At 33.8% G+C, this 144,179-nt stretch overlaps 1 protein-coding gene across 3 annotated transcripts; it reads left to right on the plus strand.

Moving 5' to 3' along the window:
• Positions 1-6,849: 6,849 nt before the first annotated feature.
• HGF (hepatocyte growth factor) lies at positions 6,850-80,258 on the plus strand. 3 transcript variants are annotated; one of them, XM_047753137.1, is made up of 19 exons: positions 6,850-6,982; positions 7,215-7,376; positions 14,092-14,257; positions 18,945-19,057; positions 20,562-20,676; positions 25,316-25,458; positions 31,514-31,634; positions 33,029-33,147; positions 50,398-50,572; positions 53,946-54,073; positions 61,116-61,218; positions 64,544-64,677; positions 69,488-69,526; positions 70,677-70,773; positions 73,560-73,634; positions 74,761-74,907; positions 75,935-76,041; positions 76,162-76,307; positions 79,119-80,258. In XM_047753137.1, exons 2-19 carry the CDS (start codon positions 7,289-7,291, stop codon positions 79,293-79,295), a joined length of 2,193 nt encoding a protein of 730 aa, XP_047609093.1. In that variant the 5' UTR covers positions 6,850-6,982; positions 7,215-7,288; the 3' UTR covers positions 79,296-80,258. The 3 variants fall into 3 exon arrangements, with proteins under 3 accessions (XP_047609093.1, XP_047609094.1, XP_047609095.1); XM_047753138.1 differs by having other exon boundaries at positions 7,247-7,376; XM_047753139.1 differs by lacking the exon at positions 6,850-6,982 and having other exon boundaries at positions 7,157-7,376; positions 25,331-25,458.
• The last annotated feature ends 63,921 nt before the right edge of the window (positions 80,259-144,179 follow it).

A 144,179-nucleotide genomic window follows, 5' to 3' on the forward strand; every position in this document is an offset into this window, starting at 1 on the left:
TATTCAATATATAAGGTAAAATTTTGTTTTAGAGTTTCCAGGGTGAGAACATTTGTTTCTTTCTAGAGTAATTTTTTCTCTCTTCATTCAGGATTAGATTAAAACATTCAGCAACATACTTCATCTGTCCTTTAAACTTGGCATTTTATATAACTTTGCTATTTTCCTCTAACATTGTTGTGAATTGAAAAAGCATATAAATTTCACGATTAAACAATTAAGGAATACAGACAGTTTCAGGAACCATGAATTTGCCTTCTCATGTTCAACACTGCATGGTCAGGGGAAAGTGATGTTTCTGATGGATATGATAGTCCCTTGGCTCTATAAAGTCACCAAGGGTCAAATGAGCGCAAACACTCCCAAAGTTGAGAAGTTGAAAGTCATGGCATAAGGATTCTACCATTTAGAGTAAGGAGTCCTAGGCTCGTAGATTAGGAATTTAAGGATAAACGTCCTTAAACATATTGCCTAAACCGTACTGCCTTACAAACACACTAGATAAAAATTCAGTAATTTAAAAACATTACCAAGGTTATTGTGTTAGATGGGTCTATGCTGTCATAGCGTTAGTTAAATAGCTCTTTAAGTAATTCCTAAGTAGGGTCAATAGACCAGATAAGCTATATAGAGTATATAGTGTATTATAAGGATACAAACACTTTCCCCCCCTCTACACACATATACATTCACACAAAAACAGTACTCCACCAGGTGAAGACTTACTCTCAAGTTTGAAATGTAATTCCTGGTATTGAGTGCCATCTGGTAAACGGAGTTGCCCTCAGATATCCCCAAGACCACAATAAATGTGCAACACGTACATATAATAAAAGGGGAAACTCAATTTTACTATGTGGCTTTTAAGAAGTAAAATAAATGGATTAAACATTTGGTTTGAAAAGCACATTACTGCGAATTATTTAATTTTCTTAAACTAATGATTTTATCATCATTGGATTTTAAACCCAGAAAAAGGACATGGATTCCCCAAATTCATACATTTTACTAATATGCCAGTGCCTAACATACCAGGTGTGGAATGCTTAGGCTTTATAAGTTTGGGGGCACTCCAGATTTAACAAAGCAGCCAACACCTGGAAATACATAAAAGGTGGCCTCTAAGCACAAGGTGATGAGTGTTAGTTAACTAGGCCCCCTGGATTCAGAGAATGGCCCCTTGTGGCTAAGAAAAGAAAACTGAAAATGCAGCATCATAGAGTTTAGTTTTAGCTCAGATTTCCTGGTGTTCTCAACGCCTATCTTCTCTTTACTCCCCAAAGGCAAGGAATGGCTCTCATCATGCCTTCCTTTTTTTAGTTTTAGAAGAAATTTTGTTAATGCACCACACTATTGCTTTATAGATGACATTAATGAACTGCATGAAAATGATGATTTCCGCCTAAGAATATATGACACATTTCTAGGAAAACAAACCAAAACAAAACAAAACAAAACGAAACAAAACAAAACTACCTTTTTTTTTTTTTTTGTCTTTTAGGGCCGCAATCATGGGACATGGAGGTTCCCAGGCTAGGGGTCGAATAGGAGCTGCAGCTGCTGGCCTATGCCACAGATACAGCAACAGCAGATCGGATCCTTAACCCACTGAGCAAGGCCAGGGAACAAACCTGTGTCCTCATAGATTCCAGTAGATTCGTTTCCACTGAGCCACAACAGGTACTTCCAATAACCTTACTTTTTTACACAATTGAAAATTCCTATCTTGTGATGATGTACTTTAACTGTTACTGTCATTTTCTCACCACAAATTCTGCAACATATCCTGGGAGTGCAGGAAGATTCAGGGGTGAGGGTTGAGTCTGTAATTTGATTGAGCAAAAATTAATTTTGCAGTGGTTAATCAGTGATGAATTAATTTTTAAAACAACCTTACATTACATTATCATGTATCCTAAAGTCTGGCCAGTTGTTTTCAATTAGGTTGTTTTTAAATGTAATAGACAAAGACTTGTTACATCCCCAGAGACCCCATACTTAAAAATGTATGGATTGCATCACATTCCTTAGTAGACAGGTATTTTGCTAAAACAAACAAACAAGCAAAATGATTAAAAGTTATTTTTCTCATTACAAATTTCTCTGTGTTTGTTTTTGTCCTGTCATAGTTACTTTATGTTCAAAGGACAAAGGAATCTGAGTGCTATTATACATGTTAAAACTCATAAAATACTAATAGAAAGAAATGAGGGTATTTCAAAGTAGATGTCACCAACATACAGATTGTCTTTTAGTTTTTTCTTGCATCTTTATAGTCATTGTCTTCCTAGACCCCTCTGCATGACCCTGTGATCACACTTAAATGACATTTATACCAATCACCTTAGACTGAATCAACTGTATCTAATAGAATTTTCAGCAATGATGGAACTATTTTACATCTGCATTGTTCACCATGGAAGCCACACACATTTGACTGTTAAGTAGTTGAAATGTGGCAAGTGCAATTTTGAAAGTTTAGTCTCAATTTTACTTAATATAATCTTTTACATAGCCACATGTGGCTTGTAGTTACCATGCTCACAGCACAAGATAAGGTTTTATGTGGCCTTTGTACCCCATCTTCAACAAATTATCAAATAACTATGCCACCAGGCCTGCTTTTAATTACCAGATTGTTTTCTGATTCTGCTTCACCTATTTAAAAGTGTTTTCTATCTGATCCAAATTTTCATTGAACTACTACTCACGTGTTAGACATTAGACATACTTTTAAGTTTCGTTTTCTGAAAAGCAATTACCCAATAACCATTTTCTATCCATAGAACATTCACTCCATCATTAGGAACTCCTATTAAAGATACCTTGTGCCTTAGTCTCCTTGGGCTGCCACAACAAATTACCATAGAGTGGGTGCCTGAAAAAGAACAGAAATTTATTTCTCACAGTTCTGGAGGCTAGAAGTTCAAGATTCGGTGTCTAGTGAGGGCCTGTTTTCTGGTTCATAGATGGAACCTTCTTGCTTGGGTTCTCATATGGTGAAAGAGGGAAGGCCTCTCCCTGGAGATTCTTTTATGAAGGCAGTAATCCAATCCCAAGGCACTTCCCAAAGACTCCTGATACTATCATCTTTGGGGGGGGGGTAGGATTCCAATATTTGAATTTTGGGGAGACAAACTTTTAGATGAGAGCACCTTGGATAAGTCAAGGCAAATTTATGTGTTGACCAACATTTCATATACATGCTCTGAAATGATATATTATCTAAAATAAATCAATACAAATCATAATGAATTTCGCAATATTTCCTATATTTAAGGTGGTTAACACAAATATTCAGAAGTGAGGCCCACAGATGAAAAATTACTATTTAGAGGATGAAAATGATAAGGGGGAAAAGAATAAGAAGATATGGTTACATGCAAGACATGCAAAAGATAAATCATCTCAAAGATTACGGAAGTGCTTCTTTCTTATGCGGAAGGCAAGAATTGTATAAAAGTAAAGAATCCAGATAAGAAGAATAATCAAAATTTAAAGCTAGGAAGAATATTGGAAATCTCTCAATGTGGATCTCTCTCAATGTGATATAGTATTTGATAGCAGTGACTTGATACCTGGACAGCAGTGGCTTAGAATTACACGTTACTAGCAGTTTAACCTAAAGCGAGTTACTTTTCATTTCTAAATCTCAATTTTTTATATCAAAGCCAATAATAATAATACACATCTCATATATACATAGCTTTTATTTGAGGGTGGGTGGGCAAGTAAGATAATATATTTGCAACATTTAGCAAAGTAACTGGTGCACAGTATCCCACTTTAGTGGTAAGGAAACTGAATTTTAGGGAGATTAATTTTCTCAATAATAACTAGAATTTGAAAACATGCACATGACAAAAGTAAGTCTACAGGAATAGTAGCAGCAAACAGAATGGTACCACATATGTGCCAGTCAGTTAATAAATGAAATGACTGATCTAACAGTATAAAACTCATTAGTAGTCTGCAGAACACAAAGCCCTATTAGCTTCCTTCTGACATAAATAGGTGCAAACATCACTTGTGCCTAAGAAACATGAGGCTTTGAAGAAAAAAAATTTTTGAACCAAGTGCAAGCTTTTAAAAAAATACAATAATGTACATTTTCCTATTCAATCAATCTAACTTACATGGAATACTACAGACCTTAAACTTTATGAAAGATTTAAAATTATATTATACAGGCAATGAATATCCATGTTGTACTTAAGTAATTATATGAATTGCAACATTTAAAGTATTCTCCTTACAAGATTTTCTGTCTTATCAAAATTTTTTCAGAAGCGCTTTTGGGGATTTATAGGTTTAACATGAGGAGTATAAAGGTAAGAGCAGAGTAGAGCATGGGGAAAACATCATTATATAATTTGGAAAGAACAAAGAGAATGTGTTATTAAGACAAAATAAAACAATAGCACAATTCATAATGTTTTGTGTATTTGATTACAGTTTTGGGAGATTTTTTAATTGTTTATATTTTTGTTTATTTTGTAAATTATTATTGAGCATCTCCTACATGTTTGGTCTTAGGCTAATTTTAATGATTACAATCTTTTACAAAAGATATGTGGTTCTTCTTATGAGGTTTAGAGAAATTTACCCCATCCTATGGGCCGTGACCATTTCTGTTCTACTCTCCCACCTGAATCTTTATTCAGTAAAGATTTAAGAATAAAAATGTTTTAAGTTATTTAAGAATAAAAAAAATTACTTAGGTCTCTTCAACTGTAAAATGGGAATTATAATAATTCTTTTTAATATAGGTTGGTGCTATAAAATTGGGTTATGATGATCGTTGTACAACTATAAATGTAATAAAATTCATTGAGTGCTTTAAAAAAAGATTAAATAAGAATCTAAGAGTACTTGGCATAATGTTTAGTAACACTAAAAACTCAATGCATATTAGCTATCATTTTTAATATAGAGAAATCAAATAACGTCAAAATAGAAATATAGATAAATAATTCAAAATAGGGTTAAGTATTTATTGTATATTATGTGATAATTAAAAATTGCGAAAATAGGAGTTCCCCTTGTGGCACAGCTGAAACAAATCCAACTAGTAACCATCAGTTTGAAGGTTTGATCCCTAGCCTCACACAGTGGGTTAAGAATCCGGTGTTGCCATGAGCTTTGGTGAAGGACACAGATGTGGCTTGGATCCTGTGTTGCTGTGCCTGTGGCATAGGCTGGCAGCTATAGCTCTGATTCAACCCCTTGCCTGGGAACCTCTGTATGCAGCGGGTGCAGCCCTAAAAAAGCAAAAAAAAAAAAAGCAAAAAAAAAATTGTGAAAATGTGTCACTTATTAAATAAGTTTATTCAATTTCCTTTTGGTGCCCAGGATAGATTTTGCCCCAAGTTATGATAATTATAATTATGTTTATAGCCCTGATTCTGCTTTCTCTGAAAACAAATAGAAAGACTGGTCTCCATTATTTACCTTATAAGAATTTACTTAGAGAAAATCTAGTTTCTTTAAAAGGGGTTTGAATCCCTGGTAAAGCACAGGAGGTTACCACGGGGCAATTCAGAATCATGGTCAGGTGGTATACTGAAAACGAAAATTTCCAAGTGTAATAGAAAGTAAAAAGGAAAGTAAAATGGATACTTAGGACATAAGGGAGAGGCTGACAAATGACTTTTAAGTTTGCTTGGTTTTGTTTTTGTAAGAGAAAATGATCAAAGAGAAGGATTAACAATAGGAAAAGGTAAGATGAAGTGGATTTCTCAAAACTAGTTCTCTAGTTTCTCTAGCTATTTCTCAACCTTAGCTTCTTCCTGAAGCTGGGGTGAAATGAACTGGAGGGTGAGAAATGAAAGCTGTGGAGGGAAGTACATTCTGTGGATGGCATTAATTTTGCCTACTACCACCTCTGTATAGCTGCACACTGCTCAGGAGACATTTCACATTATGTCCACTTTCCCAGTCACTGTGGACAGAGATGCTGTGCCTGCTTGTACTTCTGTCAGAGATACACAGGGGGAACTATACCCCCAAATCCACTACAAATAAAGCAAGCTCTTACCTAAAGTAATCAGAGCATCACCCCAAGGTGCAAAGACATATCTCAATATGACAAGATTCCGTTCCTTATCTCTCCTCTCCCATTCCCCAGACAAGCCCTTTATCTCTCCACTTAGATTTAGGGAGTCTGGTGATTGCATGCAGGCAGGACAGAGATGGAGAAGAGAGGGCACTAATTATTCATGAATTCAAACAGCTTGAGAGATTGCCAGTGAAAGGTAGTTTTAGAAGGTATGCATATCACATACACATACGTGTGTGAGTGTGTGTGTGTGTTTACAAGGACATGCAGTCCTTGCCATGATTATCTGTCAGGCAGAACCTAGTCTCTTAGACATTTTAAGAAGAGAGCATGATCAGAAATTATCATAGATCCCAGATCCGACAAGTTACTTTTATGCACTTTTTGTAAATTTTTTTAAGCTCTGGGGAGATTAGTTCAGGTTCTAAAAAAAGCAGCCTGCTCTGAGCCCATTGGACAGGGGCAATTTCCTCGCCTGACTTTGTGGGTGCTTTTGTTTTGCTGGTTTATTTACCCTTCCCTTACTTAACCTCTTTCTACCTGGGCTGGACCTGTCTGCGCTCTGCCTCCCAGCCAGCCTCCCTTCTCCTTCCTGGTCTCTAAAACCCTAGGGAACCTGTGTCAGTGTTTGGAATCCCTAGATTGCTCTAGCAGTGAAACTAGACAGATTAGGAGCTGAGGCGCATTTGACAGAAAGGCAGTGCTTTGCTTCTCATGCTGCTTCCCCTTCCTCTTTTCCCAAATAGATATGTAAACACATGTATTTTCCTGTTTAAATTTAGCGAATTGGTCCTCTGCCGGTGCCTTGATTTAGCTATTGGGCTGAGCCTTGCTCCTCCCTTCCCTACTCGGATAGGAGCCACTGGGATCTGGAGCTCAAGCTTCCAAATTGAAGCTGGCCTCAGGCCAGGTGACCTTTTCTTTGTAAGTTTCTTTCCTAAGCAGAGTGGGGGTGGGGGTGGGGAGCTGGGATCTGTTTGGTGTTGTTGGGGGGGGGTAGTGAGGAAAGGAGGGGGGGGTGAAAGAGAGTAAAGGGCTGTTGTTAAACAGTTTCTTACCGTAAGAGGGAGTTCAGACCTAGATCTTTCCAGTTAATCACACAACAAACTTAGCTCATCGCAATAAAAAGCAGCTCAGAGCCGTCTGGCTCTTTTAGGCACTGAGTCGGAACAGGATTCTTTCACCCAGGCATCTCCTCCACTGAGATCCGCCAGCACATCCAGCAGCACCATGTGGGTGACCAAACTTCTACAAGTCCTGCTGCTGCAGCACGTCCTCCTACACCTCCTCCTGCTTCCCATCGCCATCCCCTATGCAGGTTAGTTTTCTCTTTTCTTCATGATGATTATTATTATTATTTAACTCTCTCTTGCTAACCTTTCCTTTTCCTAACACTCTCTCTTTCCCTATTCCTAGCATCCTTCCTTAACGCAGAATGAATTTTTTAAATCTCTCATTTAGCTTTCTTCTGACATTTTTTTTTTTCCTGTTTGAAAAGCATTTAAAGTGATACTTAGCATCCCCTCTGTATGGCATCATCTCCCTCCCCACTGGCCCAGCTCTGTCTCACTTAGCCTAGTAGTTGTGGATGGTGAGATGGGATTGAAGTGCTAACACTGGCTGGAACTTTGCTGGCTTGGCTAAGTTTAAAGCTCACCCGAGGGTCTGATCTGAAAAGGGGACAGTGATGGTCAGTACAGCAGAGACATGCTTTTTTTCCCTGAGGACAATTTCCCATGACAATCTACTACCCCACATCACTGAATCAACATCCAGGGCCAAATTATGACTTAAAATAGGTTTTTCACTTGGAGAAGTCAGATTAAACTCTGAATATATGCATGTTATAAAAATGAAAGAGAAAGCCTCTCTCCTAAGGTCTCATTCTTTCTGGGTATGGATGCCTGCCCTTTTTGAAACTGCAGTGCAAGGGAGGCAAAAATTGTGTGACTTTGATTATAGCTGCAGAACTGCTCCTTTCAGTCTCCCATTTTCTCCCTAGAATTTACAGGTTGGGATGGGGTCGCTTGGGAGTTCATATTGCCTAGAAGTTTAGAAGTTTCATGTGCTGCTTTGGGGAGTTTTTTGTTGTTATCAGGGCAAGAGGAAACATCTGTATTTGGTTGTATTATCACTGTCGTGACTAGGATGCCAACAGGAGAAGGTGGTGAACATCACAGGTGGGCACAGGGGGATTAAAGAATGGAACAAATGCCCAGCCGGTAGATGTGGCCTTTCTATAATACAAAACAGAGAACTGGCTTATCTTTTGATATTAGTTAAATATGAAATTTATCAGACCTCTCTGATCTAGTGTCCAGAGTAATACAAATGTTGAAAACACCAGGAATTTGCAAGATGACAAGAAAGATCATTCAATCCACCTGGCTTTCTTCTCTTTTGTGAAGTGACTCTCTTAGAAAACAACACTGTGTGGGAAGGGTCAATCTGAAAACATTTATGTTAGGTTTCTGAAGAGATGAAAAAAAAAAAAAAAGGTCAGTCTGGCAGGTTATCATCCTTGAGATGTGTCATGTTAAAATTGATTCTTATACGATGTTGCTGGCTTCAGGGGTTTTGAGTATAAAATGAAATAATGGCTAATATTTTGAGGGCTTTCATTTTTAAAGATTAAAATGCTGATGGGTTGAAGTAAAATATTACCTGGAATCACTTGTGCTATGCATGGAGAACACAGTATGGAAAACCCAAACAGGAGATCAACCATAGACAATGTCTATTTGTTTTTGGCATGCCTTCTGAACTTTTGGCAGGAGATATACACTCATAATTACATTTCACTTTGGCTAATGTTGAAATGACTGTGTTTCCTGAATATAGGGAGAATGCAGCCCAAGAGTGTGCTGGCAGGCAAGGAGAGGCCAATTGGGAATTACAGATAATAGAATAATTCCTAAAGTGGATAATGCTAAAGTTGTTATCCAAAGAGGGGGCTGCCTTTGTCTGGGTGGCAAGTTTATTTTGATAGTTTTTTTTTTTTTTTTATAACATGCTTCAAAAAGGAAAATGTAGATAGGACTTTTAGAACATACGAAGAAAGTTTACTCTTTTTTTTTTATATCACCTAATGAATGAACATTTAGAAGGTTTTTTTGTTGTTGTTCTTAGTTGCTTTGGTTGTATTTTTTGATTTATCTTATGAGTCTGCTTTTTTACATACTGTAAATTAACACAATATTTAAAAAGAAGTGGATACTTTTAAGAAGTGACAACTAGTTATGAACAGAATATATTATGGAGATATTTTTGAAGTTTCCAAAAACTTAAAGAAATATTCAATATAATAGACTCAAGCCATCTTTATAGGAATTTGTCCACATACAATTATCCTCTATCCACTCACATCTATGCTGGATACAAATGTCCAGTCTTCTGTAACAAAAGAAGCATTAAATGAGCACCTACTGTTCAGGACCCCCTAGGGGATGCAAAGATGAACAAATGAGAAAGAAACCTGTAATTGTTGAGAAACTATTATGGACCAAGTTCTAAAACAAACTTGTTTAATTCTAATAAGATTGGCATTACTGAAATGACTCATCTTACATGAGGATACTGAAGTTAAGGACCTTAAACATTTTATCTTATTACCATAGAGATAGAGCTGAGTTTCTAACCAGAATCTATGTAAATGAAATATGCAATGTGTATTTTTTTCTTTTATTTATATTGAAACCTGCAGCAGTGAAACAAACTAAAGCTTACTTTACTTAGCAAAATAGTAAAAAAAAAACTATTTTGCTAAGTAATATAACAAAAATTCTGTGTTAGCAGCATTACTCTGTTATGGTTGAGAGTTCATCTCTAGCTTAGAGAATCAAACTGGGTTTAGGAAATATGCAGTATCCCAAAGTGCGTATGAAAAGATAGGTAGTAATATGATCCATACCTAAGTTAGGGGAACACAAAGTGGTTGAAGGTACTCAGGTGAAAAAATATAAGAAGGGTAGGTAATCATGTGGGGCTGGTGTATTAGGTGCCTGAGGAGGAGCAATATGGCCTGCAATTGGAAAGTAAGATAGACTGGAAAAGTAAGATAGACTAGCATGTAAATGTTTGGATGTCCAAACATGCTAAACCACACTATTCTGAATGTTACGGGTTGCAGCTGGAGGTTTTGAGCTGACAAGATACCTGGCTTAAGTGTGCTTGTTTTGGTTGGGGTGTAGAGGAGAGCTGTAGGCAGAGACAGACAATGAAGAAAGAGACCAGGAAGAGGCTGAACAAGGAAGTGGAATGAAGGAGAAGAAGGGAACTATCTAGGGAGGTCTCTAATTTCACACTGAACATCATTTCATTTGTCAATCTTTTTGGAAGAGATAATTATGCTGCTTCTCAAATACCAACATTCGATTTAAATCTTACTTGGTCCCTTCTTGACATCTTTATTTGTGATACTGTTCTGTTCTCTAAAGAAGGAGAGATGCTTGTCCATTTGTGAAATCCAAGTTCTAGATAAGAGCAATGAAGATTTGCACTTGTATTTGTGATTTTTGCCTTTGGGAAGTTTAAAATCTCCCGTCACCACCATTCCCTTCCATTAATTATTTGTGTACTTTCATCTTAACATCTTGCCACTTCAAGCTGTTAATCACTAATCATGTGGGTAGGTTTCTGAGAATATGTGGAGCCAGATTCCTGCTTCTTTCCACACCCTGCAAATCCTTTCCTTGCATGATTTTCTTTGAAGTCAATAGTTAGTCCATACAGAAAAGAAAATATATGAGGTACTGAGAGAAATGAGTGTGAGGCCCAGAGACCAGAGGGAGAAATATGTCTTTCTTCAAGCACCTTGATACATTTGACCCTACTTTTTGTTTGTAGGTTTTCAGTAAGATCCTAATGATTTCAGTTTTAAAACAGAGACTTCAGTTTCTTTAGGAAATATAAGGAGAAGAAGAAAAAGGAGTTACAATTTAAAGGACAGGAAAGCATGACAAAGTTGTAGTGATCTCTTACCCTTTGATTTCATTTCAATATTTTGTTTATAAACTTCGACTAACAGTCATGCACAAAAAATAGCAGGGAAAAATCTGATCCAAAGAAATTTTTGAGTTTCTTCCCAAATTAAGCTCTTCTTTTAACTGTTTTCAGTAAAACAAGCATCAGTTGTTAATACATATGGAAGAGAAAGCTGAAACTATTTTCAGCAAAGGAATTTTATTTTCAGATTCTGTTTTTTGAATGACTCCTGTTTTGAATTTTTCTTTTATTGAAGAAGGAATTAATTTTATAGATGTGTGGATTACATGATGTACAACTAGCTTGAACTTCACATTTTTGAGTAATTAGTAACTGACCTACTAGAAATGACTGAATTATAAGAGAAAGCTTCTAAATCATGAGAAATAAATAGTGAAAAGAGAATCCAGGTATCTGGTTCTAATTGCCTCTGATTAGCTTTGTAGCCCCAGACAAGCTTTTCACTCCTATTTATTATCTAGTAAGGGGAAATCATGGATTTATTTGCTTTTCAGGATAGTTTTTGATCTTTAGATAAAAGGTAGTTATAGAAAAGTTTATCAGCAAGCAAGGGTAGACTATTTTTTTATGAGGTACAGCCACATATTAACACATTTCAATAGGACAACTGAGGATCTACAGAATTAAATACAACCAACAATCCCACAGAAGCCACTTTTCTCTATAGTCATCCTCAATGCCTTGCTCCATTTTGTGTGGTTCTGAGAAAAGAAACCAGGGCATTGACCAGGGGTTCTCTTTTATTTGATAATTAGGAAAATACATATATGAACTCCATGTTTGTCTTAGACCTTTTAAACTTAGTTTTATGTTCTTCTCTCACACTTAAACATATGTAATAAATACATCATACATTAGGTAAATTTTAATTCTATAGTTAATTGAATTTTGGCAGATAGTTTTAAAATAGCTTTTCTGCATCCATTAACTACTATTTGTTTCTATGAAATATTACAATTTATACAGGAAATCAGATGCTTATTATGCTGTGAAATATTTCACAGTACCTTAGAAACAGTACATTAAGATCAAAAGGAGAAATTCTTAATGGAGAAACTTATCTCCCATTTACATGGTCCTGTGACAGAAACCAAACTTTGAAAAGAATTATATTACTTCCTTATTTGAGAGAATAACAGTTTCTTTTCTTATGCCAGAAATTAAAAGATGAAATTTCAATAAAAAACTAAAATTTTACATATTCATAACATCTTTAGCCAAATTGATCTCTGAATGAGTACAGTTTAAATAGTACCTTTTATTTCAAATATAATATAACTTTCATCTTATAAATTGAGTAATGGAATATTAACATTTAAGACAATTAAACAAAGTCACTTGGCAAGTCAATAAGAATGCCAGAATTATCATCAGTCTGCCAACATTATACAAAGCATTTGGTTCACACTCAATAAATAACATGTTGATAGATTATTTGGTTCATTGAATTTCTATGTTAAAATGTCTTTTAAATTATATTTGTTCTACCATAGCCATTCCATCGTGTAGGGCAAAGAAAAGTTAAAAATGAAAGCATTATTACAAGAATTAGTACCAGTCTTTGCGGGATTGTGTTCTGGAGTTTTACAGAGAACCAGAGATTTAGAGGAATTCATGTTTTCTCTGATTTATTGTGGACCTCAGGTTAGGACAGACATTAATGAGTAGCATCTGCAAGTTTACTAAAACAACTGGAGCCAGTGGTTGTTGGAAAACTTAAGAGGATGATACCATTTTTGGTACCTCACTCTGTGTAACCATGTTTCTAAATTTTCTGCACAAATTTTCACCCTCTTTTCTCAACACATTTCACCATGTTAAAGACCAGGAATGTATTTCCTGTTCTGCCATGCACATTTCTTTTTTACTGATAGCTTTAACCAAATCTTCAGAAACTATTCACAAGCCATATTTCCACATGCTTTCTTATTGAGTCTTAGAGAAAGATGGCATCATAAGAGTTTAAGAGTGGGACCTGTGAAGCCAGACAGCTGGAATTTGAATTTTGAAGTCATCAATTTTATCCTGTGTCATGGTTTCTTTATCTTAAAATAAATGTATTATTTCTGCCTTTGTTATAAGGGTATTCAAAAAATGACAGGCAGAGGAGGAGCACAACTGTGTCCATCCTTATTATACAATAGCTGCAATGTCTTAGAAAATCTAATCCTCATTGTGAAAAGGTGATCATCATTAGAAACCAGGTGACTTTGGGCAAATTAAGAATGAAGCAAGTATTTTTTTTTATTCTAAATATATCTGTAAGGTTAACCTCTTAGGATATTTTAGCTCTGTTCTTCAGTTTTTTAATAGGAGGCTTCATTCTATCTAGGGGCCTGGTAAAATACCTTCATGAAGAAAAATGATACTGCTACATTAAAGGATGAAGTTTTATACATATTTGATTTATAATATTTGGCTTGATTTCAAAACAAACAGTCCAGTAATACTAAGAAACAGTGCTCAAAAGCACAGAAAACACTTATGTAGGAAATGAGAAGGGCTAAAATATGAATAGTATGAAATACTTTAAAGAGTGAGCCAGAAGAATTTATCCACTGCATCATTTCTTAGTGAGAAGTTTCACACCTGTCACTGAATTGGCTTATCTAATTAATACTATAACTTACATAAGGAGCAACTGTAGAAGGGAATGACAAATTTAATTACAGAGGATGATATGATATGCCCTCTCACTTGCTTTCATGCTTTTCGGAGAATATCATGTTACTTATTTCTTAAGAGTGAACTCTGTCCTAATTTTTAAAAGCATCCTTCATTTGAAAGAATGTAGATGAGTAGTTTTGCATGATAGGTTATTTATTTTTTACTGATTATAATATTCCTCTCTTGCTCTTAACTATCTGAGAGTATCATTCCTCTTATCATTCCACTCCCCAACCACTAGACATCTAGTATTTTGTCAGATAAAATCATTATCTTGTAGATGATTCTTAGGGATGCTTTTTCTATATGAACCTTAAAAGATTTTCTTCCATGTTTTTTAAAAAAATTATTATTATTAATAGAAGGACAGAAGAAAAGAAGAAACACACTTCATGAATTCAAAAAGTCAGCAAAGACCACTCTAATTAACGAAGACCCATTACTGAAGATAAAAACCAAAAAAATGAATACTGCAGATCAATGTGCCAATAGATGTATTAGGAATAAAGGACTTCCATTCACATGCAAGTAAGTTGCTTCATTTTCTTCTTAGAATAATTTTACAAATATAGCATGTACTCATTATCATCATTTTTTGTGTTCAATAAAATATGCCCTTAAAATTATAAGCTTAACTTAATTTCAACTCATTACAACAGAAGAATTAGTTCTCAATTGATGGAAATATAACTAAGGGAGAGGATATAAACTGAGATATTTTAGAATCCACATTGGCTTTAGATATGAAATTTATATTTTCTCATCATATGAACAATCAACCTTTAGGAATTAAAATTCAATTAGATTAACTTTTATCTCTATATATTTTAGAATATTCTATTCAGAGTTAACTTTTTTCTCACCAGAGCAGTAGAGAAATTTTCAGACTATAAGTTGGGCAAGAGCCAATACTTATCACCATTTATATCACTGTCTTTAGGGATTTAAATAAAAGGTGTTGAGAGAATTAGATAAAAAACTAGAGGGCTGGGTGTCAGCAGCAGAGGCCGTTTGAAAGGAATTGGGGGTAGTGATGATGAAGTTTTAGGTGAAAAGAGATGGGGCAGTTCAAAGAGGCATGAGGTGATGCAAATGGAGAGTGTTCTTGTCTTTTGAAAGTCCCCCTGTGACTTCACAGGGAAGAATTCCTTACTACTTTGCCAGTGATCCCAGAGTTTGGGGCCATGAAGGTGACAGTTTCATTTGAACAGTCTTCCAAACAGCCAGAAGAAAACTCATTTCCTAGTTCTTCATCAGTATCCCCACCACTCATTTACTTTCCACCTTTACATTCCCTGTTTCATCCCATTTAACAAGATTGCACATGGCATCCTGTCACTCTGATTCTATTCTATTACATTTGAGTAGTGACATATATGGTGAACATAGATTTTAGTAGCATCCAGGCAAGAGGTCCTAATTTCACCTTATCTTCCTTAGAAAAATAAGTTATGGGCCTGAGGAGAAAGGACATGGTCAGAGGAGGTCCTCAACATATTTAGGGGGAAAAGAAATAATCTATCTCTTTTCTATTCATTGAGATCTCATTTGGAAGCCTTTTTATAGCCAAACTGCCACTTTCACAGAGATGTATCCTGGCATGGGGAGTAGGGAATTAACTTTGCAAGTAATTCCTATGATAATTCTGTTTTGTTGTTGTTGTTGTTGTTTTTCCTCTGAGTCTCCTAGGAAAGCCTTGAGATTTTAAAAAAAGAAATTAGAGAAAACTACTCTCAATCAGCATCTCAGCTGTGTAGATTTATAGAGCTATTCTTCTGGCAATTGAAGAGGTTGGATTTATTGTATTTTTCCCTCTCAGGGTTAGAAAGGTGGGGACAAAGGGAATGGGAGAACCATATCTCATTGTTGATTTTTAACTCTGAATCTGAAAATACACTATCTTGGTAAGGAAAATGTTGCTACGTCTCAATTTACACATTAGTCAGCCTAGGCCTAGAAAAACCAAACCAAACCAAAACAGCTTTCCCTTTGTTTTAACTAGGACAAACTATAATGATTTTGCTGCATTGGAGAACACATGTGACCTGATTAATAAACCTGTACATATCCCATATATATGCAGTTTGATGCTTTTCTACCATATTCTGGTTGAGTTATATTTAGTCTCCAAATTTATTGTAACCTTTGCGGAAAAGCATGTGTAATAATTCCAAAATACAGCCAAAGTTCTCTGCTCAAAGTGGTATCCATGCTATCTATCTATCTATCTATCTACCTATCTATCTATCTATCTATCTATCTATGCACACACAAATATATGTGTATGCACATATATATCTATACACCTAACTGGAATCACTAAATACGGTATTTATTAGGAATTGAATGGACATACTTTGAAACTCTGAAAGTTGATTCTTAATGAATAAAAGCTCTTTCTGCAGACTTGTTACATGAACTAGAATCACTGAAAAACAATGGCAAGTATGTAAAAATATTCTGAAAATACCAATAATACTGTGTGAAACCATCTGTGATTCAGTTATTGTAGAACAGTTTCAAAACACTGTTTCTTCTTGAGAAGGTATCAAAAATCTTGATTTTATGGCGATCGAATTTCTTTTTTGCTGGGTGAGAAAGATGACCAGAATGCCTGATTCTAGGTTCTTCAGAAAACTGCTTTTCATGAACTGACTCAAGAGATGAAAATAGGAGACTTTCCTTTTCTAACCATGATTGAGTAACTGGTATTGGAATTGCTCTTCTGCTATAAACAACTAGAAACCTAGACAAAATAAATTCTTGAAAGGAATATGATAATTAAAATAAGGCTAAGATAAAGACTACTAAAGTCAAAATTAAAAGAAGATGCAATTCATGGAATCTGACAACTTGGATCCAGTCCATATGGAAGCATAAACTAATAAAAGGAGTATCTCATTCTGAGAGTATATGACATTGTAATGGAATGAGAGAAAAGAGCAAATAAAATCAACACATTTAAAACCCTGTCACCCACTTTTCTGATGGAATCACTTTTGAAGTCATAGAGGCAAATCTTACATGCTCCTGATGAGACTCATGAGTTATTTGCAAGGTCATCTCATGTCAGCCATATTACTGATAGAAAAGTAGCTTATATGTGTGGTACATTTTTATTTTAATGTGAAGTTAAGCGGCAGGTATTTGATTATGTAATTTTAAAATTTCTTTTTAGATATAGTATTTAGTTTTTAACCTTTGTATATATATTTTATCTCATTACTATGCTTTCAAGGTCATTCCCCAAATCTTACAATGGTGAAATAGGGAATTTAACATATAGTGCATAAGTTCTCTATCTACCAGACCCAAATTCAAATCTATTATTTGTCAATTTTCTTTTATCAAGTTATTCTGTTACATTTGCAAAAATATACTTTCATGTTTGTTCTTTAATACTATTCCAGCTGTAAAATGTTTTTATAGATGCCTATTTTAAAATGTCTATATGTAAATCAAAGCCCCAAATTCATACATATAATTTTTGAAGTTATTTGGATATAGAATAAAATGCTCTAAGCAAAAATCTAAAATAATAGGTAAAATATTTTAAATAATTTTATAAGATTCTTAATATTTGTTTTATAAAAGTTACTTCCCCTTATTCAAAATTATTTAAAAGCTGTTAAAATGTTAAGAAATAAATGACAAAGTTGAAATATCTAAAAAATTACAAGAAATTTGTGTGTTTTTAAAAATATATGTTTTAGAGTTCTCTTGTAGCTCTGCAGATAAAGGATCTGGCATTGTCACTGCTGTGGCTCTGGTTACAGTTGTGGCATGGATTTGATCCCTGGCCCAGTAACTTCACATACCATAAACATGGCCAAATATATATGTGTGTGTGTGTGTGTGTGCATGTGTATGTATATAAGTGGTCTTGAAATGAAAATCTATTCTCAGAAAAATTTCTGTATTTATTTTAATTAGATATACATGGTAACATTATATTAGGAAGAAAGTACTATGAGGGAGTTTTACTACTATTTCTTAATGGAAAGAAAAACAGTTCTAAATTTATTTTCTTAATTGTAAAAAATGGTAACACAATATGTTGAAAATCTTATCAAATACTTTGCTATTTTCAGTTAAGGTGTTTTAGTGTTTATTATTTTGCTTTGGAAACACTTTTTTAGTGAACAACAACAACAAAAGTGTAATACTTAGCTATAGGAATAATCGTAGGAGTAACACATTTTGGTAATTTTTGTCAAGATGATATATCAAAAACATATTCTCTCTCTCTTTTATTTGGGGGGGGTTCTTTCTAGGGCTGTACCTGTGGCATATGGAGGTTCCCAGGCTAGGGGTCAAATCGGAGCTGTTAACTGCTGGCCTATATACCACAGCCACTGCAGCGCCAGATCAGAGCAGCATCTGTGTTCTACACCACAGCTCCCAGCAACACCAGATCCTTAACCCACTGAGAGAGGCCAGGGATCGTACCTGCATCCTCATGAATACTAGTCAAATTCATTTCCACTGAGCCATGATGGGAACTCCATCAAAAACACATTCTCTATGATATCAATAGTTTTTTTTTTTTTTAAATTAAAATGCTTTGCAAGCAAATCTGTTTAGGAAACATTGTCTTATATAAAGTTAACTAACAAAAGGATTTTCATAGCCTTTAATAAGCTTCAATGCTTATTAAAAGAAACACTCACAAAGAAGTGGTATTACATGCAAAATTTCCCAAACATTTAATTTCAGATCCTTCTTTGCTAGAATTTCCTGGCATAGTGACTTGTCTAATGCATTTTAGGAAATAGCACTTTAGAATGTGCCTTTTACAATTACCACATTTGGAAATTAATCATTATATTTCAAATATATAATCATTTGTACATAACTACAAAAAAACTTCCAACCCTGTATACTTGCAAAAGAATAAAGTCTTTAGAAATAATCCAAGTAGTTGTGTTACATACTGATTTTGCTTGTTGAAGCCTTCATTTTTCTAGATGCCATTTAGAATAACATGAGAAAATTTCAAATTTTATTCTGATATTTAAATCTATACCTGTAAAAATTTAATTTTGTTCTGTCTTATTTGGTTATCAAAATAATAGGTTCAAATATCACCCTTATTTATGGAATACATAGTAATGTGTCTGTTTCTATATTATCCTCCAGGGATAAACCATGTGCTTATTCTTTAAAAATGTATACATTGTAGTATTCCTTCTTTTCATTCAGATATTTTTTTCAGGGCCTTTGTTTTTGATAAAGCAAGAAAACGATGCCTCTGGTTCCCTTTCAATAGCATGTCAAGTGGAGTGAAAAAAGAGTTTGGCCATGAATTTGACCTCTATGAAAACAAAGGTAACTGGATTCTCCCTAAATATTTCATAATGAAATAAAGTATAAAACATATGTAATTTTCTGGCTTGGTGCTTTTTCCAACTGATTTTTCCGTTATATCCTAGATCTGTTATGCATTTAATTCATCCATGAAGACAGATGACATTAGTGGCCTTGACTTTTCAGTATGATACTTTAAAGGCAGGATTTACCAAATTTTCCATAATTAGATAATCTCCTCCCTTTTTGTTTATATCTAGTACCATCTCCTGGAACTTACAGTCCCCATATTCACTCTATTTATTTATTTATTGCTTTTTTTTAAGGGTGCACCTGTGGCATATGGAGGTTCCCACCTCCATATTTATTTTAGAAAGTGTCAGCTTAAATTATTAGTTTAAGATATTTTATTTAACAGCAAATTTTGAGCTTAATATAGTATTTTAAATTTTAATAACTTTGGATAACTAACCTAAATTATAGTGATGATTGCTGATAATAACGAAATATGTAGGTTTTGAAAAATTAGTTGGATCTATTCCTAATCATATACTTTTAAAAATCTCTAAAAGAACTGAAACCATACTATCTGTTAACTTGCCTATTTTGGTAGTCTACTATTATAGTCACAGGTATTTACTTGTTAAAAGAAGATTTATATTAATAAAGTAATTTAAGAATGTTAAATATATATTTTATAAAATAAAGCTCTCATCACACATATTAATAACCATGGATTATGTTTATAACAGTATTTATTTCAATTTTAATGTTTTCTTAAATGATATTGTGTTTCATTAAATTTAAGTACTTAGTTATATACGCAGACACTTCTTTATTAATAGGGAAGATGTTTAAAATTAATTCATGTAGAAAATAAGATGATCTCTAATCCACTCTAATCCACTGGATCTCTTAACACTCCAATAGTTCTATAAATCCTAAACATAATTCATAATCTGGTATAAACCATCTTCAATTTTCTAGGTTGCTAACAACTGTATATACTATTATTTGATAGGAATATGCAATTTGTTTCAGTTTGATTGTCCTATAATTTAGCAGCTGATCTATTGGCAAAAGTATGGAAAATAATAATCAACACGACATAATTACCACATACACACACATACACATGCATACACAAAAACTCACACAATTTTACTGATATAAGGACAAAGTAGTTATTTCTATTACCTTAAAGTAACTTTCAAATTCACCTGGTCAGTTGAGTATATAGACTAATCTTCCTTAAACATGTAGACTACTCTCTACAGTTATCCAAGTATATACTTACAAAATTAAAACTTCTCAATGGTCTTTTTTGGTTGTTTTGGATTCTTCTGAAGCTTATTATTTAGAAAATACTACTAGAAGCTTTAGGCAGGAAATTTTAATATGATTTGTGATCATTTACAAGCATTACTTACAGATTAAAATGGAAGTTTTTCATTATTTTTATTTTTAATGAATACAGTATATGTTACACATAGCTATAACATTATTCTCTGCTTTCTTCTGACAGACTACATTAGAAACTGCATCATTGGTAAAGGAGGTAGCTATAAGGGAACGGTATCTATCACTAAAAGTGGCATCAAATGCCAGCCCTGGAATTCCATGATACCACATGAACACAGGTAAGACTAGCATGAAGAAAAGAGTATAGAGCCTCTCTTTTATAGGTGTGTTGGCAATCCCAGGTTAGTCTTTCAGAATAATCCTACAGTTCTATAATAATTGAGCCAACTCTGGAGAATTGTATTAGGCCAAAACTTATTATTTCATAACTGACATTTAGCCCAAGATTATAGATCTTTGTGTTTAGGAAGAAATAATGAAAAAGTAATTTTAAGAAAAAGTTGCCCTCTCTTTGCCTTTGAGAAGGCACAGTACTCTGCAGCTGGAGTGTGAGGTTGACTGTGATAAACTGGAGGTGGAGCAGATTCTGACCTTACTGAGGGACTGAATGTTCTTTAACCATGGTGGTTTTCAGACTTGGCTGCACATTAGAAATCACCTGATATATCTTACCACCTGGGCATCAACACAGGCTGACTAAATCAGAATCTCTTGGGGAAATAACCCAGGCAACAATATATATATATTTAAAGCTCCCCAGATGATTCCAATGCATGGCCAAAATTGAGGACCTACCTCTGCTAAAATTTCATGCCACAGATTGACCAACTTTCCCATTTCACCTAGTGACTAAAGACTGGAGAAAACTTCTTATTCCTTGAAAGTTACATGTCTAAATTTAAGAGAAGAATTGTGTTCTTTATAACAAATGACTTCTATTTAAAGATGAGTAAACATAATATCTATAGACTTATTAGTCTGAGAGTTTTAATCATCATGGCAGAGAAACACAGATATCTACTCACTAGAGAGCTACATAGAGCCAGTTTTTCAAGACTTATTTCACAAGTAATTTTAACAGGAACTCAAGTAGTTTAAAATAGCTCTCCCTGGTTATTAGATACATTAGAAGATTTAGTTTACCGTACGCCTAGTACTTTGGGCAGTCTACATTGTTTATCTCCTTTAATCCTCTAAAGAACCACATAGTAGGTGATTTTATTAATCTATTTTTTAAAATGGTGAAACTGGAGGGCAATAAGCTTTAGTAACTTCAAATTCATGCACAACTAGTAAGTGGTGTGGCCAGAATCTGAGGCCAGCCAGGGTCACTCAGTGTTACCTGTATTTTTATCAAATTAGTTACTTATAATTATACAAGAATACCTTTGAAACCTGGTTTCATCCTTACATTAATAAACAATGTAGTTGGTTTTGTCTTCTCATAAAGATTTGCATGGTGTCACTTCTGTATAGTGAGAAAAATTTTTGCTGAAATAGATAGATCTAAGTTTTTCACAAAGAAAGGAATAGTTCTGAAATCAGTCCTACCCTTAGTTAAGAAGAGTGCCCTGGACTGACCCAGGAAAGGTCTTATTTCAACCCAAATTCTCTATGATTGTGATCCTCTGCTAGAGGAGTACCTGTGAAATAGATCTCCCTGGGAACTGACTTTCCACTCCAATCAGCTATTTTACCAACAAACATTTTCTTGTAATAAAGAGCCATGGGCCCGAGAGGACCTTGTACATTAATCAAAATTTTTTTTTTTTATTCAGTGGAAACAACACATTTTCATCAATTAGCAGCCAATAACTACATGGTAGGTTAACACTCTTATGTGTTAACTAAAGATGAACTTTATGGAAAATGGAAAAAGAAAAAATACATATATATATCTGCCTGGAGGGGTAATTTATTGTAGACTCCCTAAATTGAAATATTTTACAAGTGGCTTAATGGGAAGATGATGATAGATGATGAAATTAGTATAGCAGCTTAACTAGAAAATCAGGTGACCTGATATCTACATCTATATCCTTCACTGGCCACCCACATTCATTAAAGAAGCAGATGATGGAATAGATCAGGTTTCCTATGAACACAGTTCATATTAAAAGAAAAGAAAAGGTGGCTAGCACCCAGAAGATCTAATTTATATTTCAAAGTATATTCGGATATAACTTAATTTTAAATATTTCGCCACTTATTTCCTTAAAATAAAACCTGGCTCACAAGGATAAAGAGCCAAAAATAGCATGCATGCGAGTAAAAGTTTATTACAAAGCCTATTGCTGGCATAGGTCTTGTGTGTAACAGGTTCTCATAAACATGTGCTGACTGAGCACATAACTGCAAAGAGCAAGGCTAGGCTTCATATCTTGCTCAAGTAGGGGACACTAAAGAAAAGCACAATAAAAACCTCAGAACAACAGTAACAACAACAAAAAACAGTTAACTTGGGTAAAAAGTCATATACACCAAAGAATGAAGAGATGACCCAGACTGCTCTTTACCCTGCATGTCCTAACAAGGAATTTGAAACATATTGATATAGAATCATGGAAAGCAGCACACATTTTCTCTTCATTTTTCATTTCATTAACTCAGTGGGAAAACTTTATTCAATATCTTTTAACCATATCTAGTTTTGATTTCTACTTTCTCTCCCTTCCTACTTGCATTTTTTTCCTACAAAACTGTCAACTGATTAAATCACTACCTCTTCACAGCTTCTTTGTGGCTTTACACATCCATTGGAAAGGATACATGTGTGTGCTTGTGTGTATGCATTTGTGTAACAAAAAAATCTCTAAAACTGTAGCTATTTTATATGTGAGCATTTAACATGTGTTAAATCATTATTTAGTTTTTAAAGTTAACTTTAACATACAAAATTATACAAAATAAAGGACTTTATAATAACCTAATCCACTCCATTCATCTTGTAAATGAAGTTGAAAACCCAAAGAGTAAGTAAATTGTCTAAGGAACAGAGTTATAGAATAGTTGAATGATACATATGGGACAGTAATACAGATTTTTTGATTAACAATAACTTGTTATTCTTACTATACTATACCAAGCTTGTTCAGAAAATAGAGTTATAGGGGAATTTTCTTAAGTAAATTTGATTGATGTAGTATTTAATTAAAAAAATATAAACTGAAAGTCAGTTTTGACTCTATCAGAAAAAAAATGAGTATGTCATAAATTTACTGTGAAAAATTGGAGAACTGGCAAAAATGAAAGTGAATAAATTTCATGCAATGGCACAGAGAAAAATGACATTATTCTGGAATAATGGGGCTAAAAGTAAGACAAAAGATGGCTTCTTTTTCCTTTGAAAAACTGAATACTATCAAGAACTGTTCATAAGTTTTAATTATAACTTTTGTAAGTCATAAGGCCTAATGTCTAATTTTTGTTCCCACATATTTAAAATGGTAGTTAAATAAGGATATAAACTCTATTTAAATACATATTTGAGTTTCATAATGTTTATAATATTTAATAGATTCCTTGAAATGTTTAGTTAGTATTGTCTCTTAGAATAGATTTCCTTTTTGACCAATAATTTATATTTTCTGAGGACTTTACTCTGATATATTTCAGGTCCAAATTAAATAATTTCATTGCACACTGTTGCATGGTACCCAAGGAATGCTCGTGTTTATTTTATGCCACAGCATAACAAAAAATGATTATTTCTTAAATAGAAATTTTAATGGGTAGGGGATAAATTTGAATGGTATTTACTGAGAGACTAAAAGCTTTGGACTTCATTCTAATTTAAGTACCATTTAGAACTCAGCGATCAGCAAAGGTAGAAATTAAACTATACAGGAAAATTTAACTGAATATTAAAAATGTAACTGGATTTTCAAAAAAGTTCATACTAAAGTTACCTATAGATAATTTTTTGTGTGTGGTCTATCAGATCTATGCAGCATCATTAAGGCCAAGGTCACAAGCAGTATAAAGAATAAAAATGGCTTCAGACTCTGTTCCTGTGTTGAAATACTTTAGGCTGGTAACAAAATTATAATTAGGGCAGTAGAAATTTTAAATGAAGTTAACGTATTGAAGTCTGCACTCCACGGCCAACTATTATGAACTAAATCTGAAAGCATGAAGCCCCAGCCACAGTGAAAATTATTAAAAAAATTTGAGAGTAAGCAAAATGAGCAAAAATAATTGTTTTTACTATGATAGTTTGAAGACTAGTAAAGTGAATTGTACTTAATAATAGGTAGCATTTAGTACATGTCAACTACTCTCTCATTTCTTTGAACTTTTCAAAACAACCATATAAGGTGTAAAATGTTATAAGATATGGTTATACTCAGTATACAGGTAGGCTAACACACAAAAAGAGGCTACATTACCTACTGGGATCTCTGGTTAGTAAAACAGAGCTGAAATTTGAGTCCAGGTTCAATTTGATTCTAGACTCTGTTCCTCTAACTTCATCAATCTGTTTCTCAATTGAGCAGGAAAAAGGGGGGCTATTCTTCATAAGAAAAGCAATAAACAAACAAGTAATTATCTCAGATAACAGTGAGATTTCAAGGTCTAGTGCAGAAATTGCTCCCAGGTAGATTTCCTCGATCACTTGCTATTCTGAGTAAAACTTTGAAACTGTGGTTCCGACAATGTCATTTAGGTTCCAGAATGACTGGTGCTTAGTGAATTCAGAGAGGAATCATACCTGATGATGATGAATACAGGAATTCAGTTAGGTAAATGTTTATGAAATTTACGTATTCTAAGAATTTAAGTTAATGTGTATGGAGGCCTGAGGTAGAATAAAGGACTTCCCCACTCTCAGTAGAATTCCCTCTTAGTTAGTAAAATTAATAGGCCAAAAGTAAGTTGCATGACCTTATACTGTAATGATTATCATTTTAAAACTAGCTTTTTGCCTTCGAGCTATCGGGGTAAAGACCTACAGGAAAACTACTGTCGAAATCCTCGAGGGGAAGAAGGGGGACCCTGGTGTTTCACAAGCAATCCAGAGGTACGCTACGAAGTCTGTGACATTCCTCAGTGTTCAGAAGGTAAATGAACCTGAATGCCGTGTGGGGGCACTCTGTTCCCCTTTTGTAAAACTGCAACTTGCATTAAAGGTTAAGAGAATTGAATCAAATCACATCAAATGAATATGATGTTCATTCAGATGCAACTATAGATCATTATTTGCATAATTTTACAGGCTGTTTTAAAAAGTGATTATTAAAAACATATTATCATCAGATTAATGCAAAATAATGGAGCAAGTTATCAGAATGAATTCCAGCAGAGCCTGAGGTATCTCTCTGAGGAGAGTAAAAGTTTGGGTTTCCTCATCTCCTATTCTGAGCTCACATACCTCAAAATCTGCTCTCATACATCAACTAAAAGAAGCTGAAATGATGCTTAGCCCTTTATGAGCAATGCTAATTCTCATCCAGTATCTGCTTCCGCAGAAATTTTTTCAAAACTGTTGTGAAGTGGTGTGGCAAGGGTATATGGACCCAGAAGAGAATAAGGGAGGGAGTCAACGAAATTTCAAGTGCCCCTGCGAATGCTTTGGTGAACATGTGTCTAGAACCAAATCTGATACATAGACTGGAACTGAATACCATTTAGAATGGTATCTGAAGAGACCAAAAGAGAGATCCCAAGCTGTATTGAAGGCAGGCACATAAATCCAGGCCTATGTTTTCCCCTCCTCTCAGAGCATAAAAGAGCACTGTCCTTACTCTTACAGTGGAAACTGAATGACAGACAAGAAGGAAGAGTAACCAACCCATCATTATATGTGGTCTCATTTTTCTTAGTCATTTGGCTACTGAACAGCTGGCATTTTAGTTGTGTCAGAAACTAAAATTCTAAAAATATAAATGAAACATGGATTAAATCTGATAAAAAAAATTATATAATTTTGAAATACTTGGGGTGGGGGTATTACTGGAATGCTGTCCAATTTTTATAGTAAGGTATCTACCTGTTTGTTATTAACCAAATATTTTTGAACTATTTCTCCCATAATATTCATTAAATATTAGGTTGATATTTATCACATAAAAAGGCCATTGTTAGCTAATTGTCACAGAGAAGGTGAATTTGTTTTCTGTTGTTAGTTAATTTAAAATTCTTGACTTCATGTGCTAGAGCCATTCCATTTCTGTTTGTAAATTCTTACTTTCTATTCCATATCATATTCTGTTCACTATAATTTCTTTATTGTTTTCTTTTCTTTTAAAAATAATAAACTGATCTGTGATAACGTTATGGATAAGTCTGTTTTGTATGAATAAGTCTGTATTTAATATTTGTCTTAAATTTACACATGGAAGAAAACCCCTACTTCTAGGGAACTCTCCACTATCACAGTTTTCTAAGGTTGAAAGTCATTGGCAAAGAATTTTGCTTATTGTTTTTGTTTGACCTGGGGCAGTATTTTCAAGGGAAAGTAACTGGGTCAAACTTTAAACAGTTTAGCATTTATGTTAACATGCCTAGTCTTTGGGAATGCAATTTTTCAGCCCCCCGCTTATAAGAAGAATCTTCATCAAAATACACTGGCGTAGACCTGACCTGATAGGCGATGTAGAATGAATGTGCTGGAAAAAAAAGCGATCAGAAAAATTTCTGGTAATCCTTATCTCATTAGAATATATGTCTCCAATATTGTTTAACAATTTGAGGTCATTGCACTTCCTTTAGAAAAGGGCATTACTCATGAGTATTAACACTTATGATGCTATTGGTCACCGTGGCACTAAAGATTGCAGATATGCTTTTTTCTGGAAACAGCTAGAAGTCTAACAGTAGAATAATCCTCCTGTGAGAGAAGTAAACCAACACCTGTCCTATAGGCTAATCATATTTCAGAGATTGAGAATTGAGCTGTGATATTTAAATCCAGGATAAAATGAGCAATGTTTTAGCAGGATTTTAGAGAAGAAGATCTAAAATAAGAAGCCTTATCAATACATGAGTAAAGAAAAACACAGCTATTTATAAAATGGATAATACTAAATAATGTAGATATAATGTAAATTTCTATTAAAATACATATATGAGGAAAAAATCCTCAAAATCCACAATGGTTAATTAGTATGATGGGTAAGACATTATCTATAGATATTAATTTATTAAATGTTAAGTTCCAAAGGTTACATTATTATGGATGAGTAGTAATGTTCAAAGTATTTTGTATATTTTAAAATTAAATAAGAAAATGTCTGTGGTCAAACTTTGGCTTGCTCTTTTGAAAAGGACATGTAGAATGGTATATATATATATATATATATATATATATATATATATACACATATATATATAATTTGTCTAATTATGAAGTCTTTGCTAAATATCTGAAATTTGTTTGATATTTTGGTTCATAAAAAACATATCTGCTATTCAAAGATTAAAATTATTTTCTTATAATTTAAACCTTTGAACTATATTAAACATTCCAAAAGAAAATGAGTACTCATTTACCATATTTAGAGCCTTATATAATTATGTAGATAAAATATTACCATTGATATTTAATTCAAAGATTATGGAAAACGATGGTATATAAAATTTGACTTCTTACATTAATATTTGGCTGGGATTTAAAATAAAGCAAGCACTAGTCATTGAAACAGATTTTTTAAATCGATTGTCAAATATTCAAGTAAATACATTTTATCAAGCCATAATCATTATTTTATAATACCTTACACTAAAATTCCAAATAATACTGTCATAACTCTATGTGTATAATTCCATATTCTGTGTGGCAAGACATTTAAAAACAAAGATTTAAATAAAACAATTATTTATAAATGTGGATTTGTCAGACTATTCATATTTTAAATATTCACTTTTGCTGAAGTAATCACCAGCAGGGATTTATCTGATAAATACTTTGAAAATATCTGTTTTAGTGTATAAACTCAGATCACTTGTGGTTTTATGATTGAGAAAAATGGAACACAGTAACTTTTGAGCATAGTTGGTTAGCATGATGAAAAAGATGTTCATTATATTACAATTCATGTGCAGTTTCTGTAGTTTTCTATTATTGTTTAGGCCAGAACTATACTTAGAAAAAATATTCTACTTATGAATAGAAACATTTATTTAGGTTGAGTTTTTGTGATCTGGAACAGTATTTTGCTTTTGCTTGTTTCTTTTTTTAAGGTAAGAACTTGCTGGAGTGATTAAATAATACATTAGCAACAAGAGAGAGAATCAAAAGGAAATACAGCAGGAGGTACAATCTTCACCCTCTTGCACTGATTATACTTTCACCTGATTCCATAAATAGGTGGACTTGATCTCCACCCATACTGCTTGACTTTCAGCTGGGAAAATTAAGATTCTTAAAATTCTTGAAGTTTAAAAGTAAATATGAACTCAAAATTTGCCTTTCTTAAAGTAATTTTTATGATTAACCTGATGGTTTGACGCAGTGGTTAAACCACAAACTTTTCATCCTTTTATAAGATGGCCAGTCTAGTTGCTTTCTCATGGCCTCCTTTTCCCCAGACTCCAATAGGTAAGAATCCAACAGGAGGGCAAACCACTGTTGTAAACAAGAGGGCAGAGGATAATGAGGACAATATTGAAAAATGTAGGGAGTTGACTTTCTAAAAGTTGTGCTCTTAGCCTATCTAAGTATAACAGTTGAAATGTATAGGAAATAGGTTAAAATATGTAGGACAAAAAGGCAATTAGGGAGAAATGAAAGAGCACTGGACTCTGGGTTGGAGGACCTGTGTTCCAGGCACAGATTTGACATTTTCTGTTTTAGGTAAGTCCCTTAAAACTTTTGTGAGCCTTGTTTTCCTCACTGCAGAGATCAAATTATTCCTTATACACTAAAAATAATGGATAATCCATGAATATTTAACTATAGTATACTTAACATCTCAGTCCTATCACAGGATACATCTAATTTCCACCCAACAACAAATTTCATTGCCTTCCAAAATTTAGTATTATTCTTGTTAACTTTTAATTTTTTCAATTTCATTAGGTCTGCTCCTGCATTTGTAAGTCTTTATCCATTTTCCTATAAACATATCATACTAATTCATGTTTCTTTGCCATTTTATGTTATTTTTCCCCTTTATAGTTTATTCATACTCATCCACCCTTGAAGGTCCAACTAAAATCCATTCTCTCCTAAAAGCCATTATTGGCAAACACCAAGAACTTTTAGAATTGAACATATTATCTACAAGCTTGCTACTCAATGTGAGGTCCAAGGACTAGCAGCATCAGCATCCCCACAGAACTTGTTTTTAATGCCCTAGGCCTGACTCAGTGAAGGACTTGCCCTTTAACAAGATCGCAAAGAAAATTTTATGCACTTTAAAATTTGGAGAAGTACTGATCTACCATTTATGCTGGGACATAGTCATCTTATAGAATCACCCGTTTAATTTGTATAGCTATCTTTCCTTAAGAAAATTAAAAATGCAAAAGTTTCAGGAGAAATGTTTTGTAATAATTCCCCTAAGAAAGCTTCAGAAAATAATTGTATTCACTCTAATTAGAAAAGGATATATTCTTTTAACTTCATTTGCTGGTGGAGATAAAGTTGGCATATTCTGATTCCTGAGTACTCTTCAAGGTTAGAAATTGTACATATGGATACTTATCTTTTATGTGTGATCATAGTATTCTACTATACATTTTCATTCAATACAAAGGAGCAAACAACAATGATAAGTGTTGCAATATTTTTTATGAAAATATCAAACATGGCATTCTTTTAAAAATGGCAACTACATAAGACTATTCCTCCATTCAAATGGACAGCTGAAATGTGATATGGCATAACCTGTGTGGATTCGACCTGGGCCAAGCAGAGCATCTTTATCAATATGCTCTTAGAGCCCTCTCATCTGTAGTTCAGGTGCTTACCAAGTGTTGTCTAGGGGAGCTCAGTAATAAATGAGAGGAAGCTGAATCGGTTCCTTGTCTTAGTTCTTAGATTAATCTACACAAAAAGTAGATGGATCAAGTCAAATGGTTTCATGTTTTAGGGAGTTAAGCATTAATTTCCTATTAAATTATAAAAATCAAAAGGTTCAAAGTGATAACTTTAATAATATATTCCAAATACTCATTAGGCTAGATCCTGGGGGTAAAACTGTAAACTGATATCTTTTCCTACTTCAGCTAATGTTAGATAATCAGTAATCATAAGATATAAATGATGTGTTTGGGGACATTTGCCGGATTCCTATGTAGGAAAGCCAAGCAATGATTTATTCCACAGGATGCCTGATGTGCTACAAATCAACCTGTCCATTTGAGAAGCCTTAGTTTGAGCTAGTTGATGTGATTCAGAGTTTTCAGTGTGACATAAGAGGCCAGCCAGAAGAGAATTATTAATTAACCTCACAGAATCATCAGTAAGATCCAGCATAATTAAATCAGCTTATACATTTTAAAAACAGTGAGTACAAGAAGTTCAACAGCAGGTCACTTTCTATCCTAAGCTAGATAAGAATGTAAATCTGCCCAGTTATTCATCATGGATTTTCATTAATAAAAAGGAATGGTTATTTCCCCTTTTAAAATATCCATATTCTTTGAATAGTACCAGGTTTCTATTTTTAGCTGGTCTCTCAAATCTATCTGGTCCCGATCTTGGTATTAACTAGGAGTATGATGTGCACCCATTTTAAATTGGGTATTTTCTGTGTATGTGTTGGAGGGTAAGTTGAAAGAGGATCACTATTATGTTGACAGTTTAGATATTGATATCTCTGACAATTTAGACCAAAAAGGGAAGACTTCCAAGGTTATAACCTGTATTTTCAGTTTCTACATATCTTTTGAACAACTATTTAAAAATTATAAAGGCAGCATTTTGGCCCTATGGTAAATCTGTGTGACACTAACTACAAAAGTCCCATTTATACTGTATGAAAAGTTATGTAGGGTGTATTTATACTGCTATTAATGAACATTAATCCCTAATTTAAAGTTAAAATGGTATGTATGTTTTTCTAAAAATCTCCTTGCTAAACCGGTGATTTACTGTTCTATAAATGGAACAACGGTGTTCTTTATTTTGCTGTCAGAAGTAATTAACATGCCATGCTTTAATTTTATTAGTTGAATGCTTGACCTGCAATGGGGAAAGTTATCGAGGTCCCATGGATCATACAGAATCAGGCAAGATTTGTCAGCGTTGGGATCATCAGACACCACACCGGCACAAATTCTTGCCAGAAAGGTAAAATACCACCAAATCATGCTTCCATATTTCTTTTTACAAAGTGTTATTTGTTCCATGATAATGCTGTCATGGAAATGCTCTTTATATAATGCTTTTCTGATAGTCTTGAGGCAAAGAGATATGTGATGAGGTATATAAGAGGGTTGCTACACCGTGAACTTGTCTTGGCTAACTAGGCTAAGATTCACTGAAATCACTGTGGTCCTGAACACAGGAGTATCAGTAGGTGCAGAATGAAAACACTGACAGAAGCTTCCTCTTTCCCATTCATAGAAGCAAAAGGCAAAAACTCATTCAATAATAACCACTTTGACAGGTCCAAGTTGGGGAGGGAGGCATTATTGATAAATAAAAGCCAATCTCCTTCTAGTGTAACACCTTCTGTAACTTAGGAAAGACAGGGTCAATGTGTGACACTATGACACAGGTCATGCCCATAGAAAGGGAATGAAAGCTGAAGCAAGCAATTCTTTGGATGATTTCTGGTGGTGTATTTTGAAATTGCCAATCTGGAAAAGTCAGGCAATCAATTCTACTTTGCTCTTCAGGAGTGGGTTTTGAGTTTAATGGTTTCTATCTTGTCCCATTCATTTCACAGTAAACATTTTAGTTGAAAAAATAAATTTCCTTATTTTTATTTTAAAGAATAAAAATACAAATAATTACAGAAGAGGGCCTATCTGGACCTTTCTTTGGAAATTGTTAAAAGGTGTTTTATATTTCTTCTTTCTTTTTTTGTTTGTTGGTCTTCTAGATGTTAGGTTTTTTTTTCCTAAAAAAAAAAAAATGCTTTATTTTTCGGTGCATCTCTTATCTTTTAAGTGAGAGCATAAGGGATATGGTAGCAATTAAAATAAAGTGACCAATTCAAGATCCTGTTAGTTAAGGGGTGGGAAGTATAGAGAAAGTTTGTGATGGAGTTCTTCTCTTGCTCTGGTGGAGTTGAGAGCATGACCTAGAAAGACTCTAGATCTAAAACTGAGCTATTGTTAGTAACAGAGCTATTGAAACCTAACTTTCAGTTTGAACTTTAAGCCTACCCTAGAAGAAGACCTGTTTTCTTAATGAGCATTCTACACAAGGTCATGTTTATGTAACTTGTCCTTAATTGGGCTTTGTGAGAAGGGGATTCAGTCTGGAACCTCAACAGGTGGACAGTTACCAAATGGACCTAGCTTATTAGCAAAGGGGATGGAACTCTAGCCTTAGTACAATATGTACTCTGATGGATTCAGCAGTAACTGATCAGCAGTCCTTATAAGGCAAAACAGAAAACCTCTTCTTTCCTCAGCTAGTAGTATCCAAGCTAAGTTGAAAGTTTTTTTGTGAGCTGAGGGCTGGGTGGTGTTATAGGCAGATTTACGTGACACTTTTCTTTGTGTGGTTTGCAGATATCCTGACAAGGGCTTTGATGATAATTATTGCCGCAATCCTGATGGCAAGCCGAGGCCATGGTGCTATACTCTTGACCCTGACACCCCCTGGGAGTACTGTGCAATTAAAATGTGCGGTAAGTTAGGGTCAAATTTATTGCTTCCTGTTCCTCTCACAGACTGGATCTAAGCAGGTGATTATTAGTGAGACAGGTTAATAACTATTTTACCTGATGCTTTAAAGTGTATAGGTTTTAACCTTTGAAGAATGTGTTTACGTAATCCTTCCCAATCTTTTGCATTTTCAGAGGGCCATTATTTTGAAAGAGATACATATACAAGTGCACATACACACACAAGACATTTGTACTTATGGCAAATGCCTAAACATTCTCATGTTATCAAGAAAAAGAGAAAAAAATCTACAGAGGGTAAAAAAAAAGATCAGGGATTATGTGTAGTGTGATAATGTCATCAGGGCCATAAGAGCTAGGATCTTAAGGCTTTTACCTTCCAATCCTGTATTCTTTCCCTACCTATCCTCTCGGATATACCATGAGCTGTTAACTGACTATGAAACTTCTAGTGAGTGACAGAGGCTGCGATGAAGAAAAACAAGTCAAATAGAAGGTGCTCACAGACATCTCTAATGTCAAGTAGCTGATCCTCACCTCTCTAGCTGTCTTTGTACACAGCCTGTATTCTTTTTCAACTTGTCTTTCAGCATTGCTACAATCCTTCTCTATACTGGCCTTTACCCAATTCTCCTGAATTTATGATGAAGGCTTCTTTTCTTACTTTATGATATCCCTTTAAATCTGCACACTTGATCTCCTCCTCTATGGATAACTCAAACATTGTTATTCTTCTCTGAAATAATCCTAGATGATAACTGAATGTAGATATGCTTTTATTTCTATGAGTACAGGTCTTATTTTTTCAACTGGATCCTAAAATGCTTTCAGGTCAGTAGAATTGAATAAATTTAGTAAGGTTAATCATGTTATGAATTGGCTTGTAATATAAAGATATGTATATATAGAGAGAAATATAAAGACAAATAATCTACACAAAATCAAGCACCAGCACCCAGAATGAAAAGTATACAATTAAGAGTGTATGGGTGGGGTTTGCATATTTTCCCATATTGGTCTGATGGGGATATTCCTTTGAACAAACCTAGTTGGTATTATCTACACTATGATACTTACAGTATAAATCTCTCTCCACTTAGACCTACTACTAAAAGGAAATGTTCTGGACAATTCATATAAAATCCATAGAAAGGGGATGTGCCTGGCATATGTGAAATAATTACAGAATCTGGAAGGCTTTCAATGTGAACACAATGTTCCAAGGAAATTGAACCATCTGTTTAGTCCTTTAAAATAAAAGACAGCTCTTGTGACAGTATTTCTCTGTATGATTAGGTTAGCTCCTCTCATTGACTTTTTAAATCTTGTTAATCTGTCCATCATTCTAGATCAGTTAGGTACAATAAACCAATTGTTTCCCTTCCAATTTTTTTTGTGTGTGTTTTAGGCCCTCTTATAAATTTTCTCTGGAATAAGACCAGTCTACATATATTTACATGCACACACGCGCACACCCCCCCCCCACACACACATATAGGCATAGTCACTTGCAAATTCACCTTTCAACTGTCATGCACAAGACTGGATATTTTTTCTTGTTTTTCTTTGTTTCAATTTACATTTATACACTTGAATTCCACATTGTTCACTCACTAAGATCAACTTTTCTGCTACATTAAAAATTTTAAATTTAAAATATAGTTGATATATAACGTTGTGCCAATTTCTGCTGTACAACAAAGTGACTCCATCACACACACACACACACACACACACACACACACACACTCTGTTTTAAAAAGCTATTATTTTCCATCTTGTCCATCCCAGGAGACTGGATGTAGTTCCCTGTGCTATACAGTAGCACTTTATTGTCTATCCATTCTCAATGTAATAGTTTGTATCTATTAACACCAAACTCTCAGTCCATACCACTCCTTCCCACTCCAACCTCCTTGGCAACCACAAGATTTTTGTCCATGGCTGTGAAGACTATGCATTTTTAAAAGACATTGGGAGAGAAAAAAATAGATATGACATTTTTAACTATTAGATTTATTTTTCTTTTCTGTCCTGTGTTGGCTATTTATACAACTGACATGCAACAATTCCATGGCTTTGTTAAACAGAGGGTGGTGTGTAGGATGCCAATTCTAAGAAAATGGTGGTAGACTTTGTGAGTGAAACCTATATACAGTTGAGCCTTGAATAACCTGGCAATTAGGTGGTGCCAACCCTCTGGGGTTCAACTGTATCTGTGAATTCAACCAACTGCAGATCATGTAGTACTGTAGCATTTACTACTGAAAAAAATCAGTGTGTATGTAAACCCATACAGTTCAAACCCATGCTGTTCAAGGGTCAGCTGTAGTTAAGATAAAAGTATTTTTAGCTTTGGGAATATTTTTTCAATATTTTATTACAGAACAGGTTTTAAAATGTAAACTTATATATAGAGACTACACTTTTACTAATATTAATGAAATAAACTGGGATTCAGGAATTCTGGACAGCATAAGAGAGAATGTCTTCCAGATATTTTGGCTTATACATATAGCAAATTCTATAATACAAAACTAAGAAATTTGGTGATGGTTTTGATTTGTATTAATTTTCTATTCCTGCATAACAAATTATCAAAAACACAGTGACTTAAAATAATGAATATTTTTTGTCTCATGGTTTTTGTGGGTCAGAAGTTAAGGTGTAAGTCAGGTGGGTTCTCTGTTTAGGGTCTAACAAGGCTACAGTCCTGGTATCTACCAGACCTACTGTCTCATCTAAGACTTAGTGTTTTATTTCAATTTCACTAGTGTTTGGAAGAATTCAGTTTCCTGTGGTTGTAGTGCTGAGGGCCTCAGTTCCCAGACACTGCCTGATGTTTTATACCATATGACCTTTTCCACAACATGGCAGTTTACTTCTTTTAAGGCCAACCAGTAACTTTCTGCTACTTTGAACCTCTGACTTATGCTCCCTTATTTATTTATTTATTATTTTTTTTCAAAACTATTAACATTTTATAGGCCAAATTTACCCAAGATTCTGCACTGTCCAAAGAACTTGTCAGGAAATCATGTCTTTTAGAACTTCTATAAAGTTTCCTTTTCCCTTAACAAAGTTTTGAAAGGTAAAAATAAGTGTTTTATTTTTCCTGGGAAAATAGGATATCTTTATTTGAGACAATGATTGAAAAATAAGTGGTAAGTTTTTGCCTCTACACTATGATTCAATGCATAAAGTTCTGTATCCTCTTTTAAAGAGCTCACCTGATTAGGCCAGGACCACCCATGGACATTTTCCTTTGATTTAAAGTCAACTGATTGGGACTTTAATTACATCTGCAAAATCTCTTCACTTTCGTTGTACAACACAAGATAATTATAGGAGTAACTCTCTCATTATATTCACCAATTCTACCTACACTAAAGGGGAAGGGATTACATCAGTGGGTGAGGATTTTAAAGGCCATATGAGAATTCTATACATATATTTTCCTGCATTGGTTGCAACAGAATATTGTCACTTTTTATTTGTATCAATTTATTTTGGGATGGTTTTCAGGTAGTATCTCTCAGTCTCAACTGCTTAAATTCATTCTGAGTTTTCAATATGTTTGAAGAAAAGAATAGGGTTTATGATTGTATTGCAAACATTTTCTATAAAGTTGAAAGGGGATTTAAAAACTTATTTTATTATATAATAAGCATATTAGAAAATTATAATTGTTACTATTTATTTTACAACTACAGAAAGATGCTTTCTTTCTATGTGCTATTAATAACACTCATTTCAGCTCTACAAAAAGACTGTGATGAAATAGGTCAGTAAGGAAGATGTACAAAAACAAGGATGGAGCAGCAACACAATATTCAAAACATGGTAATTAGGTTAATATGGCGTGGGATTGGATGAAAACAGAGAAATGGAAGAAGATGAGAAAAAAAAAAGACTGATGTGAGGCAGATGAAGTAGGATCTAAGAGTAGCCCATTCAGTTGTCACGAGAAGCAGGGAAAGTGATCTTATCTGATTTGGATCTATAATACTGGTTTCCAAATTGGTGTCCATGAAACCCAGAGGAACACAAGACTGTCCTAGAGGTTTATAGGCATGGATAGGTTAAAGAGCTCAAATTCTAGCCCTTCTTTTTCCATATGAATTCTCTCCCAAAGTCTTCTGCTTAAGATGTATGTGTTCCCAAGGTGTCAGTCAAGTTCAACATCCTACCTTCCCATGGACAACTGCATTTCCCACTTTGCTGAAAAAAAGGCAAACTTCCAATGCTTCCTGATTATTAACATGGTGCATTGTCCTGGGGTGTAAAAACCCCAGGGTCACTAAACAAAGAGACCTTTGAAAATACTATATATTCACACTGATTATCATTTATGTACTACTAATAATTATATAACTGCATCCATAATATATAGACATACATATATATGTTTGCATGTGTTTGTGCCTGTGACTGTACTATGTATTTATCTTGTAGGATTTTGTAGTCACAAAAGTTATTTTTAAATTTTGGTATATAAAAATCTTTCAGGAAATTATTAGGGATAAGGAATAAAGACTCTCAAAATACATTACACTAGAATAACATTTTGTGAGTAATATAATGTACATTTTATCCAGAAAAAGATAGGTGTCAAATACCTGGGGTATTTAGAGTCCATTAAATCATTTAAAAGAGTGGTGTAAATTTTTTCTTTTAAAAAATGTTAACAGTTAAAACGTGCTAGAAATCACATCTTTCACAGCTATTTAAACCTAGCATTAAAAATTATAGATGCCAACTAAAAATATGAGAGAATATAAATAATTTTTCTAAATTATTTTAGTAACAGGAGCAAAAAAACAAAAACAAAATGAAAAAACCAACAAAGTTTGAAGACCACTGACCTGGAGAAAGTACTCTGTATTCTGGGTAATTAGTATGGAAAGGTGTGAGCAAGGAGGCAGGTCGCTCTGATAAGAACTGATTTTAACAGGCCAGTAAGAAATAAAGAGAATGTATCTAAGGCACTAAGACAATAACAAGGTGAAGAGGGATGTGAACAATATTAAAGAGTCAGAATATCTCATATATAATGATGAACTGGATGAGCTGGGTAATGAGATAAGGGAAAAGTAAAGCCTAAAATCTTCCTAAGTTGTTGGGCAGATGATGTATATTTAAGTGAGATATAAATTTGAAAAAAAAAGATAATACATTTAGTTCTGCTTACAATGAGATGCAGGTGCATATTCCCTGAAGATCATGCAAATTCATAAGTGAATAGTGATAGTAAAAGCTTGGGGCACAGCAGGAACCCCAGAACATAGAAGGAACATAAAGAGGGTTTTTTGCCCCCTTTCTGTAGAATTCATTAAATAAGTATTTACCAAGTAGCTCTTATCATCAAGTGCTTTTTTAGATCCTGAGTATATAGAAGTGAATGAAACAGACAGAGACCTATGATAAAATTGAAACTTCAGAACTTTAGCATAACATAGTAAAGTAAAAGCTGACATTGCCTTGACTCCAGGACATTCACGCCAGAGCCAAGGTTTTGAATACCACTCTCAGTTCCTTTTATTTGCTAAAAAGCTGAATGAACTATAAATTTATACTTGTCACTTTGCTTCCAATCTTCTAATCTTACAATCAGTGTATCACTGAAAGTGAAGGGGTGGATGTTGCTTGTCACCTGACAAATGTGTACTAGAATGTTCCAGGACAGGCCTTTCTCAGTCCTCCTTCACACCATATTCCTCACAAGGTGATGTCTACCCCAATGACAGCAGCCCACACATAAACATAAACAGCCTTCCAGAAATATTGAGTTTAAAAAATTTTTTTAAACAGACTTCCAGGTCAATGGAATTTTAAGACCCTGCAAACATACAGTAAGATCAGAAGTTTCTTTTTTTTTTTTTTTTAATTTTTATACAGTGTTTAAATGAAGTACTGATTTTTCTTACACTTTTCCCCTATAATAATAACTTCATATGCTGAATAACATTTTTTTTCCTACACACTAGTTCATTGTTTTTCAGAGACTAGTATTTGTTAGGACAAACACTGTTTTTCTGAAGTGAACTTTAGTAGCTCTTTGGCAACTAAAAAGCTAACTTGTAGTTGATGGCCCTTAGAAAATCCTACATTATTTTAATCAGTTGCTTATAGACTTATAATATATATATATATATATATTTTTTTTTTTTTTAATTTTTTTATTTTTTAGGGCCATACCCATGGCACATGGAGGCTCCCAGGCTATGGGCTGAGTCAGAGCTGTAGCTTCCGGCCTACACCACAGCCACAGCAACATGGGATCTGAGCCACATCTGTGACCTATATCACAGCTCATGGCAACGCGGGGTCCTTAACCCACTGAGTGAGACCAGAGATCGAACCTGCGTCCTCATGAATGCTAGTCAGATTCGTTTCTGCTGAGCCACAACAGGAACTCCTGTTTATAGACTCCTTGGACTGAAAATATCTTTACACACTACTGAGAACACCAAATTGTCTCTGTGGGTTATATGAACAAATATCTACTATATTGGAAATTTTTTTTGAATTAAGATATTTATTAAGTCATTAAAAATAAGCTCATTGGATATTAATAAATATAACATATTTTAAAAGAAAATAGCTTTTTTCCCCCAGAAAACTAGGAATAAAATAACATTGTTTTTGATGCTTTGAAAATTTCTTTAATGTTACTTAGAAGAAGATTATCTCATATTTGCTTCTGCATTCAGTCTTTCGGGATATCAGACATCAAGTGTATAAAGAAAAGCAACATTTTTGCATTGTTATGAAAACAGTTTTGACTGCCTAGATCCCTGAAAAGATCTCTGGAGCCCCAGGTATCCCTCTGAGAACAACTTTTTTGCTATGTGTCAGACATGTAAGGCTGCCGTCCCATTAAAGTACATTAACTGGTATATACCTGTTGGCTGTTCCAATTTTTCTCCACCTTTTATCACCAGCAACTTACCTGGTTGGAGATTTATATCATTTATTATCTTCCTCTCTGATTCTCTTATAGAATGGTCTAATCTGTTTTTTTAAGCTCTCTTCTGCATGATTGGTACCATCACTGATACAGTTTTAAATCCAAAAGCCTAGAATAATCCTAAAGATGCTTTTTCCCTCACCCCTCACATTTGATCCGCAAACTTTATTTTCTATGTACCTCTCAAACCTTCATTTCATTTTATCACTGTCTCCTTTATCAGAGACCATTATTCTTCATTCTGAATATTTGGATGGCCTTCTGAGTGAAATTATATCGTTATATCCATATTTGTTTTCCCCTCAAATCCCTTCTCTAACCTGCAAACAATATTTTTAAAAATCTGAGTTTATCATTTCCTATGACTAGCAAACCACACACATATCTACATACAGGCCTGTTTAAAACTCTTTAATCATCTCCTCTGATCTTAGGACCTAGACAAAACAAAACCATCCTTTACTCCTTCACCTATATCTCTAGCCTCATGTACATTTCTCTGCATGCTCTCTGTCCCAGCCAGAATAGTTTTCTTCCTCTACCTCATATTTTCCATATTCTCATTATAGTTCCTTCTCTCCTGCCATCTCCTCTGCCCTTGAAAAATGTTCTCTCCCTTCCTTACCTAGTTGACAGCCACCTATTGTTCAAATTTCAAGTCACTTATCATTTCTTCATCTGACTTCCCTGACTGGGTCAAATTCCTTATTGTTTAGTTAGAGCAACATAAACCTCTCTTTCCATGTACTTCTCAGAGTTGTGTTTACATTTATTTTTGAAGTTATTTGGTTAGTACTGCTATCAAAATTTGTAAGCTCCAACAGAGTAAAGACCTTTTTTTTTTTTTTTTGTATCTCATAGACTTATCACATTGCCTTGTACTTGACAGGAGTTCAACAAGTTTTTGTTGAATGAATGACTGTTGACTTCCTACACAGTAGTAGTTTTTCATTTTCTTTCACTGTTTGCTGGAATTTAGTCTGTACTTTTTGATTTTCATATGAAAACTGGGCTTTTCCCAAACATTGCCAACCAGGAAGACTTGTTTCCCTATCTTCTTCGCACCACTTCAATTCTTGTCAGGGTTTGTGCTTTCCTGAGCTACTTTTGTTCATTTGCTGTTGATTGCCTTGAGGGTTTTTCCTTCAAAAAAATAAATAACTCTTGCAATGTTTCTTTACATGTTGTCATGTTATTTTTCTCTTCCCCCTACTTTCCTTCTTATTTTTTAAACTTCTAGCTATGTAAGTGTCCAGAGCCATTTTGCTTATTTTTAACAGCTTTATTGAAGTCTAATTGACATTTAAAAACATCACATGTTGGGGTTCCCATCATGGCTCAGTGGTTAATGAATCTGACTAGGAACCATGAGGTTGCAGGTTCAATCTCTGGCCTTGCTCAGTGGGTTGGGGATCCGGTGTTGCCGTGAGCTGTGGTGTAGGTTGCAGACGCGACTCGGATCCTACGTTGCTGTGGCTCTGGCATAGGCTGGCAGCTACAGCTCCAATTAGACCCCTAGCCTGGGAACCTCCATATGCCGTGGGTGAGGCCCTAGAAAAGACAAAAAAACAAAAAATAAAAATAAATAAAAACATCACATGTTTACTGTACACAATTTGATGGGTTTGAACATATGCATATGCCCTTGACTCCTCCACAATCAAAATAATAGCTATATTTATCACCTTCAAAAGTTTCCTCCTGCCCCTCCTTACCATTTTTTTGTATATGTTGTAAGAACATTTAACTTGAGATGTATTCTCTTAATACTTGTTTGGTATACAGTATTGTTAGTTATAGGTCCTACGTTGTATGTAGGTCCTACGTTGTATGGTAGATCTCTAGAACTTACTCATCTTGAATAAGTGAAATTTTATACCTGTTGAACAATTCTCCATTTCAGAAGTTTGGCCTGAGCAGATCTTTGAGAGCTAAGATTTCTATCAAAAGTATCATTATGGACTGAATCGTCCCCTCCCCTCACAAAAATTCATATTTGAAGCCTAAACTCTTAATGCAACTGGAGATAGGGCTTTTAGGAGATAATTAAGGTTAAATGAAGTCATAATGGTGGGATCCTAATCCAATCAGATTTGTGACCTTATAAATAAGGGATGAGAGCAACTTTTCTCTCCTCTCCATATAAGAACACAGCAAAAAGGTATGTTATACCTATAATCTACAAGTCAGGTATAGAGCTCTTACCAGGAACCATAGGCTACCACCTTAATCTTGGACTTTACAGTTGCCAGAATTGTTAGAGAATATATTACTGTTTAAGCCACCCAGTCTTATTTTCTTATACAGCTCACGAAGATATGTTGGCATTGGTACTAAATAAATTTTTAAAAAAATCTTCCTCCTAATAATTAATGTACACTGGCATCATTTAAAAAGAATATGGGGAGTTCTCATTGTGGCACAGTGGAAACAAATCTGACTAGTAACCATGAGGATACAAGTTTGATCCCTGGCTTTGCTCAGTGGGTTAAAGGATTGGGTGTTGCCCTGAGCTGTGGCGAAGGTCACAGATGTATCTCTGATCCTGTGTTGCTGTGGCTATGGTGTAGGCTGGAAGCTGCAGATCCAACTCAATCCCTAGCCTGGGAACTTCCATATGCCATGGCTGAGGCCCTAAAAAATAAGAACAAAAAAATTTAAAATTCAGTGTGTCTGTGTTGGTAAAATAATTTTAGCAAAATATTTTCTTTCTTAAAGAGAACTGATTATTTTTCTAAATTTCATTAATTCATCTTAGGCCATAACAGATATTCACAGAAATAAAATTATCTTACTCTATTCTGTGTCAGAGAAAAAGAATGCTATCAATACCCCTTCTCAAGGGAAAGATCTTATATTTGGAGGTCTTTTCCAAATCATCTTCTAAGGAATAAGAGTCTAGAATTGAATTGAAGACCTTTCATGAAAGTCTTGCCTCTTGAACATTTTATACCAGAAAAGGCTTGGATAAAGTCCAGAGAAATTTTCGGATAGGAATCCCAGGTCCACATGGAAAGCAAATGTGCAAGCAATTTGAGGTTTGTATTTTGGAGGTCTTAAAACTATTTTCCCACGTTAATTTTAAAACAAGGAGCTCTTTAAATTTACATTGAGCCTGATCCCATCCTTTGCAGCCCAAAGGCACAAGTCTGTTGATGGGAGAGTAGCTTTACACACTGCTCTAAATCTTCAGGGACCATCATAAAGTAAATCCTACATCTCAATTGCTCTTCAGTAGCTGGGAGTAAGAAGTGGGTTTGGTTGAACTATTCCAGGAATAATCAGGTATTTGTCCAATAGCCTATGAAGGAACTTGTTCTTAGCTACAGGCAGAATAATAGCGACAGCTTGTCACCACTAAGAAATTTAGATTTTTTTGGAGAGTTAAGGGGAATCTAAATGTCAGGATTTACTTATTGCTTTCTGTAACATACATGCGTGCACCCACATTCTCCAGCTGCCATTCACAGACCTCTGGCAGGGCCTTGTAGTCTCTCTGCAAGGATTTGGCTAGCCTTTCACAGATAAAATCAGTTAGGTTAATTTTAAGTCATCTTGTTCTATTGGTCTCTTTCTGATGGGGGTCAAGATGGTTTTTCCAACATTTATATGACAGTTAATGTTTATACTCTCAGAAAATCTATTCAAATCTTAAAATTCTCTACCAAATAGGGTAGCAATCAGCTCAGAGCACATCCACACCAGCAAAATGAAATTAATGTTCCAAGGAGCGCCCGCTGTATTTGATCATGTTCTAACAGGACAGTGAAAGATTTCCATAGCACATGTTGTTTTCCTTAAAGCATTTCCAAATAGAAAATTTTGTGTCAATCATCAAAGAAAAACATTCCTTCACTCAGAGGCCACTGAGGATCATATAAATATCTTTGCATCTACTTCCAAAGGGTGACCACTACTGACACCCCTGGCAAAATATTTTATTTGTGAGGAACTCTCAAAAGACTTCCTGGTATTTTCAGTGTGAGCTTGGTAGACATGCAAAAACATTTGTGGATGTGGGGATGCAGTATTTTAAAAACATGCTGCTTTGACTAAACTTGATCAGCTTCAGCTGATATTTGGGAATGTTTCTGTGCTTCTTTAGCACTTCACTTGGCCACTAGGGACTCTTCAATCCCTTCCCTTATTCAGGTCTCGTGTTTAAGTATTAAGTCCAAAGGAATAGTTTTCCCAACACTTAATAGCCCTTTCCAAATAAACTGGAATGAAAATTTGTTTTGTTTTTGCTCCAAGTTTTGATGTTTATATAGCAGGACAGCTCAAGGAGTTTATTCTATTGTAATTCAGGAACCATTTTTTTTTTTTTTTTTGAATCATAAGTATTCATGTAGGCAGCAAAGATCAAACATTTATATCATAGTTAATTGGTCTATGGACAAATCATTCATCATGGTCCCTATCAGATAATATTTATTAAACAGCTGCATGAAGTCTTACAATAACTCTTACTAATTGATGAAAACTATGTGGTTACCTTGCTGTACTAATATGTCTTTTTTGGATATATTATTTATTCTATACATTGCCACCAGAATTATGTGGTGAATTTTTATTTATAGGCTCATTTTTAGCAGCTGAAAGTCAAGTGGGATAAATATAGATGCATTAACTTCAGAGGGTACTTTTTAATTAAGGAAAAATACTATGTGAATACTGCTAATTTGTAGTTAACAGCATAAAATATATTTCCATGAAATTAAAACACAAGAATAAGTAAAATTACCAAGTTGTTTGAGGTTATATGTTACAAAGATACAGATGCTTATTAAAATAAGAGGAAAAACACTAATATTAACTAATATTAATATTATTTAGATTCTTTACATCTTGATAAGGCCTGTCTTAGTTCAGGCCGCTATAACATAATACCATAGATTGGGTGGATTCCAAAAAAAACAGAGATATATTTCTCATAGGTCTGGAGGCTGGGAATCCAATATCAAGGTGCCAGCAGGTTTGATATCTGGAGAAGGTCTGATTCTTTGTTCATAGATGGCTAAGTTTCCCCTATGTACTCATATGGTAGAATAAGCAAGGGAGCTCTGCAGGGTCTCTTTTATAAGGGTAATTATCCCATTTCTGAGGGCTCAGCCCTTACAACCTAATCATTTACCAAAGGCCTAATCATTTACCATAATATTAGTTAATATTAGTGTTTTGCCTCTTATTTTAATAAGCATCTGTAACTTTGTCACATATAACCTCCTAATACGTAGAACAACATACCAATTTGAGAAAGACACAAACATTCAGTTTATAGTAAGGCATAGTGAAATGTTATATATATTCTGTACAATACTGCATTTTTCTTAATGTACAGTAATTCTTTGTATTCCTATAATTTTTGTAATTTTAAGAGGTTTTAGTTTCCAATTCCTAATTAGAAACTGTTAAATAATCCAAATTATTTAATCCAAATCCCAAATTTTTATTTGTTATAGCTTATATGAATTTTTCATGAATATTCAGTGGCTTAAGTTCATTAATAAATCTTATTTTTTTATTTATTTTTATTTTCCATTTTTTTCATTTATAATGATTTTTATTTGTTCCACTATAGCTGGTTTACAGTATCTCTCAATTGTCTACTGTACAGCAAGGTGACCCAGTTACACATACATGCATACATTCTTTTTTTCTCACATTATCATGCTCCATCATAAGTGACTAGATAGAGTTCCCAGTGCTACACAGAAAGATCTCATTGCTTATCTGTTCAAAAGGCAATAGTTTGCATCTATTACCCCAGACTCCCAGCCCATCCCCCCGCTTCCCCCTGGCAACCACAAGTCTATTCTCCAAGTTCATACATTTCTTTTCTGTGGAAAGGTTCATTTGTGCCATATATTAGATTGCAGGTATAAGTGATATCATATGGTATTTGTCTTTCTCTTTTTGACTTGCTTCACTTAGTATGAGTCTCTAGTTCCATTCATGTTGCTGCAAATGGCATTATTTTGTTCTTTTTCATAGAAGATATACAGATGGCCAACAAGCACATGAAAAAATGCTCAACATCACTGATTATTAGAGAAATGCAAATCAAAACTACCATGAGGTACCACCTCACACCATTCAGAATGGCCATCATTAATAAGTCCACAAATAACAAATGCTGGAGAGGGTGTGAAGAAAAGGGAACCCTCCTGCACTGTTGGTGGGAATATAAATTGGTACAACTACTATGGAAAACAGTATGAAGGTACCTTAGAAAACTATACTTAGAACTACCATATGACCAAGCAATCCCATCTTGGGCATATATTGGACAAAACTTTCCTTGAAAAAGACACATGCAACCTCATGCTCATTGCAGCACTATTCACAATAGCCAAGACATGGAAACAACCTAAATGCCCATCAACAAATGATTGGATTAAGAAGATGTGGTATATATTCATAAATTTTAAAATGTACTAATGAAAGTTTAGAAAAAAATTATTTAACATAATTGTTCAAATTAAGATTTTATGATCGCTACCTTTTAAAGTGAAAGATTCCTTAATTAAACCTCTCTAGAACCTCCTCAATTGAGGTGCAAAATTAGTACAATTCCTTGACAATGAAATTTTAGTGCATCAGTCAGCAGTGAAACATTTTCCTCAATATTTTTATACAGGTAGTCTTTTCTTTGATTTAGGATTTTTTGTTATATAGATATTTCTTTTCACAAAGACTTCTAAAATTTGAAAACTTTACTCTCAAATTAGAAAAATACCTTCTTTTAGCCTTTAAATTTCATCATTTCCTCTTAATACTTTCTGATGATCAAATGGTTGCTTACAATTACTGAATTTAAGATATTGATTTCCTAATAATTGTGATAATATTTGTTTACTTTAATAATTTCCTTTATAAAAGCAGTGCAATTAAAATTGTTTTTGAGTTTAAGTCTCTATGTATTGTTTCAGATTGTAACTGTCATGAGTTATTTCTATGAGTGTCATTTAAAAAAACTTATAAAAAAATTACTTTGAAAAGCCACTCCTGTCTAACACACTCCAAAAATGATACCCAATACTTAATGTTACACCGAACTGGAGGCACAATGCTTCACTCTCTTACCTCCACACAGTCAATTCTAAAATGTGAAGCTACCTTCACATAGTAAACAGCCCTCCTAACCTGCTTCCACATTAAGAAATTCCATCAAAATGGCCAAATTCCTAATCATGTCTGGATATATTCTTTTTTTTTTTTTCATTATTGTTTACGTTAGCGTCTGGAAATCATACTAGAGTCCAAGGACCAGAGTGTGTTAATCTTTGATGGGCTCATCCTTGACCCAGGTACTCAATGAGATGTGATAGGCCCATGCTTAGCCAAAGGTGGTCCTGATTAATACTGGGACTCATCAAGACTGGTTCTTTGGTTACAAGTTCACAGTACCAAAGTAATACTGAGGAGAATGAATCAAAAATACAAAAACAAAACATACAAAATAACTAGGAAAGTGAGAGAGCTGTATGACCCAAAACAGATCATGAAGTTCATGAGATTAGTGGAAGTGTTTTTGCTCTGACTGCCCTAACTTCGACCTTCCTCCCATTGTCAGTATTCTGAGTCCTGACTGAGGTCACAAGTTTGCTGCTCAGGAGCTTGTGTCCAAGAAGTAGGGGAATAAAAAATTTTCTTCTTAAAATGTTAAATAATGAATTGATATATTATGGTGTACATGTGTTTTTGTCTTCTTTCACATCATAGTTTTATAATTGGATATGCTATATGTCAGTATAAACTTGACCTTTTACTTGGTTTAGAGTTGTCAGGCTTTAAAGACTTCCACACATATACTCAGTTTCCTCACATCATTTAACAGTTGACTCAAATCATCAGAAAAATAGCTTAGCAGCATTTGTTTAATGAAATATAGTTCCTCAGAACCTACAGAATCCGTCTTATTTTCTATTTCACCAAAAAACTTTAGATACTATTAACATCACAGAATCCGTCTTATTTTCTATTTGACCAAAAAACTTTAGATACTATTAACATCATAATGAACTTGATTAAACAGCATCAACTTTTTCTATACAAGTAATTTCTCTGAGTTCAAAATTTTTGTTCTTCCTGAATCAATGTATATTATCAATATCAATATATACTAATTTTCTAAGTCATCAACTATCAATGACCATTTTTGGGTCAGTCTCTGGCCATTGTCTCATGCCTATTTGAATTTAATTTAGGATATTTTTCTGCTGCATTTCTATTCCCTAAAGTAGATACACGAGAAATAAAAAGAATAAAAATAAAAAGCTGAAAAAGAGTTATTAAAAGAGCAATTTTTGGAAATCCACACATACACCATATTCTAAAGGTTGGGATGGTTATTAATTAATCCTCCTTTTTTTCATTAAACTTTACAAATAACTCCAAACTTAGGCTCTACTTAGTTTGTATGGAATTCAATGAAATAAAGCTCTCAGCCACATAAGGTAGTAATTATTTGTAGGAAAGAAAGAAATTTATAACAAACTAGAAGAGCTACTTTAAAAGAATTTACACTGCTAAATATGGAACACATTTTTTTCTCTTTTATTTTGTTTTTTAATTTATTTTTTATTGTTATTTCTCCCAACACACTTTTTTATTTTACTGTACAGCATGGGGACCCAGTTACACATACATGTATACATAATTTTTTCTCCCATTGTCGTCCTCTGTTGTAAGTATCTAGACATAGTTCTCAGTGCTACACAGCAGGATCTCATTGTTAATTCATTCCAAAAGCAATAGTTTGCATCCGTTAACCCCAAGCCCAATCCCTCCCACTCCCTCCCCCTCCCCCTGAGAATCCACAAATCTGTTCTCTAGGTCCATGATTTTCTTTTCTGTGGAAAGGTTCATTTGTGTGTTATAGTAGATACCACATATGAGTGATATCATATGGTATTTGTCTTTTATAGACATCCCTAGCCTCTGAAGGCATGTCTGATTCTGACCTCTCCTTTGGAGAAATGATACATCGAATTCCAGGATGGATGAATCAGAGGCATTTATTTAATTCGCAAATTATCCTAGAGGGTATCAACTTGAGTTTTATCCTGAGGCATCTTGAATAATCATTTAGGTTATAAAGGTAACTGGGGAGTTTACATGGAAATACAAACATGTTCATGCATGTTTTAGAAGGTATATAATTTTAGTTTCTCCAGAATGTTTTTAATTATATTTTGTGCAAGTCAGTAAAGCTTAAAGACAAAAGAGAGAGTTCAAGTTAAAAAGTAATTTTGTACTTTTTAAAATCTTACTGAGATTTTCAGGATATTCATGAAGCACTGCAGCTGGACTAGGAAAAAGCAAGAAATAAATCTACCTAGGAACTATTTTTTTAATGCCAACAGGTTGATTAAGAAGAAAAATGTAATGTATTAGCTTAGAATATGTTTACCATTTTAGAGGAAAACTATGGTTAATACCATCACTAACTTTTATGTATTTAAGCAAACTAATTTTGGTAATAACTATATAGCCATTTCACAAATATCATATATTCAGCTTGTAAAAGTTATAGTAACATATAGAAATAAAATCAAGAATAATCAGTGTTTGAATGAAAGGAAAATTGGAACGGACATAGTAATAGTGAGAAGTTAATATTTAAAGAAATAACTCTGCTCTTTAGAGCAATATTAATTTTCTTTTTCTTACTTTTTCTTATGGCCAACTTTAAAACACAGTACTAAAGTTTCCCAACTTGGTCACTATATTACTTACTTATAGATGCTTTTCAATTTCTAATGTAAGAAAAGTGATTTAAAGAAATATATATGAAATACTTAAACATTAATATAGATATTTTACTTTTAATTATGTATTTATTTTTCAGCTGTACCCACAGCACCTGGAAGTGCCTGGGCTATGGATCAAACCCATGCCATAGTTAGGTCCTATGCCACAGCTGCAGCAATGCTAAATCCTTAATCCACTGTGCCACATGGGAACTTAAGAGAGATATTTTATATCTAATATTAATAAATGAATAGATAGATTCAATAAATTTAAATATTATTAAATTACACTTTTCCAGAGATAAAGGCAAGCTAGAATATTCTGTTTATAAGCAGAAAAATTACATGGTTGCATCCATCATGATAACTCCTCCTTTAGGCTGAGTGAGCTAGTGATGATGATAAATTGAATTTTTTACTCCATTCAATTATTATAAAAATTTGTGACAGAAAACAATGCAAATGAACCCTAAGAAGTAGATGACAGATTGAAAGACTTTCTTTAAATTTATATTGTTTTACCAATAGCTCACAGTACTATGAATGACACAGATGTCCCTATGGAAACAACTGAATGCATTCAAGGTCAAGGAGAGGGTTACCGGGGAACCATCAATACCATTTGGAATGGAATTCCATGTCAGCGTTGGGATTCCCAGTATCCTCACCAGCATGACATAACTCCTGAAAATTTCAAGTGCAAGTGAGTAAATTAGGCAAATATTATATATTTCAGCAAGCCCTGGGGGAAATGAGGCAGAGTGTTTGCTTTTTCCTAATTTCTGTGTTAGGGAATCTTTAAACTTTAGTGTGGCTAGGGAAAAATTAAAAGGCAGATTCATCCACCCAGGGAGTCTGACTCCTCAGGTTTGAAATTTGAACTTCAAATAATACACTTTAATAAACTCTCTTGGTGATTCTCAATCAGATGGTTGATGTACCGACCATCTTTGGGAAACACATCCCTAGGTTTTTGATCACAGCTTTGTTTTTGCAGGTCTATTAAATAAACCGATTAATGGTAATGATAACCAGGTAAGTTTCAAACTAGTGCCTTCTTAAATTTTCATATTAACTTTAGGATAGATTTTAAGTCACTTTAATTTCACTTAACATTATAAGCTGGTGAGGTTTTAGCCTTGAAAAAATAATTTTGAAAATTTTAAATGAATGTTTATTATTATTTCTGGATTTTCTTCAAAAGGGGGAAGGTAAAACAACTGTTTAGATGAACTAAGCCAAAGAAACTGCCCTTGAATATCAATAATATAGTTGTTATGTGCTTATCCATGGCTGCTTTTCTTCACTACTTGACTTTTGTTGGACAGACAGCCACAATGCCATGTGTTTTTAAATTGTCCACCTTGTTATGGGGAACATAAAATGATTGCTTTTAAAATTTATAACACACGTGTCATTCATAGTGGCTTTGCTGAAATAGCACCTATAAATAACATATATTGGCTTTATGTAATTGGCTTTTAATAAGAGAGCTTAGCATTTCAAGATGGAGAACTATGAGCACTAGTTGGTCCATCCACTGAGAAGGGATATATTTTATGGGTTTTATTTTATTTAAAAAACTAGCCTATTCAGAGTTATATGCTTAGATAGTAAATATTCATCTATTATACTTTTAAAATTATCTTATAATAACAAATTTAGAGTTGCCACACTTGGTTTATTTCTCTCATTTTCTATCTATTTTTGATCCAAGTGTTTCACACTTCAGAAATAAATATCTAAGTAAGAGAGGAGAGAAAATGAGGAAAGAATAGTAAGAGAGACAAAGGAGACAGTGTCAGAGCTGTGCACATCTTTTGTTAACTTCTAAAGACTAGTAATACTCAAGTAGGAGATTGGGTACGTGCAATACCCAAATTAAACTTATCTGTAAGAAAAAGAGAATAAATATAGAAATTGAATCCACACATTCTGCAATTGAGAATGATCAAAAATTTAGCCGTTAAATGCTACTGGAGTTTAAGCCACCCTTTCTTAATTTTGTGATTTGTTCAAGAAAACCAAACATGAATATGAAAAAACTAAAAAGTGATCTGTGTTATAAAACTGATAAAATCAAATGCAATATTTTGTTCAGAGGACTGATGCATTTGCTGTTTGTGATCTAGCAGAGAACAGATTATATTGGCCAAGTGTTTCCGGTTGTATTAAACACTATTAGTCCCAATACTGAGACTCCTTGCAAATGACGATCTTTAAAAGTCTGTAACTGAACAATACTGTCTGTGATGTACATGAATCATATAATCATTAACTTGTTCTAATAATTGTAAACAATTATTTGTCAAGTAAAGGCAAAGAAATTAGAAAAAAAATTTGAACAAACCTTGACTCTCATTCCTTCTTAATCTAGATTAATGAGGTGCTTCTAGATACAGATTATAAAAGTCATTCTAAACTAAGCTTTTTTTGATAGCCTTAGATCTCTGTTCAATTATCTTGCCTTAAATTAACAACTTAAAATAAATTAACAAAACAATCATTTGTCTAAAATTGCAAAGTTGTGTAAACTGTATGTAAAATTAAATGTACATATATTGTACTGACATAATTTTTTAAAACCTAAGTATAAATTGGTTAAAGGAAAGAAAATATTTTCTTCATCTTTCTAGTTAATAATTTTATCTTTTTATAAGAAGGGCAAAGGCTTGAATATGGTTTATATATGAACATTTGCTATATAATGACCTTATCTATTGGCATTCACTGTTCTCATAACCTTAAATAAAACAGTTTGTGTCAGGACATATTTTGGCTAAACTATTACTTGATGATTTTATAACAAAACTCAAGCTTCTTCCTTAAAAACTCTCGGTTTCTAATGGCCAATTTGGGTATTAATAAAATTGTAGTATTTTTAATTGGGCATAAGTGAAATATGTACCATCCAATAGACTGAATATTAATTTCCTTAAATTAACTTGTTTGGAGTTCCCGTCGTGGCACAGTGGTTAACGAATCCGACTAGGAACCATGATGTTGTGGGTTCGATCCCTGGCCTTACACAGTGGGTTAAGGATGCAGTGGTACCGTGAGCTGTGGTGTGGGTCACAGACGTGTCTCGGATCCCTTGTTACTATGGCTCTGGTGTAGGCCAGCGGCTACAGCTCTGATTTGACCCCTAGTCTGGGAACCTCCATGTGCCGCAGGAGCGGCCCTAGAAAAGGCAAAAAGACAAAAAAAATTATTAGCTTGGGATCTGTGAAATGAAAGTATATGATTCACATTAGAGACCATTACCAGGGGAGCAAATCATAAATCCCACATTTTATTTTATGTGAACCTTGTATTAAGGTAAAATCTTTTACTAACAGATAATATTAGTTTAGGCTTTTTCCTTATTTAGAACTCTTAATATTTAATTATATTATACATGTACTATATTGACAACTTCTTCTGTATTTAGGTTTTCTATATTTTAATTAAGCCTTAATTTTATAGAAATATTTACAAAGATTTCAGGTAACTTCTATAAATCAAGAAAGAACTACTTTGCAATTAAAATAAATCTATGCAGTGAATTAAATCAAAGATATACAGAATTTAAGGAAGAAATATCTATCACTTTTTTGAGGAAAATAATTGAATTAATGGAACTTCATTTTTAAACAAGAGTACTTAATGGCTACTAATTATAATAGACTTTCTTCTACAAAGAGTGATATATGTTGTTTCCCATTATTTATGGGTCATGAAAACATAATAAATAACAGAGCAGTTTCTAAAAATTTAACAGTTCAGAGTCCACATCTTGAGAATGAGTAAGAAGAATGAAGTAGTATTATTACTTTCTTCTGTGAAGCACTAGTGTTTGTGTGAAACTCCAAGACTTTGAAGAAAAAGACTTCTGACATCTGACAGCATTTATTTCAGTAATGTGGGTAGTATCAGTTGTGTACACTGAATTCTAAATTGTTATAACTTTCCTAAATCTAAGACATAGGGCTCTATTTATAGAATGCATACATTCTGGGATTCTAGAAATATAATAACACTGACTTCACCAGTGTAAGAACTCTGGCGATTTACATTAACATGTTTATTCTCAATAGGGACCTAAGAGAAAATTATTGCCGAAATCCAGATGGGGCTGAGTCACCATGGTGTTTCACCACTGATCCAAACATCCGAGTTGGCTACTGCTCCCAAATTCCAAAATGTGACGTGTCAAGTGGACAAGGTAATAGCTGACATTTTGCAGTGTGGGCATGATTAAATTTTGTGGAAATGCCTAAAGGGAGTACACATTTTACAGCAGCAGAACTATTTCTTGATTCAGTGTTTTTGCTGGTTAGCAAACAAAATCAAGGCTGAAGTTGGATTTCTTTTACATATTAATCTGTTCAGTGGTTCTTTATTTATTTGAGTGTATGCTAGTGCCTGGGACAGTTTTAGGCACTGGGAATATACCAGTAAACAAAACGAAATTCTCTGACCCCATGGATCTAATGTTCAGCAAACAAAAAACAAGCAAAATTAAAATGGAGGTAGGAATAGTAAGTTAGTATAATTGCTAGAGAGATCAATATCCCAGAATTACAGGGAGGAGAATGTCGCTATTTTATATTTTAATAGTTTGAGACGATCTTATGTATTAAGATAATATTTAAGGAGGACTTGAAAGAAGTGAGGGAGAAGCATGTGCCATGTGCACATATTTGTAAAGAGCATTCTAGGTAGAGGAAACTGCAAATGAAAATGGCATGAGATGGGAGAGTGCTTTAAAAGTTAAAGAAACAGCACACCATTACAGCTGGTACAAAATAACAAGAGATGAGTTTAGAGAGCAATTGGGCTAAAACTGCACAGACATTGGAAGGATTTACATTTCCATTCTGAAAGAGAAGAAACTCTGTTGTGTATTTCTGAGACGGGAAATTCAATGATCTGACTTAAATTTTAACTGTATGACTCTGACTACATTATGAAAAATAGCCAGAACTTCTGACAAGGGCCAAAACAGGGGAATCAAATTATTATTTCAGTAATTCAGGCAAGAGATGAGAGTGATGTGGACTAAGGTGTTAGCAGTAGATGATATGTAGCAATAGGATTTGGGATAAATCCCCATTGTACTGGAAAATATAGACAAGGTGAAAAATAATTGTTACAGGGAGCACTGGTTGAGAAAAGTCACATTGAAGTAGGCTTTAAACATCGTTTGTCAAAAATTAATAATAATGTTGGGCTCTGGGCATTTATTGGTATATAATGAATTGGGAGTTATGATTTTTAAATAATTATATTCTTTCACATAAATATGATTATGATGGTCATGGCCATGGTCAGTCCTAAATCATTCTAAAAAGTCCAAGCCAAATTTAAGCTCCATTTCATAGATTTATTGCCCTATACATATTACTTCCATCCCCCGACTTTCTCCTCAGTGCCGTTTTTTGTGAACTACTCTGAATACAGTTGAGAGGGAAGAAGGGATGAATCCCTTTTCAGTCAATTTCACTCTTCTTGGGAGATTTTAAAGGTCAGTTGGAAATAAAGTTAAAACCAATGATTAAGGAAAGTTTAGTACCAGCTGGATCTTCTTTGTTCCTGCCTTATCCATTTAAACAATTACTGATAATTTCTGGCTGATAGATAAACTACCTAATTCCACCTAAGCTAATTTGTAAACTTATTGTGATATTAATAAATAGATGAACATATTTTTCTGATACCAAACAAATTTATTCTAAGTTTTTCCTAGAAGAGTAAACATATAACTCTACTAAGGAAAAACCTTGAAAAACAGGAGTCATTAGAGATAAAAAATCCTACTAGATATTAAAATATCTTATAAATAGTTTATAATTAAAAAAAATAGTTCCAGCACACGAGTAAGTTGACAATTAGAACAAAAAACAGAATACAAAAATAGACTCCTTACTGAGATTTATTACACTTAAAATGTGTTTTTTCACTGGGTAAAAAATAAACTTTTAAAACAGAATAATGATCCATAAAGTAACCATTTCTAAAAATAATAAAATTAAATCCATGCCTTGCACCATACCCAAAAATAAATTCCAAATGGATACATGATATGAATGTAAAAAGGGAAACTATAAAGATGCTAGAAGTAAAATTGGAAGAATGCCTTTATAACTTAGATGTGGTGAAATGCTTTCTAATTAACACTCCAAATCCAACGGCAGTAAAGAAAAAAAAAAAGATAAGACACATCAAAAACTTGCCATGGTAAAAAACTTAAACAAACCTGTAATATTTAAATTCAAAAGACTTGATAAATTTGAAAGTAAATTTTAAAATGCCTATCACAGATAAAGAGAAAACTTTTTAATATATAAAAACCATGAAACTGAAAAATACAGGACCAAAAAATTAAATAATGGAAAAAAGATATAAACAGAAAGATTTCTTTAAAAATAAATAAAAATTACCTTAAACATATAAAAATTATGCTTAAATTCATATATAACATGACAAACATAAAATATATAAGTATTGAGATTTCTCATAATATGAGACTTCTATTTCTCATATATAAATTCACAAAAACTCAAAAGTTTGACAGCACCATCTTTTGGTAAAGCTGTATGGGGAAATTAAATCTCACACCTTGCCCTTGGGAGTCCAAAATGGTAAAATCCTTATGGAACAGAATATTACAATAATTAAATTTCATATGCACTGACCTTTTGGCTGAACAATATACTATCTAAATATGCAGCTCCAACAAAACATGTGCACAAGTTTTTTATTGTAGCATTTTCTATAATAGCAAAACAACCCACACCTACTCTGGCAAAGTCACACAATGGAATACTATGGATTTGCAGAAGGAATGATAAAAACTTCCATGAAATAATATGAAGTGATTTTCAGGTATATTATTAAAGAAAAAGCAAGACACTAAAATATATATTTGGTATTCTATTAATTATAAATAAAAGGATTTACTACTAGTAATAAAGAATGGGTTGTAATAATACATGTGTGCAATATGTATACAAATTATATATTTATATATATTTGTACATATATAGATATAATTTTGCCAAAAGATAAAAAAAGAGCCATAAATAAGAAACTAATGAAATTTGTTATTTGTAATGGCAGGTAGTGTATAGAAATATAATGATACAGTAACAAAAGAGAAAATGAGAATACTCTGAGTACACATTTTCATATACTTTTGACTCCTAACCATTATTTGTGTTTTAAATGTTCAAAATATAACCTCAAAAAAGACAGGAAAAAAACACAGAAATGTGCATATCTGTATATCAAATAGATACCATTACTATGAAGAAGGAAAAAAACTACAGATAATTTTAAAACAGTTTTCTGACTGTATATAGCCTCCCTGGAATACCTTTAAAGCTAGATAACTGCAAATACCTTTTGAACTTTCAAGTGTAAGTTTGCTGTTAATATCAGGATATCTCAACTTTGAAATTATTTTGTGTGCATTGTAGATTTGAGAAAATGAGCAAACATACTACTGTTACCAGGAATCAAGATTCTCACTATGGGAGAAAGGAAATATACAAAAGAAATGAAGAAGAGGAAGAACGCTAGTGCTAGACTGGAGTTTGAGGGATCAGTTATTCATGAACACACACACACACACACACACACACACACACTCTCTCTCTCTCTCTCTCTCTCTCTCTCTCTCTCTCTCTCTCTCTCTCTCTCTCACAATGCCTAACTCCACCGAATGAAAGGGACTAGACAATGGCTCCTTGGTGAAGTTGAAGGTTCCAAGACTAACAAGAAAAACACTTAGCGAGGCTTGAATATATTTTGCCAGGAAGTTGGAAGTTAATAAGTGCTCAGAAACTCGTGTCTTCCTCTCAAAAACCCACAACCCAGATGTAATCATGAGGAAAACATCAGACATACCCAATTGATGGATATTTTACAAAATACTCTACCAATTGTCCTCAAAACTGTCGAGATCATCAAAAAAGAATGTCTGAGAAACTGTTACATCTAGAAGAGCTTAGAAAACATGACAATTAAATGAAACGTGGTATCAAGTAGGATCCTAGAATAGAGAAAATATACTGGGTAAAAACTAAGAATATTTAAACAAAATATGGCCTGCAGTTAATAAAAATGCATCATTATGGTTAATAGTTGTGACAAATCTATCACACTAATATAAGATATTAAAAGCAGGGGAAACTGTGTGTTATATTACAACTCTCTCTACCAACTTATACCTCTTCTGCAAATTAAAAACTTTTCTAAAACAAAAAGATTGCTGATAGAAAAAAATACCTAGTTTTTAGCTCATATTTAAATAAAAAATAAGTAGTGATAAATAGGATCTCTTTCTCTAATACAGAAAACAACGATGTAAAACCAAAAATGTATAAAAGAATAGTACCAATATATTGCATTGCACAATTATTTCTTCAGTAAGAACTTTTCTAAAGAATTTACTACCTAGTGGTGAAAGGTATAGAAAAAAATAACATTGTCAGAGGAAAATATTCTAACCTTCGTAGTCTGTATATGCATAAGAATTGATTTTACAGGAGTTCCCACTGTGGCTCAGCGGAAAGGAATCTGACTAGTAGACATGAGGACACAGGTTTGATCTCTGGCCTCAGTGGGTTAAGGGTCTGGTGTTGTCATGAACTGTGGTGTAGTTTGCAGACATGGCTTGGACCTGGCGTTGCTGTGGCTGTGGCATAGGCCAGTGGCTACAGCTCTGATTCGACCCCTAGCCTGGACTTCCATTTGCTGCAGGTGCGGCCCTAAAAAAAAGACCAAAAAAAAAAAGGAACTGATTTTACAAATTTAGGCTATCTGAAAATAATTTTATTGTGTATGATAATGATTACTATATTTTCTGTATTAAATTCTATCTTATTTGAGGAGTTTTGGGGGATTTTTTTTTTTTTGGCTTTTTAGGGCCAAATCTGCAGCATATGGAGGTTTCCAGGCTAGAGGTTGAATCACAGCAGTAGCCTATAGCTGCTGGCCTACACCTCAGCCACAGAAATGCAGGATCCAAGATGAATCTGTAACCTACGCCACAGCTCATGGCAAGGCCAGATCCTTAACCCACTGAGCGAGGCCATGGATTAAAGCTGCCTCCTCATGGGTACTAGTCAGATTTGTTTCCACTGAGCCATGGTCGGAGCTCCTGAGATTTTATATTTAAGTTCGAACTTATGGATACCAAAACATAACTACTGAGTATACTTATTATATTTCTTTTTGACTAAATTAACTAACTCCTGGATAAATTAATAAATCACTCCTTTAAAAATTTTATTAGGATGTGTACCTATTAAATATTCTAATCACATAACATATTTAAAACCAGTGATAATATACTATGGTTTGCCAAGTTTAAAACAGAATAATCTTAATGTTGATATACCTTTATAGATAACATTTTATAACCAAAACTATATTTTTTAATTCATATAAAAAATAAAATATGTTAGTTACTGTTAAAAATACAATACTATTTTAAAATATGGAATAAATTTTCTTTTCAAATATAGAACTACAGCTCACAAATTTGGAGGAACAACATATTTTCAAAATTAAGACTATGGAAATTTCTATCAATGGATAATAAAACACAAATTGCTCAGTTGAAAAAAACTGAAAAAATGTGGTTCCCATTGTGGCTCAGTGGTAATGAACCCAATTAGTATTCACAAGGATGTGGGTTTGATTCCTGGCCTAGCTCAGTGGGTTAAGAATCTGGTGTTGCCATGAGCTGTGGTGTAGGTCGAAGACAGCTTGGATCCTGTGTTGCTGTGGCTGTGGTATAGACAGGCAGCTGTAGCTCTGATTCCACCCCTAGCCTGGGAATTTCCATATGCCATGAATATGGCCCTAAAAAAATGCAAAGAAAAAAAGCAAAGAAAAAAATAAAAAATAAAACCATATAGGACATGATAAAAGACAAAAGAACCATTTTCTACTGGCTAAATTTGGAACAAGTTGAGCACCAAAACAGAAATAGATCATTTATCAGGTTGAATAAAAAGAGAATCCATTTTTCCTATTTACATTAATACTTCCACTACTAGTACTACTATGCTATTACTACCACCACCACCACTACCACTACTAGCGATAGTAATACTTAATAGAAGGAGTAAGAGAGATGGAAAAACCCTTCCACAGAAAAGAAAGTCATGGGCTTGGAGAATAGACTTGTGGTTGCCCCAGGGGAGATGGGGGGTGGTGGGAGGGATTGAGAGTTTGAGGTTAATGGATGCAAACTATTGCTTTAGGAATGGATTAACAATGAGATCCTGCTGTGTAGCACTGAGAACTATGTTTAGATACTTACAACAGAGCATGACAATGGGAGAAAAAATTATGTATACATGTATGTGAAACTGGGTCTCCATGTACAGTGGGAAGAAAAAAGTGTGTTGGGGAAGTAACAATAAAAAATAAATTAAAAAAAAACAATAAAGAAAGAAATAAAGAAAGCTTTTTAATTTTTTAAAAAGCCAGCATAGTAATAACTGATTAATGAAAAAATAATCAAAGTATGCCTAAGCTATTTTGTGAAAATAGAATGCTGTCAATCTCAAAGTCCTCATTGATTTTTTTTTACTTTTTGTTATTTATGAAGATAAGTTTTTCCTCTATACCACTTAACCACATTATCAAACTCATCACTAATAATGGAACAAAGTAACATCATGAGTCACATGAAATGATACTGTAAAAAGGACAAAATATCACCTATACAATATTTCTGCAGTTAACATGATTTTGTTCACGAGAAAATAATCAGATAAAATGAAATTAAAGAGCATTTGGAAAAGAGCTGGCTTGGACGACTCAGAATGTTCATACTATAAAAGACAAAAATCAAAACACAACAATTGTGATGGATATATGGATGCTCATTATATCATTCTTGTGACTTTCCTGTGATATAAAATTTTTCAGTATAAAATATTGGGAAAAATACATATATACATTTATCACTCACAAAATTCTCATTTTTTTAGTGTCCGTAAGAGCCACTTGTTTATTTTTTTGAATTTTTTGAATTTATAATTTGATGCATTTACTTTCCTTTTAATAAACATTTTGGCTAAAAATAAACATCCTTTATTTAAGATAGTTATGCCTCTTTGTACAGATTTCAGTGCTTTGTTTTAATTTTTATGTTTATTTTCATGAATTCATATGCTTGTAAATAATGTTTCTGTTCTATACTACCTAGTATTCATTAATCTTCTTTTCATGTATTTTATGTTTAGATTGTTATCGTGGGAATGGCAAAAATTACATGGGCAATCTATCCAAAACACGATCTGGACTAACATGTTCGATGTGGGACAAGAACATGGAAGATTTACACCGGTGTGTAAATTTCCTTTTTTTAATATATAGTATGTAGTGATAGCATCAGATAGGTGTACTGAGGTCCATTGCTATTTCTTTCTATTCCTTTATTTATCACAGTAAGCTAATAAAAACATTAGATTGATTGTTCTGTGCAACTCAGTTTAAGATTCTATGTAGCAAACATTTAAATAAAAAATTTAAACCAGTACAGACTTATTGAGCACTTACTATGTGTTCTACTCTGTAATAGGTGTCTTGGGAACATTAACAAAAAGGAGACATAAATTTTGGAGGAGGATGTGGTCATATTGAGAAGTAGTTACATAACTTGATAAGACAGTGTATAATTAAATGTTAAATCTGGTATTTCAAAGAACACTATATATTCTCTTAATTATTAATATTCATAAAATTAATAAGCAGCTATCTTCATGTAAATATATACCTTAAAAATACACTGAACAACTAAAAACTGATTGAGATAGTAGAGTTTTATACTAACACACAAAATTTTTCCATAATTAAAGGGATGGATATATAATTGAAAAAAAACCCCAGAGAATTAGAGATTTCAATATTGGACATATTTATTTAAAAAGCAGTTATCTTCTACTTTACCTCAGCTATAGTTCTAGTGTGTTTGAAATTACAAAATATGAGATGTAGTTATGACATAGAGCAGATTTTTAATAAATCTCAGAAAATATGCACTAGATGAAAAGAAAAAAAGTTATATCATTTAATCAAGTACCTACAACACGGTTGCTTTATATGGGTTGGTATCTTCTTTGACCATCATAATCCTATATGGAAGATATTTCTATATGTGTGAATAAGAATTTAAGGATCCAGAAAGGTTGAGTCATTGTGTCCCTACTTGCACTTTAGCTTCAAAGTCCTTATCCTCTTTAAAAATTTACTCACAAGTGGATGCTGTTTTTCAGTTAATTTACTTCACAAAAATAATTGTTCTAAAACAGCACTCTCTAACATAAATATATAATTCACATACGTAAGCCACAGTTGTTTCAAGTAGCCATATTTAAAGAAATAAAAATAAATTATCGTTAATGTTTTTATTAATTCAATGTTTCTAAAGCTTTTTCATTTCAATATGTAGTCATTATATAATTATCACTTTTTATATTAAAGCTTCAAAAATTGGAATATACTGATAACTATAGTACCTTTCAATTTGGACCAGCCACATATCAATTTCTCTGCAGCCACATGTGGCTAGTAGTCACTGTGTTGAATGCTATAGCTCTATGTCTTCCAAGTTAAGCAGAATTCTTCTATCATAGATCTCACTCTCTAGTATGGAATGCCAGAAAACAGCAAATGCCAATACCATATTAAAAAATCCATGGCAAAAACATTTGGGAGTTCCCGTCATGGCTCAGTGGAAATGAATCTGACTAGGAACCATGAGGTTGTGGGTTTGATCCCTGGCCTCGCTCAGTGGGTTAAGGATCTGTCATTGCCATGAGCTGTGGTGTAGGTCACAGATGCGACTTGGTTCTGGGCTTGCTATGGCTCTGGCGTAGCCTGGCAGCAACAGCTACGATTAACCCCTAGCCTGGGCACCTCCATATGCTGTGGGTACAGCCCTAAAAAGATAAAAGACAAAAAATAATACTAATTTGGATAAGATTGAAACAGAGTATAACTTGGTTATTGTCCACAGAGAAGACATTCTCTAGTGGTAATACCATAGAGGGTCCTGTAAGCTATGATTAAGAAGTTTGGAGTCTATCCTGAGCATTAAAGGGAATTCACTAAAGAATTTTAAGCAAGAAAAGTCCTGATTAAAATTAAATGTTGATTTCAACACTGATGTTTTTAAAAGCACTTTTAGAAATATAGCGGGATGGATCTAGGTCTTCACAAATTCATGAGAGGACAATTGTACCACCTCTGCCTTCTGTGATTCCACATTAGAAGGTTGACAGTTTTATGTTGGAAGTAGTTATACCACAGAAGTCAGCAAGGCCAACAAATAAGGACTCCCCCACCCCCATACATGCTTCAGAATGCTAGTTAAATATTCACTGTCATAATGCTGGAAATAAACGACATATTTATTCAAGGGCTGCAATGATTATAACTCTTAATTCATTGACTTTAGGTTTGCCTTTGGACACAGTTTAAAGTCATTTGGAAACAATTTGTAGGATATTGATGAATGATTAAGTTGCATGGTACCATTTTGGTTTAAGAATAAATTATGACTAAGTACGGAGGTAGTACAGTGTGGTGATTCTGAACACTGACTCTGGAAAGAGTCATGTGTTAAAACACCAGTTCTACAGCTTAAAAGCTATGTGGCCCCAAGCAAATTAATTGTCCTCTGTGCATTTCAATTTCCTCAAACACAAACTTACATAATCTTAGAGCCTATCTCATCAGGTTTTGGTCTAAGGTCATATATGTAAGTTACACACAATAGAATCTGGCACAAAGTATTATATGTGTTTGCTATTGTACTGATCCAAAAAATGAACTTGAATTTGGAAAGATGTCCAAGTTTCTATGTTAAAGCTCTTCCCAGGTTTTAAAAATGACACATTAATTACATTCAAGAGTGGTGGTAATTAATACTCCAAAACAAATTTAGTTAGAATGTATAGTTTTCATGACACGGTCAGGATGGCCACATAGAATTTGACTTCATTAGCTTTACTGAGGTAAATATAAATGCTGATGTTATATGAGTGGGCCTGGTCTTATAAAATAATGTATCGTATTTTTACATTTCTTTTGTGATAAATTTAGTTAAAGTGTAAAATGAGAAAGGCTAAAGTGTTAGTTATCTCACAAAATAATACTTTGTAATAAATGTCTGGTGAACTTAATAATTTTATTAGTACATTAAGTTTTTGGTGTGTCTTCTTGTACTTTATCAAAGTAATGTTGCTAGTGATGCTCCTTTACATGTTTCTGAAACATAAAAAAAATATTTTTTGCTATAGCTTGTATTTTCCACGCATTTTGAAATTTAGCTCTTTTGTCACTTCTTTTTTGGGTAATGTTTCTCCATTTCTATGTACAGGGATATTGTTACCTTGCCAGTATAATTTTAAAATAAAAACGTCATAAAATCTTTTATCATTTTATCTATGCTGATTATTCAGCCTTGTTCCTGAATTAAAGAATGTGTTTCCAAACTGCAAGAACAACAACAAAATAAGTCTCAAACAAAATAACCGAAATTCACAGCAGGTAGCTTATGTTGCATCTATAATGAAAGTTATGTGTTAGTATTATACCTTCTTGGTGACATTTTGTTTCTCTTGGACAATATGAGCATCTTGTGATGTCCCGTTTGTTGTTTATGCAGGCATATCTTCTGGGAACCAGATGCTAGTAAGCTGAATAAGAATTACTGCCGGAATCCCGATGATGATGCCCATGGTCCTTGGTGTTACACAGGGAATCCTCTTATTCCTTGGGATTATTGCCCTATTTCTCGTTGTAAGTACATTTTGAGATCTTTTTTTCCAGGTGAATTATTTTAAATATACTGCCTCTCCTCTAAAATGTTATCTTAATCAGAGGTGAAAATAATACAGGAGGGCTAGAGTTGATCCCTAAATAAGAATGCAATGCAGACAGCAACACACATACACACATTTATCTCCTCTAGACCAGGAGATATTTTGCTGACCTTTTAAAAGAGATTCTCCTCTCTCAGAAGTTAACTATTTGGAATCCAGAAGCAATAAATTGCTATGGTTCTTACTGAGCTAGAAAGACCTCCTTATCCCCACTGCCAGTTTTTACTGCTCAGCCTCTGAATGTAGCAGAGCTCTTAGTCAAGTCCCCAGTCCACTAACAGACCCACAAACAGAGCAGAGATAGTGGTGCTTCCATTTTATTCTCAGTTTTTTAAGCCAAGACTAAGGAGCCTAGAACATTCCATCCATTTCTCTGAGTCCAAGATGATTTTGTTAAAAAGTTATTAGCACAGAGAGTAAAAGATAGATATAAAATATATAATATATTATATATTTCATACAAAAGAGCTTCTATATAGCAGCTAAAAAAAGATGAGATGACTCAGGAGAAAAATGAAGAAAATGAATCTTCAGGAATAAACATAATTAATGAATAAACATTAAAAACATAAGTGAGAAAATATAAGGATTATAACAAAAATATAAAAGTATAAGAAATCATTTCCACCTATTAGATTGGCAAATAAGAAAATGATTGGTAATGTACAATATTAGTGAGAACCTGGATAATCAGGCCTCTCAATACTGTGCTGCTTTGTGTACCGGAAAATCTGTATGGAAGTCAGTTTGGGAAAAACTTATCAAGATTTTCAACCTCTGCACTGAAGACATTTTGTACTGGATTAGATCTTTGTTATGGAGGCTGTCCTGTGAATTAAGAGAAGTTTGGTAGTGTTCCTGGCTTCTACCCACTAGATGTCAATAGTACCACCTCTTCCTCTGATCATGACAATCAAAATTATCTCCAGACATTGCCAAGCGAGGAGGAGGGCAAAGCCACTCCCACTGAGAACTGTTAATGTCAAGTAATATATATTGAGATGGAAATATATCCTCCATATGTTATTGAGGAAAAGAGACTTATAAAGCTCTGTTAGTAGCAAGAGACCATTTTACTATACTATGTTATCTCATATCTGTTTATATAAAACATATTTAAAGACTAAATTAAACTGCCTTCTTGTTTAAAGAGGACATCGTTTTGTATGTTCAATAAGAATCCTGTTTTAAGAATGTTTTTACTTTTGAGACAAGACAATAGCAGGTAATTGAAAATAGCAGCAAAAATACCCACTTTAAAAAGAGATTAGATTGAAGAAATGATGTTTGCTCTAAAACATAAAATAAGCACAAGTCTATATTTTCCATAATCTATGTTAAAGAGATAATTTTTCACCTTAAATAGAAACACTAGTCATGTTTCATGAAATTTTGGCAAAAAAGCAAACTTTAAAAACATATTAATAAAGTATATCTATAATTAAAATTTGGAATTTCCCAACCTATTTTAATAAAGAAATGTTCTATAACAGTAAATAAATATATTTTCAAAGAAATAGTATTTCATATTTATTTAATTTCATCAGCTTAAATCATAGCTTTTAAAATTAATCAGTGTTTTATTAATGTTCCTCTACTTATCCCAAATTAGGGTTCCATAGGTCCTGAAAATGTTCTTTTATAGAAGATATCTTTTAAGTTTTAATACTAAAATAAACAAACAAACAAACCAGCTTTCCAAACTTATCTGATGCACACACAAAAAGCTTTTTTTTAATGGTGAAAGGATTATTTTGTCTAAATAGTAGTTTTATTGCATGGTAACTTTTGTTGAATTTTCTACGATTAAGGATAATGGAGGCTAAGAGATTGTACAGTGACTTGGTAAGAAGTAAAAATATCAATGATCTGGCTTCGATAACAGGGACTATTGCTTTCCCTACAGAATTCCAGATTTTTAAAAATCACACTAGCTGAATTTTAGCACTAGATGTAGTTAAGAGTAAAATGTTCCTAGAGAATCTCAGGGAACTGAGATTTGGTTTATAAACCTAACTGAAACAAGACTCTAATAATTTAAAAGTTTTTAACACATACTGTCAACTAAAATTTTTAAACTAAAAGTTAGTAATGTGCCATTGAAAGACTTCAGAGTATTTAATGAAATGCTACTTCAGATAACTCATTTTTATTTCAATGTATTCTGAACATTAATTGATTTCAATAAATATTTTTACACTGTCATTTCTCTAATTAATATTTATAGCCGTGATTTCTATCTATTTTCTCAGGGCTAATAAAATTTATCTTTAGAAGATTTGGGTTCTTATTTATTTAACTGTAGAGAGCTGTATAAATCATTTTCACACTATACATCTGTATTACAAAACATGTAAAGGTTTATATTTCCCTCTTCAAAAAATGCTTACAAAATAATATGTAATATATTCATATGATTATCAAAATGCAAAAATAAAACTTTAGAAATGCCTACGTTTGTCTAATACATACCCACTAAGTTATATTAGAAAAAATTCTTAAGTATTAACCACTGAGAGTATGTTTTAGAGTTTAAACTCTAACTTCCTGGGTAAGAATTTTAGTTTTATCACTTTAAGTACCTTGGGTAAATTACTTCCATCTCAGTTCGTATTTAATTGTTCATTTACTAACAGTTTTAAATTGAGCTCCTATTGTGTGCAAAGCCATATATATCATGATATGTAAAGAAAATATAAACAATGTTTCCTATGTTCAAATAGTTTTCAGTGCAGAGAGGATACATTTACATAATATTGCAAATACAGTCATTTAAGTACATATATATTAATATTAATATATATAATGAGAAAGGAAACACAGATTTTGCCCTGGAGACATAATATGCTGTCCATAAAGTTTTGAACTTTTGTTGAAACTTTAAGACTCTATTAAAAGAAAGGTTTCTTTATGCTTTCAGTAAGAGTGCATGTTTGGTTTTGAGGCCATTAAATATACACACACATACAAACACTCTTCCATAGGAAAAATTTCTATCATTGACATGTTTTCCTTCTTGAAAATTAAGTTGAATCAAAATAAAGTAAGATTTGTATCATGTAGTTGTTCAAATTTGGAATTTGAACAACTACAATTAAGAATACAATGAACGGTCTAGTCTTTCTCATCACAACAACAGAAAGAACAAATATCTAGTTATTTTAGAATTAAGAATTAAGAATACAATGCAATTAAGAATACAATGAACGGTCTAGTCTTTCTCATCACAACAACAGAAAGAACAAATATCTAGTTATTTTAGAATTTTTAGGTAATTGACCTTAATGGAAAAATCAATATCCTTGATGTTTTAATGATCATAGTTTGTGTCAATCCTAATTTGTACTATGAACTAAAACAGTGACCTCAGCTGACTCTTAAGACAAAACCCTCTCCAAGGATAAACTAAATGGAAAGGAAAATGATGAAATTTGTATGCCCACCTTTATGCCTATTCATTCAAAATATTTAGATCTGGGAGTTCCCACTGTGGCTTAGCAGGTTAAGAATCTGACATAGTGTCCATGAGGATGCGGGTTCAATCCCTGGCCTTGGTCAGTGGGTGAGTTAAGGATCTGGCGTTGCCACAAACTGGCATAGGTTGCAGTTTAACGGCTCAGATCCCATGTGGCCATTGCTATGGTGTAGACCACAGCTGTAGCTCCAATTCGACCCCTAGCCCGGGAACTTCCATATGCCACAAGTGTGGCCTTAAAAAAGAAATAAGAAGAAAAGAAAAACTAGATCTGGAAAATGAACACAACTGAAAACCCTTTAGTATATATTACTTTTTTTAGGATCCCCATAAATAAAAATCAAATGTGCATCTCCTACGAAGGAATTTATATGCCATTTTTGTTTTGTTGCTGATTTATTTGAGCTCAGGGCACTTCCAGGGATTAATAACCAGTTGGTTCTAAACAGTGCCTGAATAAACTCTATGCCATTAATTCTGAATAGTCAGATGTTAAACTCCAGGAAATGTCTTGTGTACACTCATTACTACTTTCAAATCCTAGCATCTTCCAAGCCTTTTTCTTTGCAGCAGCAATTAAACACCAACCAATAGGAAGGTTATAAAAAAAGAGTAAGTATGATGTTTTGGTTGAAATTTATTTGCAGTTTCTAGTGTCTTTTCCCACATACTTTCCCCCATTACCTAGAAAAAACAATTTTTGAAATATTCTAATGAAACATAATTATATTTTGTTATTTCTCTTTTCCTGCAAGTGGCCTTGATGTCTATCTTCTTAAATTCTTGAATTTTCTGAAACATATAAAGTTTCAATTATCCTTAATCATATAAAAATAAGTATTTTTCAGAAAAAATATAAAAGAACATGGTTTATTTATATGAATAGCCTAAGCAAACAATTACAAGCATTAGTGCTATTCAGTGAAATGTTTACTGTGTACACTGTTTGGGATCTTGGGAGAATGAGGCAGCTTCTTGTTGCCAGCAGTGTAATTCGATCTGCCAATCTCTTTCCAAACATATACCCAAGAGCCATCACAGTCATAAAACAAGGCTTTTCTCTCATCACCCACTACTAGTAGGTACATACTGTCAATACTCTCTAGTAAAAGCGGCATATAGTTATTCATAATGTAAAGAAATTTAGCAAATTATCCAATTCACAGATTTTTGGATTTCAATAATTTGGGTTCTACATAATAGAAATATGCACATAAAAATTAAATGTATACAAATGTATTTGGTTTTACAGGTGAAGGTGATACCACACCTACAATAGTCAATTTAGACCGTAAGTAATCTTTCAAAATAACACATTATATTTGTGACTCTATATGTCAGAAACAATGTTATTTTCTTCATAAAAATATAATTATATAAACTTCCATCATAAAAATAATCTATTTGATTTTATTTAAAATTTTTGTCTGTGTGCATGTGTAAAGGTGTTAGAAAGGAAACTACATACTGAATATTATAATTCAGTGCACTCTCAGAAAATATATTTAACAATGAAAAAAGCATGCATATTGCTTTTAGTTTGAGGCAGAATGTATCTAGTGGACTGCCACTAACCTTTAAATTAAATCAGGATTCTAAATTCAGAAAGAATGAAATCAGAAGGTTGGAAGGTTATGCAGTGTCTTTATCCTGCTCTATCTTTAAAGCTCTTTGCATGTTCCACTAGGCAAAAGATGACACAATCTGAGGCGTTCACTTAATCCTCAATTTAAGAAAGTCTCTTGGGAGATGCTTGCACATATTTCTTAGACTGAAGGAAGTTATTCAAATGTTTTTATTTAAAAGAACACCTGCTATGTCCGAGGCTGTCGAATCAAATGGAAATCTATTTTAGACCACGGACAGGCAAGAAATATTGAGGATGGTTGGGAAAGCATGCTGTATTACATCATTTGGATATAATGATTTAGACATAATTATGTCACCTGGATAAAATTTCAGTAATATAACTTTGGTAACATGTTTTAAAATGGCTCTATATTCCTACTATATAAATTCAGAAGTAATAAACCAAATATAGTTTTTCTTTTCACTTAGGCTCCTGCTTTCCACTGACATTTAGAAATACACACTATAAATAATATTGTTCCATTTTATGTTGAGGTTGGTAAGGGAAATGCAATTAATGTTAGACCTGAAGAACTTGTTCATAGTGACTATCATGTCACTATCATGGCAATGCTGTTGTCCTTGAGTTGATTAGTTTTCTGTGTTACTAGTCTATGTACATGAGGATAGCAAACATTTTGGGCCTGATTTAGCACTGTTAGTCATACTATTTACCTTTTTTTGTCTAAAATGTTTCTTTTGATACGACTACGGTAGTTATATACGTCTTGTTACCATTGCACTTAAGAAAGCTAAGAGGCACTGGTTATTTCAAAATTTTGTCAAAATGTTATGTTTGGTCTTCTTTTTAGATCCTGTAATATCTTGTGCCAAAACAAAGCAACTGAGAGTTGTAAATGGAATTCCAACACGGACAAATGTAGGATGGATGGTTAGTTTGAAATACAGGTAACTATTAATAGACACAAATCATTCATATTTGGATTATGTGCAAAAGTCATATTCTCAGCAAAATGACCAGATGTGTCATGAAGGTTGTGCCCTCCACTAGGCACCCATATGAGGGGGATACAGGAGGGGACTGATCACATTCTTCTTGCCAAACAGCCCTAGATTTCACAATTTATGCCCCTAGAGATGGTGATATTTTAAATGTTTACAAAGGCCTCATATGTGCTGACATTGTCCCTGATGTGGCACTTCAGTTATCACTAAGTAAAAGACACAGAGAACCTATTTATACACTGATATCACCACAGTAGTTATAACACTATGTTATTAACTTCCCAATCTTGGATCTTAGGAGATCATTCTCCAACAGGTTTATGCATTATCATATCAAAATTTTTATATTTGTTTTTAATTTCTGACTTTTTTCATTGTCATTCTAATGAAAAATGGCAGTAATTTAAAATTCTAGAATATTTTATGATGAAGAAAAAGATTAACAAATTGTATTGATAATTGAATAGTCTTGGAATTATAATGTTTGGTGTGGCTAAAAAATTCTTGACGCATCTATTTCTCACTGTATAAGAATCAATGACATGTTCTATGTAAAATCATTTTTCAAAATATACTAGTATATAAAAATTAAATTAGTAATTGTTATAAGAATTAAACATTGCAGATAGGAGTTAAAACCTCATTTCACACATTTCTAAATTCTACACATACTATATTAATCGTAAGTTAAAATGTCTTTGTTTATATATATATTCATATATATATATGAATCTCAACATGCAACATAACCCAAAATGCACCTGAATTCTAGTCATATTTGCCTTTGTTTTCAAGATGACCCATGTTTCTTCCTCTGCGATTTTGTGCTGTTATTCCCATTGCATGTTGTAGCTTTCTTCCTTCACATTTTACTCCTGGGAAATCTTTCTATCTTTAAATACATACACAAATATCTCCTCTTTTTGGAAACCCTATCTCTTCATTTCTAGCCTCCTAGAATAGTGGAAGAAAGTATAATTTTTTTTTACTGTAATTAAATCACAGTGATGTTAAGACTTACAACTTGAAACTGAAGTTTTTTATGAATAAGTCAATTCTCAGTCAGCATTAAGTTTATGTTTATATATATATATATATATATATATGTGACTTTATTTTTTATTTTATTTATTTTATTTTATTTTTTGCTTTTTATGGCCACATCTGCAGCATATGGAAGTCCCAGGCTAGGGGTCAAATCTGAGCTGCAGCTGCCAGCTTACACCACAGCCACAGCAATGTTGGATCTAAACCGCGTCTATGACCTACACAATGGATCGCAGCAATGCCAGATCCTTAACCCACTGAGTGAGGCCAGGGATCAAACCTGCATCCTCACAGATAGTAGTCAAGTTTGATGCCACTGAGCCACAGCTGGAACTCTGATAGATATGACTTTAGATACTGGACAGAAGATGGCCTAAAGTTCTATTTTATTATATCTTTCAAGGAGGAACTCATCAAATTTTATAAATATTTTTGTTGATAATTATAGTGTAGCTGTACTAGGTGTGTAGTACTGAAATAGAATTGTGAAATTCACCACAATATTAAAGCTGATTTTATAATATGAAGACTTAATAAAAGGCTATAAAATTGGGGAGGAGTGTTTTATTTTCTTTATTATAGAAAGTATTCCAATAATCTTTATCTTTGAGTTAGAGGTTCTTTGCAAATCTCACAACTCAAGGAAAAAAAAAAAAAAAAAACCTCAAATATGCTGAACTTATTCTTACCCATAAATGACAGTACAAAAATATTCCCCTAGAAGTCTCCATTCTTGGATAAGCAGGTGAAACATTTTCATCAGATCTGAGAAGTATAAATGTTTTATATAAAGCACTTTTCCTTTTAAATCCAAGTTCTTAGTAACAATAACTGTTTAGCTATTCCTCCAAAACTCATAGAGAGGAACAGAAATTAAAACTCGATATATATTCTTATCCTCCTGTGTGGTATAGGCTATAAATAACTGTAGTCTTAGTCTGGGAATCTTATTCTATTACCCTCTGAAGCATTGAACATCTGTAGTCTTTGGAAATGTGAACTGTGAATAGTTGTACTTTTTTCCCACATCTCTGCCAAAAAATAATAGATTTACAAATTTGGATATCATCAAATAAATGTTTGAGTATTTATTATTCTCTACTAGTATTTTATAATTTCCTAGATGATATGTCTTGCAAAATTGTTTTAATTTTAATAAAATCTTATATTGCTGGTCTTAAGCTGAACAAATAAATTTACTCCAAACCCATTTATATTCCAGGTTAACATGTTGTAACTAAATAATGGTAATGAAAAAGGAAACAGTACATAAATATTATATACAGTTTTCAGATTTTAAAGAAAAACTCAAATTTTCATTTTTATAATCAAAACAGGTCTAATTATTTTACATTTGTAGCACATACTTTCTCTCCTAAGGGTAGAAATAGGCACATGAACATGTCTGTAGGGAATGGATCTTGATGTGTAATAACAGGGTTACTTATATAAAAGTTTCATAAAATTGTAATCACACTATAAAGAAAAAAGTGCTATTGCTACAATCACCAAACATCATTCTTCTGATACAAGGATTACTCATTTTATTCTAGTTGGGTTAATGTCTACATTTTCCTCTAAGATGCGTTTATTTTTAACAAATGGAGCCCTAGGTTTTACATTAATTGGCAGGCATACTTTCTGCACAGATGTTACTTGTTTCTCTTTCTTCTTTCTCTTAGAAATAAACATATCTGTGGAGGATCATTGATAAAGGAAAGTTGGATTCTTACTGCAAGACAGTGTTTCCCTTCTCGGTAAAGTATTTCTGAAACCAATATTTGTTTTGAGCATTTAAAAATACATATGGCTTCTAAGCTTTTAGGCTTAGAATGCATACTCATTAAACAAAGATTCACCAGAATGGGGTGAACAAATTAATTTCTTTTTTAGAATCAGCTTACAAAATTTACTTTGACTTAATTGATACTTAGGGATACTACTTTTGTTGACCTCTTTGCATGATTAACACTTCTCATTTGGCGGAAAATTTTGCTAAAATTATGTTAAAGATTTTTGCTCCAACCTCCCTCTTGCACTCTGTATTTCTAGATAGAAATTATTTTTCTGGGAGTTCCCGTCGTGGCGCAGTGGTTAACGAATCCGACTAGGAACCATGAGGTTGCGGGTTCGGTCCCTGCCCTTGCTCAGTGGGTTAACGATCCGGCGTTGCCATGAGCTGTGGTGTAGGTTGCAGACGTGGCTTGGAACCCACGTTGCTGTGGCTCTGGTGTAGGCCGGTGGCTGCAGCTCCGATTGGACCCCTAGCCTGGGAACCTCCATATGCCGCGGGAGCGGCCCAAGAAATAGCAACAACAACAACAACAACAACAACAAAAGAAATTATTTTTCTGAATTATCAACAAATTTCTCAATCTTCACTGCCTATGTAGAACCAGCCTAGAATCATACTGAGAATAATTTTCAATGAAAATTAGCCTAAAGAAAAGATAAGGAGGTAGCATTTATAAACTTCTTGATTCTCATCAATGTCACATTGATTTTCTTAGTATAAACCTTCAATCCCTATTAACAAGCCAAACATCCACACAGAAGATATAAGAAGGAAAATTTGCATATAAAATTATAATTCATATCTGTGCTTTACCTGAGAATTTTTCACAAATGACCTACTCTCTAACAAGCATCAGCACGTTTTTTTGTTCTTTTTCTTTAAACAGCCACCTAAAATTTCAGCAATTTAAAGTCTTCCTGCTTAAATGTTCTTGTGGTATTTAGAATTTTCTATAACAAATGTGTTGGTCTTTATTATACTTTAAACGGAATTTAGAGTATTTATCTGTATTTATAAGCTAATAATAATATGTGTGTATACTATTACATGATTTAAAATTATACTTTGTATTTTAATATTTCATTTAGAAACAAAGACTTGAAAGATTATGAAGCATGGCTTGGAATTCATGATGTCCATGGAAGAGGAGATGAGAAACGAAAACAGGTTCTAAATGTTACTCAGCTGGTATATGGTCCTGAAGGATCAGATCTGGTATTACTGAAGCTTGCTAGGTTAGTTCCTGTAGATGGTTTCATATATATATATATATATATATATATATATTTTTTGTCTTTTGTCCTCTTAGGGCCACAACCGCAGTATATGGAAGTTTCCAGGCTAGGGATCTAATCAGAGCTGTTGCCGCAGGCCTATGCCGGCATATGCCACAGCCACAGCAATGCCAGATCCGAGAGCCATGTCTGTGACCTACACCACTGCTCATGGCATCGCCTGATCCTTAACCCACTGAGTGAAGCCAGGGATGGAACCCGCAATCTCATGGTTCCTAGTTGGATTGTATATATATATATATTTTTTGTCTTTTTGCCATTTCTAGGACCGCTCCCGTGGCATATGGAGGTTCCCAGGCTAGGGGTCGAATCGGAGCTGTAGCCACCGGCCTACGCCAGAGCCACAGCAACGTGGGATCCAAGCCACGTCTGCAACCTACACCACAGCTCACGGCAACGCCAGATCGTTAACCCACTGAGCAAGGCCAGGGATCGAACCCGCAACCTCATGGTTCCTAGTCGGATTCGTTAACCACTGCGCCACGACGGGAACTCCCATATTTTTAACATAGACTGTAATTGTTGAAGCTTTTTCTTCAGCTATGTAGTTATTCTTTCTCAGGTAAATTCCTTATAAAACATATGTCACATGTTGTGCATGTTTGTGTGTATACAGAAACAGGCATTTTCAAATTTTTCAAAAATGAATAAATGAAACTGGACCAACAGTAATGATCAGCTTCCTCTAAAACTTAAGCTTAGTGAACAATTAAATGATAGCTTTACAGGTAAAATGATAATTAAAAAATACCGGTGACCATTTATTCTTAAATATTTGCAAATAAATGACTCTTTACTACCTACTTCAGATTTCTACATTACCTATTACACATTCCTTTTTCTTTTAAGAATCAAAGTTTCTGTTCTCCCTAAATGAATCATATTAAATATTAATAGTAAATTTTAAAGTGTTAATTTTGTGTTGACTACAATCAGGGATACTTAGAATTCTATTTTCTCTTTTCAGGCCTGCTGTTCTGGATGATTTTGTCAGTACAATTGATTTACCTAATTATGGGTGCACAATTCCTGAAAAAACCACCTGCAGTGTTTATGGCTGGGGCTACACTGGATGTAAGCTATTTTTAGAAAGATAAGGCAATACATTATTTTATAAAAATATTTTATATTTGTTTCTTATTTTTCACACATTACCCTGTGCTCATTAGCTGTACATATTTTGAACCATTCTAGTGATCAACTCAGACGGCCTATTAAGAGTAGCACATCTCTATATTATGGGGAATGAGAAATGCAGCCAATATCATCAAGGGAAGGTGACTCTGAATGAATCTGAAATATGTGCTGGGGCTGAAAATATTGTATCAGGACCATGCGAGGTAAAAAAGATTTCTAAATAAGGAGTGTGTAATGGATAGCACTGTGTCTGGTGTTTATTTATTTATCCCATTTTTCTCAAATAGGAATCAATATACACCAACCTGTTCTAAGAAAGAGGAACTCAGAAAGATAACCTGATTATACCTGTACATTTCTTTTAATGAAACAGTGAAGTAATTTGTTTCATTAACAAGAAACTAGGATGACATTTTTCTCTCAAAAAACAATAAAATAATACAGCCAAAACTCTAATGGAATGCTGTTCAAATTAGAATTATCCAATATGCAGTTTGATATAACAGCTTGCATTTTTCTAATGCTTTTATAAATTTATCTGATCTTCCCAAATTCCCCCTGACTGAACTCTATTAATAATTTTAGTAAGAGATACATGCCTGGTTTTAAACTTTTAAATGTGTTTTTGGTTAAGCTAGTATGTGTGTTTAAACAAATTCTATTTAAAAAAATCAGTAAGTCAAAGTTGGTGACTTTAAGAGCTTGGACATTTTCATTTGTTAGGTAACTGCTCTTTCTACTTGGCAGTGTTCCTATCCCCATTTTACATAGACAAGCTGTTAAGGTGTTATTTTAGATGCATTTTGAATGCAAAAGACAAGCTTTCCAAGCCTGGGCGCTGTGGAATTATAGAATACTATGTTTAGTAAAACAGAAAGAGTTCAATAATAGTGAAAATGCCCTAAATATGGAGCATAAATTTATACAGAAATGTACGTGTTTTGTATATACTGCTCTGAGATTTTATTTCTGAAAAAAAAAAACTGTTTTCACATGAAAGAATTTTTAAAACTGCTTTAAAATAATATGATTAGAAACTGATTATGTGTTTATAACCACTTTCAAATTTGGTGTTTTTTCCAGTAAATCAGTATTAGTATGCCCACTATAACAAAATCTACTAGGATAAGTATTTATTTATCTGTTTCTTTCCTACCCTAAGAGCCCTGTAAGCACTAAGTTCTGAGCTAGACAAAATCTTTGAGATATTTAGGAAGCTTGAACTTACCCCAGCCCTTTTGCCGTTACTACTTTGACAAGTGCTCTTCAGGAATAGCCTCTAATCTGAGCTGTCATCTATACATTGTTAGATTCCTAACTTTATCATTGAAAAATTCATCACATTGTCACATGTTTACCCATATTTACAAGACAATTTCAAAATGATCCTACCACTCCTCAAAAATGTACCCTCCAGAATGTTTTTTTTATCACCGATATTGAAATCAGGGTAATACAATCATCAAAATCACTGAAATCTTGACACTTGAAAAGGAAATCTCCCAAACATTTTACAACAGCAATAGCATCACATTTAGTGAAAGTCTTTGATTTGAAGAGTTTGTACCAGTAATCACTGGTGCATTTAAAGTCAGATTACCTCTTGTGGCATAGTTTATATGAAGACTCTTTAAATAAAATATTTTCCTTGGTGTTTTATCTTCATCTTCACCTTGATTTTCTGTATTATAGAATGTTGATATCTCTTTTCTTTCTATATAACTAAACTTGGCAGTGATTTAGTTTTATCACCTCACTGTTGGAAGAAAATTAAGATAATCCCAAAGACACTTCATACAATGATGCCAAAGATAAGCCACTGTAATCCTAGGAGACTACATGGTACATAAAAGTGATGCAGCACATTGTCATGATTATATATATATTTTTGTGTGTGTTTGTGTATATATGTGTGTGTGTATATACATATATATATATATGTATATACACATATGTACACACAAATCATTTTATCAGAGTTCCCGTTGGGGCTTGGCAGGTTAAGAACCTGACTAGTATTCATGGGGATGTGAATTCGATTCTTGGCCTCACTCAGTGGGTTAAGAGTTAAGCACTGGAACAAGCTGCGGTGTAGGTCGCATATGTAGTTCAAATCTGGTTTTGCATTGCTGTGCCTGTTGTGTAGGCTGGCAGCGGCAGTGCCAGCTCCGATTCGACCCCTAGCCTGGGAACTTCTATATGTCACAGGTGCAACTCTAAAAAGAAAAAAAAAAAATCTATCAATCTGTTTATTTTTTATCTATCATGTACCTATATGTGATGATACAACAGGGTTACCATACAAGAAATGCCATGAAATCATAGGCTACCTTCCATAAATGGGAACAAAAAAATATATTACTACTAATATTAAGTGAGAGAATATTCCTTCTTTACGTCTGGAAAGGCAATATCCAAATAGTAAACAGAATTGTTTTATTACTTACAAGCCTTTATTTAAGTCATTAAAATCATTCTGAGGTCAAGATTAAGGGAATGAAAAAAACATCTGAAATAAGACAAAATTTAATGTAGTTTAATTATTAAAACCATATGATTACAGATGGGGTTTTTTGATACTTGTATTTTTCTACATTTTCCAAATTGTCTATATGGAGCATATTTTGAAAATCAGAAGAAAATAAAAATAAATATAAAATTTACCTTCCTAAACATATGTCAGTGGTTTTGCATTCATCTGCATTCAGCGAAGGCAAAAACCACTTTAAGATATGAGTGAATATTTTAGAAAGAGAAGTCACTCTTAAATGATTATTACACATGATAGAATACTTTGAGCTTTTGTATTTATCTCAGTCTTAATCGAGTAGTCTAAAAGAAAGACAATCAATGGTCTAGTACATTAATATTATGTCTTCATATTTCAGTTGACATTAAATTTTTTGTACATATGTATATATGAGATATAAATCAATAAAGGAAATGTTAATGAATTGTTAATTTTTATTTCTGAAATAATACTTTGTTGTTGTTGTTGCATGTCTTCTTCCTAGGGAGATTATGGTGGCCCACTTGTTTGTGAACAACATAAAATGAGAATGGTACTTGGTGTCATTGTTCCTGGTCGTGGATGTGCCATTCCAAATCGTCCTGGTATTTTTGTCCGAGTGGCATATTATGCAAAATGGATACACAAAATTATATTAACATATAAGGTATCACAGTCGTAGCTGGTGTAACAGTGTCTGAAGCTTCCATTAACACAACTCTCTTTACATCAAGATTTCAGAGAACATGTAACTTAAAAAATCCTAAGACAACTACTTGAGTGTCATGTTTGTTAAGATACTCATTAATATTTATGGGTGTTTTCTGTTGTTTTGTTTGTCAGTGTTATTTTGTAAATGTTAAAGTGAATTAAGGTACATGCAAGTGTAGTAACATATCTCCTGAAGATACTTGAATGGATTAAAAAATGCAACGGTATAATTGCTGGATGATAAAAGATTTAAGGGAAAAGATCAATTAATATCTCTCAGCTGCTTTCCAAGGCTAGTTTCTTAATAATGAATAAACCATAAGTTAAACATTATTTTAACCTCACAAAACAATTTGTTTCTCGTGTCCTTAAATTTTAACTCTGTATTAAATTATATTACCTTTCATATGCCATACATTATACTTCATTCATTTCTGTTCACCATGTATCCTATAATACTGGTACACATACTCTTTATAAAAACATATACCCATATGTAAATGCCTGGGTACATATGTGCATGCACTAGAGTTCAAAGTGTGGTATATATAATGTAACTCCTAAATATTATGAAATTGTGTACTTAGTTTTTCCTTAAGAAAAATATAAAAATATCTAAAGACCAGTAGAAATATTAAGAAAAGGTGCAAAATAGAAGTGACTAGATCATCCTCCACTAGGAAACTGCAGGTAACCTCTGCTGGTTGGCATCTGAGGTGTGGTCATGAATCACACAATTAAATAAAACCTAACCTAGGTATTTACATATGTTTATCATCCTGGTTATTTTATATAGTTTCTAATTCGTAAAGCTCAAGAGGCTAATATGTGTATTACTATTATTCCTTTCCTTCAAATTTAGGGACATTTATGTATGCAAGATATTTTTAGATCTTTTTTCCTAAAGTATTTAAAAAATTCTTAGATAACTATCTAATTGACATTTAAAAGCATTCTGGTCTTTAAAATTTATTTAAATAAGTTAACTCTAAGACGTGCTGCTGTGATTGGCTTCTATCTAATCTTCTTTAAATTAAAAGAACTATTTAAGAGGAAAATTTCCATGTCTCCAAAATTTGTAAATAGCTTTTCAGCAAATTATGTATTAAAATATATATTGAACAAAGAAATCAACATACTTTTCTCTACCTGAAAGTCATTTAACATAATAAAACTTTATTCAAGGAAAAAATGTAAAAGGAAGGGAAAGGAACTAGCTTGTCTAAACTCTGTATTCAGTTATTTTTAAAGTACTGTTAAATTTCCTGAATGAGGTATTTTATCAGAATATCTTCATTGTCATCTTACTTAAAATAGATCTTTTCTAATGCCATGAGAAATACTCATTCAAATTTTGTATTCTGTATAATAACCAAACTATCATATTTATTATTGTATTAGTCATGACTAAAGATCATGTAGTTGTCAAAAAATGAGATAACGAAGAGTAATAGGATAGGTTCTGAATTTTCACAAAGTATTCTTGTATAAAAGTTCTTTAAGAATAATTATTTGAATATTTTGAATTCAGCATTTCCATTTCTCTAATTTGTTTCTTTTGAACTCCATTAAGACCAAGGATCCAAATGATGCTCTAAAAGCTCCATAACACACTGTTCAATCTTTAGTGAAATGATTTTAAATTTACTAAAAAACTTACTTTACAAAGTACAGGATAGCAAATGCAGAAATGCTTTCCTAAATTGTGCCATTTTATTTATTTTTTTAATAATAAGATATGTGCTGGTATCAAGAAACAGAGAAAGCCAAGAGAGATCCCACAAGTTGCCAGTCCATACCAGCTTATTTGATAGTATTTCTCTCTCCCACCATTATGTATTATGCCATTATAATCAAAACACATAAAAATTTCAAAGGCATAATGTCCAAATATTAAAGTGTTTTTCAGAGTCTTCTTGCTAAACTGGCAAATTTTTATTGTCACATATTAATGATATTTATGAAACATTTACTAAATTGTAATTCTTTTAAATATCCACATTTTAAATATTTATTTTATATATTTTCCTCTAAATTTCCACTGAGAGATAGGAATTACCTAGATAAAAAAATGTGTCTAACTTTATAGACATTTTGAACTCAGTGTTTTCCATTGTATTAAAGGGTAAATACAAGACCACCAATAAACCATCAGACATGTTCACAATGCAGTTTTTTCTTTGGGCGTTTCCCTTTAATAGGAGGAGACGAATAGGATAATAATAAAAGATGAACAAGACCCATGTTTTTAAGGTGGTATAGCAGGAAGTAATCATGTCATTTTTCTCTGGTGAAAGATACTATTTCCTGGGCATTCTTTTCTTAATAAAGTACAAAAATGAAAAATCCAATTTACCAAAAATCTGTTTCAATTTGAGTCATGGACAAAGGGATCTTTCAAATTAGAAGGTTTCAAGGTTATTTACGTTTTGGCTGTGATATGCTGTTATAATTGTGGACGTTTTCTTATGTCTACCAGGAACAGTAATGTAAAATTAAAATATTTGTCATAATGCCTCTGCTGTGCAGAAAGGATAATAATCCTTTTGTATACTTTAATTTTATTGTAAAATGTGTAATGATTTGTACCTATTTGCTGTAGGCAGGTCCTCAGTAAATAAGTCATTCTCTAGTATTAACAAGCTCTTGCTTGCTATCTAAGTGTTTCAAACTATGGGAAATGTGAGACACTGGAAGGCAAGAAAAATAACAATAATGACATGTGATAGCAAAATTGTATTTCACTTATTCCTGTGAATATTTCTTGTTGGTACCAATGGTACTGTACAAAGTGAATGTTATAGCCACAACATTGTCTTGGAAAAAAACACTGTCAAGAAATAATAAATTGCTGTCAGCCATTTTCTTGTTGTTTCTAAACATTTTAAAAAAAGAAATACTAGTTTTTCAATATAGGAGGGATCATGACCTAAAGAATTTTAATAAACACTCAAACATGTAAATTGACTTACTGAAGTCCAAAAAAAGACTACTTTCAATCAATTATATGCCAAATTTACAAACTCATTTGCAAAATTAAGTAATTTGAATAAGACATAGTCTTTAGTGAAGAAATTACTTTTCACTATAAGATCCAAAAAGAATTTACCTTTCAACATTTAACTGAATTTTGAAAAAAAGAATCTACTAACGCAAAAAAAGCTAAAATTCTCTGGACCCTGTAAATCTTGACAGTGTAACTTTAAGTAGGTTCATTTCCATTTGCACAGAAAGTTTCTATCTTTAGGAAACTGAAAATGGAATACTGTGGATGTTATGACTGTTTTTCTTGTGTGTAAATAGCAAACGGATAAGCTGCCTATTGAGTGGTATAGCTGGTTGCTTACCCAAGAAGGGAACACTGTGGTTATGATGTGTATAAAATTTTCTGTAGTTAATAAAGTTGTTATTTTTATAACCATGATTATATTATTATTCTTAATAATAAAATATTTTATAAAAATGCTCCCATTTCTTGTATTTTAATTATATGCATGGACATATTTGAATCTGATCTAGGGCTTAATGCAGAAAACAACAATGATCTCACTGAGAGAAATTACAAATTATATACACCTTGTTGCAAGAAATATCACATAACCTGTCTATAGAACTAAGACAAAAATTACTATTCTATTCCAACTTCTATCTATGGTAATATCAGTGGTCTCCAATAAACTACTAATCTCTTTGCACTTCAATTTATCTCACTGCAAAACAATTATTTATTCACTCTTCCTATTTGCTAGAATGATGCTATGAATATAGTTTGCTAACATATATAAAATATTGTCATGAATGATCACGTTGATTCCTTTACCATATGACTATACATTATAAAGGGAACTGTAATTCAATTGATCAATTTGGAATGTATCTTCAAAACATTCCATTAAATTTAGAATGATTGAATTCACTCATTTCTTTCAAATTGGAAGAACTAATTCTCAATTGATCTAGTTGAAAAGTTTTAAAATACCACTGACTATTTTGAATTATTTTGTACTGCCTCCCCCCAATGCTCTAGTAATTTTTCTGACATAGATATTTATTTTAAGTGATGATTAATGTATCTAATTACAGAGCCCACTATAAAATATTCAAGTTTCCTAATGATTATGATCCTGGAAGAATATATGTATTTATTCATTTCCAGTGTAAGAACAATTTCAAATATATATACAGTTGATTTTCCTAAATTTTGATTTTTTTCCCTATCTTCTTAGACTTCCATTCCATTCTAAACCTATATTATATTAAGTGGAATAGTCCAGGTAAAGTCCTTAAGAGATAACATTTGAACAAGATCCTCAATGGAGTGAAAGATGAAACTGTGTAAATATCTGGGCAATATTTCTGCTGACTTCTTAATATAGTTTATTAATTTATACTTATAGATCATAAGGTTTTAATCAGTTACCATTTTCCAATATCCTGAATAGAATCACCTTGGTTTGTATTTCCCTCATGTTTTAGTCCAGAAGTTTTATTGCCATTCTATTTCATTATTTTCCTTCACAGCAACCATCCTTAATCTACACAATCCTAGACGTGTTGTTTAAGAAAGCTGACTTTAAAAGTAACTTCGGAGTTCCTGTCGTGGTGCACTGGTTAACGAATCCGACTAGGAACCATGAGGTTGCGGATTCGATCCCTGCCCTCACTCAGTGGGTTAACGATCCAGCGTTGCCGTGAGCTGTGGTGTAGGTTGCAGACGCGGCTCAGATCCCGCGTTGCTGTGGCTCTGGCATAGGCTAGCGGCTACAGCTCCGATTCGACCCCTAGCCTGGGAACCTCCATATGTTGAGGGAACGGCCCAAGAAATGGCAAAAAGACCAAAAAAAAAATTTAAATAAATAAATAAATAAATAAATAAAAGTAACTTCAAGATAAAAATATATTTAAGGTAATTTGGGAAAAGTTTATAATATTATGGTAAACATGTTATTGTCTAAAGCACAACTAAGAAAGACAGAAAATACTGACAAAGGAAAGACATTTTCACTTTTTACATAATTAAAAAGAAGCCTGAGATTACAGATTGTATGGATTCTTATGCTTTTAAAAAGTCAACAGTATCAAACAAAACAAAACCAATCAATCTAACATAATCTAACTCCAAAATAACTTTAGAGTCTTATCTCTCCCAAATATTGCTGAACACTCATCGCTTTATTTTCATAACTCTGTTGCCATAGATTAATTGACTGTATAAATGTGCATTCAATTCTTGGGTATCTATTCTGAACCAGTGGCTATATATGTCTGCTTTTTACCAGTACCATACTGTTTCAATTAATATTACCTTGTAGTATAGTTTGAAATCAGGGAGTACTATATTTCCAGCTTTTTCTTTTTTAAGATGGTTTTGGCTATTTGGGGTCTTTTGTGTTTCCATAATTTTTTTTCTTTTGCTTTTTAGAGCCACACACATGGGATGTGGAGGTTCCCAGGCTAGGGGTCTAATCAGAGCTACAGCTACTGGCCTACACCACAGCCACAGCAATGCCAGCTCTGAGCTGCGACTGCAACCTACATCACAGCTCATGGAAACGCCAGATCCTTGACCCACTGAGTGAGGCCAGGGATCAAACCCACAACCTCACAGTTCCTAGTTGGATTAGTTTCTGCTGCACCATGATGGGAACTCCTATTTCCATACAATTTTTAGAATTATTTGTTAATTTCATATCCTGCAACTATACTAAATACATTTATTTGTTTTTTGGAGAACAGTTTTCTATTTTTAATTTTTTTGCCAGCTTTGATTTTATTTTATAAAATTTATTATAGTTGATTTACTATGTTCTGCCAATTTTTGCTGTACAGCAAAGTGACCCAGTTATACACATATATATACATTCTTTTTCTCACATTATTCCCCATCATGTTCCATTACAAGTGATTGGATATAGTTCCCTGTGCTACACAGTGGTACCTCATGACTTGTCACTCCAAATGCAATGGTTTGCATCTACTAACCACAATCTCCCAGTCCACCCCATTCACTCTGCCTCCACCTTGGCAACCACAAATCTGTTGTCTATGTCCATGACTTTCTGTTCTGTAGATAGGTTCATTTGTGCCATATTTTAGATTCCACATAAAAGTGATATCATATGGTATTTGTCTTTCTCTTTCTGAATCTCTGGTCCCATCCATGTTACTGAAAATGGCATTATTTTGTTCCTCTTATGGCTGAGTAGTATTCCATTGTGTATATGTACCACATCTTCTTAATCCATTTATCTATCAATGGACATTTAGGTTGTTTCCATGTCTTGGATATTGTGAACAGTGCTGCTATGAACATAGGAGTGCATGTATCTTTTTGAATGAAAGGTTTGTCTGGATATAGGTCCAGAAGTGAGATTGAGATTTCTCCTTTTCCTTTTCTTATTTTGAGTTCTTTCTATCTTCTTAGTGAATCTGGTCAGAGGTTTGTAATTTTGTTTACCCTTTCAAAGAACCAGCTTTTGGTTTTATTGATTTTTCTTTTTTTCTTTTTTTTTGAATCTCTATTTTATTTTGATTTCCTCTTTGATCTTTATGATTTCCTTCCTTCTTCTGATTTGAGGTTTTGTTTGTTCTTTTTCTAATTCTTTTAGGTGGTAGATTAAGTTGTTTATTTGAGATTTTTCTTCTCTTTTGAATAAGGCATATATTGCGATGAAATTCCCTCTAAGAACTGCTTTTGCAGCATGCCATAGATTTTGAATGGTTGTCTTTTCATTATCATTTATATTGAGGTATTTTTAAATTTTCCTTTTGATTTCCTAATTGACCAAATGCTTTTTTCTAGTAGCATGTTGTTTATTCTCCATGTAGCCAGTTTTATTCTCATTTCTTTTGCTGCAGTTGATTTCTAGTTTCAGGCCATTGTGGTCAGAGAAGATGCTTGAAATAACTTATATAATCTTAAATTTGTTGAGGTTAGTTTTGTGCCCCAGTATGTGGTCAATCCTTGAGAATGTTCCATGTGCACTTGAAAAGAATGTATAATCTTTTTTTTTGTATGTAATGTCCTGAAAATATCAATTAATTCTAATTCTTCTATTAGGATCTCTGTTGCCTTATTGATTTTTGTCTAGAGGATATGTCCATTGATGTGAGAGGGGTGCTAAAATCTCCTAATATCATTGTATTCCCATCAATTTCTTCTATGTCTGTTAGTATTTGTTGTGTGTATTTGAGTGCTCCTATATCAGGGGCATATATATTGACAAGTGTAATATCCTCATCTGTAATGGATCATTTTATCATTAAATAGTGTCCTTCATCTTTCTACATAGCCTTCACTTTAAAGTCTCTTTTGTCTGATATGATTATGGCAAGTCCTGCTTTCCTGTCTTTTCTATTCATATGAAATATCTCTTTCCATCCCCACTTTCAATTTGTATGATTCCTTTGCCCTAAGGTGAGCCTCTTGTAGGCAGCATATTGTAGGCTCTTGTTTTTTTAATCCAGGCTGCCACTCTATGTCTTTTGATTGAAGCATTCAGTCCATGGACATTTAAGATAATTATTGATAAATATGTATTTATTACCATTTTCAACCTTGTTTTCCAGTTGATTCTGTTTCTCCTTTGTTCTTTACTTTTTTTGTTGGAAGATTTCATTTTATGCTTGTGTCCTTTTCTTTTTAGTTTCTGCGAATGTGTTCTTTTGTTTTGATTTGTGGTTTCCTTGTTTTTTCAAGTATGTTAACCATTTCCTTTATCTGCTTACTCTAGCCTGATGGTCATATAGGGGCAAACACATAATTAAAAAAAAAAAAAGTCTAGATTTTCTTAACTTCCTTCCCAACATTTTATAATTTTGAAGTCCTTTTTTTAATGACTTCATGTTTATCCTTTTGCTGTTCTTCATGTTTATCATCACTTTTACAATAGTTTGTTTTTTTTTTCTTTTTCTTTTAGATCTGTATACTGGCTTATTTGAGTGATTTCTTTATTATTTATTTATTTTATTATTTTTTTAATAGTTATTTCCCCAATACAATTTTTTTTCTACTGTACAGCATGGTGACCCAGTTACACATACATGTACATATACTATTTTTGCACATTATCATGCTCCATCATAAGTGACTAGACTTAGTTGCCAGTGCTACACAGCAGGATCTATTGCTAATCCATTCCAAAGTCAATAGTTTGTATCTATTAACCCCAAGCTCTCCCACCACCCCACTCCCTCCCCCTCCCCCTTGGCAACCACAAGTCTATTCTGCAAGTCCATGATTTTATTTTCTGTGGAAAGGTTCATTTGTGCCATACATTAGGTTCCAGATATAAGTGATATCATATGGTATTTGTCTTTCTCTTTCTGACTTAATTCACTCAGTATGAGAGTCTCTAGTTCCATCCATGTTGCTGCAAATGGCATTATTTCATTCTTTTTTTATGGCTGAGTAGTATTCCATAAGTGATTACTTTCTGACTGAGTTTTCCTTCATCCTATATATTCTCACTTCTTTCCTATTTAGAGAGGGCCTTTAAGTATTTCTTTTAGAATGTGTTTAATATTGCTGTATTCTTTTAGTTTTTGTTTGTTGGAGAAATTCTTTATTTCTCCTTCTATTTTAAATTATATTCTTGCTGGGTAGAGCAAGCAAGTTCTAGGCTACAAATTTTTTCCCTTTTAGAAATTTGAATATATCTTTCCCCTCTCTTCTAGCCTGTAGTGTTTCTGCAGAGAAATCAGCTGATAACACTAGGGGGTTCCCTTATAAATAACTCTGTTTTTCTCTTGTTGCCTTTAGAATCCTTTCCTTATCTTTAACCATTTACCATTTTATTTAATAGAGGATTCTTGCCATTTTCATTATAATATTTCTTGGTGTGGGTCTGTTTGGGTTCAACTTGCTTGGGGCCCTCTGTATTTCTTGTGTCTTGTTATCGATCTATTCCCCTTAGATTTGGAAAGTTTTCAGCCATAATTTCTTTAAATATATTTTCAATCACTTTTCTTTTACTTCTCCTTCTGGAATCCCTATTCTGTGTAGATTGGCCCTCTTTTTATTATCCCATAGATCTCTCATATTGCTTTCATTTTTTTTTTCATTTGGTTTTCTATCTGCCGTTCTAACTGGTTGATTTCCTTTATTTTAACTTCCAAGTAACATATTCATTCCCCTGCATTATACATTCTGTTCTTCAGTGCCTTTAACTCAGCTTGAATCTCTGTAAATAAATTTTCTAATTTTTCTTGGCTCCTCCTTATATTTTCTGGTTCCTTTCTAAAGTAATCATCATTACTGTTCATATCCACACTTAATTCATTTATATTTGCTCTTAATTCCTTCAGTATTTTCATTATCTCCTTTTTGAACTCTGTGTCTGTTAGACTGAAGAGGTCTGTTTCATTGTTTGCTGCTTCATGGGAATTCTACTGTTCTTTAAACTGGGAATGGTTCCTGAGTTTTTAATTGCTTATATTTTTCTTATTTAGGGAAACCAACTACTGTGGTCTTGGGGGGGGAGTATTTATATGCCAGAGCACCCCTGGGTAGTTTGCGAGGGCTTTCTATTTTGTGTGTGTGTGTGTGTGTGTGTGTGTGTGTGTGTGTGTGTGGACTGCTTTTGGTTTGAATGCTTGCTCTTTCCTCAGTGTGTGTAGGCTGTTATCCATGTGCTGGTGTACAGCCTGCACATACTGCTAGAGAAATGGAGGCCATGTGCAGGGCCTATAGCCAGTACCTGGTTGCAGGGCCCTGGGAAAGTGTAGGCAGCGACCCTCTGGCAAGTGTAGGCACTGCCCAGAGCCTTTGGTAGTACAGCGTCAGGGCATGTGCATTCCCAGGTGAGTGAGAACAATGGGGGCATATGGTTGCAATGCCCTCCTTTGCACAGATGCCTGAGGTGACTGGGGCCGCACGTGTTGCCTGTTCACAGACCCCCAGTGGTGGTGGGCCTGTGGACTCTGAGATGGCTGTGGCCATTTTACCCTGCTTCCTGTAACGTATGCAAGGGGCACCCCATAACCGAGTCTGCACCTACACAGAGAAAGATATTGCTATTGAAGTCCCGCTCCTCCTTCTCTTGCCCTCCCTAACAATGGCACCTTGCTACTACTGCAGGCCCAGTTCTCCTTATGGGTTCCCTTGACTGTGGTGCTCCAATCCAAAGCCAATGGTACACTGCTTACTCCCCCCTGAGGCTGTCTTCACACAGCCAACCCCTTATTCTCCCTGGAACTGACCTCTGGAGCCCAAGTCTGAACACCCAGCTTCTGCTCAAGTATCTCAGACCATGGTGTCTTGGGGCAGTGGTACCAATGGCTTGTTCAGTTCTCTCTCTGCTTTGCCCTCCTCTGTCCATCTGCTGTCCTTTGCTCTGAGACTTTGAGATCTTTCTGTCTCAGCTGATGTCCCAGTTAGGTGCCTTCCCAGGGTGTGGGTTCTTTTCTTCTTTCACAGCTTCCTCTCAGGAGTGCTTTTCCTGTCCTGATTCCTTTTTATCCTCTTCTCTCTCTCTCTCATCCCCCCCCCCATTGTTCTACCCAGCTATGTACAGGATTTCTTGGCCTTTTTGGCGGGTTAAGGTCTTCTGCCAGCATTCAATAGATGTTCTGTGTAGATCATTCTACATGTAAATTTTTTTTGATGTGTTTGTGGGAGAAGGTGAGCACCACGTATTACCCCTCTGCCACCTTGATCCTGCTCTAAATTAACTGATTAATTCAGATAGTATTTGGTGGTATCTTTAGGATTTTCTCCATATAATATCATGTCCTCTGCAAAAGGTTACAATTTTATTCTTCCTTTCCAATTTGGATTCCTTTTATTTCTTTTTCTTTGTGCTGTGCCTACAACTTTCAATACTATGTTGAGTAAAAGTGGCAGAGTAGGCATCCTTGCCTTACTCATAATCTTAGAGAAAATTTTCAGCTTTTCACCATTGAGTATGATGTTGGCTGTAGGTTTGTCATATATGGCTTTTATCATGTTGAGGTATGTTGCCCCTATATCTGCTTCGTTAAGAGTTATTACAAATGTTGAAATTTTCAAAGCCTGTTCTCCATGTGTTGAGATGATTATATAACTTTTTTATTTTTAGTTTGTTAATATATGTGTCCTATTGACTGATTTATGGATATTGAACCATTCTTGTGTCCCTGGGATAAATCTCACTTCATCATGGTATATAATCCTTTTAATAGAGTGTTGATTTCAATTTGCTAAAATTTTGTTGAGGATTTTTGTATCTATGTTCATCCATGATACCAGCTTGTAATTTTCTTTTTTCGTGGTATCATTGTTGGTTTTGGTATCAGAGGGGTACTGGTCATAGGATGACTTCAGAAATGTTAATTTCTCTTTCAATTTTTTGGAATAGTTTGAGGAGGATGAGTTTTAGTTCTTTAAATGGTAGACTTCACCAGTGAAGTCATCTGGTTCTGGATATTTGTTTGCTGGGAATTTGTTTATTACTGATTCAAAGTCATTACTGTTAATTGGTCTGTAAGTATTTCCTATTTCTTCCTGATTCAATTTGGAATATTGTCTTTTTTTTCCCTAGGTTATCAGTTTATTGGCATATAATTGTTCCTAGTAATCTCTTATGATCCTTTGTGTTTATGTAGTGTCAGTTTTAACTTATTCTTTTTTCCTTTCTAAATTTATTGATTTGAGTCTTCTTTCTGTTTTTCTTGATGAATCATGTTAGAGGTTAATTGGTTTTGTTTATCATTTCAAAGAATGAGCTCTTAGTTTCATTGATCTTTTCTATGTTTTTACTTTCTATTTCATTTATTTCTTCTCTGATCTTTATATTTTCTTTCCTTCTACTAATTGTGGGTTTTGTTTGTTCTTTTTCTAGTTCTTTTAGGTGTAAGTTTAGGGTGTTTATCTGAGGTTTTTCTTGTTTCCTGAGGTAGGCTTGTATCAGTATAAACTCCAGTTTTAGAAATGCTTTTGCTGTGTCAAAGATTTTGAATTATTGTCTTTTTGTTTTTGCTTTCTCCATTTATTTTTGAATATCTTCTCTGATCCACTGTTTATTTCTTAACATATTGTTTATTCCACATATTTGGGTTTCTTTTGCAGTTTTTCTTCAGTTTATTTCTAGTCTCATAGTGTTGTGGTCAGAAAATATACTTAATATAATGTCAACTTCTTAAATTTATTGAGACTTGTTTTGTGCTCTAGCATGTGATATATCCTTGGGAATATTCTATGTGCATTTCTGCTGCTTTTGAATGGAATTTTCTCTATATAGCTGGTATTTTCATTTGATCTAACATGTCATTTAAAGCAAATATCTCTTTATTGATTTTCTACCTTGTTTATAATTTTTATATCCCTTGTTAGATTGGTTCCTTTGTCATTATGTAATGTCCTTTTTGTCTTATTACAATCTTTGTTTTACAGTCTATTTTGTCTGATATAAATGTTGCTAATCCAGTTTTTCATTTCCATGGGCTTAGAGTACATTTTCCATCCTCTCACTTTCAGTTGGTATGTGACTTTAGATCTGAAGTGAGTCTCTTGTAGATAGCATATATATATGGATCTTGCTTTTTTTTTTTCCATTCAGCCACTCTATGTCTTGATTTGAGCATTTAGTCCATTCACATTTAAAGTAATTATTGATATGTATATATTTATTTCCATTTTGTTCATCATTTGGGGGCTAGTCTGTAGTTCTTTTTTGTGTCTTTCTTCTTCTTTTGTCTACTTCCCTTTTGATTTGACTATATTTAGTGCTAAATCTTGATTACTTTCTCTTTTTGTGTATCTATTATGAATTTTTGATTTGTGGTTATTATGAGGCTGATATATAGTCAGATAGATAGATAAATATTATTTTAATTTGATGACCCCAATTTTAAAGGCATTGTAACATGTTGTATTTTTACTACCTCCACCCATATTTAATGATTTTAGCATCATCATTACATGTTTTGTTTATCCCTTAAATACTTATTGCAGATATATATAATTTTATTACTTTTGGTTTTAGCCTTACTACTAGTTTTATAACTGATTGATATCGACTTTTACTATATATTTGCCTTTACCAGTGACACGTTTCCTTTCATTATTTTGATGTTTCTAGCTTTCGTCTTTTCTTTTCCCCTTAGGGAAATCCCTTTAACATTGCTATAAAGCCAGTTTAATGCAGCTGAATTCTTTTGGTTTTTTACTATCTGAGGTCCTCTTTATTTCTCCTTCAAATCTGAATTATAGCTTTTCTTGGTACAGTATTCTTGGTTTGAGGTTTTACCTTTCATCATTTATATGTATTTTCTCACTCTCTTCTGGTTTGCAAAGTTTGTGCTGAAAAGCCAGCTGGCATATTCTGCTTTGTTTTTACATGCAATTTACCTCCATTCAGTTTGAATTTCTTGGAGTCATCTGCAAAGTCTTGTTATTAATATTTGTATATTCTTTATTTTGCACAGTGTTTATACATAATAATGCCTATGATATATTTTATAATTATTAATATTCTATAATCTATCCTCTTTTTGAAGGCTTATCAGTGCTACCCAGAGATTTGCAGTATTTGTAGAAACTGTGCAATTCTCACTGATGGTTAAAAATTTGGGGATTTTATATTTAATTGCATGATTTAGATTTGAATTAGTAAGCAGGATTATTTTAAATTGTGTATTGTATTTCACTCAGTAGAACATATAGCTTGAAGAAAGAAGGATTATTACCTTTAAGAGCTTTTTACATTTACATTTATAAATAGTTATTAAAAATAAAAATGGAAAGCTAATTTTAGTTTACTAATGGCTACAGATATTTACTTTATACAACCTAAGCTAATTTTGACTAAGTTGATGAAAATGTTCCTTTTGATTTTCTTTTATGAAGACTTGATGTCATAACTTTTAGGGAAAAAAGTTCCTGTCAACTATTGCAAAAAATTTCTGAGTCAACAATAGGCTACTCATTACTTATGTGCAAATATGCCATCTGTTGTGCATTGAGAAGTTTCATAATATTGTTACTCAATTAGCAAAAGATTTCATCTGATGAATTTTCTTAACTGAGAGAAATCTACTCTGGTAATAGAGTGCAATGAAATGAAGCAGGGAAAAGGCAGATAAGGATTTTTGGTTTTTATTAAGGCTCTTTATTTAAAGTAGAGGAGAGAAGGTGAACATATGATTTAACATCTTTCTTTGGTCATTCAGAGTCATTCTGGGACAAAATAAATACTCACGTCTTTTGGATTAAGTAAGTAAGAATTTGGGGAAAATAAGATTCACATTTCTGTCAGACAGTTTAGGTATCAGGTAGAACACCCTAATTCTAAAGATGAGTAAGATAACTCAGAACCTCTTTTTATGAACATTTCCTAGAATAGGAAATATTTGGTCAATGACTTAGGTAAGTTTACTCAAACTGATCTATCACGGACAGCCATTATGCAGGACATTAAAAGCTGAGAACAAAATATCTGAGGCTTGATTAAGTTTTAGATATGCTGGAATGGCTTATATAGGTAACTTTGCTGCAGAATTGTCAAGGGCTTTTGGATGTTCATATGTTCTTTGAACTTCCACAAAAGTGTATGGTATGGCATAGTTTTATTTATTTTTTTGTTATGGTCATACCTGTGGCATACAGAAGTTCCCAGGGCCAGGGAAAGAATCCAAGCCATAGTTGTAACCTACACTGTAGCTACAGCAATTCTGGATCCTTTAACCCACTGTGCCAGGCTGGGAATTGAATCTGCACTTAAACAGTGACCTGAGCCACTGCAGTTGGATTCTTAAAGTATGGCATAGCTTTATTTTTACTGTACTAGAAAACCCCTTAAAATTTTGAAAGCAATAGTTACAATTTTAGCACTAGAGGTCTGCTAAATGAAGTTTAGGAAAACTTGATTTACATATTTATTTTATGAATGAGAGGCAGTAGTAACTATACAGTTTGAGATTTCTATTGTATTTTACAATGTACAGTAATTTTTGTTTTTTAAAAAAAATATCCTAGTGATCCTCTCATTTGGAAAAATTTCCTATATCAATCTTTTTTTTTTTGCCTTTTTATACTCTGGGTAAAATTCAGTAAAATATTATTCAGTAAAATGTCACACTTAGGAGGAGTTTAGGTGTATATTTCTAGACGTGTATAAAATCTACTTCTCATATAATTAGTATAAAAGCAAAATTGAAAATATAAAAATATGAAGGTGATAGTATTACTCAAAACAATTAAAAAAAAAAAAGACAAAACAGCCTATTTTTCTTTCTTACTAGCCCTCATAATATCACCTTATCTGCTGAAATATCCAGTTCTGGAAGTGGGGAAACAAAGAGGGGAATAAGATAAGTACAGTTTATAAAAGAAAATGAAAAAGAAAGACAAAACGGGAAAAAAAAAAAAAACTCCTTGAGGGGAGCTGGGAAATTTTTTGGAGGATTTACATGTCCCTGAAAGTAAAGTCAACAAAAATATCTAAAACATTATTCTTTATTAGCCTCTTTCCTCCTTAGTCACAACCATTCGAATTTCCCAAATCCACTTGTAAACACTAAGTATAATGAGTCACCCTAAAATTAACAAACATAGACTATGAATACAGATCATCTACATCCACAGTTAGTGTCCTTTTTTTCTTTCATCTTCTCCATCCCTTTTTTATTTGCTGCCCCCCTAGATTATATCTTAACTGTGATGCAACAGGGAATCACAAAGTTCTTTATATATTAATGTTGCTCTGTAAAATACTATAACACTCTTCTCACTCTTCAAGAGTTTTAGCATATTTCCTATGTCATACAGGTAAACTGGCCTGGAACTTGAGCAAGACTGCTCAACAAGAAAAAAACTGAGGTACAAATAGAAGCATAAAGACATAAGTTCAACTGTTCACTTTACATCACTACTTGGATGTGCTCTCACTGTCTAAACTGAATGAATCCAAAACTAAACACCACTCCCTCCTTTCCCTTCAATCTTCTTTTCAACAAAAGGCACATCAATTTTATTTGCTCAAACTACAATCCAGAAAGTCACTTTTTACCTATTGGCCTACCAACATCTATATGAACTGCCTTACACTATTTAACTCATCCATCACCTCTTTTCCTTTTATCCACTCTATTTCAGCTACATTAGACTCTTTCCATTCTGGGAAGAGGCTAAATACCTTACTTCCTCAAAGCCTTTGCATCTGCTATTCTCTCTGCCTGAAATTAACTCCTGCCCACTAGTTTTTGCCTGACTAATGCCTACTTCATTCTTCAGATTAATGTCACCAACTGTCCCCACACCCACTCTTATGACCCAGTTACACATCTCAAAGTATGATATACTTTTATTTCAAAACATTTATCTCAGTTAATTAAATTATTATTGTCATAGTCTCTCCTATTAGGTTTAAGCTCCATGAGAACATGGGATAGATTTAAATTCTTCACATGTTTATCTTTGGTATCAGCTAAGTACTACATGATAAAGATCTGTTAAATAGATGTATCAGTGCAGTAATTATCCATTTATAGGATCTTTTATTTTTATTCAATTCCCAGACACAATCACTTTATAATTTCTAAATTTTGTTTGCTATTAAAATAATAACAACTCCAAATTCTTTAAGTTGGGGAGAAGTTTCTGCTTGCCTCTGTCATACATTTTTCTTTTATGTCAGAACATATGTACTGATCACTACTATGATAGAGCTATGTGCTGGGACTATAACAGCAAATAAATAAAATTTGGCCCATACGCTGATTATAAATAGACAAATTTGGGAGACAAACATAAAACAAGAACCTGAAATTGTTAACTCAGAAGTGTGAATAACTTCTAGAGCCTATGGCAAGATTTTACTGACTTTTTGCTCATCTTCCCTCAATCTTTCTACATCATTTTAGTCTTAAACCCAGCCAATTTGATTTTTTTCTACTTTATGAACACTTCCATCATTGCATTACTAATTATTTAACTAAATTGAGAGTTCCTTCTCCTTCATCTTATTTCTTTATTCAGTTTTCCAAGCTCCTAACATTTTAAGTCTTGCCCCTTTTTTGTTATATTCCTAAGAATATTATGACACTTCTAGTAGATTCAGAGAGGTTTATACATTTACTATCACTGGAATAATGTAACTTCTCAAATGGAGAAGATGCTATTTTTAGAGATGAAATTATAAACATTTCTTTGGCTAACATAAGACTAACAGATGTTTTATCATGGTAAGTTTTTAATTATACTTAGAGATGGTCTAATAACAATAGATAATGCTTATTCAGTGTTTTCTATTTGCCAGGCTCTGTTTTATCGCATTTAATTACCATTATAATGTTAAATGGGCAGGTTCTATAACTATATTTATTTTAAACAAAAGGAAGTGTTCAAATAAATGGTAATAAGATCATACTTGGGGCAGATTTTCAATATTAATTCTGCTTGACTCTTTCATATTATCCTGTCTAATGTATATTTAACTATTTTCCATGAAAGTAGGCAAAGGGGGAAACCCTTATTTAAACAAGAAAACATTGCCATCATCTCGGCAGGATATGAGCAAGAAGCTATTCAGGGGTCATAATATTTTTTAAGCAGGCCTTGCCCAAAGCTCTGTGAAGCATCAGCTGAAGGAGCATGGCCTCATCACCTTCAAATACAAATGGCTAAAATATGAGTTGTTTGTAATGGTAATTACTATGGAGTTGAAAGTTAGTAGGGTAAGGCGGTAGTTGAGCATGGGTGTTTAACTTTGATGGGAAGATGGATATAGCTATTGACAAAAAAGAAGTACAACAGCCTTGTGATACAGACATAGCAGGAACCATAGAGAAAATATGTAGTGGTAAGAATTCAAAAGGGCCCAAAGGGGAAAAAGGTCAGAATATTTTCTGAAACAGAGAAATGCAGTAATAGTGCCTGCCTTTTATTGCAGGTGCTAGAGGGTGCTTTATGAAAGAGGGAAATACCTTCAAAGGAAATTAGAATCTTTTACAAAGGGTCATTGCAGTAGTGGGTAAAATTTTGATTTACATTATTTGTTTCATTATATAAGAAACAATCATAGACTTTGATAGCTACAAAGGCATGTTAAAAATCACCACTCAGCTTACAGAGGAAGAAAGAGGGGAAAATGTAATGACTTGCCCCGTCACTCAGCTAGAGGCAGAGTCAGTTCTGGGAAAAAAAAAAATCTACTACTTTTTAAAATTCAAAACCTTGGTTTTATTATTTACTTATTTTGAACTTAGATTATAAACATAAAGTATAGTCAAAACTTCAAAAGAACTGCAGTACTTAAAAAAAATTAAAAGAATGATTAACAAAAACTTAAAATGCTGCCCAAGTAAAAGTGAGGTCCAGTTTACTTTATAGCCTAAAGGGATCTGGCTTAATTCCTGGCAGAGGAGGCCAATCCCAGGTAGATATCTAGAAAACTCTTCCACAAAGAGTAAGCCAAGGTGGATGCCATTTGGCTTCCTTTCCTATCTCAGTTTGTGATATGACCCCATCTCTGGGAAGAAACCTTCTAAGGACAAGCTGGGGGATTAATTTTTTGGCAGAAATGGGATTGAAACGCAGAAGAAGCAAAAACAAATGCTAACAAGCAGTAGCATAAAATGAAATGATGTGCACAAGACTGTCCTTCCTAGTCCCTGGGGACACAAGCCTATTGGAACTCAGCAATTCAGAAATTGGCAACATTTCCCGACCCAGAGATTTTATTTTTTTAAATATTGGCTTTATTTGCAGATTAGAATTGATTTCAATTCCTCAAATAGGATCAGGGGTCTTCTGTGGTTGTGCAACCTGTGAGTAGTTTAGTTTGAAACTCTAGCTCTAAATTTCCTAAGTACAAGGCTATACATGGGTATTAAAGGCTTATGAAAATAGTACTTATAGTTCCCAATATAATACACAGGATTTATATTTTCCTTAGCTATTTTAACTCATAAGTTTGTATTTTTGAACTGTTTTTACGTACCTTAGAATATCATGAGCCTTCTCAGGACTTTTATATGCCTAAAAGCATTAAAAAAAAAAAAAAAGGCTACTTTAGACCAGTGATCCTGTCTGGGAATTTTGTAGTCTCTTTCCTTCATGTAATAGTCCTTACAGGGTAAGAGGTAGGCTCAGCAAATGTGGTCTCTGGATAATTTTAGGTTTTGTCACTTCAGGATGTGGTCATGAGGTCCAGCTGCATAAGCTTGATTTTTGTGGGGGGGGGGTGTTATAATTATAAAGACAAATTGAAAAATGTTGTTTTTATCAACCTGACAAAAATGTGGTACACATTTTAGTCAAATGAAATTTTGGGGGATTTTTCTCACAGAGCTATGGTTTGAGTTTAGTATATCTGGAGTTCAAAATTTTTTTCTGAGATTTACTCAGAAAGACAAACTCCTGTGCCTCTGTCCACCTGGATGTCCAACAAGTACTTCAAACAGGAACTTCCAAACCCAGAACATGTTGTTTTCCCCTAAATCTGAGTTTTCTCCAGTTTTTTTTTTTTTTTTGTCTTTTCAGGGCCACACCTGTGGCATATGGTGGTCCCCAGGCTAGGGGCTGAGTCGGATCTGTAGCTGCTGGTCTACACCACAGTCAGAGCAATGCCAGATTCGAGCTGATTATGTGACCTAAACCACAGTTCACAGCAATGCCGGATCCTTAATCCACTGAGCAAAGCCAGGAATCGAACATGTGTCCTCATGGATGCTAGTCAGATTCGTTTCCACTGAGCCACAATGGGAAATCTCCCTCTAATATTCCTACATTTAATTCTAGTTATGGCAATACCATCTGCAAAACCACCCAACTAGAGCCATGACTTCTTACAGTGAGAGGCCTTTTTCACAGCATTCTTCCTCTTCCCACGCTCAGATCTCCAGGTTCTGATTTTGACATCTAATTATGCCTTGAAAAAGATCATTCCTCTTCCTTTTTACATCTTCTTCCCTGGCTGAAGACCTCAGTGTTTCCCTCTACAGCCTCTGTATCCCAAAAGGATAAATCCAAACTAGTTCTCACTTAAGCCATCCTCTTCTGTACTGTTAGTGATCCATTTAAGCATATGGTAAAGGCAGACCGTAGGTATGACTCTCCATCTCCTAGGATGCAGACCCCAAGCTTCTTAGTGACCTCAGAGCTCACTCCATATCTCTTCCCTTTTCATTAACTCTGTTTCAGGCAGTCAAATACCTTAGTAGCTGCTTGAAAGCACACTGATTTGTTTTGTTTTATTGTTTATTTTTATTTGTTCCTTTGATTCTTCCCAATAATTTGGTCATGGTCTTCCATTTCCCTAAAATAGCTCTGCCTACCATCTTGATTCTTTGCTAAATTTTTAAGTTTTGAGTTTGCCTCTTCTGCCCTTTATCCCAACCAGCTGGCTGATTGGGTCCTATTTTCCTGTTCAGTTCCCGCCAGTGCTCTTGTCTAAGAGCAAAATGCTGCTCTAGATCTGTTTCATCTGTTTTTAGATGAACATCCTTAAAGAACCTACTTCCCCCGTGGCAACAGGATCTTAGCTCTGTAGTTGTTAGCTGGGCTTAGCCCCTTGGATCTTGAACAACAGTCACACATAAATCCCTTGCAACATTATTCTCACAGTTGATTCCTCTTCCCTGAAGTGTCTGCTTCCACATCGAGTGTCATCTAATGTGCTTACAACTGCAGGCGGAAAGGTGTTTATCACTGAACCATATATTCTGATATTTTTGCTTTCTCTTCCATGAAATGGAATTTAGAAAACTGCACAAATAAATGTTTTTAAAGGTAATTATGACCTTGGGTTTGTTTTAATTTTATATTTGTAGTTAATCAGTAGTAGTTTGGATCACCCTAATTCTATTCCAGTTAAGCAGTTAACTATCTATCTATAGTTTTGATACTTTTGTTGTTTTCATTGCTGTCATTTCAAGGTTAAGTAGTCTGACAGTAATTACTTTATTTATTAATACAATAGAAAATCCCATGGGTACAGATTTATCAGTTAAAATTAGATCTGGCTACAACTGATAAAGATTCAAAATAATAAATTTTTTTTTTACATAAAAGCTGTTTGGAAGTAGGAGTACAGGGTTGGCATGCTAAATTCAAGACATCATCAAGGACTCTGAATCCTTCTACATTATTGCTGCATTATTCTTAACCCAGATCCATTTCAGATATAAAGTAACTGCTCAAACTTGTGTCATCATGTCTGTGTTCCTGAAGGCAGGAAAGAGAAAGGAAGGGTGGAGAGGGCCCCCCTCAGTTAAGAGCACTTCCCAGGAGCCCTTGGCCATAACTTAGTCGCATGGCCAAACTTTAGCTGAAAAGGTGGCTAGAGTATATGGTATCTCAGGCTCTATGTGCTCAGCTAAATATTGAGGATGCTATTACTAAGGAAAAAGTGGGGAGTGGATTTGGGGGAATGATAGCAAATTCTGTGATAGGGGAGACTTACTTTTCTAAAGAAGATATTTAAATTTTGAGGAGAACAGTTGGCATATAGCTCTCTCTTTCTGGTATAGCACAGCTTTGATGGGGAGAGTGTAAAGATAACAAATTAGTATTACTATAGTACTTACTTAGGAGAAATATTGATATAATTAACTAACCTACCAAGTAACAACAGCATTCTTTACATGACAGATTGGGCTACATGAAAGGACAATTGGGTATTTATAAGGGGTTCAAATAAGTATTTTGTGTTATTCAGAGTGAGAATGAAAGTATCTGCTAAGGAAAATTTGCATCCCCCACATTCTCCTTTTAAACTCACTTTTGACTGCTTTTAATTTGATCATACTCCTGAAATTTCACTTTTTAATATAGTTTACTTTTCATTATGTATACTTTTGTTATAATCAACATTGTATATTTTGTGGGAAGAAATGTATTCTACAATCAGTGAGGGTTTTTTTTAAGATAAAAAAGAATGTATTTTTTCTATTGTATATTTTTGCCTCCTATGTCATATATTAATTGGGCAGGAGTGTGTGGGTTTATTTCTGGGCTGTTTTATTCCATTGATATATTGTCTATTATTCTGGAAATACCATACTGTTTAGATTAATGTAAGTTTGTAGTATAGTCTAAAGACAGGGAACCTGATTCCTCCAGTTCTGTTCTTCTTTCTCAAGATGTTTTTGCTATTTGGGGTATTTTGTGTTTCTAAACACATTTTTAAATTATTTGTTCTAGTACAGTGAAAAATATGGAATTTTGATAGTGCACACATGTGCAGAGGAAGATATTCCTATGGCAGTCCTACCCCTCCTTCTCTTGCTCTCCCCAACAATGGCACCCCACTTCTTCTGCAGATGCAGGCCTCCTCCTGTGTGCCCTCAGCTGTGGTCCTCTGCTCTCCTAGCCTATGGTGCCCTACTCCCTAGCACCTTAGGCTGTCTCCACATAGCCCACACTAATCTTCACCTCGGAACGGACCTCTGGAACTTGAATCTCAGTCCCCAGCCCCTGCTTGCTCATCTCAGGCCATGGTGTCCGAGGGTGGAGGTACTGAAGATCTCTGCAGCTCTCTCTCTGATTTGCCCTCCTCAGTCTGGCTGCTGTGCTTTTCTCTGAGACTGTGATATTACCTCTTCAGCTTAGCTTATCTCCCTGTTATTTAGGTGGCCTCCCAGAGTGTGGCTTCCTCTCCTCTTTCACTGCTCCCTCTCAGGAGTGCCAGTCCTGTCCTGATTCATTTTTTCCCTCCTCTCTTCTCTTCCCTTTTCTTCTGTTCTCTCTCTCTGTTCCTTTGATTCTACCCAGCTATGCGGAGGGTTTCTTGCCCTTTTTAGATATTTAAGGTCTTCTGACAACATACACTAGATGTTCTGTGTGAATCATTCTACACGTACATTTTTTTTATGTATTTGTGGGAGAAGGTGTAAACTGTACTTAACATCTTGTCATGAGTACTTCAAGTAACATTCATGTGATTCAATGATATACTGGATAATTATAAAAGAGTTGGATTTTATGCAGGAAAGAAAGTGAAGTATTACTTTTTATGCATGATCTAGTAGCTATTTCAATATAAATCAAACATATTTATGTTCTTTTGATAAAAAAATGAAGTACAAAAAAAACCAACTCACCAATGCTTGACACTCTAAGGAATTTCTTATACGGAGACTTATATAAAGAGAGTTTTATTCTTTAATGGTCAAAATTTTTAAGTGTATATCTAATGTAAGGCATACTTTTTCATTATTAAATAAACATTTGATTTGGAAAATGTTTATGATCGATAATCTACTTCAAAATAGTAATGTGTTATATACCCCCAATTTAAAGTATATTAAAGGTAATATAAAACAGATAATATGCATTGAGTACTTCCAATATGACAGATACAAGAGTAAGAAATAAATATAGAGTTCTACTTTAATCTTCAAGATAACCTGTATATTTTCAAGTTAATGGAACATTAGAAAGTAGGCATGCCTGATAGCTATTAAGTGTTTGCATTCAATCTATGCTTTTAAGCACAGATTTTTCATCTTGCTCTACCATTACATATACTTTATTCTCTTTCTTTTATAATACCAGATGAAATAGGTAAAATATCTATTGTGATAGGTATACTAGTGTTGCTATCTTCATATGTTCTGCTTTCCTGGTTTTTAAGTATATATTTCAAGGAGTTAATTTATTTTCTGCTTGGATATTTATGAAAATTTATCACAGCAGAAAACAAACCATTTATTCAAAAAAGAGAAACATGGCCCTATAATAAGTTATAACATTTGTTAAATTAACCTGCACATATTTATTGAACAGATGCTATCCGTCAGGTACTTTTTTTAAGCACTGAGAACACAGCAGTGAAAATCCAGGCAGTAAAGGAGGAAAAAAAAATTAAAGTATAAAAACAAATGGTTTTAGGACTGAGAAATAAAAAAGTAGGGAGATAAAAGTTTGCAGAATTTGACCTATGATCAGGGAAGCCCTCTGTGTTTTCCTCAGAAAAATATATGGAGGGGAAAGCCATGTTCCATGGGGAGGGGGAGGAAAAAAATGGATATGAAATGTTGAATGCTTGGAGAATGAGAGCAGCACAGAAGTCTGAGGGTCTGGAATAGAGTTCAGAGAGTAAAAGATGATGTTTGGAGGTAGACAGGGGCCAGGTCATATATAGATTTGTAGGCCATGATTAGGATTTTGGATTTATTCTAAATGTAACAGGAAGCTCTGCTAAGTCAGCTTGATGGAAAAGCCTCAGTCTGGACCTCTGCCAGTCATCATTGTAGAAAGGACTTAAAGCTGCTGCCCACTGGCAATGCATATCACTTCTGCATTCAGTCAATTGATGAAAGCACATTATTGGCCAAGCCTGCATGTGTAAGACAGACAGTATAATCCTTTCTCAGGGAAAGGAAGGGGACGTTTGTGAATAATAACATAATCTACCACAATAACTGTCTGCTGCTTTGAGGGTCCTCTGCACGCCTCCTCCCAAGTAAATTTCAAATAGTACGTATACTTTAAATCACACAATTTAAATAAATTTTCCAAGCGAACCAACAAAAAGTCCAAAACAACATATCACAGTTCTAGCTATTTTAGTGAAACAACAGATCCACCAGTCAGACAGGTTAAAATTTCTATTTTAAAGCCCAAGAAAAAGAATCACTCAGTTATTGAGATAATTACTTTGAAGCTCTTAACATATACAACCCAGTTGCTTTCGAAATAGGGTTGCATAAATTTAAACTTCCTTCAGCATATGAAAACTTAAGTGTCATTGGAACATCATTAGTAGTTTGTTTTCTGGATTCATGCATTTTGGTTTCTTCATATAGTACAATAAGAACAGTTTCTCCTAATTTGATTCCAAGAGGAGCTAAAATTTTAATGCCCCTGCAAGCTTCTTCAACTCCAAAGATATCCTTTTCCATGCCCTTTCCACTAGCAGTGAATATGTAGGGTAAATGGAAATAAAGTTTTGTTTTAAAAACCACTAGGATATTCATTTTGTTTACCATGATATAACCTAGCCTATCTTGACTGATATAATTATATTTCAGAGCATTGCAACTAGGATACATTAAGACCCTTACATGAAGGTCAAGAAGTAACAGAACACTATAAGCATTAAGATTATATGATAATCTTGTCAATTATACATCAATAAAGCTGTAAATAAAGATTCTATGCTATGGAAAAACAAATGGTGATTTCATGAATGAAACCAAAAATAAAATTCAGCTGGCAGATACTCTAAATACAGTTGTATTGACTTAGAGTTGACCTACCACTAATAGGTATCTCTCTGGTTTGGGTCAGGGTGAGTGGTGTCAGGGATTTATTTATTATAAATATTATTATTGATTATTGATAGCATGGCTGAGAAGGCTAACTCATCTAGCTTAAGGAAGCAATTACATATAGAGAGAAAAAAATCATGCAAAAATGTTGATCATAGCAATTTTATACTATTTAAACACCAAAAAACCCCCTAAATATTCAGCTTTAGAATGATGTAGTATGTATTACAAAACATAGATACATTTTGCTACTATTAAAATACACTACATGGTTTAAGTTACATGTAAAATGCTTGTGCTTATAGGATCTGTATATAGTATAGTACAAATAAAAGTGAAAAAGAAAAGTGTAGGAAGGCAAGAAATCAAAATAGTGACAAGCATAGTTATAAGATGATGGACAAAAGGGTGATTTTAAACTATTGTTGCTACTTTATACTATTTTTTATTAATGTGTATGCACGCAGTCAAATTTAAAACAGGAAGAAATAGGGGCTATAGGATCTGGCAGATAGAGTGTTATAGTTGATCTTAGAAAGACAAGATTCAATTGAGAATAAACAGAAATTAAACATGATATTCTGGATCAGCAGGTAATTTTATGTTTTTCCAAATGTTCCCTCTGAGCCTTGGACTTTTCTAAGCTGAAAACACAACATGTACAAACATTTAAAAAAGAGAAGATCATAATTCTCATCCACATAAAAAAATAGCATTTTTCCCTTTAACATTGCCAACATTCTTTTGTGCAATTTAGAAAGAGACTACGTATGACTCCATGTTAATCCATTTCATAATTTTAAACTGCCAATTTATCATTTGAAAATGATGAAACCTTTAACTCTAGCTGGAGTTTCTGAGCACATATCCTGTGCAAGTATAAGTGCCGTGTCTTGAAGTTTAATTTTATACTATCTATCACTTCGGTCACTGACCCACTGTATCAGAATAAAGCAGGAAACCTATCTTTATTTCATTGTAAGCCTCATATATTGCCCCTGCTATCCTTGTAAGGCAGCAATGTTGGTAGTAGTAACCATAAATGAATGGAGACATGGCTCCACATGTCTCTTCAATTACCCTCCCCTGGACTTTCTCAATGTCAGCCTTATCTTCATTGAGGCAAAGCTACCACTTCCCCTTTGCATTTTTGTGAGCTGAATCCCTTTGTAAAAAGAATTGATGTTGTGTTCTTTAATGCTATCTTTGGCATATTATCTTAGTGTAAAATAAATAGCTCTGTGTATGTATATTTTTATTACCAACTTTGTATTTATAATAAAAATTCAATACAAGCCTATGACTATAAAAAACATGCAAAGAATGCAGAACAATATAAAAACATAAGGTAAAATTGAAAGTGATGCATCATCACAGAAATGATATTAACAGTTTGGCATATATCTTTCAAATTGTATTTTATTCATGTAATAATATAAACTTTTGTTTTGTACTCTCAAAACTATATCATGTGCATCCTTCCATGACCACATTTATAGACCACTTCTCTCTCCCATATCTGAAATCATTTTATATTTTAGTTCTATACATAGATGTCAGCATTTCATTTGAAAACTATTACTTTTTTTGTTTGGATATCACAAAACTTTATTATGTCACTTTGTTTTTTCCAATCACATTACTCAATCCCCAAGACTTCCTTATGGCACTTTCAAATTACGTTATTAATTTTTGCTTTTTCTTATGAACATAACCATCAAAAATCTCTTATTTCAGTTTAAAAATAAGAGAAAGGGAAATGAAAAATTGTGTTTCATATGGGTAAGAGCTTATGCTAGTAGTATAAGGAGACAAAGTCTATAAATTATTTTTTATCTTTATAACAATCCAATGAATAAAAGCCGTTGATGGTAAAATATTTATTGAACACCTACCGTGTACCTAATACTGTGTGAATTTTTTCCAGCTCTCATGAAAGTTAGATATACTATCAACATTTTACAAAAGGGAGGGAAAACTGTTTCTAAAGGTAAAAAGTAAAGGTGATAAATGGTTGTGATAGTACATGAACATGTCTATATAAATAAACAGCCTTTAATCTTTCCATTAAACCATTTAATGCCACTTATTTAAGTGTTTGTAATAAATAATACTAGTTTTAGACTGCTCCACATTTTATCTTTCTAAAATAAGATTTAATAATCCTACTTAAAAACCTTCAATGGATTCAAATTCTCTGAAGGAACTGGTCTTAAATTATCAGCAGTGTTTAAAAGCCATGCAAATTCTTTTGATCCCTGCTTCCCAATATTACCATCATAAAGAATTAATTTTCCTTCATCAATCATGACATACTATTTCACAACTCTGCATATGCCTTCTCACATGCTACTTCATCATCTCACTTCTATAAATGGTGAACTTATATTAATATTTCACATCTTATTGAATTGGTGCCACCTCTACGAAGGCTTTCTAGACTTCCTCAGAGAAAATAATCACTTCCTACTATGAGCTACTAAAATAATTTCTACATGCCTTTACCATAGTACATAATGTAATATCATAGTATAGTAAGTTAGTTTTTTCTTTCACCAGAACATAAACTTTCAGAAAGTAAGATCTGTGTTTAAGGCTTCTGTTTGTCTTCCTAATAGTCTACCCATTGGCTAGAACAGACAGTGTTCAAGAAATGAGAGCTAAATAAATACCATGAAATATCTATTTTAAGGTGATATGCTAACTCTGGCAATAGAATAAGAAATTAGTAAATCTACAAAAAGAATATTGATCAATTTTAATGTAATCTGCATATTTATGGAGAGAGTATTTTTGTGCCTTGTGAATGATGCTAATCATGGTCTAAGACATCACTTCTGTGGCCTCTTCTACTTCAGAGCTGATATGAAAAAGATCAGAATGGGGCAGATGTCATTTTCCACTAAATGATAATTCAAAGAAGCCAATATATATTGTCAGTTTACTATGATTTTAGGTCCAAATCACACATATTGCTTTCCTGGGCACAAGAAGACCTAAGGGAAGAGTCCTCTGGCCTCCTTTTAAAGGCACTGGGAACTTCTGTAGTTTCATTATAGCTATAGCTTCTCCAATTACAATTTTATAGTAAAATTTTTTAGTAAAGCCAAAATTGGGGAACTGGGCTAGTGTCCCTTTTATTGGATTTTGCTGACATTTCAGCAGTTTTTGGTTCATTTTTATAATCACCTTCTTCTTATGACTTTAGAAACATAAAATCCAATGTTTCCAATGCCAACATAAGAAATTCATTTCAATACCACCTATATTTGGAGGTTGTTTTCCTCTTATGAGCAAATTTGCTGGTTAAATGCATATTTACTTCATAAAATTCTCCAGTGCGGTAGTAACTTTTATAAAATGAAACTCAATACTTTATTAAAAATAAGATTACATTTTAGTGAAAGAACTCTAACAAAACAGTGATTAATTGCATTATTGGAGTGTTTAGACTTCCTACCTTCAATTATTCCATAACATATTAGAAAACAGTGACTGTATTTAAGTATGTGAAGTAGATACATACATGAAGATAATACAGGGAAGTTAGTTTGGAAAAGCATTTCTTTGAACACAGTCTCACAAACTGAAGTTATTTGTGCAAAAGCCTTCCATTCATCTATCAATAATCTGAGACCAGCATTGGGGATAATGCTTTTACCCTTTTCTCATGTCGTGCCTACCTCTGTTAACCCATTCTTCATTTTTCCTTAAGGAAGAGCTCATTGCTGCTCTCTGACCAGAAGTCAGGTATACCATAAACCACAGTAACCAGCAAATGGAATCACAATAACTGAAAGGGTGGCTGACATTGTTTGGTTCCTTCTCATCCACTTCCTCTTTGCAGGTGGCTTAACGACTCTAGCTAGGCCTTCCAGTTCTCACTACCTATGCCTAAGAGAGTTTTACTTTGGTTCTTACTTTCTTCAGGTATTTGTCAAAGAGCAAAGTTCCTGTAAGACCTTCCCTCAACAACTCTACTACAAACTTAATTCCTATCATCTGGCTCTCCCTATTATTTTCCCCTGCTTTATTTATTCCCCCATGCCACTTATGATCATTCAGTATACTAAAAATGTAACTTATTTGTTAATTTTATCACTTCTCTCAATAGAATATAAACACCAGGAGTGTAGAAAGGTGTAGGTTTAATCCTACAATCCTAGTACTTGACACAGTGTACCAAGTACTCAGTATTGATTTACCAAACGAATGGGGGGAAGGGGTCAGCAGAACATAGAATGCCCAAGTTATACATTCCAACTTAATTTCTGCAAAATTTTTCCTTGAATTTATGGGAATTTGAATGCCTCAAAGGGGATTTTAATCCTTAATTTCTACCATTATTTAAGCTAATTTTACAGGGAAATTCACATGGTAGTAGAAGACAAGAAGTTAGTTTCCATAAGTAGGGGAGATATATGATTATTTCTCTGTGCCTGGATGTAATATCACTATATACCATTAAAATGTCATTATAATATATAGTAATAATAATATACAAATGCCTAATAAATATTGGCTTATTCACAATACTACTGAATTTTTCTTTACGTTATCCACTGGAGTCTTTAGAGAAAACTGACAGGACTAGAAACTTGAAATCATCCTACTACCACTATGAGTGATTTTCCATCTATAAGATGTGAATACATCCATAAAATGGAGATAATAATGATATTTTCATAGGGTGAAGTGCTTACACTGTATTCAGCACATAACAAGTGTCTAATATAAAATTAGCTAATATCCCCACCATCATCTAATCAGCTACCAGGCCTTGATGAATCTTTCTCCTGGTGTCTCTCAACTCCATCCTCTTATTTTTGCTACCAATGAATCACAGGGTATCGTTTTCCAAGTTGTACCCATAGCACTAGTGGTACAGAAGATTGTATTAGATGGTGAATAAGAATAAATTAAAAATTCAAGCTATTTATTTTAAGATAATATAAGTTTTTTTCTGAATGAATAGGTTTCAATTTTAAGGCAAGATGATATAAAGTAAGTATTAAGACATATACAGGTAATACACTGATATGCAAAAGAATTGATGAATTTTTATGAGAATGATTGATAGTAGAAAAATATGTTACCTGGACTATCTTTTTATCCCAGCCTCATCTTTACTTCTATCTCTATATTTTCCTCTTGAGTTCTCTTTCAAAACAAAAATCTGACCGTATAGCCCTTTGACTTAAATTTCATCTACTCCTAAGCTTCTTTGTAGGATAAATCCCAATCTTAGGAGTGTAAAAGTCTTCATCATCTGGATTTGTTTTGTCTCCAGCCTCATGACTATAACTTTTTTTTTTTTGTCTTTTGTTGTTGTTGCTATTTCTTGGGTGGCTCCCGTGGCATATGGAGGTTCCCAGGCTAGGGGTTGAATCGCAGCTGTAGCCACCGGCCTACGCCAGAGCCACAGCAACGCGGGATCCGAGCTGCGTCTGCAACCTACACCACAGCTCACGGCAACGCCGGATTTTTAACCCACTGAGCAAGGGCAGGGACCGAACCCGCAACCTCATGGTTCCTAGTCGGATTCGTTAACCACTGCACCACGACGGGAACTCCTTGACTATAACTTCTATAGCACAATTTGTACTACAACAAAATGAAGCTGATGAGATTCCTTCATCATATCTCATACAACTTTACAACACTGCCCATTCAGGCAGACTGCTGGTTTTTTTGTTTGTTTTGTGTTGCTTGGGTTATCTTTTTTTTTTTGCTTAACGAAATAGAGGATTTATTTCATCCCGTACCATATTGTCTTGATTACTGTAGTTTTATAATAATTTTGAAGTTGGGAGGTGACAGTTTTCCCACTTTTTGGCAAAATTCCTCTTTGGTATTATTGGTTCTATTTCTATATAAATTTTAGGATATGTTTATCAATTTTGGAGGAGGAAAGCCTACTGGAGATTTGATGAAGTTGCACTGAATCTGTAGATCATGTGATTTTTCTTCTTTATTCTGTTAATATGGTAGATTACATTGATTTTTGAATGTTAAAGCAGTCTTTCATTACTGGAATAAACCTCGTTTGGTCGTGATGTATAATTCTTTTATATTTTTATATGTTTCTGGATTTAATTTTCTAATATTTTGTGGAAAATATTTACCTCTATGTTCATAAGGAGTATTATCTATATAGCTTTCTTTTCTTGTGACATGTTTGTATGGCTTATGTAACAGGGTAGTACTGGCCTCACAGAGTTGAAAAGTGTTCCTCCTTCCTCTCTTTTCTGAAAAAAATTGTGGAGTATTGATGTTATATCTCCTGTAAATATTTAATGCAATTAGCCAGGTAAAACATCAGACTGCAGGCTTTTTTGGAAGGGAAGATTTAAATTAACTAATTCTCACTATTACTAATGGGATATAAGATGGTACAGTCATGTGAGGGCTGTGCCTGGGTCTCAGGTCTCAGATATCAGTCAATTGTCTTCAGAAGGCACTATGGAAGGATTGGAGGACAAGGAAATAAAAATTAAAACCATACTGAGGTATCACTATATACCTACCATAATGTCTTTAGTAAACAAGATGGGGAGATATTAAATACTAGAAAGGATGTGGAACAACTAGAGCTTGTATCTGTGTTGGTGGGAGTATGCATTGGTGTGGCCACTTTAGAAAACTGGTTTTATAAACTAGAGCTTAGCATATGAATATGCTATGACCTGGAAGTTCAGCTTCTAGATATATACATAACAAAAATTCATAAACATGTTCACCGATAGGCATTAAAATATTTATAACAACACTATTCCTAATAATGCCAAGCTACAAATAACACAAAAGTCCATTAATAGTAGAGTGAATACAGTATAGAGTACTCACACATTGTATTGTAACATGACCATGAGAATTAGTTATCTACAAATATATTCAACAATATGGATGAATCTCATATTTATTATGTGAATGAAAGACAGATACTAAAATATATATTACTGAAAAATGAAATTTACATAAAATATCAAGCAGGCAAAACTAATCTATGCTGTAGAAGTGCGGGGTGTTAGTGTTTACCTTGGGCGTGTGGAGGAGGAGGGAAAGCGGACAGTAAAGACTGGGAAGGAGCACAGGGAGTATGCTTCTAGAGTTCTGCTCATGCTCTGTTTCTTGAACTGAGTATGTGCAGGTTGTGAAAATTCATTATTTTGTATGCTTATGATATATGCATTTCCTGTATGCATTATACTTCAATGACAAAATTTAAAAATAAAAAAAAACCTCCGCCAAATAAAACAAAAAACAAATGGAGAATTTAAATGCATACTTTAAAACATAATTAATTTGTTATGCTTTAGGAAGCCTTATGAAAGGCAGAATTGGTTATTTCTATCTCTACGATAACCTGGCATCTTATACATTTAATGCTTTCTTCTCTCATCTTACTTTTAAATGTTTTTCATGTATATGTGCACAAATTATCTTATCCATTAGACTATGGTCAGAGACTTTATCTCTAACTCTAGCAATAGATATGGCAGAGAGCGGGCAATAAATAAATGTTGAATAGATAAGTTAATGAGTAAATGCATGTGTCCCCACCTTTCAAAAAATATTTACGTGCAGATATATAGAATATAACAAACTCTGCAAATGATTTATGCAGTCTGTACTTTCTCCGCATTTTCACTTTATTTTTTTCACTGAAATTTCTCTTGGAAAATTTAACCATGCCTTGTTAATTATCACACCTAATGCCTTCATTTCAGACTTCATCTGAACTTCATAAAAACATTTGAAACATTAAATGTTAACTACATTCTTCTCACATGTCTTGATGTCCCTTAAGATATCAGATGCAAAATACCTACACCATACTTACTGTTTTCCTAGGCCACCTTTATCTGTTCTGCTTCCTGATTTTCCTTTTTAGCTCTAAATCGCCCAATTTTTCTAGATTTAAATTTTCACATCATTTCTAACAATGCCCATTTGTCCCAAACTATATCCAACACCCTAAAAGATTTGTGCATTACCCATCAGATTGTTTTTAAATGTTAATGTCTTGTACATTCCACAGTATTTCTGGCTTGAACTCTCACCTAGATATTGAACCATCTTCTTAACTGGTTCTGTCAGAATCTCAAATCCAAGTAACTTACTCAAAAAAAGGGATATTTATTGGCTTACTGTATCAACTATGCACTGCCACAAAATGCTGTGCCAGAAAAAAACTAAAATATTAGTGGAATATAACTCTAAATTTTGTTTTGTTTTTGTTTTTCTATAAGGGTGTGAGTAGGTGAGTAGTTCTGCTGATATGGACTGGTTAGGGTAGTTTATGTGTCTGAGTAGGCTGTCAGGTTGGCTGCCTAGTAGCTAGGCTGACTCAACTTTTCTCCATATGGTCTCTCAAACTTCAGCAGATTGCCCTGGGTTTGTTCTTATGGCAACAGCCGAGTTTCAATAGAATGAGTTGTCCTAGGCCTTCTGAGGTCCAGGCTCATAAGTGGAACACAGTCACTTCCTCTTCATTCTGTTGGCCAAAGCAAGTCACAAAGTCATCCCAGATTTAAGGTATGGGGAAATAGAAGCTATTTGATGAAAAGAGCTGAAAATTCACATTTCAAAGGACACAGATAAAGAGAGAGAGGAAGAATGGTACCATTTTCACACTCAATCTACTCTGTACTATATTCACAAACAAAATTTAGAAATGGGGTGGAGCTGTTTTCAGAGAAGATAGATATGGGGATAGAATTCTGTCAGGAATCAGTCTCTTCCTCTCTTCTTCTCTTCAGCCCTAATCAGTAATTTTCAGGCAGCTATTTCCACAGAGCTGGATCTAAGGTTGCAAGTGGTTTTGTGCTTCTAATGAAAGTAAATTCTTCCCCAGCAGCAACAGCAGAAAGAATAATTCTGGGGGAAGTCTAATTTCCTCTGCTGGCATACATACTAGTCTCTGGCCAGGCATAAAGGATACTGTAATTAACCAGCCAAGATAAGATACGATGTTCCTTCCTTCCACATTCAGAAAAAAGAAAAGGTACATTTACCTAAGGGGGAAGAAGAATGATGGGAAGGCAAAATGAACATGACCCTGTTCTTAGGCAATTCAGTTCCTTTGCATTCTGATAGTACACAGTATCATTGCAGTTTTCCCTATTAACATCTCATCATGTATTTGCCAGCTTAAATTTAGTGGTCTTTCACTGCCTAAAGTCAAATGCAAATTTTTAGCATGATGTGATATGTCTGTCGATTTGCTACAAACATATCTTTCTAGTCTTTTTATCTGCCTCTTTTTCCTTGTTTACCCAAAGATATTTTAGCCATAGTGACCTACTTGCCATGACAAAAATGTATTATTCATTTCTTCCAAAGTTTTTTTTTTTTTCTTTTTATGGCCGGATCCACAGGATATGGAAGTTCCTGGGCCAGGGACTGAATCAGAGCCACAGTTGTAGTCTACACTAGAGCTATGGCAGGGCTAGATTCTTTAACCCATTGTGCCAGGTGAATATCAAACCTGCACCTCTGTAGCAACTGAGCCTCTGCAGTCCGATTTCTAAACCACTTTGCCATAATGGGAACTTCTGCCAAAGCTTTAATTATATTTTCTTCACTACTCCACTACTTGGCCCAAATCAATAACTCCTATACTATCTTCTACCAGACCATTTCAGCACCTGGTAAAGTATGATAAAGTCATACTGTATTTCTGTCTCCAAACTCCTCATATTTTATGATTCAGTGGCTTTGCTCATGCCCCTTACATAATATGCTTCTTTATCATTTTCTGTGTAGTATAATCCTGATTATTCTTCAAGTCCCAGGTCCAATATCCTCCTTTCCATGAATCTTGTTTTATCCATAAAGAACTATTTATTGTTCTCCCATAATCCCTATGATATTACATTATGTTTACTTGTACTTTTTTTTTTTTTAGCACTTCTCCTTTTGGAATTTTGTAATCATTGTCTTATAATCCTCTGTGTTAGCATCATACCTAGACTATATCACCTATACAATAATTCCTAATAATTATTTCTTTTGTAATAATTAGTACTTCTCAATGGTTTATTTAAGTGCACATAAATTGTAAAGTCTGAATTAAAAAAGGATACTATGTGGGCATTAAAAATATTTGCAAATCTTCTTGAATAGAAAAACCACTACATTTCCATTCTGAGCACTATAATAAAGATAAGTGACTGTTGTAAACCTTTAGTCTTCTCCAAAAAATTTTAAAAAACACCTAAGTCTAGTGAATTTCAGAATAAATTTATCAAGTTTATCTTTAAAATTTCATTATTGTATTAGTTATGAATTATTCTTTACTCTCACACAAAAACTGTGTCACTATCTTTTGAAATTAAATATCTGATATGTCTTCCATGGTCTAATTCAAATGTATCCTCTTTCTAAGCAGAGATAGATGCATTTTTACTTTGTTCTGTAAAATCATACATGTTAGTGATAAATGAGCAGTGTCTGTGGTTACAGTTGTTCTTATCTCTTTTGAAGCAGAAAATCTGGCAGACTCTTATCTAAGCTTTAACAAGTGGAGATAAACCTTGATAGAAAAATGTTTCTGGACTGCCATCACTTTTAGCAAGAATAAACTATTTAAACTAAAAGCAGCTGTTTGATTGTTTCCAAAAAATAAATCTAAAAGTAGAATTCTCTCCAAAGAATGGCATATAATTCAATGTAGCTTTCAATCAAGTCCAAATGCAACTGTACTTCACATTTATCTGTTATAAATATAAGGCCATTTTATAAATTAAGTTCTTTTGGCTTTAGAACTAAGGTGGTTATTAAAATAATGTCCAGTCTATGACATTAATATGATCAAGGAACTAGTGTTAATGGTGAAGTAAAGTCTCTTAAGCTTATAAACATCTATATTTTATTTTTGCAACAATTGATAAATCCCTTTGCTAGATTTTAACTTGTGTTTCAGCAACTGGGAGTTCCCCAGAAACTTCTTAGAGTAGACCTTGGCTCCAAGTGGGGGAAGGCAATTCAAGAATGGTGTTCCTGTTAGCTTTCAGAAGGAACTGCAGAGAGCAAAAGAAATTCATGGCAGAGGACAGAAAGATAAATCCTAACAGTGAAGAAGGCAGCAAATAAGCAAACCTTTCTACATTATGAGGGAGAGACTTGTACATTTTCTGTTTGAAAATTGTTATTCCATTTTGTCATCTGCCCTTGCTCCAATTAGTTCAATCCAATCTCTGACTGAACTGTGGACACAAATTGGCTGGGTTTATTTTTTTCTATTTTTAATGCTTATCCTTTGAGATATTTTAGTAACAATTTTTTTCATGCACAGATATTAGGCCTATATATAATAAAATACAGGATATTTTCAAGTTGTTTCATTAACCTTTCAAATTTATTTCCTTCTTTCCTCTTCCTTCCTCCCCTCTTTCCTTCTTTTCCTTTTTCTTCATCAGAGAAAAAGACAACATTATTACCATAGTTGAGAAAAACTTATTTTTATAAATAAATTAAAATACATGTATATATTGTAAACTAAATCATATTAAGAAAAAGTAGAGAATTAAGCTAAATTGTCTTAAACTAAAATATACACCCCTATGAATCTAAATACCAAAGTACCTTGTTCAGCAAACCTTAACTTCTGACTGGTTTAAAGGACTGAGAAAAAGTAGACCAGTTCATTAGGTTGGATAAAACTCTTTCTGAAACTATATTTTCTTGTAACTCACTAGCAATTTTCTTCTCTGAAGATCTCTATTTTGTAATGAAGTAATTGGAATTGGTTATCTATTTAATACCTACTAAAAATGTGATTATTCAAAGGATAGAGTCAGAATGTTAAGAACAGCCAAGTCCTCTTTTTGGAGAGAGGAGAGTTGCCACAATTTAAAGAGGAAAATTACCTTAACAGATCAGTTTTGGTGACAGTAAGTCTTAAAGACTTCTCTTTAAGGAATGATTCTGGCCTTTTTTTTTTTTTTTTTTTTTAACAAATCTAACTTTATTGAAATCAACTTCCAGTTACCTCCACCCAATCCAGTGGGATCAGAAGTGTCCTACCTGTTCATTGCTATCTGTTGTCACTAATAATTTGAGTTGGAAAAATCAAACTGTGAAATGCCTGGTCATACCAAGAAAAATATTTCATAATTTTAAAGTAGTAGTATTACTTGAATTCATCTATTATGTATTTCCATTCTTTTAAAACTGGGACCAAAACTGAAATATGATACCAGACACAAACTCTTATTCAAAGATTATAGTTCTCCCAAAGGATAAAGATAAGGCAAAGTGCTAACTTTAATCTTAACATCAACTGTGAGGGAGATTGATTAGTAAGTAAGACAGCTGACAACCCAAGAAAACCCCCAAAGTGAAGTTATTTCTTTATGTGCACAGTGCAAAATCCTCACATTTCAAATTTCTAAAAAAAAAAAAAAAATTAATTCTAAAGTAAACTTTCAAATTAAGTAAAGATAAAATATACATCTTTAAGCCCATGGTGAAAGAGTTACATATTACTTTAGGAACTTGGAAATCAAACTTGGTGATTTTTATTCTCTGAAAGGACAGAAAAATGATTATCAATTTGATTTGATTATCAATTTGCAAATTGTTCACCTCTTTTTTAAGGGAGGAGAGAGTTTTTATCTCAAAAGTTAAAAATTATAATTAGTGTAAATTGCTGATTTTTCTGTTGATAATTAGTATTTGGCAATAATGCCTGTGTCAATATATTTATTATATAAAGATTTTTGTAGAGGAAAAAATCAGTATGGCCTGTTTAGAGGTTAGTTCGTGTTGTTAATGTCACATAAATATTTATCAAAAGGAAATCTGACGTCTCTCCTGGAATACATCTGCTACTGAAGAGATGCAACTCACTTATCACTTGTTTTTTTTTTGACATACAGAATGTCAGAAAGGAATGTTTAAAAAAATGAATAATAAAAAATGTGAACTCCTGGAAAATACTTTAAAATCATAGGTACATAATAACATAACTATGTTTCATTATAAGATTCTGGAAAACTATCTAAAGCACATATGGAATAAGACAGCTGTTAGGGTCCTGTAAGGTTAAACAGATTTACAACATCTCCATTATAATCCCCATATATTAATATCTAGAACTTCTAGGAGTGATTAAAATTCATGATTTTAAAAAGAAAACAAATGTTTCTTTCTCTGAAAAAATCAGACTTTGCATATTAATTTTGAATTGACTCAAAATGTAAGGGTATGTAAGGAAGATGTGTTATTTTAGGCAAGACAGAAGAATGCTTTAAATCCAAAAGAGAATGGAGAGTATTAAAAGACTGCAGCTACTTTCAGAGTCACGCAGAAAACAGTTGTTTCTTTTCAAAAGTTAGATTTCTTTACATTCTCCTACAACATTCTTATAAGGAACATGAAGAAAGCAAAAATGAATTTAATAACCTGAATGAGTAGCAAAATGAAATACAATTCTGAGGCAGTTATGCTTTAGATATCTATTTACAATCATTATAAACTTTGAAGAATATTTATAGTCTCTCTTTCTGAATCTCTATTTCTCTCCCTGCCCCGTGTGTCTTCCTCTCCCCTCTCTCCCTATCTAGACTCTGCTGTGTTCCAAAAGGATTTAAGCTAACTTACTCAGAAATACATAAAATTCAGGAAAATAACATTAAATACATTAAATTCAGGATCTAACCAAGAAAAGAGAAACTGCTCTAATAGTGTTTTAATTATGAGTTTAGTAGAAGAATTTGTTTACATAGGAGATACACTAGAGGAGAGTCCAAAAAGGACACAGTGAGGCAACAGAGAAATTAGCAATAGCACAAAGCAGCTGTCATTCTCAGCTGAAGGGCCAGGTTGATAAGGCTGCATTGGGGATGTAAGGGCTGGAGTCTCCTCATAGGAACTAGACCCACTGGAGATCTGACTTGGAGGAAAGAATCAGGTCACCATGAATGAAGCAGTCAGTGACTATATCTCTGGAGAAAGAAAGCTAAGAAGTGCTCTAGCTTCTATACTGTGGACTCCATCAACCCTTCCAAAAGAGCCTCCTACAAGCTGAAGATATGAGAAAACAACTGATGGAAACTGGGAAATGTAGCCTACAGGATTCGGCCCTGCTGTGAAGAACAGAGCAGGGGAAGGTGATAAGGGATTTGTGTTAAGAGCCCCACAAGGGGCATATCCACCTTCTAGCAGCCACAAACTGTGCTGGATGGAGACACTGCTTCCCTTTAAGAGAAATAGAGTGGCATCTACTATGTGAATTCAGGTAAGGGTAGTGGTAAACGAGGCCTAGAAGCTAAAGGCCATCCCAAGCTTCCTGCGTCTATCATACCACAGGCTCCACTGGGACTCCCTTTCTTTTTCAGGTTGGGATCCAGTAAAGACTGAATCACCAAGGTCTCTTTCTACCTCTTCTCTCCAGGCCCTACTGAGGACCCTGCTCTCCCTGCCCGCTTCCTTGAAGGCTGATGCCCCCATCATAATGGGGGCTGGTAATTTCTACAAGTACCACTCCTATGATGTAGATGACAACCTGTGATACCTCTCCCTGGAGGGGCTAGCCCACTGGACTCAGAGGGAGAAAAATAGTAGTGGGTTAGAGAGAATTCCAGAGGAACACAACGATAGTAACATATTGAGCAAAGAGGAAGTTAGTATAATTTAGTGTAAGGGCCTGATAATTTAGCTCTTTTGATTGTAATGTAAGTACCTGACATTTAGCTCTCGATTACTGAGATATCCATTTCAGACACATTAATCTCAAATAAACATATTGCCAGCTATACAACTAGATAAAGAGTGAGGCCACTCCAACTACAAAGTTCCTTTTAGAAAGCCCTTGGTGACCTAGATAATTGACCCCTTGAGTGACCCCTCTTCTCCCTTTCCATGCTTTAATTCCTACTCTTATGTCTTAAATTCACCAAAAGAGTGAACCGCAAAATCCTGAGCACCACACCCCTCAACCCCAATAAAAGCGGAACCCCAGGTCATTGCTATTTCTCTGTGTCTCTCGGTGACTCAGCTGTATGGCTCTGGGCGTCCTGTGTACCCTTCAGAACCTGTGAGTAATAAGGCTTGTTTTTCAAAATTCCATGATCATTGTTGCTGAGGTGCATCCTGCAATCATAATAAGAATCAGAAGGGATGATCCAGCCACAACATTGGCTCCTGCTGGAGAAATGTCTGTGGCAGCTCTCCACAAGCAGTGCGGTCCCAGGCAATACTAATAGCTGAGACCCACCTAAAACATACACAAAACTGCTACAAAATTTTAACAAATGATAAATGGAGGAAGCCATTTTTTAAAGCTTCCTTAATGAATAAATCTAAGAGGGACATATGGGTAGCCCTATAGTCTACCATGTCAAAAATTACTCAGAAGAGACAGAGCTTTCCTGATGTCAAAACCAGAAATGAATTTGATCAAAGTAGTCTAACAAAAAAAGACATAGTCTAGTGATCATTGTCCACAAAATCTTTGTAGCGATGAATTTCATTCCTCATTATATTTTTAAATCTAAACAAATACCACTAAATAAGAAACTGTAGAAGTTCAGAACAAACCTCCCCCAAATGTGTCACTTTTCAAGAGGATTATTTTGAGCTAAAGAAAATCTAGACCATGCAGGTTCAAGAGAAACAACTACCCCTCTGTTAACTACTTAGAAGAGTTTATTTATTTATTTTTGTCTTTTGTCTTTTTAGGGCTGCGAGCACAGCATATGGAGGTTCCCAGGCTAGAGGTCAAACTGGAGCTGTAGCTGCTGGTCTACACCACAGCCACAGCAACGTGGGATCCAAGCTGTGTCTGTGACTTACACCATAGCTCACAGCAACACTGCATCCTTAACCCACTGAGCAAGGCCAGGGAGCGAACCTGCAACATCATGGTTACTAGTCGAGTTCGTTAACCACTGAGCCACGACGGGAACTCCTTAGAAGAGTTTAAATTGGGGATTTTTCCCAGGAAAAAAAAAGTTATTATGTAAATAAATTTTATCTAAGTGGTCTCATCTATGTGTCAGGGCAAAAATCAAATTACCAACATGTTCTCTTCTTATCCTCCTGTGGATGACCCTCCTGTCCTTGGAAGCCCCAGATCCCTATTCCATTTCTTAGACAAGGATGGCACATAGACCTCATTTTATCTTTCTGTTTCTGAAGCTCTCATGTGTGTGGAGTTCCCACATGTATAAATTTAAGTTTAATTTTCTCCTGTTAATCTGTCTCATGTCACTTTAATCCTAAAACCAACCAGAAGAACCAAGAAGGGTAGAGAAAATTTTGTTTCCTTCATGATAGTTTTGGTATCCAATGTGGGGCATTCACTGGATGGAAAAACTTTCTCCCAAACACCACTGCAGATGAAGAGCTCCTGGGAGATCCGACAATAGCAAGGCAGAAGGCAAGATTTCTTGCAACGTTGCTCTCCCAGATCTCAGCATGCTGTAGGATTTAATGGAAGTGAGCAACACAAGAGTCTTTTTTCCTCCCATTTTCTAAATTTAGATTAGCAAAAGAAAATATATGTGGAACTAGTTCTTTTGGCAGAAAGAACTCTAAAAAATATTTGAATGAATATACTCTGGCTTTCTGTTGATCCTGTTTCTCCCAGAGATCGTTACTGTTTTCTCTCTGATCTCTGCCAGCTAGAGTATACATATGCTCCTGGAGGATAGCTGAGTAGAATGTGGATCCAAGCTTATGGAACTAAAGAAATGAGTGACCTATGGTTTAGTAAGTCACTCTATTCTGTTCAATAGTGGGGGAAACGTGATTCCCTGTGCTGTGGAATAGCTGCTTAAAAACAGGGCCTCTCATAGTCATGACCTTTACTTTCTTAGACTAACTTCAACACTGAAATTTCTGGATCGTTTGCACTCTCTTATGGGACAGCTCTTACCTCCTTGGTTAAACCATAAAAAGTTTTATTGATTTTAGTTGTTTTTAAGATTAATAGATGCTATTTATCAATGGCTAAATGACAGAGTCTTTGAATTGGCTAAATTAAAAAACATTTTTTGAGTTTTCAGATTGGCATAATGGCTAACTGTTGTAACTACCTTAATAAGATCGAAGGATAGAAATTAGAACAAAAATCGAAGTCCACTCAGACCGCTTCCTATTTGCCTTCAAACATTTGCAAATATTATTTTTAAAAAATCAGTACATTGGAAATACAATTGTCCTGCACTTAAAGAAAACAATTATATTTTTCTTAAACCCAAGAATTCTCAGAAGATTTTATAAATAGATTACATCCTGAGATTAATGGATAAATTAAAAAAAAAAAAGCATGAATGAAATAGACATCGATGTGATTAAAAATTTTAATACGGCACTACAAAAGGCTGGATGGGCCAAAGCAACCCACCCAGCCTTTTTAACAGGATTATTAATCAAGTTAAAGACTGAAAAAAGGACCAGGGTCCCTTGTCTTGATGCTTCTCTGAGGACCCAAAGCCTTTTCCACAAGAGTGGGTAAAATAGCCAGGGGAGAGAAAAGAGAAATTTCTAGGACCCCTTGATATGGGAATCCCATAAACTGTAATACCAAAGTCAGTTGGTGAGGCTGACTCAGGCTACAATTAGGTTGAAAGAACATAAAAATGTAACAGTTGATAAGATTAGGAAAATTGGAACACATAAATAGGCTTTATGTAAAGAAGTTATATCAACTTTACCTGGATGTTTTATGGGATAGATATTATGTCTCGCTGGAAACACTTTCCCCTATACAATATTGTAAAACCAAAAGTTTATTTTGAAATCCTAATGGGGGCTATAGTTAGGAATGGAAGAGTTGATATAATTAAGGTAAAATTTTATAGGAAAGTTGGTATATGTGAAGGGGTTATATAAAATAGTTGCACTTCTTATATCTGATTGTATTATGGGAATGGACATTGTATCTCACTGTGGAATGTTTCCCTTACCTAGTATTGTAAAAGAGAAGAAATGTGCATCTGCCCTTCAAGAAGCATTAACTGGACATGTTAAAGAAACCAACAAAATTATCTGAGCAGGACATAAAAATCTTTTGATTTACATCTTAGTTAGAAATCCCCTGATATAAAGCAGCAAATTGAGGAATAAAGTTGGACGGGTGAATCGGTTCATAATGTCATTTAAGTTAGATCTTAAAAATATTTCCAAAACTGGAAATGCAGCTTGAGGTAGTTCAGATTCTACCCACTCCTTTTCATCAACCCAAAAACATTTCCTACTTATCTCAAAAGGATTCTAACCTCTCTGGGAACTCTTACCTAGACTACCTCCAATTTTTAAGGAGACTTTTTATTTACTTACAAATTTTTTTTTATGGCTGCACCCATGGCATATGGATGGACCCAGGCCAGGGATTGACCTATGAGCCATGTAGGTCACAGCTAGAGAAAACTGGATTCTTTAATGCACTGTGTGTGGCTGGGGATCAAATCTGCCTCTCCACAGTGACCAGAGCTGCCGCAGTCAGATTCCTAACCAACTGCACCATGGCAAGAGCTCCAAAAAGGGCCTTTTTAAACATATAAACTGCTGTAGAAGCTCCCTGACCCAAAAAGCTAGTTCAAGGAAAAATTTTAAGGAAAAACTATAAAGTCTCTGCTTGCATCAGTTTGTTCATGTGTGTCTACATATACACATATTGTAGACTATGTGATATTTTTTCCACCTCCTATGGTACTAATAAAATTAATTTGTAAAAGAGCTCCATTTAACCGGCTTAAAAAAAAAAACAAACTTCGTATAAATTGAGTATAGTCTCAAAAATATTAGAAACTAACCCCAATGTGTTTCATGTTCAATGAACAAAAGGTAACTTAAGGTTGCTGGTTTACTTAATACAGATATTTCATTAAAGTTATCATCAGTAAGTATAATTAATACTTTTATTCTACCTAGATATACTAAAAGTCAAATAAGCTCTGTTACAAAAATTGTCAGCCAGAAAAATAACTTAGGATGATGAATGACAATTTTTAATAGGTAACCCAAACATTTGTTACAAGAACAAATAAATTAAATAAATGTCAATAATATTTTAGGTGAATTTTTTAGCAGTGATTGTTTTGTGATCTACTTGAGTTTCCCAAATCTCCTTGGTAATTTATACCCTTAGAGTTTTGCTAAACTAAGTTAAATGCATTGAATATCTAGATCATTCCCAAATAGATAAGATACTGAAACATTAATTACTAAACATAGGATTCTTTTTCCAGAGAAACTAAAGATATTGAAACTATTAGTAAACATATTTGATGCCACACTGAGAAATTTTCTATAAGAAAGCCTATGTTTTTAGTAATTTTAACAAGTTTTATATTTACCAATCTATGGAATGCTGATGTAAAACACAGTTCATATTTGCCTACTTTTTAGTTTTCTCCAGAAATTGATGGTTTATAAGGGTTAAAAAAAAAGTGGGGAGAAACATCTCTATGTGTTAGAAAGTAAGATGTGTGTTTTTGGTAAAAGAAAATTTATGAAAAATAAAATCTCTGGAGATAAATTTTACAGTCACTTTTGTTCTATGTTGTCTTTATCAAGTCTTTGATTACTTAAGTAAATCTAGTCTTCTCAATTTTAAAAGAGCCAGAAAGACAAAGACAAATACCGTACGATATCACTTATAACTGGAATCTAATATCCAGCACAAATGAACATCTCCTTAGAAAAGAAAATCATGGACTTGGAGAAAAGACTTGTGGCTACCTGATGGGAGAAGGAGGGAGTGGGAGGGATCGGGAGCTTGGGCTTATCAGACACAACTTAGAATAGATTTACAAGGAGATCCTGCTGAGTAGCATTGAGAACTTTGTCTAGATTCTCATGTTGCAACAGAACAAAGGGTGGGGAAAACAAAAAGGTAATTGTAATGTATACATGTAAGGATAACTTGATCCCCTTGCTGTACAGTGGGAAAATAAAAAAAATAAAAATAAAAATAAATAAATAAAAGAGCTAAGTATTGCTCAGAACTGTATAAGCTTCCATATCTGCCTATAGTCTTTCCCTGTAATTTCGGTAAATGAATAACTAAGAATTGATTCACATCGATCTATGTCCTATTTTACCATAAGTGTTTTAAAATATTTTTGATATTTTTGAAAACCTTACTCAAATCAAATTATAAATGAAGTCATTTTGACTTAGAGCTAACTTTGAGATATGAGATATTTCAGAGGGCTCCTGAAATATCTCAAAGATATGTTTTCCTTCCCTATAAAAAGAGGATATTAAACTAATTAGATGTATTAAATATGTTAACTTACATGAGAAGCATTTTCAAATAAAAGTAACATTAAGCCTTCTTTATGTTTCATCTGTATGGTATGTGTTATCAAGTTTTCCAGAAATTGTATGAAATTTCTGGAAGTTTGCTATGTCTTAGCATAAAATGTTTTCTGTCATCAATATTGAGGTTCGCACTAAAAGAACTGTGTCCAAATAGAAAAATGCCCAGATTATTCTCATGTAAAAGCAGTGGAAGCAGAATCTGTAAAGACTATGGCACACATGAATGAAGTTATGTTCAGTTTCTACCAAAAAAAATTGTCCCTTCATTGCAAGGCTTTTGTCACCCCGATGTCTTTATAAAATGGCAATAATATGTTTGTGAATCAGAGAAATTAGGATAAGTGAACAAAAGTTATAAATTAAATAAATAGTCAGAGCTATAGGAATCCCTTGAAGGCCACTGGTTCTTCATAGCTCCCCTGCAGAACCCAATTGTTCAGTTTTTGCATTCTTTCCTACATCATAGTGCATTTAATATGACTCAGGTTGTAAAGAGACATTGGTGGGAAAGTTCTATAAAACTGTGAAAACTGTCTACCAGCAATCTCTGACCTGTCAGATCCATAATCCTGGAAAAGTATTTCTGCCCCCAGAAATGTGTTTAATTTTTTCCAGTTATGAGAAATATTTATTCTAAGCTACTTATGAATTATAGCAATCTGCTAATTTATACTTTATAAGCATAAATAAGATACATATTTACTTTTTCTTCCTATCTGATCCATAGGGAATTTAGAAACTCTTAGTATCTTTATTATAATGGCAATATAATTATTTGCATAAGTTCAATAATAATACTTTCTCTTTATAACAGGACATAATGGAAACATTGGTTTTATTACCAAAGCTTTGACTGGAATGTCATATTTAGGAGTAGGCATAAACTCAGATATGACCAGTCAGCCCTAAGGAACTAAAATTGACTTTACGAAGCCAATAAAGCTACTTGGGAAAACAGCTCAGTACCTGACTTACAGGGTTCCCAGTAGCCCTACCATGTGAATAAGTAAGGTCACTTCCTGGCAGAAGAGGGAACCTCAAGATATTTGGGGGATGTCAAGAAGATAGGAATTCACCCAAATCCATAGGTATTACAGGAAAAGTCTGTTATCAAGTTCTTGGCTTGGCTTTCCCCCTCAAGCAACCTTTAAATGTTCAATCACAGAGTCCTTGGGAAAAGTTTCAGCAAAGCAAATTTTAAAAAGCTTATAAAATCAGTTCCTATTCTTGTTATATTTATGTAAATAATCAGGCCACATTTATTAAAACCGGACTTACTTAGCAACCATCTTAATCTTAATTTGCTATCTTTGGTAAAAACATGGGTGATTTTAGAAAAATTTGTCTTTAGTAATACATATTTCTAGATGTCAGATTCTGGTGCTGTCCATTGTCTTCTAAGGTTTCTACTTATAAAATGGACAAGATCCTGAGTTCTTTTAGTTTCTCCAATACCTGGCTATGACCTTCCAAAATAACATTACCAGTTTTTCTCCCGTGCTTTTGATTTGGAATCATTGACATGGAGAGCTAAAACAGTCATTTTTCTGGAGACATGAAAATTAAAGTTGGACAATTTGATATAAGGATGAGCGAAATCATCACAATGACATGTACTGAATAGTCCTCATGCCTGCTCTTGTATGAGCTTCTCAGAAAGGTCATATTAGACATTCAAATTGCAGCCTAGGAAAATTAGTAGACTGCCACTGTTTGCCTTCAGTCCATATGAGAATGCTTGAAGCCTAATACCTAGAATTCTTACTGACTGGCTACTTTAGGATATCAGAAACTTGGATGTTAGTCTACTCTAATCACTAACCATTGTTTTTCTTTTGTTTTTATAGAAATGCTTCTTATTAAATACCTGACTGATTGCAACATACACCTAGCTTTGGAAGCCCACCCGTATCACCACATATTAAAATGAGGTAAACTAACTAAACTGATATGTTCTCAGAACTTAGAGACTGGTTAATGAAATAGAAGATTCTACTAACCCATTCTCTCTCTCCATAGTCACCAGTTCAGCTTTTAGTAGGTGAAACTTTCAGAGAAGTGTAGGGGTTCAGAACAAGTCTCCCTAAAATATGTTACCTTTGCATGAGGATTCTTTTGAACTAAAGACAATCTAGAGGTTCAAGAAAAACAATTGCTCCTTCCTTAACTACCTAGAAGAATTCAAAATTGGAATTTTACCTAGAAAATAAATTAATCCTGGAGATAAATTTTATGTTAAGTGGTCTCATTCATATGTCAGGGCAAACATATGGTCTTCTTTTATTCCTGTGATGACCATCCCTGTCTTTAGGGGTCCCAGGTCCCCATTCCATTTGTTAGCTGAGGATGGCAATATATACCTCATTTACCTTTCTGCATCTCATGTATGCAGGATTGTCTTACATTTGGAATTAAAAGTGATTTTCTCCTGTTAATCTGTCTCATGTCAGTTAATTCTTAGGCCAGCCAGAAGAACCTAAAGGGCAGAAGAAAGTTTTTTTCCTCCCTAATAAAACATATCAGAAAAAGCTTTTCCAAGAGTAAAATGTACCCAATCAGATTCAGGCAGATCTCTGGTCATCTAAATTCTAGATTGATCCAGCCGCTGACTTGGAGATTGGGATGCAGATTCATCAGGTACTGTTCAATAATGGAGAACTTTCGATAAATATTAAGTGAAAGGACCTCAAGATTAAACTTCTAAGTATCTTTGTAGAATTATTTCATCAGTCTGATCTGGAGATTTTGTGCTTTAGTAAGCAGTTTATCTGGATTAATAGACAATCACACATGATTTAATGTAGAACATCATGGCCCCAACTGGGGAAATAGTTGTATATGATTAATAGTTTATCTACATTATTATGCTTAAAATGTCAAGTATTAATAACTAATAAAAATTTCATTTTGGGAGTTCCCATTGTGGCTTAGCAGGTTAAGAACCCGACATATTCATGAGGATGTGGGTCTGATCCCTAGCCTTGCTCAGAGGGTTAAGGATATAGCTTTGCCACAAGCTGCAGTGTGGGTCACAGATGTGGCTCAGATTTGGTGTTGCTATGGTTGTGGTGCAGGCTGGCAGCTATAGCTCCAATTCAACCCATAGCCTGGGAACTTCCATATGCTGCAGGTGTGACCATAAAAAGAAAAAAAAAAAAACATTCCTATTTAGAATGGCAAAATTATCCAGATTTAGTGTGAAATACAATTTATTTAGTAATTCTTAGCTTTTCCTTTTTTATTAATTAGCTGAAATATGCCCCTTCTTTTCTGACATTTTTTTTTCTTTTCTTCTTTTCCAGAGTTTTCAACTAATTGGTGTGTATACCAGGGCTACAAAATTCTCTGATGTCATATACTGTATTTAGCTTCATTATGTTATTTCTGATGGTTGCATATTATAGGTAAAATCTACTAGAAAATTATGATGAGATCCAAATTAGAAAAAAAAAAAAGATTTGAACTTTAAAGCTCAATATCCAAGTATATAAAATCTTCTTTGGGATCAACTATAAGTGAAGTAAATTAGCTTATAATTACTGTTGTCTACACACTATATGACTCTCAGAAAATATTATTTGCCAACTCTTGCAAAATGCATCATGCATTTATATTCATCATATTAAAAAACTCTTTCATATTACTTTTTTACCAAGAATATTATAAAGTCTGAGAACTGAGAAAACATCTGAGCATTCTAATTAGTGTGGCAATATATTTTGTTCCCTAGAAAATAACAATCCAGTCCCCTTCACAGAATCATGCCAAGTTGAGTAACTATGTAGATCAAATAATAACTATTGAGAAATATAAGAATTATCTTTTAATACTATTACTCAATATTGGAAAAATAATATTTTTAAAAAGAACTATAATAGTAAATTTATATTAAACAAAACCAGATTTGACTTTTTTTTAACTATTCATGAGTGACCTTGTCTACAGGTTTCTCAAATAAGAGGAAGCAGAGGACCATGGTTAAGAAGCTTCATTCAGAAGCCCATCTGCTGGTACTGAATCTAGCTTGGTCACTTACTAATTGTGCAACCTTGGGAAATTTACTGTATTTATCTTGCACTTGTTTTCTTAACTGTAAAATAGGACTGTGGTGGAAACTTTTTCATTAGTTCTTACCAGGTGTTAATATTTGTCAATTGCTTAGAATATTGTCTAACACACAGTGTCACTAAATGGCTTTTAAATTAAAACTTTCAGTATACTTGTTTTTAAAAATGAACAATAAAATTATCTGCATATTTATACTGTATAAACTTACAGCACTTTGTATAATTCTGACCAGGATACAGTGCTCTAGGAACATCTTACACTGTTTTTATGCTCATAAATAACCAGCTACTGATCTACAGGTGGTTCCCTAGGAGCAAAACTATCAGATGAAAACAAAATTAATTGTTTTCTTTACCACATTTTAACTATAAACATTCTTACTACCAAATTCTGTCAGTGCCAAAAAAAAAAAAAAAGAATAAAGAGTCAAAGTAGATGGTAGATGTCTGAGCTTTCTGTATGCAGAGAGTTAGGAAAAAAATATATGTCTTAAGACAAAAACACATCTGAAGTATGGTTATGGCTAAATGCCTCAAATATAAACTTTTTCTTAAGTACTTGAATAAGTTCTACATCTGGCTGGTCATTTATTATTCATCCTACTTCCTAGGGGGAATATTGCAAATGACAAAGCATATGTTGATTTGGGATCATTTCAATAAAACTCTTTCTTATGCAAATATTTATCTTAAATTCCTTAAAGCTACTAATGTAGGCAAAGATTCTGAACAGAAAATAGAGTATTGAAAACCCCTGGGATACCAAAGACCTAGATTTTCAAAGTTAAACTGAGATTCTTATTGTAAAATACTTAAGGAAATCAGTTATATTGTTTAATTCTTATTAAAGTATATGAATGTGTTGCTTTACAAGCAGGAAAAAATTATATACAGAGATTCAAACAAAAGTTAAACATGTATTCCTATAGTAGCAGTAGTGGTAGAGCTATAATTTTTACTATACTAAATTCTTTCCACATATTATCTTATTTAATCTCAGCAGTTGCCATGAAGTAGGGAGCATTTTTCTTAATTCTTAAAAAATAAAATTGAGGCTAAAAAGTAATAACTGTTAAAATCATCTTATTATTAAATTTGTCTGATTACTACAACACTTTCTCACTAAAATGTGATCTCCAAGAGAGCAGAGACCTTGCTGTCTTTTCAGGACCATATCCTCAGTGTCTAGAATAACTTCTTGCACATAAGCCTTGAACAATGATTATCAAATTCATGAGCTCACGGAAATCCCACAACTAGTAGTAATTTGTTAGATTAGGTGACAAATCAAATTACCCTAGATGATTTTTATTTATTGTGACAACATATTAAAAAATAAACATAGAACACCTTTGTCAGAAATATCCTCCCATACTCTGAAAGTTGGAATACTTTTAATCAAGTTCTTATTAAAGGAAAACTGATGTCCCAACTCTAATGATCATTTTCTCAGAAACAGCTGTATGACCTTAGGCAAGTAGTTGCACTCTCTGAACAACAGAATAAAACCTCTTATAGCTATGATAAGGATTAAATACCTTAGTACTTATAAACCTCTTAAGATAGCATCCGGCACTTAATATGTATCTTAATGAATACTGGCAATTATTGTCTATTGTATTAAATTCATTCTCAAGACCTTACCTTTTCCAAATTGGTGGTAGAGAAACACTGGAAAAACAAGTGTGTCCAGTTGATCATCTTTTAAAATAGAATAAATTTATTTCGTCCTGTTATACCAAAAAAAAAAAAGGCAAGTAAGAAAAACAAATAAAATAATTTATAAACTTTTTGTTTGAACAGAAAAAATTCAAATCTTTTCTGAACTATTAAAATACTACAAAGAAAAAAGAAATCATTGTCTATCTATATCTATCATCTTTACAAAAGTATATCATGTTTACAGTTATATAAAGTGACATATACATTGAAGAATTTATAATATATAAACTTCCCAATTGCTGGATATTATACTTGAAACTAAAACTGTATTGTTGATATTTACACTTCATTGGACTGCCCCATCACATACATGCAAGAGTAGAAACTATTTTTGGCCAATTTTCTAGAGCTCTGGGTAGCTGAGTTTGGCTAAGCTGAAAATTGCTAGTTCAAAGAGAAGAAACGACTAAAGAAAAAAGCCAAATTCTTTTGACCATGTGAGGTAAAGTTTAAAGAAATTGAAGTCTAGAACTTGTTCTCCATAATTTTTTATTTTGCTCAGTCTCAGCCAAAGATGTTTTCATTGCCTATGCAGACGTGAGCACCTCTAAGCATTTGCAGCATTTCCATGGGAATCACTGTTTTCTCCAATACCTCAGTCATTAGCAAAATAAAGACGATTATTATGAACTGACCCCTCAGCCACCAATTTAAACAAAACAAAACACAACAATAAAAATGTCAAGCCCTGGCCTAAAAGCAATTATTTCAGGCAATTATAGGACTCCACAATGACTCCAAATATAAAATAGAGATGCAGTGGTGTCTCATGTAAGGAGAGTCAAGTGGAAAAATTTTTTTTTGCCTCAACTGATGTAAACTAGCAAAACTGCGCTAGTTGTTCAGAGTGTACAACCCGACATGTTAGACTTAATTGGGAGATTACTTTCAAGTGGTCAATTTTGTATCGTTCATGTTCTTGTCTGGGGAAAAAAAACCATCAATACCTACTCTTTCATCTCAGAGGATGGCATTTTGGCCAGCCTACACTAAATGTACATATCCAGCATGTTCAAATTCTGCTAATTGATATATTTCTCCTATGCTGAGTTTGGTGTGACGTTTAGGGATAACAGGTTTCCATAGGCTTTTACCAAATATCTGACTCCTAAGGAAGGTTTATCCCTCATCCCCACAGTTGTTATATTTTTTGTCTTCAGATTTCTGAACTGAGGCTGCAGCTGAGATCTTTGAAATGCAAGCCCCAGAGTTCAAGTCAGAATCAGTAGCTTTACTTGTACTACCCAACCATTGTCCTTCTGCAGCTTCTGAAAGATTCGTGCAGCTTTAAGGCCTTGAACAGCATTCTATCTGCAATGACACCTTTTAGCAGTTGTAGGTTACGCCTCTAATATTCAATTTCTCTGTTCTCTTATCATTTTTTAGGAAGATTTAACTGTGTGGGTATAAGTTCCACTTGTTTCCTTTTCATCTTTAGTGTACTCAGACTAAAACTGGGTCAGAATGCTTTTTTTCATTTTCCTTTCCCTTTTCTTTCTTACCCCAATGTCTGTCCTGCTCTCCACTTTCATAACATTTCATTTGCTGTCTTGTGTTGCATAGGATAAATGGTGAAAGTTAGTTCAGTTACTCTCCAAACAACTCACTTTCCAAATAAATTGTTTCATCTTGATTTGGAAGAATCACACAAGGAAGATATCTTCCCATCAAAACATGACCTAGATCTGGAATCAATCTATCCGTTTCCATCTTTATCCTCTAAGTTTAACTTGTTTCTTTTTGTGGGCCTCTGTTAGAGGCCAATTATACACGTTTCTTAGGCATAGGCAGTATCTGTAGTTACACCGATATTATCATCTTAAAAATGAATTATGGATCCCTTGAATATTTTATTCCAATGCCCGTAGTTTTTCACTCCAAATTCAGTGATTTGTTTTCTATAATCATGTGGTCTAGAGATGTCTCAATCTTTAAGGAGACTGCTTCCTAATTTCTCTTACTGTGGAAATTTAACAAGTACTTCTCCAAGTCCTTGAATTTCTGGAAAACAGACTTGTGGTTGCCTAGGGGGAGGGGAAGAGAGTAGGATGGACTGGGAGTTTGGGGTTAATAGATGCTAACCATTGCATTTGGAGTGGATAAGCAATGAGATCCTGCTGTATAGCATAGGGAACTCTATCTAGTCACTTGTGATGGAACATGATAGGGGATAATGTGAGAAAAACAATATATATATATATTTTTATGTATGACTGTGTCACTTTTCTATACAGTAGAAACTGACAGAACTCTGTAAATCAACTATAATGGAAAAAATAAAAATCATATAAACTAAAAAAAAGAAACACACACACCTGCACACACACACACTCTCACACACACAAGAAGCATAGGCTTCAGGTCATTCACAGTTTTGGAATTTCTTCCCTTAATTATCCACAAGGTTCTACTACGCAGGCAGATTTCTGTTCAAGTGTAACCTTAAGAGTGAGGTTCTCCCTGACTATCCCTCAAAAAATACTCTTCTTCCAAAACCCCACTAGTAGTACACTACTCTATTTACCCCCTCTTTACTTTTCTTCATAGCACCAATCAATTTCTAAGTAGGAATTGATGTATGTATGTATTTTTCCCCACAACTCTGTGAGAATAAGAACTTGATTTGTTCACTGCTTCAAATATTTTCTGCCATGTAATAGATAGTCAACGAGTATCTGTTGTTACTGTATGATCTCACTTACTTGTGGAAACTTAAAAAGTCAAACTCATAGAAACAAAGAGTAGGATGATGGTTTGCAGGTGCTGAGGGGTGGGGGAAATGGGGACATGTTGGCCAAAGTACTCAAAATTCCAGTTATAAAATGAGTAAGTTCTGGGGATCTAATGCACAGCCTAGTAACTAGAGTTTACAAACTATGTTGTGTACTTGAAAGTTGCTAAGAGAGTAGATCTTAAAAATTCTCATCACAAAAGAAAAAAAAAACTATGTGAGGTGATGGATGTGCTAATTCACCTTACTGGAGTAATTGGGTAATTGTCTGGTAGCATATACATGTATCAAATCATCTTGTATGACTTAAACTAAGACAATGTATGTCAAGTATGTCTCAATAAACCTGGAAAAATAAATGTTTGTTGAATGTAGAAGTTAAAAGACAAACAAATTTATTTGACTCAAAAAAAGTATTTCTTTAATTATTTTCTGGATCTTAGTGTGCCTTGGAAGAATGATCCAATCTGTTCTTTCAGACTTTGCACCACTGGGACTCAATATGATTTAATAACAAGCTCACACATTTTCCTCTTTCATCACTTTATAAGTAACTAGATCTAAAAGCATTAACTTTTTCAATAAATAAATCATTTTTCCAATTTTTATCTACAAACTTTGGATGTCAGTCTTGTTCCAAATATGTCTTTTTTTCCACTTGAATCACCCTGTTTTCCCTTCTCTCCTTCCCTTCCTTCTATCCTCTTTTCTTCTCTCTCTCCTCCCTCTTTCTTTCCTCTTTCTCTTACTCATCAATTGTTCCTTTCTCACTGAAGCATTTTACAAACCACCATATCTTCTCTTTGAGGAAATCTTATTCCTAAGCACAGTGTTTCATCAAAATCCTGTTTAATTACCTTCCTATATATGGATTTGGCTAATTTCTCTCATTTCTATTTTAACCCAAGAAGATTGTGCATTTCCTTCATAATATGGACCTACATTCTTTTCATAGATAAAAATTATAATGTTTCTCTGGTTGAATTTGAGACCTAAAAGCCTCTGATTTCTAGGATGTTATAAAATTTATATAATTAACAAACTGAACAATTTGAGACCATAAGGTGGAAGGTGGAACTTAAAATCCTGTAGACAGTCACATGAATCTAAGCATTTAGCTCCCATACTTCTCCTCACATTAAAAGGAAGAATGGAATTTGGAGCAACTAGTCCAACATTGCCTGACAAGTCTGGCAACTAACAACTAAAACTAGAACTGTACTCACAGTGCCCTATGGCTCATACAGAAATTGAGTAAAATCTAAAATCCTGCCCTGCATAACCCTGAGACACGGTATTGCTTTTTTTTTTTTTTGTCTTTTTGCTATTTCTAGGGCCGCTCCCTCGGCATGTGGAGGTTCCCAGGCTAGGCGTCTGATCGGAGCTGTAGCCGCTGGCCCACGCCAGAGCCACAGCAACGCGGGATCCGAGCTGCGTCTGCAACCTACACCACAGCTCACGGCAACGCCGGATCGTTAACCCACTGAGCAAGGGCAGGGACCGAACCCGCAACCTCATGGTTCCTAGTTGGATTCGTTAACCACTGCGCCACGACGGGAACTCCTGCTTTTGTTTTCTAACCCATGTTAATTGGAGCGGGGGGGGGGTGGTATGTTTCCAGGGTATGCCACTTTTTTTCCCCCTATCATAATAGTCCTATTCCATGGGTTAGGAAACAAATGTGGACATTCTGCTAATTATTATGTATCTATTACCACTTATCCCGGGTAATTAATTTTCCTCAGTAACGCAGTGTACAATGTTGAGGTACTGTAAACATTTTATGGACATGCTGTATACAGTATCACTTTTTCAGTTTATGCTCTAATTGTTTGCAAATATGTATTTGTACAAATATGCAAAAATATACAAATATGTACAAATATGTGTAACAGATGTCTTACCTCAAATTAAGAATATACTCTTTAATTGCCTGTATCTGAATATTCAGTAGTTCCTCTCCATATATACGGATTCAATTACCAGATATTTGTTTTGAATTATTTTTCTGATGTTTATGAGAAAGATTGACTCATAATTTCCCTTTATTTAGATGTACTTTTCAGGTTTTGGTATTATGTTTTTGCTTTTTCTTATTCATTCTTTGAAAAATTTAGTCTAAGATTTTTATCATCTGTTCTTATTCTTTCCTCATTTAATTCAACTGGTTTACTAATATGGTCTATATTATTTACATCCTTAGAAATGTATTCAGACTTGCTTCCAGTAAATGCTCCATCTGCATTTGAAAATAGTGATTTTGCTACAATTATTGGATATAATATTCTATACACGTCAACCAGGGCCAGTTTGTTCACCGTTGTTATTCAAATCTATATCTTCACTGATTTATTTTTTCTATATATTCTACCAGTAGTTTGAAACGTCTATTAAAAGTTCCCACAATAATTGTTGATTTTCTATTTGTTTCAATAATTATATAGTATTGGCTTTATATGTTTTGTGATTATGTCATTAGCTGCAATCACATTTAGAATTTCATATCTTCTTGATGGATTGACCTTTTTATCATTGTCAAATATCCATTTCATCTCTAGTAGTGTTTCTTGTCACAAAGTCTTTGATATTATATGGCTATTCAAGCTTTCAGTAGTTGGATGGATAGTGTTTACATGGTTTTTGTTTTGCTTTGTTTTGTTTTGTTTTTTGCCTTTTAGGGCCGAATCTGTGGCGTATCTAAGTTCCCAGGCTACAGTTCGAATTGGAGCTACAGCTGCCCACCTATGCCAGAGCCATAGCAACACAGGATATGAGCCATGTCTGTGACCTATGCCACAGCTTACTTCAACACCAGATCCTCGACCCACTGAGCAAGGCCAGTGCGTCCTTATGGATACTAGTCAGATTTGTTTCCTTTGCACCATGAGAATTCCCACATGGCAATTTTTTTTTAGTATTTAAAAGTTTTTAGAAAATATTTCTGTATCTTTAGATTTAACATGTATCTCTTATAAGGAGAACGCAGTTGTTGATCTGCTAACACAATGTGACAATATTGCCTTTTCACAGGACTTTTTAATCTAGTTACACCTGTAATTCGATTAAAGATTTAGTTTTACAGCTATCATTTTACTAACTTTATCTCCTTGTACCATTTTTTTGTTCATTCTGCCTCCTTCCTTTCTTCATCTTTGAATAATAATTTTCTTTTAATTATCCTATTTCTTTACCCTTTGATAGTTATTCACTATGTATTCTCATTTTTTTTTTATGGTAACCACGAAAATAGCAATATACATCCTTGACTTTCTACAGTGTGATGTATATTGTTATTTTCATCATTTCTATGACAACACAAAGAGCTTAGGTCATTTAGATAGCCCTTTTACTTCTCTTTTGTCCTCTGTGCTTTTTTGGTCTAATATATTGACTCAGTTAATAATATTTAGACAATATTAATTCATACTTCCTTATTTACTTCCACTTTCTGATGTTTCTTATTCCTTTGTGAATATTTACGATTCAATTTTAGGTAATTTTCCTCTGTTTGAAGAGTTCCATTAGAAGAGGTCTATTTATTTATTTATTTATTTATTTATTTATTTTTTTGATGGAAAGTATGTAATTTTATTTTTTATTATTATTATTTTTTTAATTTTCCCACTGTACAGCAAGGGGGTCAGGTTATCCTTACATGTATACGTTACAATTACATTTTTCCCCCAGCCTTTCTTCTGTTGCAACATGAGTATCTAGACAAAGTTCTCAATGCTACTCAGCAGGATCTCCTTGTAAATCTATTCTAAGTTGTGTCTGATAAGCCCAAGCTCCCGATCCCTCCCACTCCCTCCCCCTCCCCCTCCATCAGGCAGCCACAAGTCTCTTCTCCAAGTCCATGATTTTCTTTTCTGAGGAGATGTTCATTTGTGCTGGATATTAGATTCCAGCTATAAGTGATATCGTACGGTATTTGTCTTTGTCTTTCTGGCTCATTTCACTCAGGATGAGATTCTCTAGCTCCATCCATGTTGCTGCAAATGGCATTATGTCATTCTTTTTTATGGCTGAGTAGTATTCCATTGTGTGTATATACCACATCTTCCGAATCCAATCATCTGTCGATGGACATTTGGGTTGTTTCCATGTCCTGGCTATTGTGAATAGTGCTGCAATGAACATGCGGGTGCACGTGTCTCTTTTAAGTAGAGCTTTGTCTGGATAGATGCCCAAGAGTGGGATTGCGGGGTCATATGGAAGTTCTATGTATAGATTTCTAAGGTATCTCCAAACTGTTCTCCATAGTGGCTGTACCCGTTTACATTCCCACCAACAGTGTAGGAGGGTTCCCTTTAGAAGAGGTCTATTTAAAACAAATTTTCTGTTTTATTTTTCCTGAAAACATCTTTATTTTGCCTTCAATGTTTTTATCCCAAGAATAAATAGTTTAAAACATAGGGTAAGAAACAGATTAATTTCAAACAGAAAAATATCTACAATACATTTTTAGACATATTTTTTTTAAGTTACAGTCACTTATTTTAAAGTAGATCTACTTGCTTTGCAAGGCTCTATTCTTTCTTGGAACATTTCCATATAAGTTCAAATACTTAACTGCTAAAAAGAAAAGATAAATCTTATTGTTAAAATATTTACTATTCTCCTTTTGGAAGAGAAACTATCATTCCATTTCTCCACTGAAATCAAAAGTTAACTTTTATATTTAGGAATGAACAATGCAATTGTTCTTTATATTATTTATGGATATTGCATCTTATACCTTAGGTACATAATTGCTTAATATTACTGTGAGCAAGGTCAAAGATTCTGAAAAATATATTTACTTTTTATACAGTGCTATGATGCTTACTCAAAAAGGCCCAAATGAAAACTATAGTTTTCTATAAATACTGTGAATTTATTCTGAAATATGCTTAGCCTGTATTATCTATGTTCACACACAAAAAAACGCCAACTCAGAATTGAAGTTGAAGGGTTTTCCAACTCAGTTTACACAATTAACTCCTGATCTAACTCCTTCCTAACAGACTCTATTATAAAGTGTGTGAAATGAAGGACTTCTACCAAGGAACTCCTGATCAAACAGTATTTCACACTTGCCAGGTCTTACCTCAAAACAAAACCAAAACAGAGAAACAACTTGTTCTAATCTTTTCTCCTGGGTCTTATACAACATCCTGAAAAATCACTTATTACACCAGCAATCGAAAATACATATACATGCAAAATGTTCCTGAGACTAGTTTCCAGGGAAATTAAACAAAAAAATTTAGACTCTTTTTTAGTAATTGATAGGAATATCAATGACATTCTCAAGATGTTTTAATCTCCCTATTATGTTCTTTGAGAAATATGGAGTTTTAAGACTTTTGGGAGAATTTTTTACAAAGTGCTAATCAATGTCTAAGCTAAGAAAAGTTCACTAACACTGATCATGCCATGTTGATTTGAAGACTATCTGCATCATTTAAGGAGATCACATATAAAAAGTATATCACACTGGAAATATTACGTCTAGAACACTCCCTCCCAGTAACATGCTAATTAATGATATTCATATCAGTTACAGTGGCTTTACAGAAATTGCCATTGATTCTTTCAGCAGCTGAGACAAGCTGCTAGATGTAGAGTGCTAAGAGTAATTCTGTGGCAAATGCCATCGGAGGAGGTGGAGAAATGAGAGACTACGTAGATTATGAGGGCTAGGGGAGCCTCTTCCTACCAGGTCCAGCCTCTGCTACTGCTTACTTTACCCGCAAGAACCTCCGTGCTGGAGTTCCTGTCATGGCTTGGCAGAAATAAATCTGACTAGGAACCATGAGGTTGTGGGTTCAATCCCTGGCCTGGCTCAGTGGGTTAAAGATCCAGCATTGCCGTGAGCTGTGGTGTAGGACGCAGACGCAGCTTGGATCTGGCATTGCTGTGGCTCTGGCATAGGCTGGCAGCTATAACTCCGATTAGATCCCTAGCCTGGGAACCTCCATATGCCACGGGTGCAGCCCTAAAAAAGCAAAAAAAAAAAAAAAAAAAAACCCTCAGTGCTGGTGCCAAGAGCCTCCAGTCATCCACAGGCCTCCTCCACATTCTGTGAGATCCTATCAAGATAAAAATACTAGGTTGCCAGTTATTCTTTTATCATTTTGAAATGTTAATTTTCTGTTGTCTTCTAGAGTTTCTATTAAAATATCAGCAGGCAGTCATTAAAAATAATGGATACTTCTGAAAATTTCTCTTAGGTTTTGGATTTTGGTGTTTTACTAGGATGTGGCTACATATGTTTTTCTTGCATTTATTCTGTTGTATATTTGCACAGCTTTTTGTCTCTGGCTTGATTTACTATTCTAATTTTTGAACTATTTTTTTGTATCTTTTCAAATATTGGCTTTGTCCCTCTATTTCTTTCCTCTTTTTCTAGGATTCCTGTTACATATATGTCAGAAATGTTTTACTCCAATCCAAATAACTCTTAAACTTTTTTTTTAAATCCTTTTTTTCTCACTTTTCTTCAGTCTGAACTATTTCTACTGATTAGTCCTTCAGTTGATTAACTGCCTTTCTGCAGTGTCTATGTGACTGTTAGCTCCATTTATTGAATTCTTATTTCAAGTTGTATTTTTCAGAGTTCCCATCGTGGCTCAGTGGAAATGAATCCAACTAGGAACTATGAGGTTGCAGATTTGATCCCCGGCCTCGCTCAGTGGGTTAAGGATCTGGTGTTGCCGTGAGCTGTGGTGTACGTCACAGATGTGGCTCAGATCTGGCATTGCTGTGCTGTTCTGGCATAGGCCGGCAGCAACTGCTCCTATTAGACCCCTAGCCTGGGAACCTCCATATGCCACAGGTGTGGCTCTAAAAAAAGACCAAAAAAAAGTTGTATTTTTCAATTCTAGAATTTCCATTTTTTAATAGTTTAAAGATTCCTGAAAATTTTTAGCTTTTAAAAAAAGGGTTTTTTTTTTGGAACATAGTTTTTCTAAAATTCATGTCTAAAAAATAGAATATATGGATCACCAATCTAATACCATCATTTTAAGGTCTTTTTCTTATTTTTTGATTGATTGATTTTCCTCATATATGTATGGTTGCTGATTTAATAACTATTTCATATATGAATTATTTATTCTCTGAGTTTTACTATCTTATTTCAGGGGAGATTTAGTTTCGCATTTTATTAGAATAGGTACAGATTAATAGCAGAGTTGGGCAATATTTCAGCACTTGTGAAGCATGATCCTGTTTATCTCTCCTCTTATGGCAAGTTCTTCAGAAGTCTCATCTGAAGGCCTAGGTTATGCTCAAGGTATCTTCTTTCTTATTCGGCCCCGAACTCCACTTTTTGTCTCCCTAGCATTATGTTACTGTTAAAATTTTGCTTTAGTTTTTAGCTTCTGCTGCTTTAGGCTTGGCTTCCTGGCCACTTAACCATACATGGGGAGGGATTCAGAAACACCTTGAGAAAAAGCAATGATGGATTCCATGCTCATTTCCCTATAGTTTTGTTTTCTTTGTGACCTCAGCCCTTCAGTTGTAACTTTTAGTTATAATCTGCAGGACTAATTTGTAGTCTTCAACTCCATTTTTTGTTTACCTAATCTCTTTAGTCTTCCAAAAGCACTTAGCTACTGATTACCCTGCATAAATTATAAATATGCTAACACCTTGGGATGAAAATCAATTAAGAATTTAGGACTTATATTAATGATTTTTCCTGTATTAACAACTTAGTCCCTCAAGTCCTATCTGCCTTTGATGCCTTTCCAATGCCTCCTAACAGCTATTATTTAAAAAAATTTTAAGCTTATATATTTATTCTCAGCAGGAAAATTTGTCTCTTAAAAGCAACTCCATCACAGCTGGAAGGATAATAAAAAAAATGCACTCATCTATGTATTTTCTTCCGGGCTTTATCAGAATGTACAGTTAAACTATGAGTAAGCACTATGTAGTGGGGATAAAACGCAACCCCACTGTAATTACTATGGAGTTATTGTAAAAATTGAGTGAATTCAAATAAGAGACTTAAAACAATGCTTAGAAAGCACTCAATAGGTATCTTAAGAGATACTAAGTTTTGTGGGCTATAATGCCTGCTTTCATCTTCATATTCATCTCACAAACTATCCCAAACCCCTGCCTACCAACCAAACTCTATCTCCAGTCTTACTGGTCTTTATGCAGCTCTGTGAATATATTGAGGTCATTATTCCCTAAGGTCTTCACACCTACTGTGTTATGCTTCATTTCCAATGTTTGGCTTTATTGTCTGATTTCAAGCAAGGTTAGGTCTTCTTATGAATTGCTCTCATTGTGCCTCATTAGAAAGATCTGCTCATAATGATTTTAAATATGTACTGTAAACTTGACTGCTCTTTTATTGAATGTCATATACTGGAATCTTTGAACATATTTTCTCTATCCCTCTGTCACCAGAACATATAAATAATATATAGCACATATTACCTACCCAAAACTTTTTGTTGAATTACGCTAAAACAGTAAGAGTAATCCTACATCCTCCAAAATGATAAAAATCCACTTGTATAGGAAAAAGTGGAATGATAGGAGAAAGTCGATAATTATGTATTTGGGGCAATTGAGCTTGAGGATCTGGTAAAACAACTGTGAATTGCTCAGGAGTGAAGAGACTTTTTTTTTTTTTTAATGTAAAGACAACTCTAACAGTAAGTTCCAGAAATAGAAAACCAAATAGCTGGGATTAATATCAAGCCAAATCTAGCTAAAATAAATATCAAGTACAATTTTGTCAAGTATGAACTGTACCTAATATGGGTATTTTGTTTAACATAGTTAAGAGAATGATTTCTTTTCCTCCTGAGACATCTTTTCAGAATCCTTCGTGCAGTCAGTGTTTTCTTGTCTGTTTCCCTTTTTACCTGCCAGCACCCCACAAAGATATTTTTAACCATATTAAGCCAATCTCTTTCTCCCTAAAGAGGCTTAAAACCATAAGAAACCACAAATAGGCATGTATATATTTGAAGCTGAAGGTTTGCCAAAGAAAAGCATTCCTGCCAAATCAAACTTGAAACTCTAATGCTTTCACACTTAAAACATTACAGTTTCATGGTAATGTAACGTCCAAGAAAACCACAACATTAAAAAAATTTTTTTTCAACACTTCATGATGTAAAAGGATAAATAAATAAAACATAACATTTTGATTAAACTAGAAGTCACATAATGGTACAATTTTTCTTCTTACTAATTTTTTAATTCAGAAATTTAAAACATTTTTAAGCCTAAGTAAAACTAAAATGTAAAACATTATCATGTATGATATAGAATACATTTTAAAATGATAAATGGTAAAGTTATGTACATGAAATATTATAAAGGCTCTTTAAAGGGAACCTGATTTTAAAGTTAAAAATAAACACCAGTTTTGTGAAACTGAAGTACATAACAATTAAATTTTCTGCAGTCTGTTTTTGCTTAATAGTAAACAAGGACTTTCCCAATGTTTAAAGATATTTGAAGAGTTTATATGTCTTCCTTCTTTCCCAATAAATAGATTTAAATTATGTGGATGTTCTATTTGATTGCTGTGTTTCTTTCAACAGTGTTTATTATAAAAATATGCGATCAGAATGTATTTTTCTTGTAAGTTTATTAAGTGTTTACACTATGCCAGGCACTGTTCTAAGAACTTCAAGTGCATTAACTCATTTATTTTTTAGAATAATACTCTATGATTCAAGTACTATTATTGGATTATGCAGATGGCAAGACAATAGCTTGAAACACTGAATCAATTTCCAACATCAATATAGTTTTCAAGTGACAGAATTGATATTTGAACTTTGACAAGCCTGAATGCATGTATTTGATCATCAATAGGCTACCTAGATTTTTTTTTTAACCATCTGTTTCACTCTCAAACTAAAACAATCTGGCTTTTATTATTGTGAAACTCTCTCTGCCAGGGTCACCAGGTCCTTCCTAATTGCCAAATCTCTTGGATGGCTTTCTGAGTTTAACTTGTTTCACTTTTTTTTGCTGTAATTAACACCATTACCTACTTGTTCTTTGTTGAAACTCTCTCCTCTTCAGCTTCCATGAAAACATTTTCCATTTTCTTCTTACCATTCTGGCCAATTCGTTTTTTAAAAAAATATTTTTTTCACATATTCTTCCATATCCTTTAACATAATATTTTGTTTTTGTTCTGTACTTAAAAAAAAATTCTACTTGAATTTCATTAAAAAGATAATTCATATACCTACATATTTTCTGGAAACTTGTGTCCAGGTATCACATAAGCAACTAAAACTAAATATGGTGAAGGGATATAGAATGCACTAAACATGCCAATCTGACATTAACTATTCTGAGTTACAGTTATTTGAAAAGTGGCAGATGCAAGAAAGATACTCTAACCTTCCTTGTTTTTTTTAGCATTTATTTTTTATATTTATTTTTTATCAAAGTATAGTTAATTTACCATGTTGTGTCAAATTATGCTGTATAGCAAAGTGACCTAGTCATATATATGTATATATATATTCCTCTTCTTATATTATCTTCTATCATAGTCTATCTCAAAGGACTGGTTACAGTTCCCTGTGCTATGCAGTAGGACATCATTGCTCATCCATTCTAAATGTAATAGGTTGCATCTGCTAACCTCAAACTCCCAGTCCATCCCACTGCCTCCTCCCTTCCCCTTGACAACCACAAGTCTGTTCTCTATGTCTATGAATGTGTCTCTGTTTTGTAGATAGGTTCGTTTGTGGCATATTTTAGATTCCCACAAGTCCTATCATATGGTATTTGTCTTTCTCTGACTTATTTTACTTAGTATGATGATCTCTAGCTGCATCCATTTTGCTGCAAATAGCATTTTTTTTATTACGGCTAAGTAGTA

This window comes from Phacochoerus africanus, chromosome 11 (assembly GCF_016906955.1).
Source record: "Phacochoerus africanus isolate WHEZ1 chromosome 11, ROS_Pafr_v1, whole genome shotgun sequence".
Taxonomy (NCBI): domain Eukaryota; kingdom Metazoa; phylum Chordata; class Mammalia; order Artiodactyla; family Suidae; genus Phacochoerus; species Phacochoerus africanus.

Excerpts from the sequence above, each read along its gene's own strand:
- HGF (XM_047753137.1), top strand. The coding sequence starts at position 7,289 with ATGTGGGTGACCAAACTTCTACAAGTCCTGCTGCTGCAGCACGTCCTC. Across the intron at positions 74,908-75,934 it reads GTATTACTGAAGCTTGCTAG|GCCTGCTGTTCTGGATGATT; the intron begins GTTAGTTCCTGT and ends TTCTCTTTTCAG. Across the intron at positions 76,308-79,118 it reads TTGTATCAGGACCATGCGAG|GGAGATTATGGTGGCCCACT; the intron begins GTAAAAAAGATT and ends TCTTCTTCCTAG.